The sequence below is a fragment of the Syzygium oleosum genome, unplaced genomic scaffold, assembly GCF_021117445.2.
Source record: "Syzygium oleosum isolate NSW1041296 unplaced genomic scaffold, Sole_v2.1 Sole_v2.19, whole genome shotgun sequence".
Taxonomy (NCBI): Eukaryota; Viridiplantae; Streptophyta; class Magnoliopsida; order Myrtales; family Myrtaceae; genus Syzygium; species Syzygium oleosum.
In genome coordinates this window covers 7,168,147-7,312,325 of record NW_026607503.1, presented here as the reverse complement: position 1 = coordinate 7,312,325, position 144,179 = coordinate 7,168,147, and the positions used below count along the sequence as shown (strand labels likewise).

The window sequence follows — 144,179 nt, the reverse complement described above, 5'->3', positions numbered from 1 at the left end:
CATCGCACCTAAGATTTCTTAAGCATCATGCCTAAGAGAAGAAAAATAAAATATGAGAGAGACATAATGTCCTACTTCAACTAAAAAGGAAACTTTCGACAAAAAAAAACTATAAAGGAAACTTAAATGAAATTCTCATAAGAACCAAATCATAAAAAAAAAATGCTAAATTATCTAAGAGAAGAATTCTAATCCCTTGTGACTCTTATTTCATCTTCACCAAAGCTTGGTAGAAACATCAACATTTTGAAGAAATATCATCTTGCTAAAATTTTGTTGGCTGCGCCATGCTTGCTCTCGAGACAAATCAGGGAAGAACTCTGTTCTTGACAATTTTTAAGGTCCTGAACCGCAAAAACTATGCACAAAACATGGGAAGATACTAAGAATAAACATGTTAAAGATCCCATGATTTTACCAAGATCTAGCCTTACAAAGCAATCCTTTCTGCGGTATTCGCCAATACCTGAAAGGTTCCATCTCATGCAGTGTTGTGACCCCATTCATTGGCAATGGGAGAAGAGATAAAACTAGCAAAAAGATTGAGATCCTTTATATAGCCCAGTACAATTGTTTCACTACACCTGCCCAAAGAATATATTACAACAAAAATGTATATAAACATAAATGGGGCACACCAATTTGCACCAACTCATTTGGAGTCTGCTGCTCTAAATTGCCTGCTACTGCTTTCCAGTTATCACTTGAGAAGAAAGTAAGGATCAAAACAATCCCACAGCAAATCATCAGTCCTATACTTAAGAATAGAGATATTAGCAGAGAGGTTGAGCTTTCTCTCATGTAATTCAACCACCAAACAGAACAGGTTGAGAATCAAAGGGTTCCTAAGAAACAAAGAGAGAGCTTTCGAAAGTTTAACCACATCCGATTCTAACTCCGGATCACTAGTAATACCATCCTCACTTAAAAGGCACTTAGAGAGGGCATAAAAGCCAAGAAGATTAGCATACAGAGGTAAAAAGGCATCCTTGTGGTTACCAACCCCACCAATCCAGAAAACATCATCTTCTTTTGTCATATGATCCTCGCCAAACGTTATCAACTGAGTGAAGAATCTCGTTCTCCAGGCATATAGATTCTTCTTGATACTGTCTTCGTCAGTCAAATTCACTGCCCAGAAACTAGAGATGAACAGTTTCTCCATATGTAAGCAGCAGATTTGACAAATCAGCAGTTTTTCTTCATGATGGTTGTCAATTTCTTTGTCGAAAACACGTCTGACTAGATCCCCTCCTGACTTTTCATATTTTTCGATGTCATGCACCCACTGGGCAAGATAATTAAAATATTCGATCCAATGACCAAAAATAGATGAGAGATGCTCGAAGCTCGATTTGAGTACTTTTTCCACTTGGGTAGGAACACTGAAAGCACTAGATCTTCCCAACAATTGTCTTGGCGTAGAACATTTTTGGACATTCAAAGCCAGCTTCTGCCTGATCCCATCATCTTCATCCTCCAACAGTCTTACACAAGTAAACCACATCTTGAGTACTTGATGAGCATACATAATGGCAATTTCTTTTGTATCAGAAAAGGAAGGTCTACTTTCTGCTGGCATTTTGTTGCAGAAGAGAGGACCAATAACCTCAGCTTGTTCCAGCATACCAGATGCTATGATGGATTCAGCTGCTGCGTTGCGCATGTTTACAGGTTCAGAGGAGGCACTGAGCAGTTCAATTAGCTTGTTGAACATAGAGATGCATCCGTATAGTTGGTTCTGTCTCTCCAATTGAACCAAACACTCATTTATAGTCTTCTCTGTACCATCAAAAATAGAATTTGCAAGTAGACCTGCCAACCGCTTCACACAAACAGCCATGCAGCATATAAGGGTCCCCCGCGTTTTAGCATGTCTTACAATGTTGTACAAGGACAGTAATCTGCCCCAGATTTGCAACACGGAATCACAATCCATCACACCCACGAAGTTGGTACCTACATCTGTTTCACTACCAACTTGGTTATATTGCTGCAAATTCCAAGCGAAGAAAATTCGTACTATGTAATTAGTGCACTTGTGGTTCTTCTCCAAGGACAGAAGCTTCATTATTGTATCCTGGAGGTTAACATTTGTCCACTGTTGAACAGCTGCCATATCGCTGCTTGAGAAATAATGGCCATGACAGCCAGATTCCATAATCCTCAGGAACTTCAGCAGCCACTTCAATGTTGCAAGCCGAACTTCATATAATGAATCTGACAGGCAGCAGACTAGCTTTTCCTGGAGCTGGCAAGAAGCACCAAGTGTTTCGGGTGCCAACAAATTAATGTCAGACAGGCCATTTTTCTGGGATAAATTATTATTTTCTCCAGTCTTCTCATTTGATACTTGGAAGAAACAGCTGAAATATGAAGTAGCTGATTGTTCGCGCAATTCAGGAACAACTGGATCATAGTAAGGAAGCACACAAGAGCCATCCAAAACTAAGCATTCTGCTGTCAGCTCTAAAAGCAAATTGCGAATGTCAAAAATGGTTTCACCTGATCGGCATCCCCTGGCAATACTGAGCATGTGATCCAGGACCCTTAAGAAAGTAGTGTTGACAGGAGGACAAGGACACCATCGAGGGCTTCCAATCCATGAACATTTAGCCAAAAGTTGGATTAGATCACTGAGAATTTGGTCCTTCTTTGAGAAATCAGCGAGGTTTCTACAATTTGTATCCAGAAGACTACACAACTGCAATAGCATTCCATGAATTAAATTGAACGGAGTGGGCTGTGCTTCATTGGTGGTTCTGAACATATGGGGAATAGCAATTCCAGAGCAATGGTTCTCTAAACAAGACAACTCAGTGGCTATGTTCACAATGACACCAGGCAACTTCTCATTAGATACCAAGCCTGTTAAAGCTCTAGATGCAAGAACACGAATCCTCATATTTCGCTGGGTTGAGCACTTTCTAATAAACGGCATAAACAGGAAAGGATCCAGGTCATCACCAATCTCACCCGCTATGGCTGATGGCTTAAGCCTAGAAAGAAGGATCAGGACTGGACACAAGCTCGGGTGCACAACTTTGGCTAAGCTGGATTCCGAATGTCTGGTGGATCCATCGTCAAGCAATTCCGTTGCAATTTTAAGTTCCTCTAATAAAAAGAAATGCAAAGAGGGATACCTAGAGCATGAAGACTTATTATTAATGGCTACTAAAGAACTAAAAAAATCTTGCATGCATAATTAACATGAAGTTGCAATGACATAGCATGTAAACATGATGGATTCCATAGTAATGTTGATCAAAACTGATTGAAGAATACCTTCTAGGAGAAAATAAAGACCTCCCAACTTCAATAAAGCTATATAAGTGGAAAATCGAAGGCAAATGGGTTGAAGTAGTGAGTGAACAAAAAAAGGTTCAAATTAAATGAACTAGAGCACATGTCAGTTAAAGCATGCATCAGGAATTGAATATTGTTGCCAACAATCAGCATCACTTTGTGGAGTGACAAATCACATATCTCATTAAGGAACATAATGTGCAACTACTCAATGTCATGTTACATGTAGAGCCTGCAATCCATTCTATTGTACGCCATTCTTACCATCCAGGCAGAATACGTTTGTTTTTGGCCAAAAGGCTCAAACTAACCAGAATTTATATTTAAATTTTGTGACCTGAACCAAGCCAGCCTAAACACGAAGTATTTAAATTAGTCAAACTGCCAGTTTAGTTCCATTTTGGTTTACGAAATTTTCCTTACCTTATACATTTTACACGAGCAACAATCATCTTAAAGTAATAGAAAACATCGAGACAAGAGAGAGCATATCGTCTGCTATAATATACTGTACCTGTGAAAAAATTCTAGCCCTGTTAAGGAACGTCGGGCAGATTCTCGTTTGTGTACATTTAAGAATCCAATCATCCTTCGCAACAGAGCAGTATATGCTAGACAAGCACTGTTTCGAACCTCCCAATAGGGCGAAGAGAAAGCACGGACGGAAACAATCAATGCTTCAGCAGAAAAACCAGATGTATCAGTAGCAAGGTTGGTGTCATTGAAAGCAGTCCTAAGAACATTGAAAGCATGAACAGTTGGGATAACGCCCTCATCTCGAATTTTCGATGTCCTTTCATTAGTAGTTGAATCAACGGGTAATGCTGACTCAGCCTTATGGTCTATTTTCTCTGGCAAAAAGATACAAGGGTCACCAATGGCAATGTTGGATGCATTGAGATCCTGCAGTGACTGGTTAGCTACATCAATTAGCCATCGCAGAGCACATGGGAGAAGCTTCTTCGGTGCTCCCTCCGGCTCTGAGAGGAACAGAGCAATAAATGCAGCGGGAATGCCTGCACTTCTCCTCAGCAAATCATCAACTACTTGTCCTTTCGCCACAGTCCTTTCCATAAGCAATTCCATCCAAGATTCAGTTAACCTGCAGAGTCTGACAAAACAAGCAGCGCTTAGACTTCAGCTTTTGGAATATGCATCAGACTTCTCTTATGGAAATGATTAAACTGGTGCAGTAAAGGACACAGAAAAAAGCTACAGTTGCTCATACAATATTTAGATAAAAAGTTAACCAAAGACAAGCAGCTCACTTCAGCTTTTGGAATATGCATTGGACTTCTCCTACGGAAATAATTAAACTGGTGCAGTAAAGGACACAGAAAAAAGCTACAGTCTCTTCATACAATTTTTAAATTAAAAGTTAACCAAAGACACCATCATTCATATGTTGAGTGCATTTAAAACTTTTGTTTTCAAAGGCTAATAAAATATCTCCTTGGTTGAAAGAACGTATTACATACTCTGGATCATTGGAACAGAGCAAACGATTGCAAAGAGCAGTAAATCCAGCCCTTGTCTTGTCGATTGCACCATTATGCTTCATTTTCAAGAGGACTTCCAAAAAGTGATTGCCCATGGCTTCAAGTTGCTTCAAGTCAAGTACTGCCTCAGGTATTTTTACGGCCGAAATATCAGCAGCATCATTAGGCTCTAGAGAGTCTGAATATGTACTTGTTGGTAAAGGAATTTTCCTAATGATGGTACCTAGCAGAAGACTCACCTGAAAAAGATGGGGCCATATGGTTGTCTTTGAACTAAGGGATAGTCTTACCTAAATTAAGTAAGAAGGGACAATCAGAGAAAGCAGAAGATTACCTCTTTCATAGCCAACCAGCACCCAACCATTACTACCTGCTCCAGACCTGCTTTTGAACATTTATCCGACTCTGCTGAAGGTGCTGGATTATTCACTTCCACTGGAAAATCTAGGACAAAATTATCATCATCAGCCATCTCATCCATGTCTTCCGGCAGATACCAAGCATCAGCAGAAACCACCCAAAGTGCCAAAGAAGTAATTTCCAAAATAAGGTCCAAGAGCTTATTCAATGCACGTCTCATCTCTGACATACTAGACACAACAGCATCGGAATTCCAATCCAATTCCTCAAAAGTGTACCGTAGAGAAAGCAGTACGCCATGCACAAAGCTGTTCTTGCAAGCTTCAGAAAGATCCCTCTTGCCTTCCTCAACAGCCACATCCAACCAATCAATGAGAGACCATAAGTAATCCATCACAGGATGCGTCGACTCACTTGGTTGAGAATGCGAGTCACACATGACATTTGCAGATGCTCTCACTATCCATCCGTGTTCTAATACATACTTTCTGAACATAAGTCGCAGTGTCAGAGCTCCAGCATCACTCTCCCTCACACGTGGACTGCAAACTAACTTTTTAGCCCATTCAATTATATTCACCACCATTTCATCACTTGAAATCCCAGGAAGGGGGGTGGGGAAATGTAGCAATATGCGGAAGGAATTCTCCCTCAGCCGGTCCCAACTATCGATAATCGATCCAAGTAAAAGGAATGTTGAATCTGGCGATGTAATTCCTCTACTGTAAGGATGAAGATTTTCAGGAGAAAAGAAATGGTTTTCTTGAGAAGAAGGAGCAACAGCCCAAACATCCATCATTATCACTATGAGCTCCATTGCCATTATCTTTCTCCTGTATGGAGCAGATGGATAGCAGGAGAAGAACAGAAAAGCACTCAACCATCTCATAAAACAAAAAAGATCATCGGCTCTGCTGAATGAAGTGTCCTCACTCCTATTGGAAAGACAGATTTCTGTGCCTTTATGATGCAGTCGAGGTTGCCATGCCTGCTGCTTTAACTGCCTCTCCAGAGCTGTTCGAACCCGAGCAAAGAACTTTCTGAACAGACTGCACCATTTCATCTGAAAAGCTGTTGAGGAACACCTCATGTTCAATGGAATAGCTTCTTTCATCAGAGCCAGTTCCAAATGCGAAGGAAGGCTAGCTGTCTTGGGGTTTAAGAAAAGGAACTCCGCAGCATCTACACGCAGTGAATCATCAACATGGGTCAACGCCTGCACAAGCCATTCAACAAGGATTTTCATCTTTATTCCCTTTATGCACACAAGAGCATAGTCGCTGACATATTCTGCTTCTAGCCCACCCACTGTTCGATCAAGCAAGGTTTTTTCAAGCCAATCAATGTCCCCTTCAATCAAAGCAAGCAGACGAGATACTTTGAGCAAGGCTACTGCAACTGCAACTTTTTGCTCATTTGACAAATCCGCTCGTTTACCATTGAGCTCCATATGCAATAAGTCATTGTCCTCTCCAGTTGGCGTAACCGAAATAAAAGCAAGCATGGGAAAGATACTATCTATGTCAACTTCTAATAAAACAGGCAAAGCGTAAGTGTTTAAATTTGACCGGAGCTTTGAGGCCCCAGATGCAAGACCATACAAAAATGGGTGCAGGCAATGCTCTCTATACAGTACGTATCCCCTCTCAATACCATCAGTCTTCCAACAATCATCCCGCAGATTCTCAAGAAAACACTTCAAAAATGATGTTGCAGCGCAGCACACATCATCATCAATGTATGCCTGTACCGTTTCAGATAGCAGACCCGGACTCATGCCTAACAGAGCTCTCGCTCCCAACCTCTTGGCCAGGGAAGCTAAAGGAACATACCTTCCCTTGCAGCGTGGCCCTAAATGGAGAAGATCTGAAGCAATCTTCCTCAAGAATACATTTATTTTGTCACTACTATCTCCCCAGTGAAGGGTGGACTGGATGTCCAAGAAGAGATCAAAAATCAGGTGAACTTGTTTGACAGTTTGACTAAGTGGGTCCTCCAAGTTTTTCCATATAAGCCTCAGTATCCTGGTCCCCATTTCCTCATTCAGTGGATCATAATCCTCTGAAAAGATGGCAAGCTTAGCAAGCAACGACGTCTTTATCTGTTGCAAACAAATTTGCATAACCGTCAATGCATGAAAGTTGAAGTGGCTGTCGGTGGGATTCTCGCAAAAGTTACACAGCTCAGGCAAAATTCCATCATAAAGGATAGTCTTAACAACTTTATTGGCAGCCTTAAAACCTTCACATCCATTGAACTTATCACTTGCTACAACAAAATGCATGTTAAGCACATTCCTGGAAACCGCAGTAAGAATTCCTCTGATCAAGCAAAGTCTACTGAGAGCAGAAAAGCTACAAATTTCATGATACAAATCCCCTCTGTACTGTATCTTCAGAATAATCTCACTAAGATCACTTTCACAAATAGTACCGGAACAACAAGGACTTCCATGAAAAATACCTGCTATGATAAACAACCCGAGTTCTTCAGCACTAAGACACGCTTGCAAAGCCGCACAGAAGCTGACTCCAGCAGCCACAAAACAATCCCGCGAAAAAGAGGACAGCTTCAGTATGCTCAAGACGACATGAACAATCATCTCCATAACACCTTTACTATCTAAATCATTAAACTTAGACGGGAACTTTTGCAGCAAATAATACAAGCAGGACAAGGCCTCTTGGCATTGCTCCATCACAACGGGCGAAGGCCGCGCCCACCCGCTAGTCTCCAAAACCACACTGCTCAACCCGTCAACTACATCGCGAGCCACCACAACCGCACAATCCTCCACAACACCCATCAAATATCCCAACTTGGGCATACCCATTATCGACAACACGGCTCGCGACACGCAGAACCGCTTCCCTCTGCCCCGGGAACCCCCATACTCCTCACAGAGAGCTCGAAAGCACCTGCAGATCAAGCCCCGGTGATCGCGCGCCTTGGCCAAAGCGGAGACGAGAGTCCTGTGCAAGGGCGGGGAATTCTCGAGGAACATGATCTCCAGGTAGAGACGCGCCGCTCTGGAGAGAGACTGCTCGTCGGGGGCCGACGAGAGGACGTCGCCGAAAGAAGAAGCGACCCTCTTGACATGGTTCACCTGAGCATAGGTCGAGTTGAGGGAGGTCAGTTCTCGGAGCTCGGCGTCGAATCTGGGATGGCTCGAGGACTGGCCGGCCAAGGAGTCGACGAAGGTCTGCGGGAAGACGACGGCGCTGTAGGTGTAGCGGTGGCGATGCTGCAGAGCGCGCCATTTCGCGGACATGGTTGGGGATCGCAGCGGACAACTTCGTTGGCGAAGCGAAGAAGGAAAGGTTTTCTGCGAGGGTTTAAGGAGGAATTGCCACTGATCTGTGGGAATTCTCTCTCGGAATATTCTTCTTTTAATAAATATAAAATAAACAAGAGGTATGACAAAAAGTCAAGATGGCCGAGTTGGTCTAAGGCGCCAGTTTCAGGTACTGGTCCGAAAGGGCATGGGTTCGAATCCCATTCTTGACAGATCAATGTCTTTTTGCTGTTTCACCTTTTCCTCCTTTATTTTTGGCCCCTCTTTTGAGGGGTTAATTCAAAAACAGAAGCACTAACTTTACTTTGAGTGACGTTTCTGACCCAAACCTTTTTTTGTTTCAATAAAAAGCACAAACTTTTACTCGAGTCTCAAACATAACCCCCGCGATGTAAAATTTTCAAATTGTTCGGGCCAGATTTGGGTTTTAAGTGAGAGTTTGTAATTTTTCATGAGACAAAAAAGAATTCGAGTCATAATTGTCACTCAAAGTAAAGTTTGTGCTTTTCTTTGGAAGTAAGACGTAAGACGTCGTTTGGTCTATGCATTGTTTGTAGTTGGACAGTTTTGTGCCGCTTCAATATATTTTCAATGAGCAAATTACACACATAGCCCGCCCCCCCCCAAGTTTTGATATTGCTGCTAGTTGCCCCCCGACATTTCAATTTTTTGCATATAAGCCAATGTTATTCCGTTTCGACTTTTCCTCTTCTTTTTTTGGCCCCTCTTGCATGCTTGTAGTTGGATAGTCTTCTTTGTGCCGCTTCAAACTATTTTCAATGTGGAAATTACACATAGCCCCACGAGTTTTAGGGTTGTTGCAAATTGCCCCTCAACATTTCGGCTTTTGCAAATTTGCCCCCCAAATTTTGGAAATTGGTTGCGGTGTGTCCCCCAACGTTGACTCTAGCTATATTCTGCTTGAAGCTCTAACAACATGATTGAATATTGAGGACGGACTCGTTGTATAAGTATATATACACATAAAAAAGTAGAATGATAATTTGGAAATATATTGCATACCAGAGCATGTAACTAAAATTCAGGTAAGAACTTAACCGAAGTCAAGGCTGAATGCACATCTATATAAGCCCAATATTATTCAATTTCACCGTTTCCTCTTCTTCTTTTTTTGGCCCCTCTTTCATGCTATGCATTGTTTGCAGTTGGATAGGCTTGTCTGAGTCGCTTCAAACTATTTTCAATGGGAAAATTACACATAGCCCTGCAAGCTTTAGGATTGTTGCAAACTGCCCCTCAACATTTCGATTTTTGCAATTTGCCCCTTGAATTTTAGAAATTGGTTGTAGAGGGTCCCCCATCGTTGACTCTGGTTATATTTCTGTTTGAAGCTCTAACAACGTGATTGATTATTGAAGATGGACCCGTGGTATAAGTATATACACATAAAAATGTATAATAATAATTTAGAAATATATTGCTTGTGAGAGCATGTAACTAAAATTCCAGTAAAAACTTAACCGGAGTCAGGGTTGAAGCATAACTATATAAGCTAGGGGTGAGCATGGTCCGGGTGGGAGATTCCCCGTTCCAAGGCGGGAACCGTCCACTCGGACCATGCTCACCTCTAGCTTATATAATCACCCACTAAGGATTGTTTTTGAAAAATTGGCACCAGGAACAGCTCGTTGGATCCATAGATCCACCCAGGTACTAGACGACCGGTCTGGTCCTGCTCAGGGGGGTCTATGGAACAGGTCCCCAATCCCTACAAAATTGCATTTATTAATCAATGCCATTAAGATTGCCAAAGTATAGCCATCAATAGGTAAGTTTGTTTTTCCTTGATCGATCAAAGACCGAACAAGCGGGTTTACACCAATCTTAGCTACAAACCGGTATATGTAGATCAAATCAATCGCGAATCTCACATAGGCCTAAACAACGTATGCTCTCAAAATGATTTCTTTTGTCCCTCAAACGAAGTCTAGATGGACTAAGAAATGAAACTCTACTCGCTTGATAGACACATGAACGGCGAGTTAATGGTTCAAATGATGAGTATTTGTGTATTTTAATTGACATTTGATGCTCTTTTGGTTTTATCAGTCCATAAATCTTGAAGGATATACCAGAGAAGGCCTTTGTACTTGAATTGAGACTAGTTCTCGCCGAATCTTCTAGGAAGTTATAGTTAGGGCGGAATTTTTTTTTTAAAATAATATATATACCGGTCCGATCGGGATGGGCGAGTGGGCAATTCCACGCTTGGAACCTGGAACCAAACCGGTCCCCATGAAAATTGCCAGTTCGGCCCTGTTCCGGGCGGTTCCTTATTCCTTTACACACCCTAATATAAGCCAATGTTATTTAGTGTCACCTTTTCCTCACTCTTTTTAGCCCCTCTTTTGTGCTAAGTATTGTTTGTAGTTGGGTAGAATTGTTTGTGCCGCTTCAAACTATTTTCAGTGCGTAAATTACACATAGCCCCCCAAGTTTCAGGATTGTTGCAAATTGCCCCTCAACATTTCAATTTTTGCAATTTGCCCCCTGAATTTTAGAAATTGGTTATATTGTGTCCTCCAGCTTTGACTCTAGCTATATTCTGCTTGAAGCTCTAATAACGTGACCGATTATTGAAGATGGACTCGTCATATGTGTATACACATAAAAATGTAGAATAATAATTCAGAATTAAGTTGCACTGGAGAACATGTAACTAAAATTCCGGTAAGAACTTAACCGGAGTCGAGGCCGAATGCACATCTATATATAGTTCCAAAACAAAATTTTTTAGCAATCCTTATAGCTACTCTCATATATATGGATGGTGTATACTGACCAATTTTCGTCTTCCATAACTAATCATGGGCAATCACGGGGCATATTGCCTCAAATTCAGAAAATCAGGGGCAAGGAGCAACTTCCCACTATCCCAAAAACTGGGAGGCAAAATGTAATGCTCCTTATTTTCACTATGAGATCTTTTTTCCACTCTATGGTCTTTTTCTTTTGCAAGATTTAGTGATGAACTACTTGCATGGTCCATAATCGATGAACTAGCATTGGTTTAGTGAATTACCATTTTCAAACTTCCGTCGCTTATTAAAATTAAACTTGAAAATAGATGAAAAGAAAGTATCTTCACATTTATTCTTAAATGTATTCAACCAAAAAAATAAATAAACATAGAGGTCCCTTAAGTTGATTATTGGAAGTACCCAAGGTTTGGAAAATAAAAACAATAAATTTTTGGTACTTAACTATTATCTTGTGCAGCTTTGGTCATATGATCCTTCTTAAATAAACAATTACTTGATTAATAAAAAATATTTCAGGTAATTGAAAAAATTGTCCGCATGGCAACCTTAGAAGTTGTCATGTAGAAGATTTTGGAGACCTGATGACAGAAGAACTTACTTGCACTTTCTCACAAAGGTTTGCAAGTATTCCAGATCAAAATGATTATGACTTGATTACGTTCTATATATAAAATCTGGCTTCCTGGTCTATTTTTTCTGATAAAAGTTTAAGGATTAAGACCGCAATTCCTTTATATGTTTTCCCTCGAGGATCACGGATGCAAATTTTCCAAAATGAAAAATTGAATTCTCAAGACATATACATATATATATATATTTGACTTGTGTTAACGAGTGCACATTATGCAATATTTGGAATACTTCATTCGTTATAGTAGAGATTACACATAAATTGAGAATTTTTAGTGCATTTTACAATATTTTTTAAGTAGTCGTTTAACAAGTATTCGAAGTCCATGAGCTTCCATGTTCGTCAATGCAAGAAAGGTGCAAAAAGACGTTTGGCACGACGGACTAGCAGCTAATCTGCAGAAGTAGAAATTGCAAAGATGAAATGACAACCTGACCTTCAATGAACCAAATTGGATCCTTTTACATTCTACTCAAGGGGTGATCCTAGCCGTGATTAAACTTTGAGGTCAAAATAGATGACAAATAAAAAATAAAAAATCCAAAGCCAGATCCATCTCCACCAGGAGTTGACTTTCTTTCTTGAAGGTTATCATGAATGGACGGAGATGGGTTTCTCACAAAGTACAAAGGATCTTGCAAACCTCTCTTTCGATAGAGAAGAACAAAGGGTTGAAGAAGAAAAATAGAGAGAGACACACACACAATGAATCGAAATCTGAGTGCTCTTCTGATTGGAGCGAGTGGAGCAATAATCACCTTGTCTGCATATTCTCAGACGCTGGTCTCTTCCACTCAATGTATCACCATCGGCTTCCTCGTCCTTATGTTTGCTCTGCTTCTTAAAGAAGGTCTCATCTCACTTTGATCTTTGCCATTTGGATGAACAAAGAATTATCCACGTCTTCTTCAGTTAATCTTGTGGTCTCTTGTTGCAACAGTTCCTGTTTTTCTTTTCTCCTCATAAAATTTGGCTCATGTCGTGATTGTTGTTGCCTCAAACTCAGCTGTTTCCTGCTTGTGTCTTTCGTTTGTTAATTTGTATTGAGAATCAAAGGGCTTTTAGCTGTCATTGTACTTGTTGCACTCAGCTGGTTTCGGATTCATTGGTTGTTCTTTGACTATGGTATGAAGCTGGTGAGTGGTGATCCATACATTTTCTTCTTCTTCTTGAAGTTTCAGACTTCGATAGATGTGTGTAGATGGTGATATGCATTCACCCCAAGCTGTAAGAGGACTCTGATTGGATGGATCAGATTGTGAGGCGTTAATGTTTCCTCTAGTGTTAGCGCTTTTTGATGTTTCTGAGCCAATGGCTTCAAACTTTTTTTGATTAACCGACAATTAACAGATGCCTGTGCCACCTTACCAAAAAAAACAGATGCCTGTGCCCATAAGAAAATGCGGAGCCAACCATTAATTGTGTTGATTGTGACTTAGGTACTTGACTGTGCTCTTCCAACCAGGGGCTATATCCCCTGTACAACATTAGGAATTTCTTATAGACACTTAATGATCGAACACTAGAATTTGCAGATGTAATGCTCATTCCTCACGGGCAAATGGTAGAGTCCTGCAAAAAGAACTTCTGGAGGATGATGAAATTTCAATATTAAAACAAACTGGCTGAACTCCAAATACTGTGATGTTGCTGGATAACTTCCACCTTAATTAACCCTAGTTTTCTCTGTCCCTGAAAAAACCAACCCTTCATTTCTTTCGTTCTCTGCTGTGTATTATACCGCGGCAAAGCATTTAATGCAGTATGGAACTATTTATCTAGCATGAAGAATGAATCTTGTATTCGACATCATAAATTCAAAACAGATGTGGACAGTCAATGTTCTTTATCTTTCGTCAATGAGCCCTGCCCCGATATTAACCGAAATGTCATCTTTTTTCATGCCCGAAAACTCCATAAAGATATGAAAAATATTAAGTTTTCCCAGACGGGTTGTCCTTGTTTATCAAGAGAGTAGAGTTCCATAAACACAATTATGAGTTTCTCAAACCAGTAGGTTTTGAAGTCTAGTTATGGTATCACAATTCAATAATTTCTTCATCATAAAATATTAATAGCAAAGAAAATAACAAGCTACTAGAACTGACACTGGATCAACAATTGATTGGATAAAAAGAGAGAGAGGGGAGTTTTTTACAAACCTATTGATGCCACTGTCATTATTCGCCTTCTGATTCTCCGCAAACGGCGACGCGCTCTTGGGTATCATCATCATCATGAGTCTAGCATGAGAAAAGGAGATGGCAATGTAGCCAGAGATGACTTGCCGGCAAACTGTGATTAAGTCATAAATATATCAGCTATGTCCAATGTTTTTGACATGGCAAATCATTATAACAAATCTTAACACGAGCCACGGCCGGCAAGTCATCCTTGGCTGCAATGCAAGACCTCATTCCCACATGCAAGACATGTGATGAATAAGTGCAATGAGCGAAAAATGTAGATCCTTTACTAAGTTAGCAGGGCCTTTTCTTGAGCCCTATATTGCATGAACTAGGAATATTTCACAAGTCCCAACAGACAAAAACATTCCAGAGCCTCATCCAATCAAACTGGAGGTGAAGCAGCAGAAATTCTTCCCACCAGGAATTAGTATTACGACCCCTTTACACCAATAAGGTAAGGACTTGAACATTCCATTTTGCAACGATCAGACAGTGCATGCCTATCTATTTACTGAGACTAGAAAACAAGCAGTTTATGCCAGAAAAGAGAGACAGTAGAGAAGAGGAAGAAGCAAGAAGCCAATTGGACAGCAGAAACTTTTCTTGACAGAAAATGGACGAATTGGATTTGAAGGAAAGACAGTGTGAAGGGTATTCATATATATACACAAGGATAAGAAGAGTACTTTTTTTCCTCTTCTTCTATGGGGAAGTGAAACCTAAGCCTTTAATGATGCCTACATAATTCACACAGGAAACGACAGGCTCTGTTGAACCGTCCAATCTGTGTCCTTATTAATCCCTCAACACGACCACAGGACAACAGGGTAGAAAAGATCGGAGTTACTTGGGAGGGAGGATGCATTAGAGTTTGGATGTGACCACTGCATGGCCCCAAACACCGAAAGAGAATTCAAGAAAGCCTTCAAAGATCAATCCCCATCAACTAAGCTCTCTCTCTCTCGTTAGCCCTTTTAAGACCAATCAATGTGTCTGTCTGTTTCACCTTTACCCTTTTCTTTCCTCCGTACTTGTACTGCGGGATTTGCTTTTACCAGTCGGTGCTGTTCTTTCCTTTCCCCTTGAAACGATGTGACTTGTGTTAGGTGAGAAAATTAACTAGATTCAGCTTTTGCCAGACTCACTTTCTGGTTGCAGCGTTTACCTCGTGTACTTCGTTGGGATTGGAGAGACACATGGGGTGTTGGAGCACGACAATGATTTTCTTCACTGGTTTCCTTTTCGGACGGATTTATGACTGATATAGAAATAGATGAAAAATTTTGCTGCATCATATACAAGAACATGTTACAACATAAAGTATGTCGAATGGATAGAAAGTTTTCGTACTTTAGAATTATGAATACGTAAAAATACATGATTAACCCAACTTTACAATGATATGTAAGATAATAATGTCTCAAACTTGTCAATATTTTGGACCAATGGCCAATACGTGAGGCAAATTGTAAGTCATGAGAGTTGCTCTCGGTAGCGGAATTGGTTTTCTTATAAGACGAGCGTTTTCGATAGCCGAGCAAGAGTTGAGCGGGCACCTAGTGTATCAAACTCCAAAGCGTAGCCGGGGGTTACTTTTCAAACTTAGGTTCGACTACTAAATGCAAATCAAACGTGCACACAGCGCTTTGATTGTCCTTCTCCAATAATTTTGGGGAGGTACGCGGTCGACTTTACTCATTTATTCTGCACTTGGACCTTCAAAAGGTTTAGCAAAGGGGAGAAAACAAATATGTTCCCTGAGCATCGTGATGACTACACTAGTTCGTGGGAAAATTACCAAAAAGAAATTATATACCTATTGTAATTGTGCCAATTAAGTCTTAAAACATTTTATTTTGCCAATTCAATTTTTTTATATTTTTTGTCTTCTTACTTTTTTTTTCCTTCATCCTCTACAATCGGACTTGGCCCCTGCGAGGATCAGCCTTGCCAGACCTTGTCTATGGCCGATCGCTAGCCATCAAGGAGGCCAGCAACCGTAGAGGATGAAGGGAAAAAAAAAACAAAAAATATAAAAAAATCAGAAAAATTTACAAAAATTGTCCACATTGGTGTGGTGGTACTACATAAAACGGCCAACGTCCATGTCAGTGATTTTTGACCAAAAATGTCGAATGGATTACATTTGTAAATTTTCAAAAGGTTTAGGACTAAATTGATCAAATTAAAAAAATTTGGACTGAATTGGCACAATTATATTATGTGTAGAACATTCTTTTGGTAATTACCCCAATGTTCTTTGTTGGTGAATTCTTCGCTACAATCACATACCCATTTTGTTGATATTAGCTCCAAACAAAGATATTCGTACCAGGGAGCAATTGTCTAGTCCATTCACATAACATCTCAAATGAGAAGAAGAGACGGATAAAAAAGCATCGACTTTATAATGTCACACGACATTCTCATAAAGATCGATTTCAGAATTTTTATCACTTCCCAATTTCGATTTACTCAGAGAATTTGCCGTTCACAACCAAACTTTCCATTTCTTGAACGTCCAACAACTTAGCGTAAGCTCAGCTGCATAGAGACAGGAGCGCTGTTTTGGGTTGATCCAAAGAGCCGTTCAAATGATTAGCGAGCGTCCCATACGAAGCGAAAAGGGTGCGATGTTCTTCAATGATCTCACAGACCCAAGAGCGTATGTCAAGACATTACGTTCCAGTTCTCAGTTAAGAGAGTTTATGCCAGAATTGCATCGTGTATGCGTTTAAGCTAAGCGCATCAAATTCTATCTCCCAACTGATTGGGTTGTAAGGCAAGCAGCTCGACAACGCTACTCGTACATAGTACCGACTGCTGTTTCATTAGGAAATTGGTTCGCTTCACCCGGCGAAACTGAACAGAATGTGTTTTCCAACAAAACAAAACCTCTGTTCATTACCGTATAATAGTTTTGCGAACATTCTCTTTTTTAACCAATATGTTCATACCCATTAGCATCTAGAAATAGGGTAGTACTCAGATTCCCAAAGCTGATTGGTTTCGACATAGATTAGACCGATGCAATGCTGATCAATCTGTCTGAATACTCCATTAGAGTTTCTCACATTCACAGTATCTATCAAACCCTATGTCCAGAATCACTCTTGGACATGGAAATCGTGACCGGTTGTTGAATCGGTTAGGACTGCTCCATGTATTTCACTATACAAAATAAATTCATTATCGAGATCCAACAATTATTCTGCAGGACAACAGTCCAAGCCTCCAGAATAGTGACGACCTCTTGTAATAAAGAAAATACATAAATCCACAAACATCGATGCAATTTTAGACAGAACCATTCACCACTTTTTTCCAAAGTTCAACACAGACTTAAGTATCTAGTAATAAATACTTCAGTACTACACCGAGCACTGCAATAGTTTCACCACAATTCAAGCAATTCCACCTAACAATGCTCGAATTAAAGACCAGAGTAGTCCAAGTTGTTCTATCTAAATTCCTAGAGACACTGGAGTAGAAGACTATACTCCACAGAATCTAAATCATTATAGATTTCTCACATCAGACAAAAATGACGCCTGCCAGTTTCTACGTCCAACTTATTTAGGAATCTCTGTACAGAAAATCACCACCAAAGCAAACATTACATGCAGAATAGTGGATTGACAAGCTAAGCTCCACCTCCAACAGAACATGCTTCTTCGTTTTCAATGAAAAAGAAATCCTATCTCGATCTCCTTTCTTACCCCTAATGCTACCACAACCAACATCAATCAGCAAAAGACAAGATATGAATATCTTTACTGTAAATACTAACAAGACGGCCCCAAAAAAACAAACTAACCATACCTCGGGGATTTCACGAGACCTGCCAATGTAACACAAATGCATGAGACAAAATGTTAGAAACAAACCCCCGGCCCAAATATACAATGTATCCATATAAACTAAAGAGATAAACCTACCCTTCTCCAATAACTGTAAGCCAATACCTGGACAAGTCTCTGACGTCTGAAGAAATCTTGGAAGATGAACACTGCCTTACGGGCATTAGACATTTCATACAATTGAAAACATCATCCACTATCCTGGAGAGAGAGAGAGAGAGAGAGAGAGAAAGAGAGAGACTGATCCTAAAGATATCAGATGTCAAACTGATGAACCCCTATAAGAACCGTAAACCTCAGTTTTGCAGAGGCATTAAACCCAAGACCCAGAAATTGCCAAAAGCTTTGCCTAAATGCTTCAATTCTAGAGCGTAAAAAGACTCGCAGAGCATGAGATTTTAAATCTCAACATAATATCAACTGAAGGATCCCACCAGAATGCAAGTACGATAAGCAATCTCACGAGCCTAAACCCTATGTCAAAATTGCCCTTTGCACCAATGCCACACATTGACCACTATTTTGTTGGTCAGAATCAAGGAACCGGCAATAGAAAACTATAATGTAAAGGCAGCCACAACTTGCAATCATTCTTTATTCTCTACTTCTTCCTTCACAATGGCAACCCCCACTTTCCAACCATAAAGAGGGAAAACACACAATATAAGCAAAAACAAAATGCTGACACAAAAAAAATGCATTTGTGAGCAGTGACCAAAAATTAAAGCTTTCCTATGAGATATTGTTTTATCCCATGGCAAAGTGAGGGTTGGGTTTATTGTTTCTGATTCAAATACTTCAAGAGACCATATTGGAATAGCAATATCAATATGGCCAAGATCCATAATACTCATTTTTGCATTTTTATCTGGATTTGTGGCTGTACTTCTTTGTGTAGGGGAAGGGAAGTGGAGACTGCAAAAGCCATCGGCATTCTAAGTTTGAAGTAGGACCATATAAAGTGAAAACGCCATAATCTTCACAAGCTGGGAATTATCTGATAAAACTCAACACTCAATACAACTACCACAGGACTGAAGCAACTTGGACTAAGTTTTAGATTAACAAGAGGAGGAAAAAACATTGGAAAAAGACATGCTGCTCATAGTGTTTGTTGGGAGCACAAAGATCTTGGTCAATTCATTGTCACAGGCATGGCACTTTTCGGAGGTACTATGGTCTTCATATAAAGTAGGTCCTCATTAACATAAGCATCAAGGTAGGCCATCAATTTGACAAATCCTTGTTCATCAGGTCTTCTGGTTAAGGCAGGGGGCTTCATCAATAAAAAGCGGTAGGTTGACTTCAGGCTTCGTGTCTATCAGCTGTTTTGATGGGGCGGGAAAGGCAAGAACATCAGAACGACGCACAGGTAAACTGGAAAGGTTAGGATGGCAAATTGTCAAATAGATGTGACTAGCCTATCTCAAAGGAAAGTCCCTTCAGGGAAGGAAACATGTTCTACCTGCAATTTTTCAGCATCAATTACTAGTAACCATAACTTTTCCGGCGGGAAACAGGGTTCTGCCCAGACACCCTGGAAATAGAAGCTAAAGATCAGGAGGAAGGTCATAAACAGACCAGCAAGAAGTGTTCAGTAATTTGCATCCTGTGACATGCACAGCAGCCTACGGAGGCTAATGCTATTACAGACTTTACAGAAAAAAAGAGCCCTATCGATCAAATACCGTGTGTTCGAACAGAGTTCAGGCTCGATCATCATCCAAATTTTAGGCATGACAATATCGAAGACAATCCTAACAACTAAGAACAAATTAAAAAGTTGAAGCCTCAGACAGAACACTTACGCAATAAGAATCCACCAAACAATGGACAGAACAAACTGTTAAGGCATGAGAAAGCATAAGCTTTCATGAAGACAATTCTGACTATTGATACCAATATTTTGAATTGGGAATATTACAAATGCAAGATCTGATCGTTTTCACCTACTCTTACTGCCTATATATGCACAGGCACACAAAATATCAAAAGTGCATTGCCAAATAAAGACTTCAAAAAATTTAAATAACTAGTCATTGAATTGCTCTAATTGACAGTAACTGATAACACTATGTTCAACAGGGAGGCAGTGGAAAGAAGAAAGAGGATTAAGGAAGAAGAAAAATAATGGAGTAACCTTTCTGGTTGTTTAAGTAAGTAGAAAAAAATTGTAGTGAGATAAAGTGAAACAAAGAAAATTGAAAAACAAAATGAGTAAAGTGATCAAGTATTCTCAAATCCCTCAAAATCACTCCACTTTGGGGGGATGAAAAGTTCACTCAAAATTGGCTCATACATCAAGAAGCAATCCTCCAAATCCTTTCCTTTCCATCCACTTAAATCACACCAAACAATCTATTCAAATCTTCCCCTTCAATCTCTTCTCATCTCTACAAATCTCCCCAATTAGATGTACTGTAAGAGTTTCTTGTGTTTGTATGTAAGTGCGTCCGCGTGTTGGGAGCATACATTAAGGTCATCAAACCTGTTTACTTGAAATTAACAAATATGTCTCAACCTGTTTACACAAGGTATGCTCAATAAAGAAAGTGGGAATTTAATAAGGAAATTGAGAGTGCATGCCCATCATATCATGAAACTGAGGCAACTAGGTGAGTTTTAAACTTCTACTAGTGATGAAATGAAGATCACAACATTATATGAGTCTTCTTGAATCAAGACAACCCATTACCCAAATCAAGAATACTGTATACCATGCCCAAGCAACAAAGAACTGAATCACATGAGCATTTCTGTTCGTCCCAAAAAGCCCAGTTGAGAGTAAAGCCACATTTATCAAAACAAGTCTATAGATTTCGGCAATAGTATGTTAGAAATACCAAGAAACCTTCTAAAAAACCTAGAAAGATCATGAAAGAAGAATAAGAAATCATACCCAGAAGAGCCAGCACGTCCAGAAGAATAGCCACCATATACACCATATACACTACCGCCACCACCAATCTACAATTGAAATCAAAAGATTGCTCATAATTTTTATACAAGTATGTGAACATCAAAACAAGTCTTAACCACTACAAATATGAGAAGTGCACAAGCCTTTACAAAAACCCACTTAGCAACTCAGCATCTGACTTTTAACAGATTTAATACCTGTGGACTGCCATATCCTCCATAACTGTCAGCAACTCCTAGATCACTCGAGCCACCATATCCACTAGAATAGGAGTGACCCCGTGGATGTCTTTTGTTCTCTCTGCTATCATAATTTAGACCATCCGAAGCATCAGGAGGCACAGGGAGGTATGGAAGAACAGGAACGAAAGTAGACAATGCACCTTCCCTGTCAAACACATTCGCTCTCAATCGTGTTGTTACTTGTACCAGAGCATCCTTTGCTATGTCGAGATCTCCAGAAATCTGATCAGTACAAAAACTAATTATACGTCCAAGTTTGATATAGTCACAAGATCAATCGATTAATACCATAAGAAGGTCACTGCTCAAAAAACTGTAGGGCAGAAACACCCTAACTCTATTACCTGCACCATCTCATCATCGTCAGCAGCAATCTTTGGAAGGTTTTCCTTCGACAATATGCGAATATTGGCTTTTGTGAGTCTCCTTATCTCCGTTATAATAGCCCCTCCTTTACCAATAAGACAGCCAATCCTTGACGTTGGCACAAGCAGTCGGGTTGTAAATGAGAGGAGCCCCGAATCTCTTTCAATTTTCTCACTGCACCTTGGTTGCAAACGCACTGCAGCTTCAATAGCAGGAGAGAATGCATCTTCGAAAATCTAAATCAACAAAGACAATTTAACCAATTGTTAGGTCTATTTAGTAACATCGCCCATAAGATACAACAATCTAAAAGATGCCAAATGTAGAAGTTCACCTCTTTTGCTGAGATAGTAATCAAGCAGTCATCTCCCTCAGTTGAAGAACTATCAACTTTGATAGCTGCCCCAGATTCCTGCCTTATCTGGTTAATTATGGTACCACCCTTGCCAATGACACCACCGATATTTCCAATTGGGCAAACCAAGCGAAGTGAGAATTCTTTCGGTGAAGTGTCATCCCGCGATGCTGAATATAAGGAGCGTGACCAATCACCAGTGTCACCTTTGTATCCTCCGTAAGGACCTATCAACGGTGCTACACCCACAATTGGGGCACCAGCAGTAGGAGCAATAAGTGAACCACCGGTAGAATACATATTAGGAACAGCAGAAGTGAGTAAATGCTGAGATCGTGAAGGGTTATCGTGCAGGCGAGATGCAATCTGATGGAGAGCCTTTCTCACAACTGCAGCTTCCCCAGAAATCTAAAAACCAACAGCAGAAAACTTAATGAGCTTCAATCAGCTAATGAAAGAAGACATATCAATACAATCACAACATCTGCTGCAAAGTAGCAAATGCAAAAGAAGAGAGCCAACAAATGTCTATAGCTAAAGACAACAAATTATACGACAACAAGTTCTACGATATATAAACTAAGTTGACTTTAGAAAAGATTGCATATTCCGATATATGCCTTTAATAATGAGATCAACATTTCACTAAAATCCTTCAGCAAGTAAATGATGCCATTACAATCCTACGTCCAAAAGGGAAAACATTAAAAACTTTCTAATGTATGGAAGTACTGAACAATCCCCAAAAGTATAAGCAGGGTGTACGGGCCAAAAACTTTGAAGTTGACCTTGCTTTAATGAGCTACTTACCATTATATCTAGTTGCTTGACAAAGGCCGATACAAAATAGGTACAAAGGGTGCTATACAGAACAATACGAAGAGAAAATTTGTTTACCTGCACAAGCTCATCCGAGTTTAATGCACATGACGGTAAGTGGTCGTCCTTAAGAATCCGAATCTGTGCACCGGTGTCACTACGTATATTTTGCACAATCTGCCCCCCTTTGCCAATGACACATCCAATCTGATCAGATGGTACAAGAAGACGAGCAGTAACTTGCTGCCCTTCAGAATCGTCATCACCATTCAACTCTTCGGCAACTACTCTCTCATGAATCTTAAACAAAGCATGTTGAGCTGGGCACACAAAATTAGTGCTATCTTCAAAAGCATTAGTCTCATCACTAGAGCTATAAATGGTGACAACGCGCTCCTCACATCCAGGCACTGTCTCACCAATCCTAATCTTGGATTTAGTGTCTGCCCTTAGTTGTTTGACGATCTCCCCTCCCCTTCCAATAATACTTCCTATCTTTCTTCCTGGGCACAAATAACGATAGACAGTATCATCTGAGTTTATAACAAACTGGTCTCTATCGTCACCAGGATTTCTCCTTTTACTTCCTCCGTTCTCAGCATAGTCGGACTGAGAATGAGCCCGCTTCCCATAGCTATTCCTCTGACCAGCCATTTTTGCAAGGGGACAAATCAATTCCTAAGCCAGCATGAAACAACAGAAGAACATTAGAAACAATAAAAAAAATGCCAAAGATGTAACATCTCACAAGAGGAGTTCGAATGTTTTCCACAATATAAAAACGAGCAAACATTAAAGAAAAACTGTTATCCTTAAGGTAGAAAGTAACAAAAACGAAATCTGGTGGCATGCTATATCCACCAAAATCATCAGTATATAAAAGGGAAACCACTTAAGTTTCCGCAGACGAAAAGTCAAGCGCATTGACCACGTCATCCAATCAATAACACACTTACCTAATCAACTCAAGTTCAAGATCAGCAAATGAATGCAAATATAATGCCGGTAAATCACTAACTTACAACTAATCCACGCAACATGGCAAAATCAGGTGTGGTGATGAAATGTAATCTAGTACATCAAAGGAAGGCTCCTAGCTGTCCGATATAATGGCAGGATAATTTAATATTTTTACGAATATAAATGAGATACAGTTGTTTCACTGAATAAGACAGAAGGACCCACTCAAAGTACAAATAAAAACAATGACTCAACAGCAAAAAACCAAGTAGAAACTTCAATTATAACAGAGTCACCATAAAAAACCATGCTTTCTTGGGTGAAGCATGAAAACAACTAGTTGCACACCATGACAAACAAAGTGATTCGCATTACTCGAACACAATTTCTTCCCCGGTCATTGTCTTGTACAAACAATACACAGCTCAATTCGCACAAATTTGCAAGTGCCAAAATCATCTAGTAGAAGCGAGATCATTCATGGAACAAAATTCCAACTTTAACACTAACCAAATGCAAGTTAAAATATCACAATAACTCTTGCCACCATCATCAAGATAATTGAACGCGACCAAAACATATGCATACAAAGCGTCAATAGTTCATATCAAAGTAATGAAGAAAATACGTCAACGCTATATCAATAACGAAAGCATCACGAAAGGACATCAAATCTCTAGACTAGAATCAGAAAATCAAAGACAGAGACCTCTATCTACCATCGATTATGCCCGCAGCCAGGATCGAGCAACCAAGTCATGCAATTGGAAATAGGGTCCGAAAAAAAGCTGCTTTTCATCGCATTAACGCAGTCCTACCGACAAAAAATACGGAACTTTTCGATTCCGGAGAGAAACTTTCCATTACCTGCGACCTCCGACGCTAGAGGAAAGGCCGCGAACAAGACCCTCGCGATGTTCCGAAGACCGTTCCGAGCGACGAGCGAGGCTAGGCACGAGGAAGCCGCGCGATCTTCACAGACCCTCCTCCTCCATGGCTTCTCCCTCGCACCGAGCGGAACGCGGATGTGGATCGGCGAGCTACAGATCTGCGGAGGACGGAGGCTTCATCGAGCAGGAGCGGATCGGAGGACGCGGAGCGAAGAGCTCGAGCTTCGCGAGGTAGATCAGTCTCGCCCTTTCTCTCTCTCTCTCTGTCTCTCTCTCTCTCTCGATCTGTTCTAGGGTTTTGACGAACGCGGCTTGGGGAACGAAGACGAGATACTCCGATAGATAAACAAAACACACCCCCGGGAAATTCTACCGTCCCGTGATTTTTAGGGAAAATTACGGACGAAAGGTTTTATCAAAATAGTTAATACCACAAAAAACTTTAAACTGTTATATTCATGATAAATTTACTATAAATTAATTTTTCACCACAAAAAAATTTCAAATTAGTACATCTGTAACAATTTTACCCCAAGTTAGTTTCCGTTAAATTTTATTGCCAAATTCCTGAGTTGCATAACACGTGGGATTTGACAGATTTACCATTTGGGGGTTTTACCCTCTGTTTGTTACAAGTGTATCAGTTTGTGATTTTTTGTGGTATTAATTCAATTTAACATAGGGTATATTTGTCATAAATATATTAGTTTAGAGTTTTCGATTATAAAAAAATTAGTTTTTTTTGTAAATTTATCACTGGTGTATCAATTTGAGATTTTTCGTGGTATTAACCCTTATCAAAACATACATTTGATAGGACAAAGACATTTACTATTATATTATCTTAGGTAAATTACATTTTTTATGGAATATTATGAAATAATAGGACTCACACATCGTGCGACGATGAAAGGGAAATTAAGTTCTCCAGAGAAAAAGTTGAGGAAAGATATTTTGCAGATAATTAACTTTCTAGGGAGGACCATTATAATTGCCAAAAGAAAGTCACGATGAATTGGGCGGTTACTAATAATAGTACAAAAGAAAGGAGAGAATTGCACCGCAAGCCTTAAACCTTGTCTGACTGCAAATAAGTCCAAAATCTTTTGGTAGGTTCAACCAAGTTTTAAAATTCTACCAAAAGCTGCAATCGAGTCATAAACGTTGCAATTGATTCAATCAAGTCCTCAATTTTTAATGCAATTGAGTCCTAAGATTATGTTGAAAAATAAAATTGATGGATGTCGTGTAATGGTACGGATGATAAGACCTCAAAATTTACAAGAATATAATGAAAATTATTATCACTGTTCAAGAACAATTATGAAAAACAAGAGAAAGCAGTCACTGGAGCACAAAAATTATGGAACTACAAGAAAATTAATATCGTTGGAAGAACTTTACAATGCAAATGAGAAATTTTATTTATAAATGGACACAATATTTTAAATTTGATGGATTTCCTTAAATTTACTACGGTAATAGAATCAAAATAAACTTATTTTTCAAGTTTTAAATCATATATTTGAAGGGCAGATAAAAAAGGCAAATGCCGTATAATAAATCTTTAAAGTTCACGAGCTTCGTCTTTGTCCATATATTTGAAATAGTAAATTAAATGCATATCTTGATTCACTTTATTTCTGATATGCTGAATCAAATTGTTTGAACGAAGTTCCGAACAGCACTGAATCTATCACCAAACCAGCCATAGAATGATTTTCATGCCTCCTAAGGGGCAACTCTTTTCTTAGCCATCAACGATATTGATGAGTACCAAACAAATTACTCCCTTCTCATAGTGATATGTATAAACATGGTATATATATGGTGATATGTATAAACATGGTGATATATATACACAAGAAATGCCACTGAATGTGTACAGCCTAAAGGGTGTACTAAAACAAGTCAGCAAACAATAGAGGTACTAAAAAACTCAAGACACGAAAGGATCCTCTCCCATCGTTATCTAGTATTTAAAAACAATATTACAAAAGTCGGAAACACAAAGTCATGGAATCTCAGGTATATTGTAATGCCTTGCCATTTTATGTGCTATACTTTTCCTAATCATATTTATCTCAGCTGTCTGCTCATGTGATGTATCATTTGCAACCTCCACTTCTCTAGATCCAAACGGGTACTCCAGATATCCATAAAGGGAAAAGTTTTTGTCCATCCTCTTTTGGTCACGAATGTAATTATAGATAGCACAACACACAATTATAATAAGTGCTTGCTTTTTTATTGTAAATGGAGGCATGTACCTCAAAATGGTGAAGTGATTCTTTAAAGCCCCAAATGACCTGTCAATGACATTCCTTAATGAAGAATGCCTATGGTTAAATAATTCTCTTTCTATTCTTGGCCATCTCCCACTCCTCTTATAATCGTTCAAATGATACCGTTCACCTTCAAATGGAGTTAAAAATCCTGGAAGTGATGCATAACCAAAATCTACCACGTGGTATTTGCCTATAACGTGGTATATATAAATTTGTTATGATATACAACCATAATACAATCATAAAGAAAGTTTCTTCCTATAAACAAAGTAAATACCTGATGGTGGTCGAGGAAATTGTAGTCGAGGAATCTCGAGTGCTGCCGAAAGCACCCGACAATCGTTGGCAAATCCTTCCCACCCAGAATACACGAAAGTCAACTTCATATCAAATGAACAAACGCACAACACATTCTGGGTGGTGTTCCCTTTCCTGCCTTTAAATGGGATCTACTGAGACACATGGACGGAAGCATTTATATGAGTGCCATCAATAGCACCTACACAACCTTGTGCATTTATGAAAATCTAATATTATACAAGATTATCAACTACGTGTACTTGATAGTACAAACTCCATATAAAAACCATACCTTGAAGTATCGTTCATGATTAGGATCCATCAAAATTTCCTATGGGATAACATCAAAGGATGGTGGTTTGATAACCTCTTTTGAGAGTTTGAGAATTGCTTTCAATACTATATTAAAATAATTGCTAATTGTTTCTCCTGAACATTGGAATCTGTCATATAAATCTCTATTGGAGTTATTGTGACAAACCAAAGATAAGAAGATCCCAACTTGTTCATCTATCTTAACATACCGACTATCTTTCAACCAACATTTTGCCCTTATTAATTCACATAAGTTCAGAAAAACATGTCTCTCCATCCTAAAGGCTTCATATATTCTATTTGAATGTCTATAAACAATCTCCCTTATTCATTTGGGTCATGATAGTTTGCTATCCCTAATAGGTTCTTTCGTATGCATGGATATGTCCACCGCAACGATACACAACCATACTATCAATACGTGAAGATCATCATCATCCGAGAATTATTCATCTGGATCTACCTGCCTATTAGACACACTATTTGATCTCCCTTCCATAGTACCTATATCATCACACAAATACAAGAACATCAATATAGATATCTAAAAAAAAAAATCCAATAACAACCAATAACATAAGTCGTAGAGTGAAAGCAAACCAAATATAAAAATCCCGACCAATCCATCGTACCCATGGCACCACAAAAGTACAAGAGTCTCGACATCAATATCTCTAAAAACGGAAAAAGTACACCAGAAGTACCACAATTTGTGTACGGCGATCACTTTGGTGCCATAACTTTTTTTCGGATCACTTTAGTGCCAAGTCGGGGGAAAATAGATCACTTTAGTGACTCCGACCAAAATTCCGGCCAAAAAGCTGACCTGGCATATATATTAAAAAAAAATGGTTTGACTTGTACACGTGGAAATTATGTGACTTTTTTTTTCGAATTTTTTAATTTTTAGAAAAATAATAAAAATTAAAATAATTAAAAAAAAAGGTTGCGGCGACGGCGAGGAGCCCTCGCGCCGCCTGCTGCCAACCCACCACCGCCGGAAAGGCCGGCGGTGGTGGGTGCGATGGTCGGCGAGGGCCGGATTCGGCGAGGCGAGGCTGTGCCTCGCCATCGTGACCAAGGCGACGGCGAGGTCGGCCTCGCCGGATCTAGCCCTCGCCGACCACTGCGCCCACCACCGCCGGCCCTTCCCGGCGGTGGTGGGTTGGCGGCAGCAGCGGTGAGGGAGCTCTCGCTGCTGCTGTAGGCCTTTTTATTTATTTATTTAATATAATTTATTTTTTTTTAAAAAAAGTACACGTCAGCGGGCTAAACAGCGTCGTTTTTGGTTTTTAATGCTGACTGGACCTCTCCGGCGAGCCGTGTCAGCGCCACATCGGATTTCCAGCGAGCCACGTCAGCATTGGCACTAAAATGATCATTTTTCAAAAAAGTTGGCACCAAAGTGATCGCCGTACACAAGTTATGGCATTTCTAGTGTACTTTTGCCCTCTAAAAACCAAATATCAAATACTAACATAAGTTATACAATCAAATGAAACCCCACGCAATCCACAGTACATTTCCTAACATCTATTGAAGACATTAAAGAAGTCCATTTCTCCTTTCAGTTGGGGATTCGATGAAAGCCTCCCTTTATGCGGCACTAACACATGCTCGTTTCACTACTTTGTTGTAAAGATCTTGCCCCAACTCAGGCATACTAATTAGGACATCAATCACAGCGAATATGGAGAAGGGGTCCACAGGTGGTGGTGTGACATGTGAGGTGGCAAAGCCACTCACAGATTGACTTGCCTTAGCTTTGATCAGCTCCTATATAGCTTTGCAAGTGTCAGCAACACATAATGAGGCATTCTCTCTTCTCCTCTTGGTATTTGGAGTTCTATCCAATTTGTGAGAACTGGAGTTGCAGTATTATCGGATGTAAAGACTCTCTCATCAATGTGGTGATCACTTAAGTCCTTTGGATCACCGTCTGCATCGCCACTTAGGAAGCACCGACATGTTCGCGAAGCGACCGTGTCGGTGTCGCGTGTCCGACACGCGGCCAACGCGTCGGACATGCCGGCGACACACAAGTCGGGAATCTCGACACGCGATTTTTCGACACGCACGGGGTCAATTTTATAAATTTCCAAAAGTTTAGGGGTCCAAATGTAAATTTATAAAAAAATTAAAAAAGGAAAAGATAAAGGAGAAAGCTCAATTACTCAGTTCTTTCGTGCCTTAAGCTTCTCAATTACTCAGTTCTTTCGTGCCCTAAGCTTCTCATCTCCATCTGTCAAATTTCCCATGACGTACGAGACGTGGCAACGATCGGTGCCGGGAAGGTCGTGTGCGTCACCGGAGCGTCCGGTTTCATCCCTTCGTGGCTCGTCAAGCTCCTCTTGCATCGTGGCTACACTGTCAAGGCCTCCGTTCGCGATCCCGATCCATTCTCCATCCCTCTCGTTTCCGTTTTGGTTCGCCGTTCATTTTTTCCTGGAGCTGTGTCTTTTGTGTGACGATTGACGCGAGTGACGATTTGATTGTCCATGATCGACTGATTTTTGCTTCCTGATGCGCTCTCATGTTGTTAAGAATGGTTTGTTTCGTCCGTCATTTCGTGCGATTATGTTGTTGTAGATGAAAATTCGTGCATCTGTAGTTTGAGACCGCAAACAAGTAGTTTCGATTTTGGCTGGATTGTTTTGAAGTGATCGAGGTTTGTAGCCGTTGAGTGAGGTTTAGAATTATTCGGTTGTACATGCTTTTGTTCAAACGATGTGCCTTGTAGAAAGGTTTTCCTTCTGCTTCTTTTCCAAGCTTTTCTAAAGTATAGAAGAGTCATCTTGCGAGATTATTGATTATCAGATGAGAGTAGTTAGAGGTATAATTAATCTGAATAAAACTTTTTTCTTTTGGCCTGCACATGCCGAACGCAAGGTCATTCTTCCAAGACCAGAGTAGTTGCCCCTTCATGTTATTGTTATATAACTTATATTGTCTCTCTGGGAATAAAATCTTGCAAAATAGCAAAATCGATGATGAGTATTGCGTCACATTTACTGGCTTCTTAATGTTTTACTATTCTTTGACAGAATAGAGTCTGTAATTGAGAGCAAAAATTGATGTGTTTATTAGTTATGATTATATCAATATGTGTTTATTTGTAGTATTACCGGTAAATATTAAATTTGTGGTTCTTGTAATTGTATTTTTTGTAGCTTGATTTCAAGCATGGATAATAGCACTTCCAGTACACAAGGGCCTACCGCTACATCTATCAATGAAGATTCCAATAAACCATTATGGAGGTATGTTACTAAGTTAGCTACTCATAGCGATGCGGGAGGAAATTTGCTTTGGAAATGCAATTATTAAAAAAAAGATTTTTAGGGGTTCAAACATGAGAGTTAGGGCCCATTTGTTGATGATAAGTGAAAAAGGAATTGAAAAATGTGGAAAAGTAGAAAAAAAAATCTTTTGGAGATGGAAAGATTAGATTAAGAGATCAATACTATAATAGCGAATCTTGCGCCTACACATGTACCTTTGCCCCTTTCGAGTTTATCAATTAGTGGTGGTTGTGGTGGTGGGATGGATTCATCCTTTGACTCCAAAAAAAGAAAGATTGGAAGTGCGAGTGGAGGATCACTTCAGAAGGCATTCAACATGACTCAATAGAAACATTTAGATTATGAGATTGATATGATGTTTTATTCGGCGTGATTGCCATTTAACCTAGTAAGGAACCCTTACTTTCAATCCACTTTTACTTATGCCATTAATCATAATATTGCGGGGTATGTACCACCGAAATATAATTTGTTGAGGACCACTTTGTTGAAAAAAGAGAAGGCAAATATTGATAGGTTGTGTGCACCATTTGAGACATGTGGAGGGAGAAGGGTGTAAGTGTTGTGAGTGATGGATGGAGTGACTCACAAAGATACTTATTAATTTTATGACAGTGTTGGATGGATAACCTATGTTTATAAAATCGGTTGATTGTTCGGGAAAAACAAAGGATATGCATTTCATTTTTAACTTGTTGAAAGAAGTAATCAATGAGATTGGCCATGAGAATGTGGTCCAAGTAATTATGGATAATGCGTCAAATTGTAAGGGTGTGGGACAACTCATTGAGCAAGAATTTCCATTCATTGTTTGGACGTCTTGTGTGGTGCATACCCTTAATCTAGCTTTGAAGAACATTTGTGCCGCAAGAATGTGGAGACCAATCAAGTAATTTATGAGAAATGTAGTTGGATTTCGTAGATTGTTGATGAAGTTATGCAAATCAAACATTTCATCATGAACTGTAACTAGGGGTGTCAAAAAAGCCCAAGCTGACCCGGCCCGACCCGACCCGAAATTTTAGGGTATTTTAGGGTCAGGTTTTATTTTCTCTGGATATGGGTTTTAGATGTGGGTATTTATTAGGATCAGGCCGGGCCGGGCCTAAGGTTTTTTGACCCAGCACCAAATATAACCCTTCTTCCCTCCCCCCTTGCTCTCGTCTATCTCTAGCAGCCATGAATCTCTTCTCTCTCCCCCCCTTCGCTCTCTCTGTTACTATATCTCTATTATTTGCCACGAAGCCGCCGCTCCAAATCCCGTCCTCCTCCGAAGCCGAAGATGGGAGGTCGTACTCCGGCGGCGTCTCCGGTCGCCGGGACCGTTCCCATGGCGAGAACGGCCGCCACACCCCCGAATTGGACCGCTCCGCTGAGCGCCGCCGCAGCCCCTCCTACGACTCCTACGACGGCCGCGAGCCCGATCGCCATGGCCGCAGCCCCAGCCCCTCGTATGATCGCTACGACGACCGCCGCGACAGCTCGAGCCAGCGGCTCCGGCGGCGGGTCTTGCCACGCGACCCGGACTTCAGAGGAGCCCTAGGGCCGACGGCGGATCAGGAGGAGGAGGGCCTGAAGATGGCGCTGCGCCTCAGCATGCAGCACTCGCCGCCGGAGCCCAAGCGGAGCAAGCCTAGGGACGCCGCCGCCTCACCAAAGGATGGCTGCCGGATGAAGAGGGAGCTCATGGCCGCCGCGGCCGAGAAGAGGATGCTGGCCGCGAGGAGCGCTGGAGCGGCGTCGCCTCCGTCGCCTGCTCCGTCTCCGTCACAGTCCCCGTTGCCGATGTCGACGACGCCGAATAACGAGAAGTCTAAGCATGTCCCGAGGAGAGATGGGGGATTCAGTGTGGATGATGGGCAAACTGGGAGGGGACTGTCGAGCGAAGAAGCGCATCAGTTGTGACCCTAAACCCGACCCGGACCGACCCGACCCGACCCGACCCGACCCTATTCTTGGAGTATATGCTGAACAGGGTCTTGGGTCGGGTCGGGTCGGGTCGGGCCGAGCATGACCCTGTATATTTCGGGTCGGGTCGGGTATCATGAAAACCCGACCCGACCCGACCCATTGACACCCCTAACTATAACGCCCCCACCTTAGGGTTATTAGTATGACGTCTCGTTCGTTATTATCTTTGATTAAGTACAAGCGAAAGCAATTACTTCAAGAAAATTACAATCAAAATAAACAACGGGGTTATGGCAAGTATCATGAGCAAACCTTATATTTACAGCATACGCAAGAATATTTTACAACCCGACTTACGGGTCTTAATCGATTTTAGCCGTTTATACACAACAAAAGTTATGGCTTAGGTATCCTAAGCTCGCTACTATGGCTTCAATGCTCCTAGATTCCTCGAACTCCAACATAGCTCATACTCCCCTTCCCGCCACCGTCCGCTTTGTTGTCTCACGCCCCGCCCGTGGCGCCCCCTAGAGCTAGCCACCATTTCCACCAAAAGGGCCGTTGTACCTGTGCAAGGGTCTAACCAGGTCACCATTCGACCAGCAGTATCACGCCACGTAAGTGTAGGGGACTAAGTTCTCAAGGCCCTCATTAACCATAACAAAGGTAATAACCCGAGGGTAGGCCCGATGTTCACGGGTGTTGATAGCATCGACCACCTTAACTTCCATCTTTACAGATGTGCCGAAACGGGTCGGGGGAGATGCCATCTTACGGACCTGAAAAGAAAAACAACGGGGGATGAGTCGGGAAGACCCAATAAGTGAACTCACTAATGTCAAGTGAGGAGGAATCGATCGCCGTTAACATGAGGTGACCTTTACCACACCTGCGTCAATGGCAAATCAATAACAAAGTATATGCCAACAACAAGAGAACATCAAGCATGGCTATTACATGTGAGTATCACCAATCAAGTTCCGGTTTTAATCATATGTTAACCGTGAAAAACAAGAGAAGCCTTCTCGCAACCAAGTCATACTTGACTCTTGCAAAACGTGAGAAATATACACGTCTCAAGTATATACAAGACATAAGACAAAATAATCAACGATCATTCATAAGTCCGAAAACGGTCCAAGCAAACCATATCACAACGCATCTCATCTTCTTTTCCCGACATTAGGGAATTCATTTACTCTACTCGACAAGGCAAGATTTTATGGAAACCAAATAGTGACGTGAGAATGAAGTGGTGATTGGCGTGAGCAAAAGGAAAGTGGCGTGAGCAAGAGGAAGAACCGGCTGGTGGGTAGGCGTGTGAGAAAGCGTGAGTGATGTGAGAATGAGAGATGAAAAAGGAAGAAGAGATGGTGCAAGGTAACTAGGGGGGACCAAGCCTATTTATAGGCAAACCCAACTTGCTCACCAAGTTAAGAGTCAAAACTTACTCCTCAAGTTCTTGACTCTCTAGAATCTTCCAAGCTCTCATAATTCACTCGCCACATGGTCCAATCACCTTCATTCAAGTGTCACCTATAATTAAATGAAATCTTATCAAATATTAGGCCTAATAATTTGAGTGTCTAATTGACTACCAAGTGTCATACTAAGGTTATAATGCCCTAAGTTACAGTACATGAGTCACTCTATATATTAAATTCCAAGAGGACACCTAAGCCCGTACATTAATGTCTATAGGGACATATAAGCTATTCATGAAGAAAAGACAAATGTCATGATGAAATTGTCCATAAAGTCTAATGCCATCATTATCTAGATCTTGAAAATCTTGACTATTAATGAAGAAGAGCCAAAAGACCATGATGAAATGGCCTTGAAAGTCTTAGCCATTAATTTGGCTTCATGAGCAAGATTTAATTCTAGTCATATAATCTAAGCTTGGGCTTTAAGTTTTAATCTGGAGTTCAGATGACATATAGGAGCAATTAAGATCCTAAAACTTGGTCCTCAAGTTGCAATTGGCCCTAAAGTCTAAGCTTTATAATTAAGCTTCTTGTGCAAGCCTTTAATTTGAGGCCATTCATTTCCAACTTGGCCTCCAAGTTCTACCTTAGGGTCATTATGCCCTATTCATTCAAGGCCTAAATAAATCATGATGATCATTCTTTCTCTCTCTCTTTGGCCGTGAGCCATCTTGCTAGGCGTGAATGATGGTCTTGATCCTCAAGACTCAATTATAGAAGCCTTCCAGAAGAACACATTTTAGCTTCTGCCACCATATGTAAAGCCTCATTTCCCCTTTCATATGATCTCCAATCAAAGTGTAACATATCTCAATTGACATCCTCAAATTCGACCCTATTCGGAATGTAATGAAATGATGATTTTAATCGATGCACTATTAGTAATTCTCGCTCTGAATTGATCACTCATGAGAGACTAACCGATTAGGAAAGGCTGTTAAGGAATTAAGTACGCACGACCTGATAACTCGATCAGGGATTGACAATTCGACCATAAGGATTGACGAGGGACAATTTTGAGCCATTATAGACCGATCAAGGGATGGTTATAGAATGATTCGCCAATAGCATACAATCGGATCGCGGGTGATTCCGCTTGACCGTTGTATGTATTGCGAACGATCCTAAACCCATTGACTGATGATCGCGTACTTTGGAACTAGCGATTGATCCCTCGCAATTACATGACAATCGAGATCATCCATGGTTCGAGAAAACTTAAACGTGGTTTGATACCGAATCAACCACGGGTCGAATTCGCGTAACTCCTAAAAGCCGCCCGTTAGTTTGAGATATACTAAAGTCGCAATTGATTGATTTTTACCACGAATTATAATCCGAATTTGGATGTCGAATCTTTGAGGATTTCAAAACAAAATTATTGGACACCGCCTCATTGATTTGCTCGTTTATCGGTTTACTCGAAATTCTCGGAAAAGGATTTAGCGGGTCGAGAATTTGAGCCCACGAGGAAGTGGGCCGGATGAAGGCACATTGGGCCTCAAGCCCAATGTGATTCGGCCACATGGGCCCAAGGGAAACCCAAGTGGCCCAATTTAGCCCATTGAACCCAATTTCAAGCCCGATTTCAATTCAAGCCCAAGTTTGAGCCCATTAGCATTTTCAAGCCCATTCATAATCCGTTTGAGCCCAAATTTGATTATACGAGCCCGTACGAAATTCTAGCTCGTATACGCGTATAAGTATTTTTATACTTTGTGAAATTACCAAAATACCCTTCTAGCTTTTATGACAAAGAAACAAAGGCATTTAAGAGAGAGAAGACTTTTGTGCATTTTTGAATGATGAAAGAAGACTTTGAAGGCTTGTCTTAAATGAGAGAAATATCTCTCTTTTGTCTCTCTTTCCCCACTCTCTCTCTCATTTCACGGCCACCCCCTCCTCTCTCTTTTCTATCTCTCCATTTTCCTCTCAATTTTCACTCTTCTTCCCCCTTTTCTCCCTTTCTCGGCCAAACCAAACAGAAACAGCCTTTGGGCTGCTGTTCTTGCTGCTTTACGCCACCACTGAACCACCAGCAGCTCGCCGTGTTCGCCTGGAGCCGCACGCCGCCCGTTCAAGCCTTTTTCCGCCGCCGGTTCAAGCCGCCGAGCCAAAAACAGCCGTCCCAAAGCTGCTGTCCAGCCGAGACCCAGTCGTCTTTCCGTGTCAATTCCGGACCGTGCAAAGCGTAGCCCTCGTCGCCGCCGACGCACCGGTGTCTCCGGAATTTTAAGCGGGTGAGTTTTCGCACTAATCCTTTTGATTAGTATGTTAAACTTGCTTAGGATTGATTAGTTTAAGTTAATTGTGCTTAGTACTAATTGATTAGGGATTAGTGATAATCTATTGGATTAATTATATTATTATTTTATTAATTTTTGGAAATTAAATAATAATATTTTATTAATTTCGGAATTAAAAATATTATTATTTTATTAATATTTTTGTGGAAATTCCGAAATTAAATTGTGTTTATTTTAGGCTTAAATTGTGATGCCTAAGCTAGAATTTGCCTTATATATTGGTTTGTATGCCAAGTTGAATTGTTTGGTTAATTTTAAGTATAGAATGTCGGGTACTTAATTAATAAACCCTGAGGTGTCGGGTTTATTTGTTAAGTTTTATGTGAGAAATATGCTGTGGATACTTGAATATAGAAGCATGCCAAGTTTGGGAATTTATTGATATGTGCATAATCACGTGTGAATATTTTAGTACATTTTTTATGTGTGGAAGTTGGATATTTCAACGTATTAGCACGGATTATGTTTGCATCGGCCATTGAAAATTATAATGATGGAACCTGAGTGTTGCTATGTGTGCATGATCACCTAAAGATTCCTTTCGTGCCCGGTTATATCGGAAAACCGTATACCGGATGACCGTCAACCTAGGGTTTGGCCGTGGCCCTAACGGGTGTCCCCAATTTGGTAATTGGAAGCCGTCGCTGGTAGCAGGGGAGACGTAGTCATTCGCGAATCGGATTCGGAATGAACCCATTTATGGGATATGCCGTCATTGTGGTCGGGTGAGACGATGCCGTGCCCGATAGGGCGGGACGATGCCCGGTTATGCCGGAAGACTGCCAACCTGAGGCGAATATCGCGGGTTGTGCCGTAGCCCCTGGTGTGGCTGTAGTAATTGGAATACGCGTGAAAAATTGTGGTAGCATTGCGCTTGATTATGGAATGAAATTGTTAGGCACGGTATAGGACGGGCCGAAGCGGTTTGACTTTATAATCAGGACACGTGTGAATGCATTGTACTTGGGAAAATTGATGTGTATTCTGATTGTATTATATGCTTATTGCATTATTATGACATACGGTGAATCATAATGTACAGGGCGTGTGCATGTGCCCGGGGCAAGGTAAGGTTGCCTGTGATTGTGTTGTGAAGTACCTGTATGTTCTATATTGAGTTGTCTGCCACCGATGTATCGTTGCATGTGTTAGGTACATCCGAGATGAGTTGACCTCCTAGTCGAGGCTTAGGTCGTGAACTCGCTGAGATTTATCTCATTCGTTGTTGTTAACCACTTTTCAGGTCATCCGAAATGAGTACACGTACCGTTCCTTGGGAACCGGCTTTTTGAGGGAGAACACCTTTTGAGGTTATCCTCGTAGATAGAGGAGCTAGGTTAACCCCTACCTGTTCTGGTTGTAATCGGGAAGGTTCGCGTGGCGGACTTGTAATATATTAACCCGATGTATTGCTCATGATGTTGTTTAAATTGAGGTGTGTTTTCCTTACTATCCCGTTTATTGATTGTTGTTGGGTGAATTAAGTTCGCTTCCGCATGCGTTTAATAGATAATGATTCGATTGGGTCGGCGACGTGTCCTGGGACGTTGCATTTATAACGACCGTGGTGGGATGTTAGGGCGCTCGAGAGTCGGGGCGTGACATCCCTGTTTAAGTGGTATCAGAGTCAGGTTAGCTCGATCCAAGTTTGGTCGATACCTGGAGTGATAAGGTGCGATGAGTTTTGGGATAGTTAGTTAGGAAAACGTCTTGTGCCTGTGCATGATTACTTGATTTTATCGTTAGAAGCGGGTTGCTCATGACTTCTAATTCCTTGTTGGAATTGGAAAATAGGTTTCTGTGAGAATCCTGCGAGATGAGCAATCCTGAGCAAAGGACTCCTAGGAGAAAGGCAGCTCTAAATCAAATTGGTACTGGAGGAAGGGCTCAAGAGGATCCCTGGTTAGATAGGATTATGCAAGCCCTAGAGACTTTGGTAGGGCAACGAGCTCGGACCAGCTGCCGCACCGCTCGTTCTGCCGCCGCCGCACTTTGTTGATGTCCCGTTAGGCTGGGATCGGGATTGGGATCGACCAATGCACAAGCTGGTCGAACAATTTCTGAAGCTAAAGCCGCCGAAGTTCTCTGGCGTAGGTGATCCAGAAGCAGCAACTCTCTGGGTTAGAGAATTGGAAAAAGGTTTCGCCTTACTCAGGTGTTCTGAAGAAGAAAAGGTGACGTTAGCGGTTTACCAACTGCAGGGTAACGCTAGCACTTGGTGGGAAGCCACTCAAAGAAGAGTCTTTCCTGAAGGTACGGTTCCAGGGTGGAATGCCTTCGTGGAATTGTTTAACGGGAAATACTTCTCAGACTGCGCAAGAGAGCGGAAGATGGCTGAGTTCCAACAACTTCATCAGAATCATCTGTCAGTTGATCAGTACGAGGCGAGGTTAGCCGAGCTGTCAAAGTATGCCCCGAGATTAGTCGAAGAACCGATCGATAAAGCAAGGAGATTCCGAGATGGTCTGAAACCAGAAATCAAGGATCAACTAGTGCCCTTGAACCTGAAGAATTATGATGAATTGTATGAACGAGCTCAGCTGATTGAGAGGAACATGACAGAACGTACAGCCGCATCTGGATCGCGGTTTGTACCTAATCGGGATAATCGTCGGTTCGGGAAGGGACCGATGACTGGAGGAAGGTATCCTATTCCACCCAACAAGAAGAGTGGCGTTGGGAAACCGGCATACAACTCCAATGCCGCGTGTCGATTTTGTGGGAAAAGGCATGGGAACGGCCCTTGCCCAAACAAGACAGTGACAGTGACGTGCTTTAACTGCGGCCAACAAGGCCATTATTCGAGGAACTGTCCCCGTCAGAGGATGCCATCTCAACAAACCCAAGTGGGGCAACAAGCTAGCAATGCTCCGCAAAATCACCTAAATCGGCCACAGGCGTAGGGAAGAGTATATGCTATGGCCAGAAAGGAGGCGGAAGATTCGCCTGGTATGGTCACAGGTACGGTCTCTCTTCAAGATTATGCTGCATATGCACTATTTGACCCGGGAGCTTCGCATTCATTCATCTCTGAACAATTTGTCAAATTAGTGGGGCTTAAACCGAAACCTTTGGATGTAGTTCTTCGTGTTACCACTCCATTAAAAGAGGAAATGTTAGTTACAGTAGGATGTCCAGACTGTAAAATAGTTATTTGTGGTAGAGAGGAATTGATAGATTTACCGGTCATAGCGATGTATGACTTTGATGTCATAATCGGAATGAATTGGCTCACTAAGCAACGAGCTATAATGGATTGTTACCGTAAGGTAATTCAGTTAAATCCATTGAATCGTACCAGTTACGAGTTTGTGGGAAGCAGAGGAGGAACCTCGATCCCTTTGATTTCGTCGATTGAGGTAACTAGGCTATTGGATGATGGATGCCAAGGTTATCTAGCGACCGTAGTTAATTCATTGGTTGAGGAACCAAGAATGGAGGACATAGCTGTGGTGCGTGATTTTTCAGATGTCTTTCCGAAGGAATTACCGGGATTACCACCTGAAAGAGAGATAGAATTTATAATCGAGTTGGCCCCTGGGACAGAGCCAATTTCTAGAGCGCCTTACAGAATGGCATTATCAGAACTGAAGGAATTGAAGGTACATATGCAAGAGTTGCTGGATAAAGGATTCATTCGCCCTAGTGCATCACCTTGGGGAGCACCTGTATTATTCGTGAGGAAGAAAGATGGTTCGTTACGTTTGTGTATCGACTATCGACAGTTGAATCAGGTGACCATCAAGAACAAATATCCGTTGCCAAGGATAGATGACCTATTCGATCAACTGCATGGGGCGTCGGTATTTTCCAAGATAGACTTGAGGGCAGGCTATCATCAATTGAGAATTAAGAAGGAGGATATACCGAAGACAGCATTTCGGACTCGGTACGGTCATTACGAGTTTACGGTGATGCCGTTTGGATTGACTAATGCCCCAGCTGCTTTTATGGACTTAATGAACAGGGCGTTCAAAGCATATTTGGATCAATTTGTCATAGTATTCATTGACGACATACTGGTGTATTCAAAGAGCCCTGAGGAGCATGAGCAACACTTGAGGATGATTTTACTAACCTTAAGAGAACACGCACTTTACGCCAAGTTTAGTAAGTGTGAGTTCTGGCTCAGTCGAGTAGCTTTTCTCGGTCATGTGATCTCTGGTGAAGGAATCTCTGTGGATCCAACAAAGATTGAGGCAGTTATGAACCGGCCAAGACCGACAACGGTAACGGAGATTAGGAGTTTTCTAGGTTTGGCCGGCTACTACAGACGATTCGTAGAAAGGTTCTCTGCGATCGCTACTCCTATGACACATCTACTGAAGAAGGAAGCAAAGTTCGAATGGACGGATAAGTATGAGAGGAGTTTTCAAGAACTCAAGCACAAGTTAACTACCGCTCCAGTGCTGACGATACCATTCGGTCCTGGAGGGTATGAGATTTATAGTGATGCGTCACTTAAAGGATTAGGATGCGTTTTAATGCAACATGGAAAAGTAATTGCATACGCATCCCGACAGTTAAAGCCACATGAGTTAAACTACCCGACTCATGACTTAGAGCTAGCGGCGATCATTTTTGCCCTAAAGATTTGGAGACATTATTTATACGGCGAAAAGTTTCAGATTTACACGGATCATCAAAGTTTGAAGTACTTATTTTCTCAGAAGGAATTGAATATGAGACAGCGCCGATGGATGGAACTTCTCAAGGATTATGACTGCGACATCCTGTATCATCCAGGAAAGGCTAACAAAGTAGCGGATGCGCTTAGTCGAAAGTCTGCCATCGCGCACCTGATGATTAAGGAATGGACTCTACTTGAGAGAGTACGAGATTCGGAGTTCAAGTTTGAAGTGAGTCACCTTTCAAGTCTGTTGGCTACCTTAAGAATCGAGCCAGAGGTTCAGGCTAAGATTAAAGCGTTGCAGTTAACGGATCCTGAAATTCAGAAGATTCTGCAAGGGGATGCAGATAAAAGAAAACCTGATTTTCAGGTGACTGAGGATGGAACTTTAAGGTTTCGCGGACGACTGTGCGTACCCGACAGCATGGAACTCAAAGATGAGATCCTATCAGAAGCACATCGCAGCAAGTACAGCATTCATCCGGGTAGCACCAAGATGTATCAAAATCTACGTCAACACTATTGGTGGAGTGGCATGAAAGTGGATGTAGCCAAGCACGTAGCCAGGTGCTTGACGTGTCAACAAGTGAAAGCGCAGCATTGCAAACCAGGTGGACTGCTACGACCACTTGAGATCCCGGAATGGAAATGGGAACACATCATAATGGATTTCGTGATGGGTCTACCAAGGAGTCAGAGAGGTAATGACTCTATTTGGGTCATAGTGGATAGACTGACTAAGTCTGCTCATTTCATTCATGTACGAAAGGACTTTACCATGGACAGATATGCGGAATTGTATGTACGCCATATTGTTCGCCTACATGGAGTACCGGTGACGATTACTTCGGATCGAGATCCCAAGTTCACCGCTACATTTTGGAAAAGTCTTCAAGATGCCATGGGAACGAAGCTGCAGTATAGTACAGCTTATCATCTACAGACGGATGGTCAATCCGAGAGAACGATTCAAACTCTCGAGGATATGCTGCAAGCTTGTGTTTTGGATTTCAAGGGCAGTTGGGAGGAACAACTGCATCTCGTCGAGTTCGCTTACAACAATAGCTATCAACAGAGTATTTGAATGGCACCATTTGAAGCGCTGTATGGTAGAGCCTGCAGAACTCCGATATGTTGGGATGAGGTTGGAGAAAGGAGAATAACGGGTCCAGAGTTGGTACAGCAATCGGTTGAGGCAGTTAAGGTCATCAGAGAAAGGCTTAAGACAGCTCAGAGTCGTCAGAAAAGCTACGCAGACAAACGACGAAGACCTTTGGAATTCCAAGTAGGTGATCACGTCTTCCTCAAAGTGTCACCTATGCGAGGAACTTCACGATTCGGCAAGAAAGGAAAGCTAAGCCCAAGATATGTTGGACCGTTTGAGATTTTGGAGAGGATTGGAATCTTAGCTTATCGTCTAGCTTTACCGCCGAAACTGTCTCAAGTACATGACGTCTTTCACGTATCGATATTGAGAAAGTATGAACCCGATCCGACCCACGTGCTGAATTACGAAGACATAGACGTGGACGACAAAGTGTCGTACGTGGAAAGACCGGTACGGATTGAGGATAGAAAGGAACACGTGCTACGAAACAAGACGATTCCTTTGGTTAAGGTGATTTGGCAACACCACGGAACGGAAGGAGCAACTTGGGAAAGCGAAGAAGTAATGAGGCATCAACACCCCCATCTTTTTGAATAGTATGGTTATTTGTAAATTTCGAGGACGAAATTTCTTTAAGGGGGGAAGAGTTGTGACATCCTCAAATTCGACCCTATTCGGAATGTAATGAAATGATGATTTTAATCGATGCACTATTAGTAATTCTCGCTCTGAATTGATCACTCATGAGAGACTAACCGATTAGGAAAGGCTGTTAAGGAATTAAGTACGCACGACCTGATAACTCGATCAGGGATTGACAATTCGACCATAAGGATTGACGAGGGACAATTTTGAGCCATTATAGATCGATCAAGGGATGGTTATAGAATGATTCGCCAATAGCATACAATCGGATCGCGGGTGATTCCGCTTGACCGTTGTATGTATTGCGAACGATCCTAAACCCATTGACTGATGATCGCGTACTTTGGAACTAGCGATTGATCCCTCGCAATTACATGACAATCGAGATCATCCATGGTTCGAGAAAACTTAAACGTGGTTTGATACCGAATCAACCACGGGTCGAATTCGCGTAACTCCTAAAAGCCGCCCGTTAGTTTGAGATATACTAAAGTCGCAATTGATTGATTTTTACCACGAATTAGAATCCGAATTTGGATGTCGAATCTTTGAGGATTTCAAAACAAAATTATTGGACACCGCCTCATTGATTTGCTCGTTTATCGGTTTACTCGAAATTCTCGGAAAAGGATTTAGCGGGTCGAGAATTTGAGCCCACGAGGAAGTGGGCCGGATGAAGGCACATTGGGCCTCAAGCCCAATGTGATTCGGCCACATGGGCCCAAGGCAAACCCAAGTGGCCCAATTTAGCCCATTGAACCCAATTTCAAGCCCGATTTCAATTCAAGCCCAAGTTTGAGCCCATTAGCATTTTCAAGCCCATTCATAATCCGTTTGAGCCCAAATTTGATTATACGAGCCCGTACGAAATTCTAGCTCGTATACGCGTATAAGTATTTTTATACTTTGTGAAATTACTAAAATACCCTTCTAGCTTTTATGACAAAGCAACAAAGGCATTTAAGAGAGAGAAGACTTTTGTGCATTTTTGAATGATGAAAGAAGACTTTGAAGGCTTGTCTTAAATGAGAGAAATATCTCTCTTTTGTCTCTCTTTCCCCACTCTCTCTCTCATTTCACGGCCACCCCCTCCTCTCTCTTTTCTATCTCTCTATTTTCCTCTCAATTTTCACTCTTCTTCCCCCTTTTTCTCCCTTTCTCGGCCAAACCAGCAGAACAGCCTTTGGGCTGCTGTTCTTGCTGCTTTACGCCACCACTGAACCACCAGCAGCTCGCCGTGTTCGCCTGGAGCCGCACGCCGCCCGTTCAAGCCTTTTTCCGCCGCCGGTTCAAGGCCGCCGAGCCAAAAACAGCCGTCCCAAAGCTGCTGTCCAGCCGAGACCCAGTCGTCTTTCCATGTCAATTCCGGACCGTGCAAAGCGTAGCCCTCGTCGCCGCCGACGCACCGGTGTCTCCGGAATTTTAAGCGGGTGAGTTTTCGCACTAATCCTTTTAATTAGTATGTTAAACTTGCTTAGGATTGATTAGTTTAAGTTAATTGTGCTTAGTACTAATTGATTAGGGGTTAGTGATAATCTATTGGATTAATTATATTATTATTTTATTAATTTTCGGAAATTAAATAATAATATTTTATTAATTTCGGAATTAAAAATATTATTATTTTATTAAATATTTTTGTGGAAATTCCGAAATTAAATTGTGTTTATTTTAGGCTTAAATTGTGATGCCTAAGCTAGAATTTGCCTTATATATTGGTTTGTATGCCAAGTTGAATTGTTTGGTTAATTTTAAGTATAGAATGTCGGGTACTTAATTAATAAACCCTGAGGTGTCGGGTTTATTTGTTAAGTTTTATGTGAGAAATATGCTGTGGATACTTGAATATAGAAGCATGCCAAGTTTGGGAATTTATTGATATGTGCATAATCACGTATGAATATTTTAGTACATTTTTTATGTGTGGAAGTTGGATATTTCAACGTATTAGCACGGATTATGTTTGCATCGGCCATTGAAAATTATAATGATGGAACCTGAGTGTTGCTATGTGTGCATGATCACCTAAAGATTCCTTTCGTGCCCGGTTATATCGGAAAACCGTATACCGGATGACCGTCAACCTAGGGTTTGGCCGTGGCCCTAACGGGTGTCCCCAATTTGGTAATTGGAAGCCGTCGCTGGTAGCAGGGGAGACGTAGTCATTCGCGAATCGGATTCGGAATGAACCCATTTATGGGATATGCCGTCATTGTGGTCGGGTGAGACGATGCCGTGCCCGATAGGGCGGGACGATGCCCGGTTATGCCGGAAGACTGCCAACCTGAGGCGAATATCGCGGGTTGTGCCGTAGCCCCTGGTGTGGCTGTAGTAATTGGAATACGCGTGAAAAATTGTGGTAGCATTGCGCTTGATTATGGAATGAAATTGTTAGGCACGGTATAGGACGGGCCGAAGCGGTTTGACTTTATAATCAGGACACGTGTGAATGCATTGTACTTGGGAAAATTGATGTGTATTCTGATTGTATTATATGCTTATTGCATTATTATGACATACGGTGAATCATAATGTACAGGGCGTGTGCATGTGCCCGGGGCAAGGTAAGGTTGCCTGTGATTGTGTTGTGAAGTACCTGTATGTTCTATATTGAGTTGTCTGCCACCGATGTATCGTTGCATGTGTTAGGTACATCCGAGATGAGTTGACCTCCTAGTCGAGGCTTAGGTCGTGAACTCGCTGAGATTTATCTCATTCGTTGTTGTTAACCACTTTTCAGGTCATCCGAAATGAGTACACGTACCGTTCCTTGGGAACCGGCTTTTTGAGGGAGAACACCTTTTGAGGTTATCCTCGTAGATAGAGGAGCTAGGTTAACCCCTACCTGTTCTGGTTGTAATCGGGAAGGTTCGCGTGGCGGACTTGTAATATATTAACCCGATGTATTGCTCATGATGTTGTTTAAATTGAGGTGTGTTTTCCTTACTATCCCGTTTATTGATTGTTGTTGGGTGAATTAAGTTCGCTTCCGCATGCGTTTAATAGATAATGATTCGATTGGGTCGGCGACGTGTCCTGGGACGTTGCATTTATAACGACCGTGGTGGGATGTTAGGGCGCTCGAGAGTCGGGGCGTGACAAAATTCCCAAGGTTTCAAGTGAGAAATGGTGCATATTTGAAATATGATAAAACTGGGTAGTTTTGCACTGTTCAAGAAACCAGACTTGAAAAAATAGTAAATAGACTCAGAAAATTCTCAAATTTGAATATGTCATAAACAAGGCCTTAACAACATTTCCTATAGAGAACATGAAATCTGAATCTTTCTATATACACAACTTTTTGTAGCTCAAAGACAGACTAAAAATAATTCGTTGGAATAGAACCCTTGCTTCTCAAAGCAAGCTCTTTCTAGAATTCAAATTATATCCAAAAATTCCCAAATTTATATATGTTATAGAGGAAGAAGTTCTTAACAACTTTTGTGAAGGAAGTTTGTTCAAACTCGGCCCATAAAAGTTTGTATAAAATTGAGAAAGTGTAAACATAATAGAAATACCCATTATGGGCAGTTTTACATGGTCCGAAAATGAGGTGATCGTCCAGCCCAAATCAAGTCCGAAAATTCTGAAATTAAAATATGTTAAATTTGAAGATATTTGGAACAACTTTGAAGAAGGAAATTTCTGGAAATTCGGTTCACAATTTTTCCATAAAAATAACAAAACGAGGTGGTACTAGGGACTCGAAACTAGGTTTTCCAGAACAAGAGTAAAAATTGGTTTCGATTGGGAAAACCACCAAATTTAATCCATAGCCATTTCTCGAGGACTGAAATTGAGGATGTTACATGAATCATTCCATGAGATTAGCAATATACAATGAGTTTGTTAACTTGAAGTTACTTTCCGTAGCGGATACACGTTTTGCTTCGATGATTGTAATGCTTAGGAGGTTTAAGTAGGGGTGAGCATGGTTCCAGGTTCTACCCTGAAACTTGAGAACTTGACTAGTGAGAACCTATAGGTTTCAGGTTCCAAGGTATGCAAGGTAGGTTTCAGGTTCTAAAAATCGAGAAACCTGTTTCGACGGGACCTGGAACCTGAAACCTAAACAAGTTTTTGTATTTTTTCTTAGTTTATGTTTTCATGTGATCCTGTGATGTTTCATGGCGTTAGATAATGAGTGTATAATCTGGAACCACTATTCTAAGCTTTTATTTTATGACTTGTTAATATTTCATATTTTTCGTGTGTTTAAATATAAGTTGTTATCAGTGGATCAAAGGAGCAAGTGGTGGAACCTGGGTAGACCCTAAAACTAACCTAGAATTTGTGATTGGGTAGGTTTCAAATTCCAAAAAATGAAGAACCTATTCTCATGGGTAGGTTCCAGGTGGAATCTGTACGGAACATGGAACCACTCACCTCTAGTATCGATTCACGCAATGAATTCTCATTTTAATTGTATTTATTTGAACCGTAATGTCAGGAAAACTAGTCTTTTGTATTCTCTTTGGTGAATGACAAGCTTGTTCGGTATTGTTGCATTCATTTTCGTTTTGTTTAACTAAAAATGAAATAAATAAAAAAAGAACATGTTAGATCCTAGAGCCTACCCTGGAACTTGTGATAGGGTAGGTTCCAAGTTCCAAGTTCCGACGGATAGGTTCCAGGTTCCAAAAAATGAAGAACCTATGCCCGAAGGTAGGTTCTAGGTTCTAGGTGAAACCTGTAAAGAATCTGGAACCGCTCACTCCTAGGTTTAAGTTGATAAAAAGTAATCTTCAAATCATGGTTATCTGTGACAAATAGAATATCTATCGAAATGATAATCAAGAGAGGGCTAAGTTTATTAAGGAGAAGGTGTTGAATGATTTTTGGTGGGATTCAATTGATTATATACTTTTCTTTACAGTTTCTATTTATGACACGCTTAGAATTTGTGACACCGACAAGCCTTGTCTTCACTTAGTTTATAACATATGGGATTCAATAATTGAAAAAGTGAAGAAAGCTATATATGAGCATGAAGTGAAAAGTTGAGACGAGGAGTCTACATTTTATGAGGCGGTTTATACAATTCTTGTGAATCATTGACTAGAAACAACACTCCACTTTATTGCTTGGCACATGCCTTGCATCCTAAGTAAGTTCTACAATTGTATGAGATTATTACTTTATTAGTTGTTCTTTCTTTGACATGATAATATAATACTCCTCTTACTTATTATGATTTTCTATTTTTATTTTATTTTATTAAATAAGGTACTATAGTGATCAATGGCTCAATGAAGATCCTTCTCGAGTTTCTCCATACAAGGATAATGAGATCATCCAAGAGAGAAAAAAATGCTTTAGCAAATACTTTCCTAACTTGGATGAGCGCACCAAGGTGAATTTGGAGTATGTAAATTTTACGTGCAAAAATGGGGAGTTTAGAGAATTTGATTCCATTCAAAGTCGGTATTCTATGGATCCTAGGGCTTGGTGGGTTATTCACGATGGAAGTGCACCTATACTTCAAAATATAGCCTTAAAGCTTCTTGCACAACCTTCTTCTTCATCATGTGCCGAGAGGAATTGGAGTACTTAGGTTGCGTTTGGGAGTAGCTTTGGCAAGTGACTTTAGGCATCTAAAGCCCTTTGGGCTAAAAATTGGTGTTTGGGGAAATTTTTTAGAAACCCCATTGAAGGAAAGTTGGCCTTCAAAAGGCCAAAAGCCCAAGGCAGCAGGAGAGGAGCATTGGGCATTTCAGCATTCTCGGCAAGCTGAAGGGAGGAATAAAGAATTTTTTTTATTGTCGAAATTGCCCTCATAAATTTATCTAATTTGCACTTTAACCCTTCTTTGCTTCTAACCCTAGAAGCCATCCCTTACGCCGCAGCCGCAACCCCACGCCCTTCACCTCCTTCCAGAGAAACGCTGCTGCGTAGAACTTCCCTCCCAAAACCAAGGAAAAGAAGAAGAAGAAGAGCAAACCCTAATCCTCAAATCCCGTATCTCCTCTCTCTCCCTTGTGGCCTTCGTTTCTTGTTCTCCTGCGATGCTCCGTCCCTCTCTCCGTCGCACTGGCTCCCGCGCCTGCACCCACCGACCGGCCCTCTTTGGGCATCTGCACGCTGCTCCGTGACGGTAATCTCTCTCACTCGCATGTACGCACTCCATCTCGCTCGATTATGTTCGGTGTGCCTCAGCAGCTTTTGATTTGGTGCTTGTGGTTTTCGGATTTGTTGCGTTGCTCCTCTGCTTTTGCTTGTAGTCTTGGTTTTTGGAGTTGAGGTTTTTAGCCGTTGCAATGGCAGCAGTGTTATGCTGAGCATTCGGTAAGTTTTTTCGTGGTGCTCGGCGCCGAGAAATTCTTGGCCGTTTTTTGGGTTTTGCCAGAGGTTGAGCGAGATGGGGATCCTTTAGTCTAATTGCTACCCGTTTGAGTTTTTAGTATGGGATCCCTCCCTTGATGTCCATGGCAGTTTGACTCTATGGGCGGCTGGGATTGAATTTTATAGCATTTAGTTAGCTGAGGTCTACGTACGTCATTCTATACGCAGGGCGCCCTTACAAGCATGTTGAGCACTACTGCATTTAGCTTCTATGCTAGAAAAATATGAAAGCAATGCCCTAGAGCCTCGTGTAATTTCACAATCACCCTTTGTGTCCTAGTACCACCTTTGCCTCCTCGGCACTATTGTGTTAAACGGCTACTTTATTGTTTCCGCGGGGTTTGTTTCAAATCGGTGGTTTTGTTGGGCGAGTTATGCTCAATCAATTTTGTCATTGTTTGGTGTGATTACATCTAGATTCTATGTTTTATGTGTATGGTTCAACTTACACGTGCAAGGGGCTGTTGAGATTTAGGCTTGATATACTTGTGGGCTTGTTTGCGATAGCTTAAGTTTTTGGTAAAAGGGGGTTCAACAAGAAAAAAGAATTGTTATACTTTTGTTGGATATCGGATTGTGCTGTAGCTTTATGTTCTATCTTTAATGTTCTATCAAAATTTGCATACGCATGTGTTCATTCATGTTTACGGAATTGGGTCATACTTTAATCTCGTTTATTTGCATTTTTCAAATCTGTTTGTGGTTATTTTATTGGAAGATGGCAAGTTCATCAAAGGAAAAGGCATATTGGAGCCCGGAAGATGTAGAAACTTTTTGTCAATTGTGCATTGAACAAATTGAAAAAGGCAATCGGCCGGAAAGCAATAAAAGGGATGGATGGATGGACAGCCATAATTAACAAGTTTGAGGAGCTAAGGGGCAAAAAGTTTGATAAAAATCAAATGAAGAGTAAGTGGGATAATCTGAAGGAAGAATGGAAAAAATGGAAGCAATTGATTCAAAAGGAAACGGGACTAGGATGGGATCCAAGGAAGAAAACTATTGATGCGAGTGATGAATGGTGGGAGAGGAAAATTAAGGTGTTTGTCTCTTCTTTTGTTACTTTTTGGTAAGTTCATATTTTATGATACAACTCATGAAAATGTTTTATTATAACAGGCCAATCTTAAACTTAAAGTTTTTCGAACGAAAGGAATACATCTGGAGCTTAAAGCTTTGTTGGATAGAATGTTCGAGGGTACAGTTGCTACTGGAAGTATCACATGGAATCCTGCCCAAGGTTTATGCAATGATGAGGATATTGAGGCCACACAAGCCGATATTAGTGATTGTGCAGAATCTACTGATGATACTTTAGAGTGCAATGTAGGTGAAAAGGTAGTTGAACCAAGTCAAAGTAATAGCCATAAAAGAGTGGCGGAGAGTTCAATAAGGCAAGCTCGAGGGAAGAAAGAAAAAAAAGTGACTGGACCGGCCAAGTTAGCATCGCAAATTGATAGACTTTGTTCAGCTATTGAAAGTAGGAGCAATGCGACATCTATTGCAAGGGAGTTTGATCCTTATAAAGAAATTATGCAAACATTGAAAGTCATCCCTGAGATTAAGCAAGACCGAAAGTTATACTTTTTTGCACTCTCACATTTTGCTGAAAAGAAAGACAACAGGAAAATTTTCATGAACTTGGATGGACATGAAGCAAAGGTCGAGTGGCTCAAGTTTAAGTTGGAAGAGCACAATAGTCATCGCTAGGATGTAGCTACTTGTTTGAACTCTTTCTACATTATTGTAACGTGATGCTTATTTTCAATTGGTGTTTTGCACTGTGTTTGCACTACTTGTGAACTCTATTTCTATTTATGTTCTAATGTGAGACATGTTTTCAGTCGGTGTTTTTTTGATTGGGTAAAGTTTGCATATATATGATGGATGATATAATTGTTCCATCGATGGCTGATCTATATTATTCATCACTTTTCTTATTGTAACTCTATATTTTGTTGCTTCGATAGTTATGGATGATTCTCCTGAATGGAAAAACCATGAAAATGGGAAAGAGGAATATTGGCAACTTGTGGGAGCTAGTCAATGTGCAGTCGCTTATCAGGAAATATACAGTTACAAAGTACCTTGTATGACATCTTCACATACAGGAAATGCATGGTTAGAAGAGCTGATGAGCGAAGATGCTAATCCGATAAGGTGCTATCAAATATTTAGAATGGATAAGATTGTATTTAATAGTTTAATGCATGACTTAGTGACACACTATGGTCTTCAAGGAACTAGGAATATTGATGTTACAGAAATGCTTGGAATGTTTCTTCACATTTTAGGACACGGTGTAGGTAACAGGTTAACACAAGAGCGTTTTCAATGTTCCGGGGAAACCGTGAGTAGGTACTTTAGCTTAGTATTAAATAAAGTATGTGAAATGGGAAAAGATTTGATCCAACCAATTGATCGGCAATTTAGGGAAGTTCCAAAGAAGTTCCATATTTTAAGGTACGTTTAGATTATACAATATAAAGGAATAATTAAATATAAATTTCGATTATACAATCATGTTTGGGTTTTCGTTTCAGGATTGCATTGGAGCTATTGATGGCACACATATCCCAGCAGTGGTACCTTTGCACGATCAGATTCGTTTTATTGGTCGAAAAGGAACACCGACTCAAAATGTATTAGCAGTGTGTAATTTTAACATGGAATTTACTTATGTTTACGCAGGTTGGGGGGGACAAGCTCATGATACTCGTATTTTCTATGAAGCCCTCAGAAGATTTGATGTACGATTTCCTCATCCTCCTCCAGGTTCGTTATTAATGGTTTTTGTGCATTAGAGCATTAGTATGTATCAATATGGTATATGTTGATTAAATTTACATAATATTTGTGTAGGTAAATATTATTTAGTAGATGCCGGATATCCAAATCAAACAGGTTATTTGGGGCCATACAAAGAAGGTAGATATCATTTGCTAGAATTTCGACAAGGTCCTGCACCTTCAGGTTATCGGGAGATATTCAACCGTCATCATTCATCGCTAAGATCAGAAATTGAGCGGGCCTTTGGTGTATTGAAGAAGAAGTGGAAGATTCTAAAGCATATGCCAAGTTATCCATTTGAGAAGCAAGTGAAAATTGTTATAGCAGCAATGACCTTGCACAATTATATACGAAAAAACGCCGTCAGTGATAAACATTTTGCAAGAGCAGATTTGGATCCCAATTATGGATATTCAATTGATCTTGATTATGTGAATGACGAGACTAGTGCTTCAAATGATAATTTATTTTCTGACATGACACGTTTACGTGATCAAATAGCCATGAGTTTACTAAATACTTAAGATGCTTGTAAATTTCAGTGATAATTTATTTTTTTCCTCGATGCATACGTGACAATGTTTATTATAATTAAAGTACTCTCTTTTTGCAAAGATGTGGTTTACTTATTCATTAATTTGTTAATATATCTCTTTTACATTACTCTAAACGCGAAAATATAAAAGTTACGGTCATTATTTTTTTTCCAATTTTAAACAAATTAAAATTGAAAAACTTAAATTGGTCAAATCAAGGACTTTCTCCAAATATATGTTTACCAAACAGCATTTCCCCAAAGTTGCTTCCAAAGGCACTTTTCAATTATAGTTTACCAAACAGTCTTTGCATTTCACCAAAACCCTCTAAACTAAAGGCCTTTGCTTTTCTCCAAAGGCTTTCCCCAAAAGTCTTCCCAAATGCAGCCTTACTCCTTTATGCACTCGGTGAGGAGAAATAAGATGAACCAAAAACGTGTAGAAAATTTGGTTTTCATTCATAGTAATCTTCGTCTTTTATTAAGAAAAAGCCCACAATATTGACAAAGAGAGATCAAGATGTGAGATATTGATGGAGATGCATTTGACATGTTTGAAGATGTTGGAGTGCTAGAAGTTATGAATCTTTCACTTGATGAGCCGGAGATGGAGTCCGATGTATTGTTAGAAGAAGTGGATAATGTAAATGAATGACTTCTTGTTATATTTGATGATGAAGTGTGGATTGTTTTTTTTTTTTTTTGGACTTTTTGTTGAATGTTAAATTTAATGGTGGTTTGTGGATTGCTTGTTTTATTTTCTCCAAGTTTTATGGATTATTGGAATGGAATGTAGTTGAATTTGTTAAATTGAAACAATGAATGATATTAACAAATGGTGGATTAGTGTTTTTAGTGTAAATTCATTTTAGGCTCTTTTTTTCTTATTATTTATTTATTTATGGATTTGAATCAAATTAATTTATCATGTATATATAAAAATATACATTTAATATACAATGTGTCCCAACGTATCGGAATTTTCTATTTTTTGAGAAATAACGTGTCGCATGTCGTGTCGTATCGCGTGTCGGTGCTACTTAGATCGACCACCATTGTCACATTCCTCCGACACCGTCAAATCTTCAGCATTTCCTATGACATGATCCCCAGTAGCATATGTACCACCAAATACAATACACAACTTGGGATACTGAGGAAATCCATCCTTCTTGAATTTTGCCCACCTAATATTATCCTGCAATTTTCACAATAATGACATATGTCAGCAACATAATCAAATCTTTGGGAAAAAACCACCAAAAACCCCAAACTTTGCCATCTGTGACACATTTACCCCGAACTTTTTTTTGTGACACCAAAAACCCCGAACTTTGCTTTTTGTGACACATTTACCCCAATGTATTTAGTCCATGGGCATTTTCGTCCTTTTTGCTTTTTCTTTTTTTTTTCTTTTTTTTTTTCCTTTCCGGTGAGGGGGGGCCTCGCCGGCGTTGGGCAAGGGCTGCCCTCGCCGGATCCGGCGAGGGGGGCCCTCGCCGGCGTCGAGCGAGGGCGGCCCTCGCCAGATCCGGCGAGGCGGCCCTCGCCGGCGTCGGCGAGGTTCGCCTCGCCTAGGCGAGCAAGGGCGGCCCTCGCCCAACTCAGGCGAGGTCGACCCTCGCCGGCGTCGGGCGAGGGTCGACCTCGCTCGAGTTGGGCGAGGGCCACCCTCGCTCGCCCGAGCGAGGGCGACCTCGCCCGGGCGAGCGAGGGCGGCCTCGCCCAATCCGACGAGGTCGACCCTCGTCGGCGTCGAGCGAGGCGGCCCTCGCTCGCCCGAGCGAGAGCGACCCTCGCCGACGCCGGCGAGGGCTGTCCTCGCCGGATCTGCGAGGGCCGCCCTCGCTCGGCCGCCGGCGAGGGTCGGACCTCGCCGATCGGGCGAGGGTCGCCTCGCTCACCCAAGCGAGGCGGACCTCGCCGACGCCGGCGAGGTTCGCCCTCGCCCGGGCGAGCGAGGGCGGCCCTCGCCTCGAGTCGGACGAGGGCCGCCCTCGCCGCCTAGGCGAGGGCGAACCTCGCCTAACGCCGGCGAGGACCGCCTCGCTCGGCGCGGCGAGGGCCCCCTCGCCGGATCCGGCGAGGCGCCCTCGCCCGACGCCGGCAAGGCCCCCTCGCCGGAAGGAAAAAAAAAAAAAAAAGCAAAAAGACGAAATTGCCCATGGACTAAATACATTGGGGTAAATGTGTCACAAAAAGCAAAGTTCGGGGTTTTTGGTGTCACAAAAAAAAGTTCGGGGTAAATGTGTCACAGATCGCAAAGTTTGGGGTTTTTGGTGGTTTTTTCCCCAAATCTTTTAAAACTTACATCTACAATGATATCAAAATAATCAAAAGTTCAAAGATACCTTAATGTGAGATTCATATATACTTGGATCGTCAATAACTACTGTTTTATTCACATTATCCCAGCCAAATTCGGATTATGAAAGAAGCTTCTTTAAACTACCATATTATTTTCTCAGTTTGTTCACCTTGTTCTTCAATTATAGTAAGTTATATTGGCATCCTATCTAATTAAAGAATACAGCCCATACATTATTCCACCCTACTTTATTATAAGTAGAAGAGGTGCGATTTCCCTTTTTGACCTCTTCAACCAACAAACTTACAAATAGGTTGGTTAAAGGCTTGGTCCACTTTGCATTTAAAGTCTCTTTTTGAGATGCCATTTAACCTTGACCGGTTGAGCATCATATGAGTTATGCATTGAATTAATAACATAGTCATGTAGATGTTACAAGCAATACACACAACTATTCTCAAGAGAAGCAGCAGCACGAGAAAATTTGGAAAATACAATCTCAAGCTACAATTCGAGCTAAACAAAGAAGCATATGCTTCGGCAAAGCTAAAGGCACAAAGAAGGGGAAAAGAAAAAGGGCATAGGGATACATCATCGCCATAAAAGATATGCATTCTCCACGTCTCATTCTCGAGATCCAAGTGCCAAGTAAGAATTAAGCTAAAGCAATACAAGATTCAAGGTTTGAGAATGGTCGCAATCTCTGCATTCACCCATTACCAGAAATCCAATCGGAGCTCAGATTCAATTATCCACCAAGGAAAATGGAATCAATATCAACAAGTTGCCGAGCTAGTCAAGAGGGTTATAGCCCCATGAAAAATCAGAATCTCTAGAACCAAAATCCAACTAGCGGACCAGCTAAGAGATGCCCGACAATCGCACCAATCAACCAACACAAGAACTCCATTGTCCAAACAGGCTCGAAACTCTCCACTCTCCACAAGGTTCTCAGCTATCGAAACAAGCAGAACGCGAAGATACGAAGGATAACCAGAAATGCACATGACCAACCACAACTCTTGGAGGGAGATCTGAGAATGTACTTGAGACGAACGACGAGCGGAGGAGGTGAGGCAATGTGGTGATTACATAAAGGGGAGCCGAGGAGGGTCGATCCAAAAGAGATGGAGAGCCAAAATCAACGCGACGGATCAGCACGTCAATCTGTGTACTCATGCTGTGCGTTACGGCTAGCTAGGTAGGGCCACTGGATTTCTTTGGGAGCTAAGACGAAAAAATCAACGAGGGTTGTAGCGAGCAAGCCGTCGCCCAGATCGGCGAGCGAGCATAGCCCTCACTCAACGGTGGTGATGGCGCCCCTCTCATAGTTGCGAGTCAGCAAGAACTCACCTCGAACAAGAAGCTTGGTCGGTGAAGGAGTAGTGGTCGTCGTGAAGGAAGGCGCCGGTGAAGGAGCAGCAGCGATCCAGTTCTTGTGTGAACTCACCACGAGCATGTCACACTGGTTTTCTATTGTTAGAGTTTTGATTTTTTTTTGTTTCCGAAATTAAGAATCAACTTTTTTTTTATTCCTGATTATGTTCCAAAACTATTTCTGGGAACAAAAATTTATCAAATAGATTTCTGTTCTTTTTTTGTTCCTGGGAATAAAAGAATAGAATCAAACACTGTTTGGCCGGTTTCCAAACAGGCCCTAATTCTTTCCAGCTCTTGTTAGGCACAAATTCGGCCATATAGAGGACCTTTGGTTCCGAAAAAAAAAAAGGACCTTTCCTCGGCTGATCAGAGGGGGGACTCGCCCCCCCCCCCCCCCACAAAAAAAAAGTAGAGGTGATTTCGGCCACGAGCAGAAAAAGAAAATTGTACAAAAGGCAGAGGAGAAAATTGCCACCTAGAAGAGAGGAATCCAATGCGATTTTACGAAATTGATGATTATTAGACCTATTAAACGGGTAGATAGGATCCGATTTTGGTCGGGTCGAAAGTGTTCCGACCCAAATTGACCCATTCACCCGTTTTGACCTATTTCCATGCAATTAAAATTTAGTGACCCATTCCTGACCCAAACCATATTACTAAAGTACTTTTATATATAACCCAATTTAGGAAAACTCACACCCAAATTAAGGTGAAAAAATAGAGTGAGCGAGTGCAGAATCGAGTGAGAACAAGAGAATGAAGAAAGAGTCATAGAAGTGGGTGGGCCTAAGAAAGTTGTGAACTTATTTAGCATCAATATTAAACCTATTTATGACATATAGAGTTGGGTCTAAACCCAATAACTGAATATAACTAACTTACGTAATAACTCACTCCATCAAATATGGATTAAGAAATAGCTCTATGGCCCATTTTGACAGATCTAGCTACTATGCACTCGTTTCATGTCAATTTATGTTGAGACTTTGAATAGAAACATGGAGACATATGTTTCTTAAACCTGTTCAAAGGATTTGAGCATAGGAGACTTAGAAATTCACTTTTCATGTTAGAATATGTCTCAAGTTTGAGTTTGTAAACGAAACTTGGCCGAGTTAATTAAAGTTATAAATTTGGATATTTTGCAAATCGAGCAAAGCTAACTTCCTTTAGCAAGTTAGGGCAATGAAAGAAAATATAAAAGGAAATAAAAGATAATGATATCCTAATTTAAGTCGCTAAAGAGATTTTTTTTTTTGTCTGTCATATTTCTAACTCTTCTCACTTTCTGACTTTTGCTCTGCATTGCAGAGCGTGGGAGTTGAACGCCCCGTTGAACCTCACACCTGTGATACTAGCGTCCCCACCTCTTCAATCCCTTACCAGCAGGGCGTATGCTTACTATTGACACTAAGGAGAATTCAAAAGGAGACTTGGACTTTGTTAAGATTGTCTGTTTGTCCAAACAAACCAAGTATAAACTCATTATTCATTCCTTGTACTTGGATCACTCATGTTCATTATTTCATGTACTTATTGTGCCTCAAATGCTCTTACCATACTTAGAAAATCAGTATAATCTTTCTCGTGAGCAAGTCTTGGCTAGTCACTAGCAAATACTGAGATCACTTGTTTTGACGTCAGAATCCAACACTTTGATCTATCGCCATGACTGGTCAGTAGCTACAGTCGCACTCCCATTGCCCTTTCATGCATTGTTCTTTCTCGTGCTAATAATCTGTACATGTTCGCAGTTGCACTCCCATCGGCCTAGTCGATTTTTTATATTCGCTTACACCGTAGCTAATTCTAACATTCAATGACAAATCATGCATTCATCTAGGGTAATCCGTATGCGATTATAACATGTAAAAATAAGAAATGCAGTTGGCCGATCCGTGATTTGACTCGAGGCTCGATGGGTCCATGTTCAACCCGAATGGTCATCGACCTTCAATGGTTGTTCATCTTGTCATCATTCATTGCATCCTTAGCTATGTTTTAAACGTATTTGGATGTGTCCTAAACTGTATTTTGCAGGTTATAAAAAAATCAGGATTAAACAGATGTAGATTTTTTCTAACATTGTTTTCCCTTGCGGAGTTTAGGCGTTTCCATGATCTTATCATGTATTTCCTTTTGTCCAGCATTGAGATTTTTTTATATTTAATAACATAGATAAGAAGGAAAAAAATCATTTAAGATACATTAGGTGTTTTTGGCATTACATGATGGGATTAGTATAGTCTTTTTGCTAGTTTCATCATCCTTAGAATTCGTTGCTCCGTTGAACAAATTAGAAGATTTTCTTTTCTTAGACTAGAGTGCACTTACTTTTATATGTATTGCACAGGGTCCCATCCCAGATATAATAACAAGACTTTTATTAATTTTGCTCGATATGATTCTGGTTACTTTTACATTTGTTTTAATTTGTATTATTATTATTATTATTATTGAGGGAGCACTCATGCACAGCCGTACAGATTCACATGTTTAGGAATAAAATTTGAAAAAACTCTATGAAATAATGGTTTTTAGTAAAAGAGGAAATGTACCGATTACGAGATTCAGGTAAAACTAGCGTAACAAAGTCTCGTGCCTTACTTGGCTCTTAAACTAGACCTATCAAAATGGATCATAAATTCATTTCTTAACCTATAAATCAGTAAATGGGTCATAAATAGGTTAGTTATATTACTAAATGGGTCATAAATGGATATAAACATAAAATATGTGTTAAATGAGTCGTAAATAGGTTGTAAATGGATCATATATGGGTTTACAATTTATGTAAACTCAATTTATTTCTCTCGCCCTCACTCACTTCGCACTCTCATTTCAGTTTGGGTCCTATTTTTCCCTAGATTGAGTTAAATATGGAAGTGTTTTAACAATATGAGTTGCGTCGGGTATGAATTGAATATAAGTCATTAGATTTTCATTACATAAAAATGAATCAAAACGGATTAAATGGGTCTATTTGAGTCGGACCATTTTCGATCCGATCCGACCTGCCCATTTGACAGATTTATTCTTAACCAGCTAGCCTAGAATAGGTTAGTAGCAGCTCCTAGTTTTAATTTGATAAAATAATAAATAGAAAATCTATGCAAACTATAAGCATTCACCGAAGGTTTTACACCGAGTAAGAATACATTGACCGACCCCGAGCGTCGAATTTTACCAAGCGCAGACACCGATGCATCCCGACCTTTTGGATCATATTCCACATGAAATTTACCATTATCAGTTGCTCAGACGCATTGGGCTCACGTGGTACCGGATCACCTAGAGCAAGAAGCCCTCGCCAGTCGCCATATAAATACTAGAACGGCCCGTCGTTCCATCGTCGCGGTTTCTGCTCTCCCCCAGTCACCACCTCTCGATAGACCTCTACGAATCCGATCCACCGACCCTCGAAGCCCTCTTCTTCTTCCTCTTCCTCCTCTCCCTCCGAAATCCCTAATCGCGCCGGCGAGACATGTCGACGTCGGGGCAGCCGCAGTTCCGGTACACGCAGACTCCGTCCAAGGTCATCCACCTCCGCAACCTCCCGTGGGAGTGCGGCGAGGAGGAGCTCGTCGAGCTCTGCCAGCCCTTCGGCAAGGTCGTCAACACCAAGTGCAATGTCGGCGCCAACAAGAACCAGGCCTTCGTCGAATTCGTCCGTCTCCCTCTCTCTCTCTCTCTCTCTCTCTCTCTCTCTCTCTCTCTCTCTCTCTCTCTCTCTCTCTTCTTTAGCTTTTGTCCGATTCATTCTCCGTCCTGCTTCGTGATGATTGCTCCTTTCCTTCCGTGCTCGCCTGGGTGATTTCGCGTCCTGGCTAGGGTTTATGACCCGATCGACACGTGATTTGGCTGATCCGTTCGATTTGGTTTTTTCGCCCTTATCGGCTCCTGTACATGTCTGATGTTGTAGAACAGTTTGTGTTGCTAAATTTTGATTATTTTGCAGAATTGACTATGATGTGTTTGGTGATCGTCGGAATTGCGTTGATTTGGTTTTGGATTTTTGATTTTGTTTGTTCGCAGACCGAGCTAAGCCAAGCTATTTCGATGGTGTCATACTACGCTTCGTCCTCGGAGCCTGCACAGATTCGTGGCAAGACCGTGTATATCCAGTATTCCAATAGACATGAAATTGTGCACAGTAAGAGTCCAGGAGATGTTCCCGGAAATGTTTTGCTGGTTACCATGGAGGGCGTTGAGGCTGGCGATGTGAGCATAGACGTTATCCACCTGGTGAGCTTTTGATTACCCGAAACTTTGCCTTCATTTTTTATTAGGGTTACACGAGGAGAGACTGGAGTAGAGTGAGAAGGAGATACTTTTTCTCTTTAGTTTTTTTGTATTAAAACCCCAGATATGACACGAAGGTGCTTGTCTCAACAACTTTCATGGCTACGGAGCCTTCTGGAGCTCCAAAATTAATGAAAGACCATACTTTTTTTTTTTTTGGTCAAAATGAAAGACCATACTTCAGTAGGCATTTTTGGTTACTTAAAATGAATTTCGCATGTAGGTTTTTTATGCCCAGAACATCGAGAAGCCTTTCCTTATTTTATGTGGAAAAACTATAATTTTTGTTTCTCGGCCTTTTTCTAGCCTTTTCTCTTCTAACTCGCCTAGTGTGAAGTTTGAAATTCACTTTAATTCCTGCTGTGTAATCTCACTGGATGGGTCGGTGCAATTGGTGCTGTGGAAGGTCAGCATCAAGTGAAACAAAGCTCAGTGTGGCTTTTCTTATGGAGAAATTACTTTGCCTCTTGGACTTTTGTATCACTTTACCCTTGGAGCTTCTTTTATCACTTAGTCCACCTGCGCTTGTATAACCTGCATCGCTGAGCAAGAGGACGCCACTGGTCAACTTTGGCTGTTAATTGGTCACAAGTGAGTTTTGGCCAGAAATTGGTTATGTGAACTGACTTGCATGCGTCTATGTTTGGTAGCAAAACTGGTACTTGAACTCAAAAGGCTAAAAGAAGAAACCCATACCTTTTGGATTCTCACTTATATCATCAATACAGCTTGAACTTTAGAGCAGAAGTCTCAAGATGCTGTATGGGTCCTATTGGTGGTGGTTATTGCGCTTTTACTTTTGTGGGGATTAATTACCTTCATAGGCAACACATCTAAACTTACTGGTAACTCTTCTAGTTTCATCAGCTAAATATCAATCCTTTTCCTTTAGGATCTAATCTGGCAGAATTTGTGACAGTTGAATTTCTAAGATGTCGGTTGATATTAATTACCCCCCCCTCTTCAAATAACAAAAGATCTCTTCCCCGTCATCAATATGATCTCCAAGTGGTGTTTATTGTACCCATTTGGAAAGAATTGCTTGTGTTCCTGCTCTGGGACGACTGACTTGGTGCATTAGTCTCTATTGATATTTCCTTTTTCCTTCCGTAATTAATTCCTCAAAGTTTCTACTTTAACATTTTAATTGTCTAAGAGTCTAATCAAAAAAATTCTAGAAGAAATCTCATACCATGTGTGAATTTGCTGCCAGTTCAAATATTAATAGCCAACAGCAACATAAACTATGTCTCGTTTCTCTAAAGTGGGGTTGGCTATATGGATCTTTTTACGCCATTACCTTGATACTGTATCAAGGAGTAAAGTGATTCATATAATGGCGTAAAAGGATTCATATAACCGACTCCACTTAGTTGAATAAGGCTTAGTTTATGTCGTCGCCGTTGTCTTTTATTAACTTCTTAACGGACAGTAAATTCATAAACTACAACTACTACTAAGCCTTATCACACTTAGTGGGAGAAAAAATATCAAATAAAAATTATCTTGCAATTGTAACTTAAGGGCAAATGCTTCCGAGAAACAGGGAAAATGTTAAAGTTTGGACTTTGGAGTTTTTCTACTTTTGCCCTCAAAGGTTGATCATATGCAAGACTTGCGACTAATTTTTTGTCAAAAATCTGTGGTGGCAAGATTTGCAGGTAATGCATGTTGTATAAGTATGAGGGAGCAAAGTCAGATAGTAAACAAAGTCCAGGGAAAAAAGTGACGCGGGAGGCGACATTAGTGGACAAACTGTACTTTTCTTTCATAGAGATAGTGCTATATTTTATTTCATTTGTTATATTACACATCCACTGGGAGACTTCATATCTCTGCACAATTTCTCAAAGCAAAGCTTTTCTCTTTGTTGAATTGGACTGAAAATTTGTTATATTATTATCTTTATGGAGAGGAATCTAGTCACTTGTGGGTTTTTGTTTGATGGGTTGAGCGCGTAATGCTTTTCTTTTTTTTTGTCTAATAGCATATAATGCACCTAATGCTTTACTCGCACCTTTTGTTTATATTTGGAGGTTTGGTGGGATTATCCTGCTCTAGAACTATAACCTAATGTCCATCCTAATGCACAAGTTCACAGGTGTCATTTTGCTGTAGAGCCTGCCAATTTGTGAATTTTTTTTTTTATCTATCATGTCAAATTCCTCTATAGGTGTTTCTACATTGGTCTGAGTTTTCTCTATCCAACTCATGTGTTTGGTATGTTTCACTGATGATGCAATTCAGGTATTTTCTGCTTTTGGATTTGTACACAAAATTGCTACATTTGAGAAAGCTGCAGGCTTTCAGGTGAGATTATCTGAAGAGAAAACATTGTTTTGTTTGAATCACCTTATTACTTTTTTTGTTTCATTTGATGGACTTAAGGGATGCTGTCGCAGGCACTTATTCAATTTAGCGATGTTGAGACTGCATCTGCAGCAAGGACTCAATTAGATGGAAGAAGTATACCCAGGCATGAACTCAACTCTGTCTCTCTCTCCTGCCTTCCCTCACCCCCCCCCCCCCCCCCCCCTCCTCTCCTTCTCTCCAATTATAAATGACTATATGCCTCAAAATTTTCTCATCTGCATTAAGTATGTGTGGTTCCCAGAACGACTATTTTATTCTTATTTTCTTCAAATTTTCTTTCTGCCCAGATACCTACTTCCAGAGCATGTCAGGTCGTGTAACTTGCGAATTACATATTCTGCCCATACAGATTTAAACATCAAGTTCCAGTCTCATAGAAGCAGGTATTGATGGGCTCATGCTAATGATTTTTTTTTTCTAAGTATCCTTTGTTGTTTTCTGTACGCCCCTACTTGAATAAAATATTTCATGCTCTTATGTTATTAGATTAGGCATTTGAGGCTTTGCTGGTTGATGGGTGTTCTTTTTGTCATCTAGGGGTAGTGAAGCCTGTGGCCAGATCATGGAGTTGTTTTCATGGCTGATTAGTAATTTCTTCTCTCATAATGATTACCTCGAGTTTTTGCATAATTTCATGAATTTAGTGGCACCCATTCTAAGTTCTTTTCAAGTAACTCAACAAGAAACTGCTTGGTCACACTGGCTTATGTCTTGCCTATGTGGATTTTGGCATCGTGGATCCATGTAAGCTCATGAGTTACATGTAGCGAGGATGCAGCTCAAAGCTAAAGAGACATTAGGAATGCATTTGGTTAATGAGTTGTTCCTGTGTTTTCTTTTTATTCATTTTTTTGTTTCTTCAACTTTATTGATAAGAAAAGGCTGATTAGAAGATGAAATATGGTAGCCTCCCTTTTTTTCGGAAGCTCTCAAAACTGAAAAAGTAGTTTTCCTTAAAGCTTGAAAAACAATTGATGTCATGATTAATTGTCTCAGACTAGGAGCTGATATTTGTGAAATACTTGTCATGTTTTAATAATTTAGAAAAAAGTATGGGAATGGAAAAAAGGAAAAGAAATTTCAAATTGAAAACAATTTGTCTCAAATGTTGTCAGTAAACTGCAATAATTAAAACAGTGCCTTCAAATTTTCCTTAAAATTAAAACTCGAAATATTCCCTTTGAGTGAACATACCTTAGTTTTTGTTTGTTTCTACTGGTACTGCAACCTCTACATAAAACCCTAACTCTAGGCTTACTCCTAATACCCACTTGTGGAAATTATACTACTTTATTATTATATTTACGAACCTTACAAGATCATATTGTTAGTTTCCCCAAGATGTGTAACTTAATTATGAAGACATGTTCCCATGCATATGCCCCAAATTGCAATTTCTGATCTAATTATTGTAAACACTATTTTGGGGTCTAGATGGGTTAGATGTTTATAACTTCTTAATCTTTGTACTGATTGTAGCTACATTTCCGATTATATGATGCATCACATTCCTAGATAATATTAGTGTGCTTTATTGGTAGTCTGTCGCACTTACAATAATTGCTATTCTTGTTTATGCCGATGTGTGAAGTGGATGTTTGGCCTCTAAATCAGTCCTTGCTGGTTCCTTTCTATTGAAGAAGAACGAGTTACTTTCTAATCGTCCTGTCAAACTCTATTGGTGATTGTGATCTTTTAGAACTGCTTATTAAGAGTGGACTCTAGCTGTTTTATGATGTGTGAGCTTTTATTGACCAAAATTACAGGGACTACACAAATCCTTATCTTCCTGTTAATCCAACTGCAATTGAGGGAATTATGCAGGCAAGATTCTTTATTTTCTTATATTGTTAACTTAAAAATGGCTTATATTCCTTCACTGATGAGGTTTTCTTAATCAGCCTGGTGTAGGTCCTGATGGAAAGAAGAATGAACCTGAGAGTAATGTGCTTCTTGCTTCAATAGAAAACATGCAGTATGCCGTTACAGTGGATGCACTTCACACGGTGGGCAGTCGTCTAGCATCTTTTTACCTTTTAAGATTATTCATTTACTAAAAGATGAGGAGTCTTACTTCATTTATTGCAGGTGTTTTCTGCTTTTGGTCCTGTGCAAAAAATTGCTATATTTGAGAAGAATGGTGGAACTCAAGCATTGATTCAGTACCCTGGTATCGTTCTTTTCCTAATATTGATGATCTTTCTTTGAGCGTAGTTTCTACTGTCTTTTTTTCTTAATGAACCTGCCTCGAATCGTTATGTTGCGTAGCTCATTCATGTACTGGAGTTTGCCAGAAGGTTTGGTTATACATAGTTTGAGAATGATTACATTTTTTAGAATATAGTATCTCATACTCAAATAAGTCAATTGTTATCCACTAGGGGATTCTCTCTTTTCTTACTCGTTTACTTTCTGATAAATGAAAGCAATCCCAATGTTGCTAGCAGTCTTATTTGATAATTCTGTGTGGTCAATTGGTCAAGTTAAGTTGTGGTTCGGGGATTCCTGTAATGAGTTGTTTGCTCTGATTTTTTTTTTTTTTTGAGGCCAACCAGTTGTTTTATTGGACAACGCCTTTTTTGTCATGTTCCTGTTTTCGGAATTTTAGGGAATGTATCCATCAGAACCATATTTATTTGGTGGTTTTAGATGTCTCTTGATTTGTCTTATACGTCCCTCTGATTTCAGATTGGTTGATTTCCTATATTCGTGAGTGACTGAATTTGTTTTTTCTTCTGCCAATTGATGTTTGAAATTTTCTCTCTTAGACATACCGACTGCGGCAGTTGCCAAAGAGGCGTTAGAGGGCCATTGCATATATGATGGTGGTTATTGTAAGCTTCATCTATCATACTCTCGTCATACTGATCTCAATATAAAGGTATTATTTGAGTTATTGTTTAAATCATTGAGAAGAAAAAGATAATGATGTGAAAAGAAGAAAAAGTTGGACCTGTTTTGGCCAAAACAACCTTATGATGTATGCTTCTTAGAACACCAGTGCTGCCTCTTTCTTGTCAACTTTTCTAAACCTTTCAACAAAATTATCATCATCGGGGGGTCTGTTCTCTGAATCTGAAAAGAATCCCTTTATTTCTCTGTGTAGGCTTACAGTGACAAAAGTAGAGATTACACAATTCCCGACCCTAGTTTGCTTGCAGCCCAGCCTACTTCTGGACATCCTACTGCCCCACCAGTCTGGCAGAATCCTGCGATAAGCGCTGCAAATTCTGCACAAGCTCCGATGCCTGGGGGACAAGTTCCCTCATGGGATCAGACAATGAATGCAAGACCAGGCTTTGTATCTGCTCCTGGTTCTTTTCCTGGCCAAAACTTCGCCCCACCCAGCTATCCTCAGTATTCTGCTGCTGCCATGCCCGTTGGTTCTTCTCCCATGCCACAAACCGGCCAAATTTCTCCAAATGCAGCTTCCATGAGAATGCCTCATGTCAGTCCTGGAGGAGCTTCACTACCCGGCCAACCACCTTATTATGGGCATTGAGCTGTGCCCGGCTGCTCAGTGGAAAAATCTTTAGGTGGTTTTTCTCCGCTTCCATGTCGATCAAGTGTGGGAAGAGATGTTTGGACAAGGAAATTTAACTTTTATTCAAATGCATTGCTTCAGTGGCTCAGGTTTGTCTTGTTGAATGTATGATCTCTTCCGACATTAATGGGACTTTTGAGATTTGGGCAACTTTCACGCTTCAGAAGAAATTGTTGATAGGGACTTGTTGCCAAATTGCTGATTACATGTTGTCTAGCTGTCTCCATTTATAAGCTCGCCAGAAGTAATTGTTATGCGCATGAGGTCGCCTGGCTGCTTTGTAAAAAATGGGTGCAATTTGTTTGGAAGTCAACCGAGACTATCCACTTTCTATTTTGTAATTTCTTTCAACATCCAGTCAGTTTGTCCATAGCCTACTCTAAATCCTATAGTGAAACGAACGAAACTGCAAGGGAGGTGGGGGAGTCATGTGACTATGGAAATCTAGTACTTAGCTTCTACCAATTTCACTGAATATGTAAGCGATTTAATTCATGTATTTCCGACAAAATCTGAATCAAAGTGTCATCATACTCTTTAAGTGGTTTTGATGAACTTATTTTCTCAAACGAGGAGTTGTTCATGATATCTCAAAGGAGCATCAGTTGACCTTTTCAAGGGTTAAGTACAATTTTAGTTTTATAGTAGTCCTGTATTTTTTATACCATTTTGTCCTATGATCTTTTGTTCTCTGTTCAATCAAGATCTGGAAGGATCTTCTATTTTTGCTATTCAATCCTATCATCCTCTATTGCTATTAACATCGCCAAATCATTGACATGGCACTGCTAAGCTGGCCCCGATATTCACGTGTGAATGTTAGGAGCACTGAACTGTCTTTCCAGGTGTTTTTGTTGCCCTCGTGCGACTGAGGAGGTCAAGCGTAGTGATGGGACTCACGCATTAGTGACTGTCTGTCTCCTAGCTGCCTTTTCTGTTTCTAAACAGTCATCTTGGATATTGGTATGGTTGAGCAATTCTATGATGATCATTGCCTAGCCTGGCTTTTGTATTCTACCCCTTTAGAGCTCAGGTGAGTCACGAGATAAGGCAGGAATGCAGTCATTCCAAAGGGATAGAGTAGCCTAGGAACAGGAATGGAATAACTATTCTTTTGTTGGATTTAGAGAATGTAGTAGCTATCTCAAGACCATATCTTGTTTGGTTTGCTCTTGTTTCACAGAGAATAATCTTGGAATAGCTTTTACCGATCAATTTCTGATATCAATGGGTGTTCGAGGCATTTTGAATAGTTGACTAATTCCCTTTCGGTTGTGGCAGTCCCTCCGTTTTCATAAACATTGGGTAATTATTGGAGACACATAAATCTGTGCTCCTAAGAGTGGTCTCAAGATAATGCGCAAGTATGGCGATAGTGAGGAGGATGGGCATGCTTACTACTTGAACAACTCGGATTAAATTTAATCAAGTTTTGGATCAAATAAAGAAATGGTTGTTTCATTATAAACAAACTCGGAATGGAATTAGCTATTACCGGGAACCAAACATGATGTACGGTAAGAGGCAGGAGCTCGAAATCACTTGAATTCAGAAGCTCCAATCTGATAGACGGACTTGGGGCCATAGTCTTCACCGAAGAGGCGAAGAGGATCCTTTCTGCTATTGCAAAAACCGTGATGGATCCAAGTAATTGGTTGATTTTTCCAGAATTTGCATCCCCTTTTGTGGTCCATTTCGGAATTTGCATCTGAAATCTTTGAATTGTAGAGATTCCCTTACGTGGCTTCTCTTTTTGGTTCTTTTTTTTTGGGCTCAATTTTAGTATAATGTAGTTTTTCTGATTTATTTTCTTTTTATTCCACATCATCAAGGAATTAGTGGACCATGTTGATATTGTATTAACATCGTCTGTTACGTCGGAAATTCCATCCATAAATTTAACAGGACTAACTAAAAAAAAAAAAAGGATAGATGGATCCAATTTGACAAAAAAGGTTATAAATTAATAGGTTTGGAAATTATCGGTGCCTTTATAATTTTTCCTTTTCTCTTCCTAGCTTAGCTTAGCTTAACCACTGCCGCCATTCACTGTGATCATCAACTCCTCTAACCACCACTATTGCCTGTGCACACTGCCTCCAATCATTTTGGGATCGATAGACAAAGATAACGTCATAATCACAGAACAAATTAGCCACAATATGGAATTATGAATTTTTCTCTCTTAACTCTTTCTAGCTTAGCTTACCCATTGCCACCGTTCATGACCATTGTCGACTCTTATAACCCGCAATATCTTTGGCGCGACTTCTGCTCTCTCCATTTGCACATGCCATGAAACGGCAGCAACTCTCTTTGCTGTGATTAGACCTATCAAAATGGATCATAATCCTATTTCTTAACCCACATTTGATAAGTTGAGTTGTTATATAGATTAGTTATATGCAATAAATGGGTCATAAATGAATTTAATATGGTTGTTAAATAGATTCGCAACTTACTTAAACCCAACTCACTTTTATGACTCTCTCTTCACTCTCTCTTACCCTAACTCGATCTCGCTCTCGTTCACTTTGTGTTTTCACCTTAGTTTGGATATGGGTTTCCTAGATTTGATTAAATATATGTGTTTCAACAATATGGGTTGGGTCGAGTGTGGGTTGGGATGGAGATTGGGTCAAAACGGGTTAATTTGGGTCAGACCATTTTTTATTCGACCCACACGTTTTACAGGTCTAGCTACGACGGCACACTTGAATGGTAGAAAAGGGTGGAAGGGACGAAAAATTATTAGATGTATCTGGATCAAGTGTGACTAGCTCATATCAACCATTGATGAGGTGGGCCCCGCATGGGACCCACTTGATCTAACGGAGCATGTGAGCTGAGCCCATAGGTTTCGGGTGCAGGCAATAAGTACTCGGGAGGTAGGGAGGGGAGAGATTTTGTTTGTTAAAATCACATATTATAGGCAATCGACCCTCGCGATGGCTGACGATATATCTCTACTTGGAGGAATTAACCAACCAACCAACACGGCCGACCTATGTGTGAAATATTTCACCACACATCCATTGTAATTTGAGCCTTTAAAATGAAATTTCCACATCTTTATTTGCACCTTTGTTTCCTTAAATAATTTACTCTAGCAAAAAAAAAACCCAAAATAAAAAAAAAAACACCTCTATTTCATTGAGAGAATTACGACTTCATCATTTGTGTCATCTTCAGATGATGAAGCCTGAATAATGTCGCGCACCATAAAAAAGAATGTGAAATTTCAGCAAGAGCACTTCTCCATAAGCTTTACAAACTCCTGGAAATCAATCCTGCCGTCCCCGTTCTCATCAAACGCTCTGATCATCCTCTCGCACTCCTCCTCCTCCAACCCTCCTCCTCCACCTCTTCCATCAAACCCCAACACGCACAAGACCCTCTGCAACTCCTTGGCGTCGATGAACCCGTCCCTATTCACATCAAACACATAGAAGGCCTCCCTCACTTCCTCCATGCTCGCCTCTTCCTCCTTGAACACCCGCGAAATCCCGACGCAGCTCATCGGTCTGTCCCAACCGATTAGCTCGTCGTGGCCGCCACCGCTCTCGGGGCTGTGGAACAGCCCCAGCTTCCCCATCACCACCTCCACATCTTCTCTGCAGACGGTCACTCCACCATCATTATCATCATCCTCCTCGTTGTCGTCCCCATCGTCCCTTTTGCCCTGGAAACTGTACTGACGGGTCATCGAGGGCTCGACGCGAGAGCCCTTCTCCTCGGCTTTTGGATGGAGGAGGTAAGACCGAAATCTCGACAAGGATTCGGGCAAGTTGTTAGCAGCCCATGAGTATATGGCATGGCCCGAGAGGACGTTAACGAGTCCCCGAATGAGCTGGAGACATACCGGGCTCTCGCTCGTCGTCGGTGATCTCTCCAATGCTATGGCATAGTATAATTGACTCGGAGACATCTTCTGCTCTTCCAACCAACAAAAAACAAGAGACGTATCTATTGACGTTGCCTGAAAAATGGTACTGGGCATATATTCACGATTCGCAACAAAAGAAACTGGAAACTAAGCTAGCGACGATAGAATGAATACTAGGGTTTTCTCCTTTGGGGGCACCTTGAAAAGGTTGTGGGTGATATGTGTGTATATATATTCATTAGAGCTTGGAGGATTCAATGTTTGGTCAGCCAGGGAAAGTGTCCGGAGGAAGCAGGGAAGGTTCCAGGAGAGGAAAAGAGAGTGCGGGAAACGTGAAGAGAAGGTCAGACTTGATGCGTGGGACACGTTAGAGGATAAGAAATTTCCACGCTCATGCCCTTTGATTTTCTCTTTTGTCTTCTACTTCGTCTGCCTGCACAATTTTCGTTGTTCTGATTTTTTTAACGACAAACAACGTAATGAACCGTCGTCTTTCGTGTGGACGTGCGAGACATTTCCGTAAAATTTGCCTTTTTTTTGCTGACCTTGTCGTGGGGACTAGAGAATGCGGACTCGTGGGGGTTTCTTGGAAAAGTGGGCTTGGTTGGCGGTCGGGCGAAGGCAACCTTTTCAAGACTTTACAAAGATTTTATTATCGTATTCTATGTTGTTTTCACAATTAATATACAATTGCTTTATGCTGCAGCTGAATCTAATACTTCGTTCGTCTTTCAAGGAATCATGCAAATTTCAACTATTGCGGAACGATGACCGATATCGATCAAATCAATTGTATAACTTTTTTATGTAACTACCTAGGTTTTTTTCTTGGTCAGAATGTAACTACCTAGGTGACCAATCACAAATTACACAATTACGTATAAGATGTCGAGCAATTCTAGTAAAACATGAATAGACACTTGGCATCAATTTGTTGAATAAACTCATATCTTACTTAGACATGAACCTTCAATCCCGCACAGTACTCCCTTTGATATCTTAATAAATCTCAACGGTTGATTACAAAATTGAAAGTTTTATCGACGGTTGAGATTTGCCGAGACATCTAGAGGAGCACCCAAGGGAATAGAAGTTCCGTACGCTCTCACGGCAGGATCACATATACAAACAGCTCTCAAAACCAAAAGCGACCCCAATTACAGGACAAATAGTCAATTGTATCGACCAAAGCAGCTACATGCAAGTTTCCTCAATATAAAATATGTAAAACTTCAAGCCGATTTTCAACAACGGGAATGGAAGAATTTTCTCAATCAAAAGCACACTTGTAGAGGAAAAACCTATTGAACAGTACTTTGCCTGTTGAATGTAGGTTAAATAAGCATTCGTTCCCCCCCAAGCAAAAAGAAGCAAGGAAAAAAGCTCTTGTAAGAACCCTCACATTCCGAACTGCTTTCCAAGGAAAAATCCATTCTATCGCCAAATGGCAACAGCCTCCTTGTCTAGCACCTCGTAGTAAGACTTTACAGAAATGATTCCATTTTCATTATTCCACACCAAAGCATCCACAGTTGCATAGAAACCTTCATATCATACAAAAACTTCAAAACCCAAATGAATATTCCATTGTCCAATCTATCACAATCCACTAGAACAGCATCCTTGTTGCCGGAGATGTCAAAGAGAGAGATCTAGTAACCGTCTTTTAAACCCATGTCTCCACGCTAAACATTAGACCAGAACTACGTCCGATTTCAATTATCTACTCCACGTGAAGCAAGAAGGAACTCACTCCATTCCTCTATAATCGTCCTCCATGCACTGGTGCCATGTGAAGCTCTCATATCCTAAGTGACCTAACCTGCCTTTTCAAGGAAATTTCGCAACCTCTACTTTCCTTCAAAGATGTTCATTTTCAACAATGAACTGCTAAAGCCATTTGCCAAGAAGAGCCTTGCTGAATAACATGATGGCTAAACCACCAAAGAGTCACTTGACTGCTTTCCAATTCACCAAATGGAACTCGTGGGCTTCCTCGTTATCACCCCACCATAAATTATCGTGAATGCTTCCAACTATTTATGCTACCGAGCAAGGGATAGAAAAAAGACACGTGAACTAAATAGAAACATTGAGAATAGTACTTCAATAAGAGCAAGTCTCCCCAATTTAGAGAGGGAAGATTTTTTTCCAACCAGAGAATCTCTTGCAAATTTCTCAAAAACAGCCTCCTAAATACACTTAAAATGCTTTTTGGAGGACCCACTATGATGTCTATTATCGTTTCAAGTGAGATAAATTTCTTGTCCTAACTATTTTCCAAGCTTCAACAGAAGAAACTAACAATCAGTGGACCTTGTACAAGAAACATTATCCTCACAGAATTTGGTTCACAGATTCCTCTTTTTCATTCTTTTTTCTGTTCTTTGTTTCAATGTTCTATATACCGTTTTCAATTAACATGTTGGCTATTCTTTCTATTCAAGATTTAGCTGATGTAACTAACAGATATCATCACAGTCGCAAATTGATTGATGCGGTCTAGTTCAAATATAATCTATACATTGTACTAATGTAGTCCTGCTGAAATTTGCCTTAATAACCATAATAAGATGCGATCATCTGTTGAATCATACAACTTCCTAAGAAATGCAACATGACTTGAAGCGTAGGCCCTTTCATGCTAGAATTCAATGAGAAATAACGAGAACTCAAAAATATGATAAAAGACTTGGAGACACACTTGGCAACTTATAGTGCACCGACTATTCATTAAGTTCTGACTTCTGATGCCTCTCAAATTTTTAAACTATGTACACCAGCTCCAACCAAGCCAAAAGAAGATATTACAAAAAAGAACCAAGTGATCACTGGAAGTACGAGATAATCAGACAAAGTCTACAATTAAAAAAAAAAGCATAACCATAACTAAAAGCAGCTTGGACATTATACCAGATGGATGCAACATCTGCTCAGGGCCTGAATCTCACAGCAGAAAACCAAGTATAATAAGAGAATCACAGTAAGTATAATCTTGAAATAGCTGTGGATTGCTCACACAACCATTTTCTCAGAAATTAACATAAAATGTGTAAACTATGAGAGCTGCAATTATCTAAAATAAGAGTTAAGTGTCAAGTCAAAGACACTAAACCCATTACTATCTTTTTCGAAAAGCGATTTTGTTTCCAACATTTTGATTGTTTTCCCAGCTGTATTATGATAAAATTAAGTCGTGATCACAAGATTCCATAATTGTTTTCATACCCATTGTTATCACCAGTATCAACTAGTACAAATAATTGTGTGAAATTCTTACCCCACATTCTCCAGAAACTCGACAGCCTGTTTGACAGCATAAATCATCATTTTCTTAATCTGCATCCCGAACAAATATTTATCAGAATAGAAGTGTTATACTTCCAACAAAAACTTTGAATATTTAATTTATGACTCCAGGAAGTAATGCATGTTGAGAGGGCATTCTAACAATAACGTTTTCCTATGAGTGCAGCTGGCTCTAAATTTAATTCTCGCATGCCAACATAGAAAGGTATCTTTTGTTATGCCAGCTAAGAGTCTTGCCAATAATCTAACTGCAAATTCACCACAATTCCACACAGTTAATTTACTGATATCAAATTGTAAACATCAAATGTTGACATGTGGAAAAGATTGCAATAATAGAGAAAAAGACAATACCGTCTCAATAGCGACGATAGCAAGAAATACTCAGATGGACTGTCAACAATTTGACAAATAATTAAAAGAAAAACAGACTTCTCTAAATATGAGATTCAATCAACAATTGCGTTAATGTTGAATCCCTCATACAAGTAGAAGTAACAAACCTCCAACTTGTCCTCCTTGGCTCGATGGTTTTTGGGAAGTAAACGGAATTCCTCTGTTAAGCGGATGCATTCACTAACATTCTCAGCAGAAACGAAGTCAAGTGCAACCTTGATACACGACTGCAACAAAAGAAGAGCAGCATAAGACATACTGGAAAGCTAAAATATCAATGCACTAGAGAAGCCAAACCATTTATGCAGAGTGCATTTCATTTGCCACTTTTCAAAGCAAGTCAACACTGTTGTAACCCAGGGAGCTTTTTACAATTCTTAGCTATTATTTATGTCAAATTTTAGATAAATTCTGATTCAGTTAGTGTTCTTCCTCTAGCTTATCAACTTTTACTTTAAAACTGTTGAATGACAAAGCATCACTTGTATTATTAAATATCCTACTTGCCATAACAGTGGAGATAATACAACAGATTACTAATTGAATCATCTACAAAATTTGAAAAAAATTACCAAATAACCACATACACAATTCATTACAACATCACAGGTGACCTTGTAATGATCAAACTATACTAATAATCCAATTCATAAGCCTGTTTTTTATGCAATCTACGAGAAAGGCTTTACTTTACTTCAGGCATGCATGAAATAGAAAAAATGATCAACCTCAATGAATTTAAAGAAGCAACGCGACAATTATCAAAAGGTGCGATTTTTTACCCCAAAAGTGACATCATCTCTTGATTAGCACAAACTGTGACATCTCTTAGCTGAATGGGTATTTGCTTAAATACCAATTAGCAGTGAGTTGTGTAATCATCATCTCACCTCCCAGTCCACAATTGATCAAGTTTGCTAAGAAGAAATTCATGTTTTAAGGGACATTTGCTGAGAAGCAATTCATCAACGTTTACTTTATTTCACAAACAGAGCACACATTCCAAAAGATTTTATAAGGATCAATATTTTAACAAAAAAATTGTCCACCTTCAAATTCCGGACTTGATGAGGACAGCCAGCAGGAATGAAGACAGCATCACCAAGCTTCTGCACAAATGTCCAGGGTTCTATTCCTAAACACAGAAACATGAAAGTCAATAAGCAAAGAGTAGGATAATTAATGTGCAGACTGTGTGGACGTACTGTAATAGACTAACCAAATTCCTCCTTTAGCTTCCTTAGGTGCTCCCTAGACAAATAAAAGGTTTGATCATGTATTGGATGTACAATCTGCACCGAGCAAAGATGCAGATTATTTCACAAGTCAGAAACAATTGCACAACAGCACAAAGAACAAAAATTAATTTAACTTCTCCTGAATCATTCAACAGCTCATATTATGGCTTCGTTTAATACGCTACATAGCTACCATGAGTCGTGCAATCAGCCTGCAGTACTGATTAGGCACCGACTTTGAAGCACACCACTTGGACCTATCAATAAGCATGATTTATTGATCTCTCTACCAAGACAAGATTAGACTTTTCAACAAAGCTTTGATGTGGCTGAAGATCCATCTATGACACCATCCCTCTCGAAGAGAATTCTCCATGCACTACAAGCTAGTGATAATCAAATGGAGCCGAAGTACCATTTGAAGCCCTTTACTAAAGGAATGAGATGTAAAACATTCAATCTATATCAAAATACTGGGAAAAAAAATAACGGCCACAGATCTTTCTATGAAAGCTACCGCTGTACATCAGAGCTCGAAGTCCACTTAGCCAGGTAATTACCTGAGGCAGAGGACAACAATGAGTGTGCCTGAATTCCCTGAAGTGTTTTTTCAGATAGTCCTGCAGCTTAGGAACATCCTCTCTCCTGAAAATATCCCAGACCGCACCTCCCTCAGCTGCATCCAACACATCTCCAGAAGTTCTTGAAGTTCCAAAAGCCCCATCGATAGCTCCTGGACTGGCTTCTCCTTCTCCAGTCTTGGTCATATTTGCTGTACTTAAAGGAATTCTCCCATCCAATGTAACATGACCATTAGTATCACATCGTTCATCTGCCCCGCATACAAGATTGTTGTATGTAGTATTGTCAATTGTTTTCTCAAGATCCTTACAAACTTCAATCCCTTCTCTTTGATCTTGCTTTCGATGTTTTTGCTTCAACTCGTCCATTATTTTCATTTGTTCCCTTGTATATCTTACCTCTGCAGTATGTGTAAGCACATTGACCTGAAACAGTTGTACAGCCAAACAGCAGCACAAGAATCAGCTCCATCCAAATCACTACATGCACCAGTCACGTTGGATATTTAGCAATCAATCAATAAATGTGACTCTTGCTGTGAATTTGTGAGAAACAGAGACAATTATAGCTGCAGCAGATACCTATCTTCAACAATATTTCTCATTCCAAATCATTGCAACCACATAATGGCAGTCATTTCTAATACAAAAGGCAGAATAACATGATAACAGGATATGTTCCAGATCACAAGTTACCACTTCACCAACACATGTAATTATCCTTCGGACTTTTAGATCATGTTCAACTTTACACGTCAAATCAAGCTCAATGCTCACGAAAACAGATTGATTTCAGAATCTTCCTAGAAAATTCTAGCTGGGTTGATTAGAAAAAGCAGGCCTCATTTTCTCTCTTCAGGTTCATAAGCAACTGCCGACTGAAGATAGGCTATTTAGAAAGTTAATGGGAAGCATCAGATACCTAAAGATGTTACAGGCGACAGCTTGTTTAAAAAAATTGAGGTATAAAGGCACTGGCAATTGATAACTGAAAATCATATCCCCATGCTTTGCGAACAAATTGCTCATTATGAAACACGAAACAACCAAGTTATAAATTTAAAGATCTCCTGAATATTAGGTCAACAACAGTAAAAAGAGTAATAGCTAAGTAGTTAAAGTTCTACAGGAGATAGGAAAATAAGGACATGACATCAAATCTGAACTAATCTGAGCTACAACATTTTTGCAGTGGCTTGCATCGCACTGCCACATAATAGTAACATCGAGCATAATCAAGTAAAACTATCAAGGTATAACAAACATCAACTAAAGCCCTGCCAGTCTGATTAATATCCACAAATTCCACACAATATCTACCAACTCTGACCCTACTGATCTGCTGTCTTCTGACATTGGTAAATATAGACACAATCGCTTTCAATTGCATTGAGAGAAGAACAAAACGTGATAAATAGAAGAGAAAAGTAAATATAATCAATCACACGTGTTCTTCAGAACAAGTACGCCTGACAAACATCATAAAGGCACTAGATCTGGAAAACAAATAGGACAATTTTCAACATAAATGCTTTAAGAAACCTCAAGCCAGTGTACAAATTTCAAATTCCAGAACAAACTTTGCCTACTGTGTGTCTCATTTGAAAAGTAAATTTTGCTTTAAGTTAACTCATACTTCAAATGGGCAATTCTGGACAAATGAATAGGAGGATGTATATGTTTCTAGGGGGGAAAGAGATGATTAACCATTGTCTCCAAACCTACATAATTAGTGTATCTCTTAGAAAAAATTTCCTCATGTAACTCATTTTCCATTTATGCTCACACCATCCTTACTGACATACCAACAAATTTTAGTTCATGTGCAGTCTGTCCAGTAAGACGAACAAATGCAAGAGCAAAGGTGCAACAATTTGAGGTTCACAGAGTTGAGAAGATACCGCATCAGACATGTCACAGTGAAGCTTGGTGACTGAATCTCCACGCCCTAGCTCTTCAGCAAATCCATAAGCGATATAAGTTTTCGGACCCAAATCTGGTTTAAGTGAATTCTGGGGCAATTTCACTGCAAGGTTTAAGAAACCACTGGAAGGATGCGTGTACTCCTTAAAAGGCAAGCAGCAAACAAACTCAGCACCATGACGTGGCAAACGTTCGTCAAACAAATGAGAAGGAGGCCAATCCTTCAACTTAAGCAATTGGGGCCAATATTCCTTATCAAATCTGCCGTCGGTATATCCAGCAAAAAACTGGTGAATATTAATATCTCCCTGCATTTCAAGAAAGAACAAAAATTGTAAGCATCTAATAAGAGCAGCGCCAAAACTGAAGCAAAGACCAAAAGGTTTATCTGGATCAAAGGAAAGAGATGGAAGAAGAGGTAGGATAGTAAAGAGAAGATGACAAAACCATCTTGTTTTCAACAGGTAAGGATAAATAGCTGCAAGGAATGACAAGAAATGGTTTGAAAAGATATTCAATTCGATGTGCTACAGGAAATAGCAAAGAGAGCTTTTCTCTTCCATGACAAATAGGAATGTTCCTATCGCCACCAATTATTAATGGACTACTTAGCATCAAGTCATGAAAGAATGGGGGCTCATTAGTAGAAAGAGCAAGAACAACCTACACACAATGAAGCACAGATTGTACTCAACTCACTTCTCTTGTTTATTTAGAGAAGGAATTAAGTCTTTTTGAAGGTAAAAGTTCTCCTATATATGACAATAAGCCTCATAAACCCTTCAAGAATTCATGTGATTAATTCTCAATAATGAAAGAGAAGTAAATAATGTATGTCGAATTTTGACAGTTATTACTTTCATCAGTAGTAATTGATAAACTGATTGCCGAATGTATTTTGAGATAAGACCAGAGCAAACAGTTTTAGCATAAATTGGGCAACAAACCGTGGTAGATTTAAATTATTGACTATGCTCTCAAAGGAAGATGTTCAAGTTAGCTTTCAGTTAAAAGATAATTGCAACCCACACGATTATTTATATAGCAGGAACACTATGGGAACATAATATTCCATTGGAAGCAGGATTCTCATCTTTGAGAGTTCTCCAAGACGAGCAATCTGCAACCAGTGTTGTCTTGTTATAGTTTCTTCCAACAAACCAAGCAGCTAATATATGAAAAGGCGGGGAAAAGAGTAGAACATTCTGCCAAACTTAAGATGCAGAAGTAGGTCCAAAAGTTTGCAGGGAATTCATAAAAGAAGTATTGAGACCAATCCCCAGCAATTAGAGATTTAACTAACCTCGCACCAATCCAAGCAATCCATCGCCTTCACATCCTTATGTTGGCCATGTTTTTTATGTGATATCTGGCGGACAGCACGCCACATAACCATAGGTTCCCAGCTCAAACCAGTTCCAGTTTCAAGCACATTGCTGACGATTACAGGCTCTCCTCTGATCCAGTGGCTCTGGAAATGTATTAGATCCCCAGATTGGATTTCTTTAGCCTTTGGACAGAACAAATGGTTGTCATTAGAATCACTTCGACTAGCAGCTTTCATTAAATGGTTACCACTTTTCTCCACATTGCCTTCTGGCTTAAGGCAAGGACATTGTGGAGGACCATGACCTGAACTTGTAGGCATGAGCTCTCTAGCAATCACTTCTGCCTTTTCCACCAATCTTAGAACAAAATTCTCTTCTAGTATACACTTCAACTCCAGAAGGCCATTGCCACAGCCTCCAATGTTATTTGGCGGGCAAGGAATACTTCCATCTTCTGCCAATTTCCACCTAGTTTCTACTTTTACTTCTGATTGATTAAGTTCAACTGCAACATCAACACTGTCCACCTTCAGACCATGCAAATATTTTTCCCCTCTGTCAATGTACTCAATTACTACTTCCTCCTGACTACCCCGAAGACGTCCTTCACGGATCTCCTGGCAACACACTGGGCAGAGATCATAAGAACACTTGGGACAGGATCTGTAGAGGTCGATGATAGATGTTCTGCAGTTGTCGCTGAAAAATTTCTGTTGTAATTAAACTAACTGGTAGAAATGATTTATGTGATGGGAAGTGGTGAGCAGTAGGCTCTCAAAGCAGAACTCTTACCAGTACACTCGTTCACCAGCATGACATCCTGCCTTCGCAATGTTGAGCTCTTGAATTCGTAGCCCTGCCAAATCAAATGGACATAAGCAAGTTAAGAAAGGCATCACCTTATTGTTATAAGAATACAAAATAACCTAGATGAACCACTTACAATCAACCCCAAGAGTGAAGACTAAAAGAGAAGGAACAGCTGGAAATCCAGTGGGACATATCCTTTTGCACTCCCAAATTGCAAGGTCATAAAGATATATTCTGATGCTATATAAGTTAAAATTTTGACCACCATGCTCTCCCAAAATACTCTTCTGAACTAACATAAGATATCATTGAATGGCAAGTCCCTGCCAGGCTGCCCCCATGAAATCAGCAGATGACTAACCTTTGATCCCAGAAAAGGATATCAAGAGAAGAAAGTGGACATTGCAAGTTCAAATCAAAGTGCAAAGGAATAAGTGAAGGGCATTTCTTGTCATTATCATCATGTATCAAATCAAAGTGTAAGTTCCTTTTTTTTATTCACGGCACAAGCAGGAAATACCTTTTCTCTTTGCCTCGAACTCCACCTCCATCATTTGGTGCACAAGAAATTGTTTCACGAATGGGTACAGTGCTTGCAGCAAATATCGGAAATGCTTAGTAGCTTCTTCATTAGTTACTAACTCCATCTTCCTCAGATTCTACAACAAACACAATGAATTAGATAGGCATGAACACACGTGGAATTGGCAGCTCTGCCTATGCATGTGAACATCAATGAAAACAGTTTGGCATATCAAGAGAGAAGATGTGAGTGAAAACAGATGCCTTAACTGGTGCATCTAGACGTAAGCATGCTTTGCAATTGCAGTTCCCACGACAAAATGGGCAAGCTTTGGCAATATCTTCCTCTGTTGTCATAGGATACCTACGCACCAAGCCAAAGAAGAGTAAATTGCCCAATATCCCAATAAAAAATCAGGAAAATGAATGGGCATTAAGCACAGTTTTTACTTAAGGGAATTCCCCACTACAAATTTCACCTTGCTATTTAGGTGTAGGGACTTCAATCAATAAACTTCCAGAAGCAGCAGACCATGTTAAAAGCACAAGGTGCTCAAGCCAAGACACATTTTCCAGGTTTTTACTGATTTAACCAATGTTTACGCACCTTGAATCCAGCTACTTCATGATCATGGTAACTGAGCAATATATAATCTATCGGTCACATTATACCTCATTTGTGTCTAGTATAATTTTGAGGCAAAGTTCAAAGAACCCTATCTCTGCATTTAATTGCTCCATGAGTAGTAGTATGAGCTCACTGGAGCATTAATACAGAAAACCAAAAATCCTAATCATACTCCATATAAAGAATTCCTGTTGTCAAAACACATTGTTTAGTCTCCTGGTGCCCTGCGCACAAGAAACATAACAAGCACCAAAAACCAGAGAAAAAGAAGGTCCCATTGCATTCGAGCTCATCAAAATTAATCGTTTGCTATTTATTTCAACCAACCCATTCACAGTCATCATAACAGCAAGATGAGGCGCATCTTGTATGAGCAGGCAAAGGAAGACCGACCAAAGGTGCAGGACCAATGTTATACCAATTCTTAATGCAGGGTGCACAAAATCGCTTCCTCTTACAACTTTTACACCGAACAATACGATCTTTATCGCTCCTCTGGCATTGATGGCACATTCGACACTCCTCTTCTAACCACTGTTGAATCAATACCAAGAACAAAACGTCATCAGTCGTAGCACCACGCACACACCCAAATGAAAAAACATGGAGAGACACTTGCGTTTACCTTAGGGTCATGTTTATTTGGTCTCACGCGTGTGGCCTCTCTGTTTATCCCCGCATTGCTCTCTGTTTCCCTCAGCTGGCTTTTCCTTTTCTTTTGCGATAATCTTTTGCCAATTCCTAAACCTCTTTCCCTCACGGTTTCTTCATCTTTGCCTGCATTTGTACCTTTCCCTGCAACATCGAGATTTCTGACAGCTCGTTTCTTAGCCGATCCTGTTTCGTGAACTTCCACAACTCCCCCCTTCGATATGCCCTTCTGTCTCCGCACCCTCTTCTTGGCAAAACCTCCATCGTCTTCGCTGTCGTCATACATTGTTACCTCCCTCTTCCCGCCACGATCCCTCGCTCTCAACTTGATCGGACTTCGGCCCTCGACCCGATTAACAGTTCCCGCGGTCACTTCACCCTCCTCGCAAGGAGCAACGGCTTCGTCCCTCGAACCGCCACCTTCGCCCCCCTCTACCTCTTCCTCACCGGCGAAGCGAACCCTTCTTTCCCCGGAACGGTCGCCGCCTCCGTGCCTCCGCGGGCGACCATCTCCGAAGCCCCCTATCGCGGGACCACCACTTTCACCTCCAAGGTCGCGACTTTCCTCCTCCTCGCGGCTCCCCCCGCCGTTTCCCGTCGCTTTCTTCTTCCGCACCTCCTTCCCGCTGGCTTGGCGTCTCGCCTCGCCGCCGGGCTTCGCCATGGAAGGCAGCAGAGCGACCCGAATGGCTCGGAACTCAAATGGGTTTGCGGGGGCGGCTCAGGTGATCAGATATGGAAGGGCCAGAAGGCGAGGGGAAGGCGAAGACGGTCCATTTATAGGACGTGCGAGATGCGTGAAAAGTGCGTTGGCGGGTGGGTTTTGAAAAGGTCGTGAGGCAAGGCTACAGAAGAGGGGAATTGCGAGGGAAAGTTTGCGTGACGAGGGAGTGACATGGAAATCGGAACGTCGGAAGGGAGGTTATCCAGCTTCCCTCGCGGCTTTGCAGGCTTTTACATACGTGTTGCTTCGAGAGAGAGACACACAGACAGACAGTGATTGAAAAGTACAGAAAATGAAAACGATTGAATTTGAATTTCGAGAGTTTCATGCGTGGTTTCAGAGAACGAAAAGTACGAGGGAAAGCAACATGACGAATTGTTCCATTGTGATCCAGAGTCACAGAGCGAAAGTATTTTAAAATTGCGCACGGCAAACATTATGTACTCGAAAATAGATTATATTTAAAAATAAATTTTTTTTATTTCGTACCCGAAAATAATTTCAAAGCATTTGAAGGCGTTTGGTAATTACTCAAAATTTCTATTCTTAAAATAGAAAAAGAACAAAAATGCGTTTGCTAACAACACAAAATTTCTTTTTATTACTAATATTTTGAATTTTTTAATATTTCTTTCTTTTTTTTTTCCTTTTTTTTCCTTGGACATGGCCGGTCACCGGTGCTGGCGATTGGCAACAGGCCAGGGCTGGCAAGGGCGTCCCAGCCCTCGCCGGTCGTGACGGCGAGGTCGGCCTCGCCAGGCCGGACGAGGCTCGACCTCGCTCAGATCTGGCGAGGCCGACCTCGCCAGATCACAGCGAGGTTGAGCCTCGCCCAGCCAAGGCGAGGCCGACCTGGCCGTTGCGGAGGTCGACCTCACCATGGCCGGGCGAGGCTCGACCTCGCCTTGGTCGGGCGAGGCTCGACCTTGCCTAGATCTAGTGAGGCCGACCTCGCCATCGCTGCCCCAGCGACAACGAGGTCGGCCTCGCCAGATATGGGCAAAGCCGACCTTGTCATCGCCGGTCACCGGTGGACGGTTGCCGGTGGGCGGTCGCTGGCGATAGACCGGGAAGAAGATGAAGAACAAATAAAAAAGAAAAGAAGAAAATCAAGAAGAATCAGAAATGAAAAAATTGTTCCAGAATCAAGAAGCTATTTTTTTTTGCTTCTTGATTTTATTCCAAAACTGATTCTAGGAACAATTATTTGCAAATTTGTGCTCGGGCACAAAAATTTTAACAAATGGATTTCTGTTCCCAAACTGATTATGGGAACAAAAGAACAAAATTTTTTACTATTTGGCAAGTTGCCGAATGCCCCCTAACCTTTTTTTCCATTCAATCTACTACCAAAAAAAGCACCTGCGATGGCGACTTACGTTGAAAAGATCTTACAACATCGTATTATTACAAAATATCTGAATTACTAATTAATCAAAAGATACTATTGGTTTGACACGAAAATGCTGGTGTTCACAGGTACATGCAGAGTTAAAAACAAAATATAGAAGCAGTGGAAGCATAAATAAAAATAAAACCATATATGTATCTCCAAATGTGTTGTTCATGTGTTTTAATAAAAAATCAGAAGAACAAAGTGATTATACGGATTATTTCTCGCAGCATGCCTCGGATAATCTTCAGTTTGAGCCCTCATAAACGTCGGACTTCTAGTTCAAATACACCACCAATCGCACGTCGAATAGAATAAAGAACTTGCGGGTAATCACCACTATAATTGTGCAAATAATCTCGTGGAGACAATTTTCCGCACTTTCGATATTTCAATCATGGCGGCACCAGAAGAGATAAACTTTTTACCTTTCACTCACACATGTTGCATAATCCCCTTTTTTTAATCATTTTTTTATTTTTTTAAATGATTAAAAATAAGAGTGCGTAACTAGCATGTATGTATTTCGTGTGCATCATATGCATGCACACCTATGACCAAAAAATAAAATAAAATCCTATTTAATTTAATTTTAGCTCGATTCAATTTGAATATTTGCAATATTATCTCTCCCGTTTAATGTAATCCTGAATTGGTTATGGTAGATTCATCATTAAGTTGATAGTAAGACTTGCACTAACACAATAGTACTCTCAAGAGAATTGATTGTCTCGATCAATCTTTAACTCTTGCAAACCATGATTGACATCTAACAATATGTCATGGCTGCACAGACAGTGTGAATGCTTTAAGGACATAATGAACCTGTCAGTTTTTACTATTGTGTAATTCAATCCATCTGTCTTACTATATCTCGATCGAATAAAGACCATAGAATATTTGTCAAGCCACCAATTCGATCATATATACAAACTTAATTGACATGCAGTTTTACGAGACATAAATAGTTCATTCTTGGTTACAATCCCGGTCGTTAATTTCAATGCAGTGTCATGATTAGATCGCATAAGACATAATTATTGTACCTTGCATGTAACAAGGAGACGAAATCCATTTTGCACACAATGTGAACGAACTATGACCATCAAGTACAGAGAAGGATCAACGAACTAGCAATATGCACACATGTGAACCATAGTCGTCCAACATACAAGTCAATACTATGCCTCAGGTCTAAGAATTATTTACAGAAGACCAGAGTATGAACGATTAGGCTTTTATGTTGCTAATCATTCTATACATGTCACGTTCAGTGAACATGTCTGATACAAGCATATGTGTTCTAACTCAGGCATAACAATACCCAATAACTCATTACTTGTCATTCCCTTAAGTATTCAATACTTAATGGTGAAGTTAAGAACACACCAGTCTCAACAGGATAATATCCACTTAATGATCCATCGAACGAGAACGGTTAAAAATTCAGTCTAATGATGAACCCATACATATTCTTAACGTCTCCATAATAGTTTTAGTCACAACTAATTTTATGGAATCATTCATATATATATATATATATATATATATATATATATATATATAATTGGACAAATGAATGAATACATTTTTGTCGTTAAATAAATAATGAAATTGATAGTACAACTTAAATCCCTAACATGTAACCATTACATAGTTACTTTAGGGCATACATCCAACATAATTCACACGTATGTATGTGGAAAATTAAAAGTATTTTAAGCTTAAACTATTTTTTGACAAGGTTGTGAGTAGGATAAGAAAGATTCAAATTTCAATAGATTTGTTTGTTGATAAAATATTTATAAAACAACAAATGGAGGATATTTCAGGGGGAAAAGGATTGCGAAAGGAGGAAATCTTCTTCATAGTATGTACACCATGGCCTTTGCCAATGCAAGCTCAAGAATCTCGTGGATCCATGGCACGTCGCTGATAAATGACGACAAACTATGAAGCCATGATATTAATTTGCTCAAAGTTGTTTAGTAGCTTAGTTGAACCATTTTCTATATGCTTGAATTGCTTATTCTTCATAGTATGTACACCAAACTATCATCTTTTTCCTTCCGTTGGACAAACAATTCTATGGTTCTGGGTGAAAATCACCAAAAAGTCCTAAATCTATCTTTTCAATTGTGCCAATTGAGTCATAAACCTTTTGACAATTCGTCAATTTAGTCATTCTGTTAGGATGCGGGTCTGAGTTGTGTTAAAAAGTCTCACATCGAAGAATTGGTGTAGTGTAGTGTGGAGCAGTTAATATATCCAAGTTGGCCCATAACTCATTGACTTGAACTTTTGAGTGAAGGTGAGTCTAATTGAAAATGTTGACGAGCTTGGACATAGGCTTCCTTTTGGCGATTGCCCTGGGTGAAAGTATAGGGCTCCTGCTGTGTGCTCCCAACAAATGGTATCGGAGCTGATAGTTGATTGGTGCTCCACCCCAATCTGTTCATATCTCAAGAAAGAAATCTCATGATTGACGCTTGTTTCAAGTGGAAATTGCCATAACGGTTGGTACATCGAGAAGAGACCATGATAACACCAATCTAGCAAGAAGAGACCACAAACAATTGGTCTGGTGATGCAATCCCAAGTTAGTAGATGATGACGATTCTTGTGCATAGTTGTGGGTGCATTGCAATGATTTGGAGATTCAAGTTGAAATTAGTTGATATAGAATAATACTTAAATTAAGGGAGAGCAAACCTAACACTGAGGTCACGCGTGAATGAGAGATTGTTAAAATGTATGTGTGAGTTGTATTAGAAATATCTAACATTGGAAAATTGGTGTAGTGTGAAAAAGTTAATATATCTAAGTTAGTCCATACCTTATTAGCTTAAACTTTTGAGTGGAGGTGGATCCAATTGGATATGATGACAAGCTCGGACTTGGTCTCCCTTCTGGCGATCTACTCGGGTGAAGATATCAAGCTTTTGCTGCACGCTCTAAACACATTCCAGCCAAAATTGGTTGAAAATTGCTAACATGGACGTCGACCGCCTTATATGCCACGACGGGCGCTAATATAGACAATTTTTAAAATTTTTTAAAACTTTTTATAATTATTCTTTTCTTTTCTTTCTTTTTAAATTTCCTTCTTCCTCCGCCGGTTGATAACTATATATTGACAACCATTTGATAATTCCACTATATTCAATGCCACCAAGAACAAAAAATCATCGACCATTCAAATTCATGGTGATAACAGATATATTTCGACCTCAGAGTTCTATAGTTATAGTTTTCAAACACTCAAGAGTTTAGTACTCTAAAAATTTCGGTCCCAAGTTTCCCGTTTTATCAGACAATGCATAGGATATAGCTCCCATCCGTTCATTCTTTGTGCGGCTCTAGATGGTTATCTCATGATGGGGCATGACATCTTTAGGGGGAGTCGGTGCATCCAACATTGATGATCTATCGGCCATCTAACTTTTAATTGATTCATTGACGTATGAAGGCACGAGAAAAGCAACTTTTGAGATGGAGATCACGTCCAACGACCGAGAAAGATAAGGCGGATTGAACTGCACACCAATGTCTGAGAAAGGATAAAATTATGTTACAATAACACATAAACTTAAGCCAGGGCATATGAGATTTCGCTACTGAATCTAATAGAGTGAGCTACATGATTTTGATTTCATGTCCTAAGCCACCAACCGTTAGTGCTGTGCTTATTTTCATATCACCGAGTTACCCGGTACTAGCAATCTCCTCTAAGTGTTATTATAAGGGTTTTACACCAGTTATGGAACATTATTTGGGCTGAGCCAGACTTACTTTGCACCCCCACAATCCAAAGGTTCAAGTTGGACGAGCTCATCACCGCAACCCTATCAAGATGCTACCACCCAAAATTTATTCGTGAGATACTTCCCAATAAGGCAACACATCACGAGCCCTTAAGAGGTTCACTCCCAACGTGAAACTCGTGCAAGACACGTACTTCTTTACCACTAGACCAACTACCTTGGCGGCTTTAATCCTATAACGGATTTCACGAAATCGTACCTTAAGTCTTAAGAACCGAGGTTGCTCCACGTAATACCATTATATTTGTACTGGCCAGAAAAGTAATCATGTACTCGCACTAAAACCCGTATGTTCACAACCAAATATGTCCCTTTGATCTCACAGAACACTTGCAATTTCCGAAGAACCTTGATCTCTCTCTTTACTTCTCACGGCACCAACCCCACGAGCACTAATGTTCTATTACTTTTCTTTTTGGTCACCACACACCTTTACTAGAGCACGCCTTTTCCCTCATGTGGGAACATTTGAATCATTCAAAGCTGGGTTGGGTCGGCCCATCATGGGCGGCCCAACTCAGTTCAAAAGCCCAAAACTTGTTATGGTTCCTACTCTTATGATTTGTCTCTATTTGGAGTTCTCTATTTGCCATAGTATATTCGATCAAGTCACCTATTTAGGAGGGAAAGTTCAGCTTGCTATGTTATGCCGCATTGCAATGACACCATGCTGGTGTGCTTAATGGGAATATATGAACAACAGGGATGTTGATCCTCTATCTCACCAAATACTCCTCTTGGTGTACCAACCAATCTCAACTATTTACATACCTTCTATACATCCATCAAAGGTCGAAATTTTTGAGACATTAGAGAAAGCGCTTTGCGATTATAAGATCTTCATCTGATAAGCAGTTTGCTTTCGTTTTCTTTTTGGCAACTAATACAATGATTACGGAAAGAGACATTTTGATGCTCTAAGTCACACATTTCTCGAACTGGTATTCAAATGTAACCATGTAACTCTAGACGCCCATGGCCACCATCGAAGCAATCGGCACCATCACATCCAAGCCCTCTCTTTGTCCCTCACAACAAAGGCACTACAACCACATACTAGGGCCGACTTGAGGTCATACTTTAGTGGCAAGGGTTTCGAGGCCACTCTATGCCCTCCAACCTCATGTGACCCCAAATCAGGCTTCATCTATGGTCTCGCGAGTGTGTGGCATGTGTGCACATACACATAGGGGGGTTTTTTGGATGTGTTCGATGCGTGCGAAGCAAAGTTACCTAGGGTAACATCTCTAAAGAAAATCCGCCGATTATGCATATTGTTAGAGGAAAAAACGTGATTCTTCTTTCCTTGGCCTTAACAATCCTTTGGGAGAGAAGTTTTCCAGCCTATCGACATAAAACTTTCACGATTCTTGTTCAAATCAGAAGTGGACAAGCCAGGCGTTGACTTAAGCCTGAAACTTGCCGCTAAATAAAACATACTTGCGGGATGTAGAAGTCGAATCCACCAACGTGGATTGCAATATTCTGTGTAACATAGAATACTCTATTAAGCAGAGTGTAGGTCCAACACATAGTAGTTGACTAGCTAGTATATTGAAGGGTGCGCGCGACGTGTATTTGATGATTAACAAATAACTCATGCAACGCACTGTCACCAATTAATATGGTGAAAAATTGTCGACTACTCTATGGTCTCCGAAGGGAACATGAAGGCCCCCTTCATCGTGTAATAATGATGTAGTGGTGAATCCGAACAATCATCATTGTCACAAACGACATTGTATTTGACGTCATATGCGCTGGCGCATCTCCTTTTCTAGTTAATACTTTGCAAGATAAGTAATACCAAATAAAACCTTGCGACCGGATATCGAGTGAATATCGAAAGACCCGAAAATTTTCTTTTCTCCGTATGAGAGCAAAATAAATTGCTCAATCCCAAGTTTCAAGAGGTATAATAGTAAAAAGCTGTACCCCATTCTGGGTCATCGAAACGTGATGAAACCGTCAGCAACATGACAATGCAAATCCGGTGTGATTTTGCGCAACAGTTCGACCGAAAATTTGGCAGCAAGCTGGTAGTCAGGGAAAAGTGCCAAAAAAGTCCTAAACCTTTTGTATTAGTGCCAATTTAGTCCTAAGCCTTTTTTTGGTGTCAATTCAGTCCTAAACCTTTTGCATTGATGCCAATTTAGTCATAAACGTTTTTTTGGTGCCAATTAAATCCTAAACCTTTTTAATTGGTGCCAATTCAGTCCTAAACCTTTTGTTTTTGTGCCAATTTAGTCCTTCCGGAAGGACTAAATTGGCACAAAAACAAAAGGTTTAGGACTGAATTGGCACCAAAAAAAGGTTTAGGACTAAATTGGCACCAATGCAAAAGGTTTAGGACTGAATTGGCACCAAAAAAAGATTTAGGACTAAATTGGCACTAATGCAAAAGGTTTAGGACTTTTTTGGCACTTTTCCCCTGGTACTTAGGTATCGGCTTTGAAACTGCCTAGGTTTCATCTACTTGCAAATAATAATTCAAAAACACACTCGATTATCCGATCAAATTTCCACGAGAAAAGGACATTTTGATTACCCTTTTTTTTTTTTTGAGATTTTTGCTTCACAGAACGACTTGTTTTTCGCATTTGCAATACTTGGAAGAGGACAGTTCTCAACAGCCAAAACGAAAGGGAAAAGGATGGAAGTGGAACCAGTCAGTCTCCTCTAAAACAGCAAACGACGCCTCGCCTCCTACATAATCACGCGTGCATTACACACTCTTGCAAGGGAAAAGAACAGCGAACGACACAACGAAACATAACCCGTTCTTTGCAGACAAACTCTGTGAATCCACGAACAGTTTAGAAGGCTGAAACAAACTGAGAACTAACGACACTTTAAATGGGGGCGACGGGAACTGAGAATTAGCCATGTCCAGGAAGAGGAGGAGGAGGAGGAGGGCTCAAGAGGTATCCAGTCCGAGGGTTGGTGTTCGGCTCGGGATCAGCGTAATCCATCACCTCCGCCATCTTCCTCCACTGCCCTCCGCTTTCCTGCATAATCAAGAGGCCGGGAAAATTCAGAACAATTCTGGGGAGGAGAAGACAAACGGGGAATTATCGGGAAGGACACCAACCTCGAGCTCGACCGGGGAAGAACCTACCTGCTTCACAGTCTCCATCACTTTCCTGCCTAATCCTGCAAAATCCCAGAAGAGCGAAGCGCACAAGATCGAGTTGATTTCATGCATCTTTGACGAAAAAGAGTAAATTCCTGAATGAATTGTGAACTTGTGAAAGAGGATTCACATCATACCGTGAGAAGAGGAGGAGAGGAGGAGGAGGGAGGAGACGAGGAGCATTGCGAGGAAGCGAGACCGACGACCCATCGAGCCTGTGTTTGTGTTTGGAAGACTCTGGGAAAGTGGGCTTTGTTGGAGTTCTGTTCTCTAGATTTTCTTTTATATCTATATTTTTCAGTTCGGATTTATTTTATGGATTTGAAAAAATAAAAGCAAAACAAAAAGAAAAGGAAAGATAACGTAAGTTTTTTTTTTGGGTTCTTCTGGGAAGGCGCTAGGGCCTCAGATCCGATGAACGGTGACCTTTTATTTATTGAGGGTATGATAAAAGACGACGGGAAATAATAAAGGCAGATTTTTTTGTTGGCCTTGAATAATATGAAGAGCGACTTTAACATGCATTTCGTGATGATTATAGTAAATGTTGGGAAGTACTCTTTATAGGAAAATGTTTTTAATTTTTAATATGTATGATCCCGAATAAATTAACTTTTTCGATTTTCATTGAATCATATAGATAGATTTGATTAGAATGACGATACACAAATTAATTAGAAATGAATGTCGATAGCTCTTGAGAAAGTGGATGCATAATAAGATCGATCGCTCTTTTAAAAATTAAAGCGATAACCTCTCAAATTAAGTTCTAAAGAATCTTAATTCTCTACGGTCTCGAGTGATTATTTTTGTGCATTAAATTACAGCAGATTTAAAATTGAAGATTGAGCTTTTTGAGGCTCTCTTTTGTACCTGAACTTAAAGGGGATTCACAAGAGGAACAGTTTGAAATTAATGGTAGGGTGTCATAAAGGGAAGCTTCTTTAGCAAAACTAAAATCATTTTTGTGATATTTCTTTAATAAATTCGGATTAGAATTTACTAGACCTCAAATCAGATTTTTAGGCACTCAACTTGGAACTGCCGCATGCCTCGAAATGTCAACTCAAATCCAACATTGTACTTTTACTTTATAAGTAGATATAAAGCAGTTCAATTAAAAACGTTATATATAAAGCGGATTCAAAAAAAAGATTTTAGATTTAAATAAGGAGGATCTCTTTTTGATTTTGTCAGCTCTAATCTAATTTTTTGGGTCAAGCTGCAATCTCGAAAGGCCAGGATGCTTTCACAATTTTTCACCGGTTGATTGAAATACAATAGATCTTGACCGTATAACGAATTTCAATCGAGATGGTCATGATTTTTTTATTTTCAATCCATGATTTTTGATTTCATCCTAATATTTTGGACTGAGTAGTTCACTTTAAAAATATCGCCGACATTTATCTGGCCAACCAGATTGTTAGGTTGGCTCTGACTTTTATTAGAATCTCTACAGCAACTCCTTTGATTTTCTTGGGATTTTTTATTCATCTTCTCTGTTCTCTCCCTTCTCTATATTTCCTCATTTGACTCCGTTTTAAATAGCCAGAAGACCAGATCAAGAGGGGCAATGTGGCCTAATATGCCCATGAACATCAATTGCAGCTTGCAAGCACCATTCCTTGTTGAATTTTCGTCCTTAATTTGCCCGAAAGGTATTTAGCTACTTTGGAGCAGCATAGGATCCTCTATTCTTAGGAAAGATAATAGTTACATACTAATTAAAAAAATATCAAATTATACAAGTTATGGACTTTGGTAAATGGTTTATCATCGAGTTTTACTGGATTACTAGCTTCCTGGGCAATGTCACATGCTCTTGTGGAAAATATTCCACATCTCTTGAGAATGAGATTCATAAGCTCTTAGTATACATGTAGTGTCTCTCTATTTATAAACTTGCATTTTTGTAAAGGATAGGACCTTCTAACATAATATTAGAGTCAGATTTTGCTCTTCTCGTGCGTTCACTCCTCTGTTAATCAAATTCCATGTGTCGCTCCTAATTCTGCTTGCACGTGAGAGAGGGGTGTTGAAAATATCTGACATCGCTTGATAATGGGGTTTATATGCTTTTATATACGTGTGGTCTTCCTCCACCTATAAATATAATTTTTTGGATTAGACTTTCTTACAATTCTCGTACCCTATAATTGAAAAGTTGGGAAAAATAAATCTTATTACCAGAAAGATGATTAAATGTTTTAAGTCTTTTTCAGTACTTAGCTAAATTTTAAAACTAACTCAAAGTACATTTGCAAATTTCGTCAAGTTGACAAATATTTGTTGCACTATTATTAACTACTAGAATTCTTGCATGCGTAAAATTGCACGTCTTTGCAGCCTCAACCAAAAGATTGACGTTTATTAGTTGATTCCTGAATTTAAGATATGTTTTAAACAGTGTTAAAAAAACCACATTAAAATGAAATGAGAATGAGAAAATAAAAGGAGAGATAGAAATAATGACATCAATGATTATAATTTGATTTTTCTTTTCAAATTTAAATGTTTGTCCAAAATAAAATATATCTTAACTTAAATAAGATATCAAGGATAGTTAGGGGAAAATAAGAGAAGCAGATACCTAAAATATAACCTCATTCCCGCTAATAGATATAACAAAATTCATAAGATAACCGTGTCTCTTTACCCGCGATACAGATTATTTTCAAATGAGTTCATTTGATTTCATGTTGCTACCGACTTTCCATAGTAACAAAACATTGGGTTAATACCATGAAAACCCCAAATCAGTATACCTGTGACAAAATTTTCCAAAAACTAATTTTTTAACCACAAAAAAACCTCAAACTGGTACACCTGTCATAATTTTACCCTTCGTTAGTTTCCGTTAAATTTTACCATCAAATTTCCAAGTTGGATGACACGTGGCAGTTGACGGGTGTATCAGTCTAGGATTTTACTCTCCGTTTATCATAGGTGTACCAATTTATTCTTTTCGTGATATTAATCCAATTTAACGGAGGCTAAATTTGTCACAAATGTACTAGTTTAGGGTTTTTTGTGGTAAAAAATTAGTTTAGGGTAAATTTATCATAAGTGTTCCAATTTGGACTTTTTGGTGGTCAAAAAATTAGTTTTAGGTAAATTTGTCACAGGTGTACCGATTTGGAGTTTTTCATGATATTAACCCTAAAACATTAATCGAAGAATAGTCCGTGCATTTAATTCAATTGGGTGATATTAGAATTATCAATTTTTTTGGGTCCCTCGTGTACTTTTAATGATATTCTGTTTTGATGCTTTTTTAGTACAAAACTATATCAATATATCCTCGGGCACACCCATCATAATTATTTAGTTAAAAAGTCAATACTAAAACTTGGCTTGTGACTTAGGCGTTGACTTTATATCAATATAATATGAACTAATCGTAGTATCTAATCTGGGTTGGTCCCTGCTTTCTAGAAATCTGTTCAATGCTTTATGAACTGAAACAAAGAAAATGTAAGCAAGCAAGCAAGTGGAAAACAAAATTAATTACTCATGCTCGTACAATAAAGAAAATGGAAAAATACCAAAGCCAATTATGTACTCTGTGTGTTTATATACATATGTATGTATGCATGTATTATATATAAATAGTACTTTGAAAGCTCTTATGCTTCTAAATGGAGTTCGCCGGAATTTGATCGACAATGAAATATCTTTCACTGAAATTCGTTTTTTAGTTTTATTAGGAGGACACGGGTTTTGTGGCAATTTCGGAGAGGAGTCCTATCAATGGAGTACAAAGAATGGAAATGATTCAATGGAATTTAATATGTAATGAAGTGAGATGACATAAAAAGTTTTACTGGACCACAAAGTTCAATGACATTAATATATTACGCCAGAATTTAATTGACAATGAAGACCTGAAAGCTACAACTAAGATACATGCCAAAATTTAATCGACGATGAGAAATCTGAAAACTACAACTAGGATACATGTATTGAAGATAATTGAAAGATACCAGGTTGTTGTTGTTTGTCTGGGGGTGGGGGAAGGGGGCTTACCAAGAGTACAATGTGACTATTTAAAGTTTATAATCGACGGTTACAAGTGGAGGTTACATATGTAAGTCACAAACAAGTAAATAGCTTGCTAGTGGTTACAAGAAAATTGCATTATTCATAAGAAGTTTGTTGACACCCGAAATTAATTAGAGATTTCATTGTGAGGATATATGAATAAAGGGACAAGAGATGACATCACCTGTACTAAAATGACAGCTGGTAGCTACGGACAGTCATAAGCAGGAAATTTGAAATTCAGATAGAGGGGGATGAAAAATGCTGAAGGTATTTTCATCGAAGATATCAACAAGGAGAAGACGGAGAGAAGCTATAAAAGATTCGATGAAAGCCTTTGTTCCAGAAAAGACAAATGTCCAAGTGCTAAAAGTGCTTGTCATCGATGAAATCGATGAAAAGGGTGATGGATGTTAAGTCAGAAAAGCTCGATGAAGGTCCTTATCTCTGTTGAATAAGTGCCAGACGTAGAAAAGCTATAAAGATTCGATGAAAGCCTTTGCTCCAGAAAAGACAGATGTTCAAGTGCTAAAAGTGCTTCTCATCGATGAAAAGGGTGATGGATGTTAAGTCAGAAAGGCTCGACGAAGGTCCTCATTTCCAATGGACAAGTGTCAAGCGGAGGAAAGACTCGATCATGGTTATCATCCCAAAAGACAGATGTCAAACGGAAGAAAGGTTCGATGACGGTTATCATCCCGAAAGACAGGTGTCAAACGGAGGAAGAGTTCGATGACGGTTATCATCCCGAAAGACAGGTGTCAAACGGAGGAAAGGTTCGATGACGGTTATCATCCCGAAAGACAGGTGTCAAACGGAGGAAATGTTCGATGACGGTTATCATCCCGAAAGACAGGTGTCAAACGGAGGAAAGGTTCGATGACGGTTATCATCCCGAAAGACAGGAATCAAACGGAGGAAAGGTTCGATGACGGTTATTATCCCGAAAGACAGATGTCAAACGGAGGAAATGTTCGATGATGGTTATCATCCCGAAAAACAGGTGTCAAACGGAAGAAATGTTCGATGACGGTTATCATTCCAAGAGACAGATGTCAAGCGGAAGAAAGGTTCGATGACGGTTATCATCCCAAGAGACAGATGTTAAACGGAGAAAGCTCGATAACAGTTACCATGACAGGTGTTAAGCGGAGAAGAGTTCGATGACGGTTGTTGCCTTAGAGGACTAATGAGCTCGATGACGGTTGTCATTTTCAAAAACTAAATGGGCTCAAAAGCGGTCATCATTTCATACAGAAGATAAGATCGATAACAGTTGATGAACATGTGTCATTACATGAACGGTAAAGATAAAATCAACGGTAGAGGCTGGATAAAACACCAAGAACGGTTACCAAGTTTGCACTATAAATAGCGTCCAATGATCAACAGAAAAGGACCCTCAGCACACATGAACAAAACAAATGTTGTCTTTTATCTTTATTTCCAAGTTTCGCACTTTCAGCTTCCATAGTTATAGCCTTTACTCTCCAATTTTGTGCTTTCAGTTTCCTTAGTTATAGTTGCTCAGGTCTTTGTAACTTCGGACATCACCAGCAATTGGATGGATTCGTCTAGATGTTCTATATAAATCAAGTTCCTTATTCACGCCTGGATTGCTCCTATCCGGAATTAGATCTAGAACTCAGTCTCCTTTCATTAAGAGCCGAAGAACGACTTTCGGTGAATTATATTTCGTCGTGAGGACATTTCCGACGAAACATAATTTTGGCACGCCCCGTGGGACCTCTTAGATCAATTGGAGGAGTAACAATGGCACGAACGAGAAGTCAGAGCCAAGTGGACCAGAATAACAATGTTCCAGGGAGCAGTGCACCCCCGAATCCTGCTGTAGAACGAGCGACACGCATAGAATCATCAAACGGGCGAACAATTACAGAGCAAGGTCAGGTAGGGGAGATAGACGTTCCCAGACACCTTACTGAAGAGCAAAGAAGGCAATTGGAACCAAATCCAGTTACACTTGCTACTATGAGAAGAATCATGGAAGAACAACATAATGATTTGGCTAATCTGGTTACTAGATGCGTGGCTGATACTGTTAGGCCATTGTTTATCAACACGGTTCAAGAGATCACTGGAAGGCCAAATTTTTTGATGAATTCTTCTCAACCACAGACTGTCCCAGTTGTACCTCCAGGTGCAGTTGGAAGTCTTGGACAAACCATAGTCACAAACTTTGGCAGTCCAACAGCAGGGCAAATTATGCCTCTTGCACCAGTAAGAATTCTTCAGAGAGGAGAAAATGCATTGGCAAATCAAACACACGCCCACTTGTCAACAATTGAAGGTAATGCAGTTAATCCAATACATCGGAACGAGAATATTAATACGGGTCAACTAGCAGTCAATGGAGCAAACTCGTCTGGTTCAGTTCAGACAAATGTGGCTACTGCAAATTTGGTTCCTCAGAATACTGTTCCGTATCAATTGCACGACAACGCGGTGTCCGGTGATTTTGCGGCTCAACCAAGCATTCGTCAGATGTTGTTCAGGCCAAATGTAAATACAAATAGTCCGGGGAGGAATGTAACACCACCACAGCCAAATCCACAATATCCACAACCACCATTGCAAAACACAATTCCACAATATCCACAACCACCATTGCAAAACACAATTCCACAATATCCGCAACCACCATTGCAAAATACAATTCCACAATATCCACAACCACCACTACAGAATCCAGCTCCACAGCATCCACAGCCAGTAGCACAACATCCATTACTACAACCAACACCACAAGTGCCAATATCCCAATATCAGATGCATCAACCTCTGCAACAAAATGCACCACCAGTTGTAATCCCACTAGGACAAAATCATCAAATAGTTGATCCAATGTTACGGCAATACGGTGGTGAACCAGGAGTTTTTAGGCAAGTGTACAGAAAGCCCTACCCAGAATGGATGGATACCGTTCTGTACCCAAGGGGGTTTAAGATGCCGGAATTTAGCCTGGCGAAGACGAGCAGTCAACACAGGAGTATATCAATCGATTCACTGCTTTATGTGGAGATGCTACATATGGAGATCATTGGAAGTTGTGCTTGTTTCCGTTATCATTGTCCAAAACTGCTTTTACCTGGTACACATCTCTACCGCTTCATTCTGTAACCTCTTGGGATCAAATGGAAATGATGTTTCATAGTCAATTTCAACGGGCAGTGCCAGACATGTCTGTGGCAGATTTATCAGCAATGAGACAGTATAATAATGAGTCAGTTGATCAGTTCATGTTTCGATTTAGAAAGGCAAGAAATAGATGCCTTGTACCATTACCCGAGAGGACGTTTGCTGAATTTGCCTTTAATGGTTTAAAGTTTTCCATTAGGGAAAGAATGGTAGGTCAGGCTTATTACGATTTGTTTTCATTGACTACCATTGCTGTGAAGCATGAAAACTTTTTGAAAGAAAAGGATAGGAAGCATACTAGACACGAGATGAACTTTGTCGATGAAACACTAGTCGATGAAGACGAGTCAGAGTACGCTGAGGTGGCAGTTGCCAAGATGATAATAGAAAAGCCATACACTTGCCCTGCTTTGAAGCCAGCTAAAACGAAAGAAAAGGGGACTGTCATGGTCAAATCAAAGGACGTCCAGTATTATTCCTTTGACATAAATAAGGTTGATGAAATATTTGATTTTCTTTTGGCTGATGGGCAACTCAAGCTTACTGAAGGCCAAGTTATACCAAGCCCGGAAGATATGAGAGGAAAGAAATACTATAAGTGGCATCACTCATGGAGCCACAATACAGTTGATTGTATTGTGTTAAGAAAGAACATTCAAGAAGCAATTCGACAAGGCAAAATCAAATTCGCAGATGACAAAGAAAAGGCTCCTATGGAGGTGGATGTTGATCCATTCCCCGTGATGACCGGAATGGTATCATTAAAACCTAAAGGAACAATGATGCAGCCACACCTATGTGCTCGGTGTAAAGAAGAAATCAATTATAATCGACGAAGAGAGCATCTTTCGAAACAGGATGTTTCACAAGAGAAACCTTTTTGGGATCAATTTGGATATCAAAATTATAACAAAAAGACTGAATATCGGAGTCGATCCCGAAATGGTCAAGACAGGAATGAACGTCCGAATCAGGAGCAAAATGCTCAGTATATCGATAGTTCGAAACAACACTCAACAAAATGGAAGTCTTTCAAGCAACGTTATGAAGAAGGCGACCCTAGAATTGGAACATTAGGAGAGCCTAGTGGTAAATTCGACTACTATGTTGACTATGGTCCGCCTCCTATATATTCGGAAGAAGTGATTGCAACTGGATGGGGTGAGGAATTCGATGATCCACCTAAAAGAGAGACCAAGACGACTGTAACGCCTCATCGAACTATAACTTTGAAAATACCAAGCAATCCGCCTGAAGATGAGTGGTTTGAATCAGGAGAAGTTCAAGGTCCAGGGGGCAATGTAACAAGGACTCAAAAAAGGAGGTTACAAAGGAAGAAGAAGATGCATGAACTACAAAGACAGGTTAATCAGATTCATATTACTGAAATTCCATCAATACCTTATAAACCTAAGAAATTCCGAGCTAGGAATTTAGTATGGAAAAGGAATCCTGGGGATTCTAGTCAGGATAAGCACAAAAATGATCAGAAAAAGGCCAAGACTAATGATAAAGTCGCACTTAGACCTGCCGTATTATCGAGATCTGTTTCACCTTTAAGTTCATGTATGGTTCAAGCTAGACTTCCAATGCGATATAGAGTGACATCTGTATAATCAACAACCAATGGGGGTTCAATTATTGATGAGGAAGACAAGGCAGAATTTCAATTTGAGAATGAAGAAGAATTAATGGAGTTTGAGAAGTCGTCTTACAAAGGATCCAAACATCTGAGGGCACTTAATATAAACGCCAGGATAGACGGCCGTCCGGTTTCCAAAGTTCTGGTCGACGGAGGATCTACTTTAAATTTGGTTCCATATAGGTTCTTCAAAAAGATAGGAAAAAGAGATGAAGAAATTATCCCATCGAATATACAACTGTCGGATTTTACAGAAGAAGTAACAGAAGTCAAAGGAGTATTTGTGGCTGATTTGACTGTAGGATCTAAAACTTCCAAAATAGCTTTCTGTGTTGTCGAGGCAGATGGTTCATATAATGTGCTGTTAGGAAGAGATTGGATCCATGGAAATCAGTGTGTACCATCGACCCTTCACCAAATGTTAACTTTCTGGAACGGAAGCAAAGTTGAATATGTTAAAGCTAATAGTAAGGCTCATGTGTCATGGGCACATGCTTTAAGGACTGATCGAGAAGTAAAAAAGATGTCAGATGATAATTCCTGTGTTATCGAACCACCAAGAATCGATTCAAGGGATGTTGCATTCTGCCGGTTTGACAAGGGAAATGTTCATTGGATTCCCAAAACTGACCTGGCGGGGTGTTTGGACAAGGTTGTTCATGGAGAACCTTACATTATTAAGCGATCTCAATAGGAGGTATACGGTTTATAAGGCCGAAGTAAGTAGTCAAGATCTTAATGACTGCATTATGGAATTTGAAGAATCACCCCTCAAAGAGAACAATAAACTTATTGAAGCTCAAGACCCGCTAATAGAAGTTGATATTGGAGATGCCTAACATCATTGACCAATCTTCATCAGTGCACTGTTAGATGAGGATATAAAGTCCCAGTTGATTGAGTTATTACGGAAGCATAGGGATTGCTTCGCATGGGATTATCATGAAATGCCGGGATTTGGACGAGATGTGATTGAGCATAGATTGCCGATTAAGAAAGGATTCCGACCACACAAACAACCACCAAGAAGGTTTGCACCAGAAATTATGCAGAAGGTCAAGGAGGAAGTTGAACGTTTGTTGGCAGCAGGCTTCATTAGAACTGCAAGATACGTCGAGTGGCTATCAAATGTCGTGCCAGTTAAAAAGAAGAATGGGAAAATAAGGGTGTGTATAGATTTTCGAGATCTTAATGCAGCAACTCCAAAAGATGAATATCAAATGCCAATGGCAGATATGTTAATTGATTCAGCAGCTGGCAACGAGATCATGTCATTAATGGATGGTCATTCGGGGTATAATCAGATATTTATATCAGAGGAAGATGTGCATAAAACAGCATTTCGATGTCCAGGGGCTATTGGGACGTTCGAATGGTTGGTGATGCCATTTGGATTAAAAAATGCCGGAGCAACTTATCAGATGTCTATGAATTTTGTTCTCCACGATATGATTGGGGACTTCATGGAAGTTTACATCGACGATATCATCATCAAATCAGACCAGGTAAGTCATTTGATTTATCTTGAACGTGCTTTGATAAGGATGCAGAAATTTAAATTGAAAATGAATCCTCTTAAATGTGCTTTCGGGATAAAGGCTGGTAACTTTTTAGGGTTTATGGTTAATCAGAGAGGAATAGAAATAGATAAGAATAAAGCTAAAGCTAGTTTAGAATTGCCGCCACCCGTAAGTAAGAAACAATTGCAGATGATCATAGGGAAGATAAATTTCTTGCGTCGATTTATTGCTAATATGTCCGGTAAGATAGAAATATTTTCTCCATTGCTTAAACTTAAGAGTCAAGATCAATTCGTTTGGGGGAAAGAGCATCAACTTGCTTTTGACCAAATTAAAAAATATTTGATCAGTCCACCAGTTTTAATGCCACCCAAGCCAGGTAGGCCGTTAAAACTTTACTTGTCGGCAGCTAACAATACCATTGGAAGTATGTTGGCACAGGAAAATGACAATGGAAAAGAGCAAGCAATATATTTTCTCAGCCGGATGTTGAATGATACAGAAAAAAGATATACTCCGGTGGAGAAATTATGCTTGTTATTATACTTTGCTTGTACAAAATTACGTCATTACATATTGCCTACAACAGTTCAGGTAATTTGTAAGACGGATATTATCAAATATATGTTAACTCGCCCGATTATCAGAGGAAGAATAGCCAAGTGGGCCTTTGCTTTGTCTGAAATACATTTGATATACGTGCCGCTTAAAGCAGTTAAAGGCTGGCAGTTGCTGACTTTATTACATAATATCCATGCGTACATCTGGAAGAGGAGAATGTCGAGGGATCGATACAGGTGGTGCCATGGACATTGTATTTTGATGGATTAAGTACGACAACAACATCTGGTATTGGGATCATGATCGTATCCCCTCAAGGACACCGAACAAAACTTATGTGTCGACTTAATTTCGATTGTTCCAATAATCAAGCAGAATATGAAGCGTTAATTGTTGGCCTTAACATATTGGCTGACATGAACGTTAAGTTTGTAAGAATAAAAGGGGATTCCCAATTAGTGATCAATCAGTTATCGGGAAATTATCAATGTTTCAACGAGAATATTGTTCGATACTTCGATATGGCGAAAGTTTTATTGAACGAGTTCTTTGATTATGAACTGGATCATATAAAAAGAAATGATAATGCGGAAGCCAATGAGTTAGATCAAATGGCATCTGGGTATAAAATATCAAAAGAACTAGCAAATTTTATTGTTACACAAACAAAAACTTTGCCATCGATAGAAAATCGAATTATGATGGTACAGTCCAATAGAGAGCATATTGATGTCGATGAAGAAGATTGGAGAAAACCTATCATTCAATATCTAGAGAACCCAGTTTCTAATGATAAAACCTTTAAAAGGAAAATGTTGAAATACTTGTTGATAGATGGAGAACTATATCGGAAGACAATCGATGATGTTCTGCTTAGATGTTTAAGCAAAGAAGAGTCACTTATAGCAATGGCAGAGGTACATGAAGGAATATGTGGTGCGCATCAAGCAGGTATAAAAATGAAATGGTTATTAAGGCGCCATGGTTTCTTTTGGCCAACAATGACTCAGGATTGTATTGATTATGCTAAAGGGTGTGAGACATGCCAAAGACATGGACCATTACAACATGTCCCTGCAGCAATTATGCAACCCATTATTAAACCGTGGCCATTTCGAGGATGGGCAATGGACATAATTGGAAAAATATATCCTCCATCATCTAAAAAACATAGTTTCATATTGGTTGCTACGGATTATTTTACCAAGTGGGTCGAAACTGCTTCGTATAAGAACATAACCCAAAAAGTAGTAAAGGAATTTATAGAGGAAAGAATTATTCATCGATATGGAATACCAGAAACAATAACGGCAGATCAAGGTACTGTATTTACTAGTCAGGAAGTTCTGGGGTTTACTAAATCCAGGGGGATCAAGATGCTTCATTCAACTCCTTACTACGCTCAGGCGAATGGGCAAGCGGAGGCATCTAATAAGGTTATTATCAACCTTATTAAAAGACATTTAGAAGAAAACCCCAGAGAATGGGATTCACTCTTATCGACGGTATTATGGGCCTATAGAACATCGAGGAGGTCAAGTACGGGAGTAAGCCCATACATGTTAACTTATGGCCAAGAAGCTGTACTACCTGTAGAAATTACGGTACAATCATTAAGGGTAAAATTACAAGGGGGCATGTCCAAGGAAGAATATGATGAATTGATGTATGGAAACATCGATGAATTGAGAGAAAATAGGGTTACAGCTCTAGAGAAATTAATTGCCCAGAAGAATAGAGTTGCTAAAGCATATAACAAACATGTGAGGGAAAAACGATTCGATGTTGGTGATTTAGTTTGGAAAACTATTTTGCCAGTGGGTTTGAATAACGAAAAGTTTGGAAAATGGTCACCTAATTGGGAAGGTCCATATTTAGTTACACAAGTTTTAAGTGGAAATGCTTATCATCTGATGGATATTGATGGGTTTGGAGAAATGCCTAGATCAATCAATGGAAAATATTTAAAAAAATATTACTCTACCATGTGGGACATGAAAGGACATCAAGAAACTGAGATTCATTCAACATAATATTAGTCGTCCAAAAAGTCTAACGGAAACAGGCTGGTAAACAGGTTGGTCAAAAGGGTTAAGCTAGCTAGATTTGGAGGTCAGATTTACAGAAATAGTTTAGACATCATTACATGATCAGTTTACACCGATATGACGCCTAAACTTGTTTACAAAGCTGCACAGACGACTCTCCAAGTGACGATTTTCTTCTTCAGCACGGTAGCAGGCAGAAGAGCTGGTGTTCCTGGCCGAATAGGCCTGGTTACACTCCGTTTCTAGTTCTGTCAGCCTGGCGAAGCATGCGTTAGCCTGCTCATCCAGGAAATCCACCAACGACCTGCAGGAGTTGATGTTCTCGTCTATCTGGGCTAGCAGTTCGATCAGCCCTTTCTTCTCTGTTTCTTCTGCTGCTCTCTCTTCGGATGTCAGTTTGCCTCTGAGTCGACGGTTGGTGATCTCCAGTAGATCGGCCTTTGCTTCTCGTGTTCGGGTCAAACTACTCAATCCTGCACGTGCGGGTTCCAAAACTTTGAGCCGGTCGAAGTATACTTTCTCAGCTTGAGTGACAAAGTTCACCTTGTTGAAATAATCACCCTCGGTGACTGCATGCTGTTCGATTATCTTTCTGTTGTCAGAGAAGGCCTGAAGACCATAAGGAAAAATGCTACAAAATTCATTAAAATCAAATCTAAAAGGATGGTTAGATGGAAGGAATTTGGGTTCAGCTTCTCTGAGAAAAGTGAAAATTTCATCCACAGCCCGAGATTCGATAGATAGATAGGTGTATGTGAAGGACAAACGACATAAGATGTCGTTCCATAAGGAGATAAACTCCTCAGTAAAAAGTGAAGCATGTGAAGAGGAAGAGGAGGAGTTGGCCATGGCAAAACTAGTCTGGAATTTGGAATGATCGAATGAAGGTGGAAGGTTAGTAAGACTACAAAGATGGGTTAAATAGAGAGCCAAAGCAGTGGTTTAAATAGACAGCCAAAGCAGATAGAAACGATACGAAGTCTAAGGGACTTGAGCGACGTGGGTAATGAATGTAACTGACAGGTGCTTTGAACTAGTTGGAAAGCAAGAACACGTCGCGAGGAGTTATTAATGTTGGTAGAAATGGAGCGACGAGATAGGGTCATATAAGGGATCGTGTCTGACGGCAGTTTTTGCAAGAAAAGGTGGGTAAAATGAATCAAGACCCAGTAACACCAAAGGATCATGCGGAAATCAAGAAAAGTGGAAATAGATATAACTGACAGGCTCTTCAAACAGATATGTCAGGGTATTATTGTCATTAAAGAGAATAAAACGGCATAGTAGGAGTATGGGAAAACGTGTGCAGCGAACCCATCCGCAGCCTTTACGAAGAAAGGGTAGGTGCAGCCTATCAGAATTAATGGATATTTAAGATCCATATCTGCCAAGTACAGGAATATGAAGGGTTGCAATTATATGCTTCATCTGCCAGGGAGACGGATCATTATGACCAGCTATAAATTTGAGCATGTTTGACGTCTGAAGTTGATATAATGCCGGTTGGATAAAGGATACCAAAAAGAAGTAAAGCTCATCGATCAAGCTTGTTTAGGGAAAGGAAAGTACATATATTCAAGGGTTAAGAGTACACTTAGATACGAATAAGATGAAGATCCTAATATATACATGAAGTATTTACAAGGCAAACTGGATCTATGGTTACATGAAGTGCTGCTCAATTCCCAGACAAAAGTCGCGTAAGCGAATTTCTAGATCATAATTGGCCTCGAAGAATTGATCTTTTTTAGGGGTGATTTCTTGAAGTTCGTCTTCCATAGTCCTGCATTCAATCTCCAATTGTTCGATCTGTTTAAGCTGATCAGCCAGGCGTGGGATGTCATCAATTGCTTGATAATATGCAAGGACAGCACGTGCTTGCTCCAGATCCTCTTGCCTGTTCAAATATGATTTTTCCATCTGGTCGAAGGTATTGATACGATCCTGTCGAAACTTATAAGATTCCAAAGCTGAGTTAAAAGATTGAGCCAACTCTTCGACAGTGTACTCCATAGCTAGACAATCCAAAAGACAAGGTAAACTGGATAACTCAGTCAGAAGAAATTTAATTTCTGTCTCCATGGAAACATTATTAGAAATATGAGATAAACCAGGTGACAGTAAATGGAGAAGTCGAATCCATTTGGGTCGGAACTCGTCTTGTCCCCAAGACAGGGACGGTTTACCAAAAGCTCGCTTCGATGAACATGGGGTGTCATCAGAAATTGGGATATAAGTTGGAGAATGGACTTCGACAGGTGTGCCAATGTAAGTCTCAACTTCTCGTTTATAAGACGTAACGCTCATGTCTGCAAGACAAGAAATAATAGAAAATGAAGTTTGAAGAGGAAATAAGAGATGAGCCTTATGTGAGCTGGAAATTAAAGGTTATACCTTTATCGGACGAATATTCTGATTCTGAGGAAAGATCATCATAGTTAGATGATAAGTCACAAGGCCTTTCAAATGGGTGGTTCAGTCCAGGGAGACAGTGAGTGACTTTAGACATCACCATATCGACGTGCGAGGAAAAAACATACGATCGATATTCCACCCACCATTCATCGAAGACATCGGTACTATGAGGATCTCCGGTAAAATGGGTGTAGTTAAATCTTCCGAGAATGGTACGAGTAATTTCATTGCAGCAAGAAATACTTCCTTCATTGATGAAACAATGACTACTAGTACGAGAAAAGGGATATTCCATAGAGTAAACAACAGGAGCTGGAATACCTTGGGTGAGACCGAATTGACGAGAACAGTAGTGCGGATTGTATACCTCAAACCCTGGGAAAAATTGGCCTTTCATCGAGAAGTCCACAGTTAGATCGCAAGGGGTGAGAATGCTTTTCCAGAAATACAGGCATCAGACTGATTATTAGATGGGCTAGCCTCAAGAACGTCAACTTAAATTCTATAGAAGACAAAGTTTCTCGATGAAAGCAAATATTGAAGGAAACCCTCGAACAGGGAAGTTCCTATTAAGGGGTAATAAAGAGGACGACAAAGTCTCCAAAGACCAAATTCCTTTTCGATAGGAGGAAGATGAGCCTCAGACCAGTGAACAGGAGGTATTCCTACATCAAAGAAAAGATCAGGAAAATACATACGGCACCATCCGTGTACCATCCATAGAGGACCAAAGAAAGGATCAGGATGTGCATTAGAGAAAGAGGTCTGAGCATTTGTAAGAGATCGATAAAGAACAGCAAGAGCAATTCGATCAAGACCAACATCAATACCATGGGAAAGCATGTGAGCAATGTCGAGGAATTCAGAAGAAACTGATAAAGTTGGTGTACAAAAAATGTACCGTGACAACCAACATAGAAGGAATGCAACATGTTCGTCAGAGTAAATTTCCCCCTCAGACTTAGCAAATTGGTCTAAGAGACGTCGAGTTTTGAAAAGGCAAACATTAAAGGACCTTTTGACCTCGGAATTCAACAAAAGGTGAAAGGCCCGTTAAGGCCCAAATATTCAAAAGATTGATGGTTACTGGACCACAAGGAAGGAAAAAGCAATGCGAAGAAGGTGACCAGAAGGTACAGAGACTGCCAACAAGACCATACTCCATTGGATTGATAGATATGCAACAAAACATCAGAGCTGTGTCAATTCGAGCTGATTGCCATTTGGACTTCATCACACTACGTAAGCGTTTATACCATTGGAAAAACCTCCTGTCAAAACCAGGATAAGAATTGAACTTATAATTGGAGGTCAGCCAAGCATGAGCATGAATGCGACTATTGTTAATGGGAAGAATTTCTTGATAATGGCGAGGAAAACACTCAGTGAACATAGGAGGGGCTGGAATTGATTTGAGATAGGGACCCAGTACGATGTGATCGTCGTTAGTGCTATGATCCATAAAGGACAAAGAGATACGACCTTTTGTCTCATACACTTGAAGATGATCAAGACGATTCAAGAATACAGAAGGTGAGGCATGAGAAAAGAAAGGAAAGTTAGATGCCATGTTTGAGGCGGATGAAGCAAAAGATGAAGGTCGAAGGCTATAAATAGACCCAACGTGGTAACCGACTTCACCCACGATCAGAAACGTGGAGAAATTTGAATGAAAAAGTTCCCGCTGGAAAGGAGTTATCAAAAGGAATATTAAGATAAATTCAAAATAAATGGAAATCACTTTATTGATTTTTCTTGGGGAACAGCAATTTCTTTACATCACTCTGGAGGGACAACATACTACGGTCAAATTGACCATTCTCGGTTATACACTTGTTTTTGGTCCGTCGATTTTCAGTTTCAATTGCCAGTCGACGTCGATGCTCAGTTTGCTTGAGGTCTCTGAGAATGGTAATGTCTTTGTCGAAGTCCATCTCCAGTTGGAGCCTATCTATGTGCTTGAGTTTCTATTTATCTCGGAGAAAGGCCAGTTTCTACTCAATTTCTGCCTTCTGCTTTTCAAGATGAAGCTCTTCCTCATCAAGTCCAGATATTTCTTCAACCAGGGCATGAAGGTTAGTCTGCTTTTCCTTTACAGTATGACTGAGCTCGTTTATGGCTTGATTATTCTCGGCAAGAGGTTGATCAGAAAGAGTTAAAGACATAATTAGGTCATAATTACGTCGATAAGATTCTATCCTGCTGCCAAAAGCCTTTGAAAAATCATCAAATTTGACCTTCAGCTCAGGGGGCAGTATTTCACTAGGTGCAGTATCACACAGCTCATCGAACAGAAGTTTTAGTCGATTAAAAGCTGTCTGATTGCACAAAAGCATAGGAAAACCTCCACTAGAAAGGTCTAGAAGTTTTAATAGCTTATCTCTAACCTGTTCAATGCCCATTTGCCTTGAGGGAGATGCATCCGAAGTAAAACCCAGTATATGAGCAGCCTCATTTAGCATGCGTTTAGTCTTCAAGAGAGATTCTGAGGAATTTATTTCTTCGGCAGAAGGAATTGAATGGCTCGAAGAAGGTTGTGTCAAAGGAGCAGCAGTATTCTGTATTGGGACAAGAGCAGTGGCCAGAGCCAAAGTCGAACTAGAAGGATCGGCTCCAGTGGAATGGACAGGGGAACCAGAGATGACGTGACTGTCGATAGGTGCAGTACTGGCAGTTGTTTCAAGATCTGAAGTTGCCTGAATTGGTGGTACTGAATCATTCAAAGGTCCTGGAAATAGAGAGAAATTAGTTGTTGAGAAAGGACATGAATTGTGACATAATTACACAAATACCTTGTTCTAGCGCTGTGAGAAGTAATATAGGCGGATCAATAGTAGCGACTTTAAGAGTCAGGTCAACAGAGGGTCCTACTATACATAGATTGTCAATAGTGAATTGCCAAAGGATTAATTACTTTGTATCAAATAGAAAGAACAAGTAAAGAAGGGCACAACGAAGATATACCATTTGAATTGTCTCAAGAATGGGTGGGATTAGCTTGAGAATCTGAAGTCTCTATAGGATTGACAGTAGCATAGAAGAAGAAGCCGATGTAGATGAGGGGTTGAGATATTTTCTTTTGAGCAATGCCGCAATCGGTTCTTCGTCTGCGTTCTCAATAGATTGACTAGATGATGGGGACCCTAAAAGAATAAATATTAGGGTAAAAAGATGACATGGGAATCATATGAAACAAGAAAGACTGTAATAAAAGAATACCTTGAATCGAATCGGATTTCCTCTTGAGGAGAGGTGTGTTGTCATCAACTCGGGGTTGATCCATTGCGGTAGCGCAATACAATCTGGTTCAAATAGGGGCACTTCTTGGAGGAACCACTTTTTTAGAAGGAATTGGCGACTTGGCCTTAGGAGTCTTAATTTGTGCCCCCTGGGTTATCCGCAGTGGTTTTGATTCAGGATTTGAAGCATCCCGTCCTATGGAAATGCCTTTTTTACCCTTCTTGCCCTTGCTTCTTGGCTTAAATGCACTTGCTGCTATTCGGGACAACATGGCTTGAGTAGCCTCCTCATAAGGGCTTTCAAGACAGAAAGAAAGCCACCAGGAAGTCCATGCAGGAGTGCATCCAGGTTTAGGCTCAAAGTCATCAACATCAGGAGCAAATCTGGCAAACATAAGCCGAGTGATTTCGGCACAGCACGTGAAGGGGGCATCATTCTTGAAAGGATATTTGTGTTTCACCATGCTTGGGAATTCAAGAGAATAAGGAATTGGCATGGGAATGGCTTGAACTAAACCAAATTGCCTAGCGCAGTATTGAGGAGAGTAAATCTCAAAACCATGATAAAATTTTCCTTTCTGGGATAGCCTTAAAGGAAGGTCCACAGGAGTAAGGATGCGTAGCCAAAAGTCAGTTGAATTGAGGCGAGCTATCGAATCAAACAAGTAATTGAATTCATTTGCATCATAAGCAAAAAATTCAATCTCATTTGAGTGAACTGTCAGGAGTTTATGAAGGTAAAAGGCAAAAGGAGAAAGGTTCCCTGAAATACTTAATGAGGAATAACTGAGTAAACGACATCCAAAGGGAAGGGGTGTTGGTGGCTGGAATTCTGGACAGGAATGATGACGAAAGGTGCGAGGAGTGTGAGTGGAAAGAAAAGGAAAGTAGTGCACCATCCAGCATTGAAGAATCCAGAATGGTCCAAATAAGGTACCTTCCTCTTTGAATATCATCGATAAAGATGCATGAGTTATTCCTCGATACAAAGTGGCTAACATTAGTGGTGCTAATGCAAGTGTTTTACCGACAGCAAGATTGGCTGCAAGCGGTAAGAAATCTTTAGAAATTTTTAGTGTGGGGGCAAAGAAAACATATTTAGACAGCCAAAAGAGGAGAAAACAGGTACATTCATCAGGAGTTATTGGCTCAGTACTAAGAGAATATATTTCCAAGAATCTACCATAAGCAAGATGTGCCTCAGGAATAACGGGTACTGGTATCGAAGCCATGTCACTTATGGGGGTCCCAATCGGCGGAAAATTAGTAATGGCATATATGTCCAAAAGAGTAACAGACATAGGGCCTCAAGGGAAAAAGAAACAATTTGTCGAAGGGGACCAGAAACTGATGGCAGCACCCAGAAGCCCTAGATCTAAATCATGCGACAGCATGCTAACTTCCAAAGCGGTATCAATACCAGCTCTTATCCAGGCAAGGCGAGTAGTTATATCTCCCTTCAATTTTACGTACCAGCGGTGAAAACCCTCCTCAAGCGAAGGAAACCCCCGAAATCGTGAGGGTTCTGGAAACCAGATGTCTGCAGCTGATGACTGTTGAATAGGAAGCAGTTCTCCTATCCTCTTTGGAAAACAGGAGCGAAGAGATGCGGGAATCTGTTGATGATCATGAAAGCAAGGACCCAGAATGAGTTGGTTGGGGGATTCGTCATCGACTAAGTGTAATAGTTGAAAGTTACAGTTCGAGGATGCTTGGTCGTGACGTAGTTGATCAAATTTCTCAATATATGACTTGGGAGAGTATTTGCGGGCCATGAGTGTATAGATTGAGTGAAAAATCTGAATGGAAAGCGAAGGAGCGAAAGACTGAAAGGAAAACCTAGAATCGAAGAAGGAGATGGAAGGTCAAAAGATGCAATTTTTTCGCCAGGATATGACGGTTCAAGTGATACGCTATCATGAAGATTTGCTAGGTCATAAATGATCGAGATGAAGTGTCAGAAAAAGGCGTAGCGTTTCAAGAAGGATGGGCAAATGCAAGTTACAAGGTATTAAGGGTAAGATTATTCAGGTCAAAATTTATTTTAAAAGAATTAAACAAAAGAATTAATTCTTTTAAATTGCACGGGGTATCACCGCGGGTATACCCAATGGAAAGTCTTGCTCTGAGACCAAGTGGAGTTCACCTCCATGTTGACATGCTTTTTGACCGATTATTACGTGGTGCTAAAGTTCAACTTTATTCACATATTGAGTTTGTCCTCTCTTCACCCAAAATGAAAATTTGGCCGTTTTGCCACTTCAAGAAAAGGCACAAGCAAGTGGGATCTCTCTCTCTCTCTCTCTCTCTCTCTCTCTCTCTCTCTCTCTCTCTCTCTCTCATGTTTCTTGTTCTCACTCTCATTCTGTGGAGAGCACATTAAGAATCGGCATGGGTGATAACCACTTTTCACCCAAAATAAAAGTCTGTCCTTTTGCCACTTCAAAAAAAGAAAAGAAAAGGCACAAGCAAGTTGAATCTCTCATGTCTCTTGTCCCCACTCTCATTCTGTGAAAAGCACATTTTGCATTCGCTGAGCAAGTGACCGGATAAGGCAGAATAGATCTAGAAGCAGAGGAGTATAGAAGGGAAGGAGAAGGAGAAACAGAAAGGGGACACCGAGATTGGCAACAAATAGAAGAGACTCAGAAGAAATAGCAAAAGAGTACAAGGAAGTCGATATCAACTGGGATAATGACACAAACGATTTATAAACTTTGGTCCAATGAGAAGGACAAGGAGAAGGAGAACCAGAAAGGGGAAACTGAGATTGGCAACAAATAGAAGAGACTCAGAGGAATACCAAAAGAGTACAAGAAAGTCGATATCAACTGGGATAATGACACAAACGGTCTATAAATTTTGGCTAATTGTGCAAAATGGTCCGTGGACTTTTAATTTATTTAATGTGGTCTTTGAACTTTAGCTCAATGTGTAATATGATCCCCGAACTTTTAATCTGTTCAATTTGTTCCCCGAACTTCCGATACATATTCAATTTAATCCCCGAATTATATGAAAATATTCAATATTGTCCATAATATTGAATTAATGGAAGGACAATACGAACATTTTTATATAGTTCAGAGACTATATTGAACATGTACAAAAAATTCAGGGATCAAAATGAACAAATTAAAAGTTCAAGGACCATATTACATATTGGGTTAAAGTTCAAGGATCATATTACACACTGGGTTAAAGTTCATGGATCACATTGAATAAATTAAAAGTTCAAGGAGCACATTACACATTAATCCAAAGTTCAGTGACCATTTGTGTCATTTTCCCATATCAATTAAAATATTCAATCATGACAAAAAACTTAAAACCATCACCTTTTTATTGATTAAATCTTAGAGCAAGAATCTTCGTAAAATAAGGGAACTAAACATATTAATAAGATTACATCGAATATAAGAATAGAGTTCCTCCTAAATTTAAAAGCTAATCAGATAACAATTCTAGTGGGATTTCCATTCCACATCACCAGACCATCATGTTGCTCAACTTGTGAGCACATAATGTTTCTCAATACACTACCCCAACATCATTCTCTTTCCCCTAATCTTAGTTAATATAAGCTTCAACGTACAAAATGCAGTCACTCAAAGCACAAAGACAGTATTTGCATTGTCTTTTAAGACCAACTTTGTTCGGGAAGCCTAGAAGAGGAAAAATGAGAGTAGAAAGTACCAAAAACTTTTATTTCCCCACACTTCTCGCGTGGGTTTAAAATTATTTTCATTTTGTCACCCCAGTTTTCTTCCCCTCCAATTTCCCTCACTTCACAAACACAGCAGGGCTATTTCTCCTCCCAATAGACTTGTTTCACTGGAGGACCATTTCTGAGGTTAATACATATGTGACTTCAGAGAGAGAGAGAGAGAGAGAGAGAGAGAGATACTTTTTCTAGAAATATGGACAAACGGAAGTTTAACACCTAAAGAAACACTCAATGAAGCCTCCCGGAATATAATGATTTATTTATTCCTTTTCTAGAGAGAGAGAGAGAGAGAGAGAGAGTAAACTAAATATTAGACATGGTTAATGATCATCATGTGATATCCACCCTGATGTGCATACGCTTGAGTAATCACAGTTACAAAATAGATTAACGGGAAATTGATAGTTGACCAATAGTTTTATATTCAAGGAGACAGTTCAGGCAGGTGTCTCTAATTCAGTAAAGAATCTTTTTACTCAACCTGAGCGCTGTTTATTTGCATTTACTTGTGTGTATATGTACTTTGAAATCTTGTCAATGTGATAGCTGAATGTGATAAGCTTAAAAAGGTTTTGAAGAAAATTTCTGAATTGAAAAAAAAAAGTTTCCGAATTGAGGCAACCGGGCGTTTTTATAGAAGAAAAGATTGTTGAGTTGGAAAGGAAATGTCTTCTGTTAAGAAGAGAGATTTTTGCAAAAAGAAAATAAATTTTTTCAAGGAAGAAATCTCAAAGATTTGCAAATTTTTTTTCATAGGTTCAAAAACATTGGAGCATATCTTTTCCGTACAAATTCCTTATTACAACGAATCCGGTCTTGGCTTTGAAAAGGAAAGTGAAATGAAAAATGATTTTCCAAAGGTCAAAGAGAGACACGGTAGACCTTCAAATCGGTTTTATAAAAATTATTTTGGAAAGTAATTTATTAAAATGATTGGTCAACAATATTATAATTGCTCGAGCTGTGGTAATCCTAATCACGGATGTCTACTTGATTAGAAAAATAAAAAAGTATCAATTGGATATTTGATGCTTCCTCTAATACGAAAGGATCCAAGCTTGTTTGGGTACCAAAAACGAAATTTTTTTTTCTCTATTGCAAGGAAAAAGGAAAACAAACAAATGATATCTTGATAGTGGATGTTTGAGTACATAACTGGTGACTCAACTAAGTTCATTCATCTAACAAGATTCAACGGATGAAAGTTTAACTTCGGAGGAAGTGGTAAAGGCAAGATCATTGGAAAAGGAACATCAAGTTGGGAAGTTCAGTCATTGGAGATGTCTCTCTTGTCAAATGGCTCAACTACAACTTGATCAGTATAATCCAATTTTGTGACAAAGGATTCAAGGTCAACTTTGAGGAAAACCAGTGCTTTGGTATAAACAAAGACAAATCACAATCTTTGGTAGGAAGAAGACATAGTAATATTTATCTTTTAGACATAGAGCCCGATTCTATCTAGTGTCTTGTCTCTATCAAAGAAGAAAGTGATTTATGGCATAGATTGCTTGGCCAGATCTGCATAATCTCTAGGTTATCCTCTAAAGAGTTAGTTGGAGACTTGCCTAAGTTGAAATATAAAATGTCTGAATTGTGTAGCATATGCTCTCTCGATAAACATGTAAGAAGTTCATTTAAATCTATAAACTCTGTTTTACTAGCTGAGTTTTGTAGCTACTTCACATGGATTTATTTAGACCTACTCGAAGTAAAAGTTTTAATGTTAAGAAATATTGTTTGGTCATTATTGATAACTATTCTAGACTTATTTGGGTTCGCTTTTTGGCTCACAACCATGAAACTTTTAAAACCTTTGTTAAGTTTGCTAAAAAGGTTCAAAATGAAAAAGTTACACTATTTCTTACATTAAAACCAATCACGGGGGAGAATTTAGAAAGGAAAGTTTATTTAGATTTCTATGATGAAAATAATTTTAAACACAATTTTTCTTCTCCATACGCTCACAGCAAAATGGAGTTGTTGAAAAGAAAAACGGGTCTCTGCAAGACATGGCAAGAACCATGTTGATTAAAAGTGGTATCCTTTCATATTTTTGGGTAAAGGTACCCGCAACTGCATGTTATATTATAAATTGAGTTTTTCTATGACTATTGTTGGAGAAAATCCCACATGAATTATTCAAAAATAGAAAACCAAATATTTTGTAGTTTCATGCGTTTGGTTGCAAAGCTTTGTTGCAAAGCTTTGTAACCTAATCTTATTGCAAATATTTTGAATATCTTGATTTTATGGCTAGGTTATCACTTGGGCAATTTTGATGAACCAAGCAAGTCAATTTGGATTTTGTAGCATCGGACTCTCTTCGTTCTTTTTTTTGGGTAAATGATGCAAATGCTCAATAAACTTTGACTTAATGTATAATGGGGATTTTGAAATTTTAGCCTAATGTGCAATGACATCCCTAAAATTTTAATTTGTTCAATGTGATCCCTGGACTTTTGGTATATGTTCAATTTAGTCTCTAGACTATATGAAAATGTTCAATGTTGTCTTCAAACAAATTTAAAGTTTAGAGACGACATTGCATATTGAGCTAAAGCTCATGGACCACATTAGACAAATTTAAAGTACATGGACTACATTGTATATTGAGCCAATGTTGAGGGAATATTTGTGTCATTATCCATTCTTTTCCATATTCCTACTTCATTCTAGACAATGATGTAGGACCAAGCTGACTTGAAGTTTGGGCCTAATTTGTTCCCAAGCCCGCCGTAATCTGAAAAGAACATGTATATGTTTTAATTGGCCCGAGCTAGAGCCAAGAATGTGCGGTCAAGGCTTTACATTCATAAACTTATTATCAGTTTGTGTAACCAAGATGTGATTATTGTTCGGCCTGAATATGCACAAGTTCTTGAAAACGAGAAATAATGATAGATAAAAAATTTGATTTAACAATGTTCCGCGAAATGATGTCGTGAAGAACTATTGGTAATATCTATGTAAATCTTATCACTTCGATCAGTTTTCTATCATTGCATTCTAGTGAAAAAAAAATGCCAAATTTGGTTAAAAGAGAGACATTATTATGCAGCGAAAACATGCAGACCTTAGGAAAATTTCATACAAAGTGAGGTGATATATAATTCTTAGATCACGCAAGACCCACACTACACGACTTATCTCAAATATTTTCCCCTGAAGCTAACATTTCTCTCGGCATATCGTTTTGATTGTTCGAACACAGACGCATTGCGGGTGATGATAAGCTGTCAACAGGATCAAATCCCAATTCGACGCGGAAAGTGGCAGCCTGAAAATAATCCAATAGATTTGTTTCCTTAAAAAGGTCAATCATTTTCAAGGCTAGGATCAGTGGGTTTCCATATGGTTCAACCGTAGACTTTCCGAGTCTTTTAGACAGGTAAATAAATCTGTTCATGTCCTAAACTTGGCCAACGTTGTCACTCGCATCATCACTTCTCTTCCAATTCGATCATGACACAGAAAATCACGTAATACCATGACTACGTGAGTGAGATCTCATCAGGATAGTAATTTCCTATGGCGGCATAACATTTGCTAATTGCGAAAAACATTTGAGTGGTCCTTATTGGATTTGCGTGGCATCTCATGTACCTTTCATGCGACAACCGAGCCCTCAAGAGCAACGGCTTGAATGACTTGTCATCTGCAGACTGCAACAAACAAGATATCGTACCTTTTTCTGCAAAATATATTTAAAGAATGACCAAAAATACTGATTGGCGCCTTACTATATTATATTATATTATTTATGGTAGTCAATTCGACTATATTGACTCATGCCTAATCGTATTTTGACCAGACAAAAAGAGCAACCTCCTTGTCCTTTAGTGCGATTTAGAGAAGTGCTTATATTTTGGTATTTTCTGAGCAAGTTTTGAAGATTCCAACTATAGTAATCTATTGTTTACTTTTAAGTTATTTTTTTGGTCAGATATTGTTTACTTATAAGTTTAGAGATTCAAATATCTACTTATCTAACCAACACTAGCATGCCAAGTATATGAGAAACATTGTATCCAGTAGATTTTGCTTTTTTGGCTCTCTCGCTCGAATGAATACTACAACAACTTTTGGGAAAATTGTCTGAAAAGGTAAAATCTATTGTACTTTTGCCAATTCAGTCATATACCTTTTAATTGTGTCAATTTAGTCATAAACCTTTTCTCGTACGTTTTGCCAATTGAGTCATTTAGTTAATTTTGGTTGGAAATTGCTAACGTGAACGCCAGCTGTTGATGAGGCCCAGCGAGGGATGAACGACTCTCGTTGGCCACAGTAAAAAAGAAAAGAAGGAAAGGAGAAGAAAAGAATAGAAATTGAAAAAATATTATTAAAAATTATTCACGTCAGTACCGACAGTGCCATATAGGATGGCTGGCGTCCATGTCAGCGATTGACAGCTAAAATTGACCGGATGGACTCAATTGGTAAAACGTGAAAAGATTTAGAACTCAATTGGTAAAATTAAAAGATTTATGACTAAATTGGTAAAAATGCAATAGATTTATGACTTTTTTGTATAATTTTCCCGCAACTTTTCATCGCATTCAAAGTGATACTTGTAGAAAGAATGTATAGAATAGCGTGACGTCGCGTGTGCCTCCAACGCACTTAGAACATCTTAGAAAGGTTCAAATTCCGTTATTTATTTAGGAAAAAACATCTCTATTTTCGACCCAATATAGCATCGAACTAAGATACTTTTGGGTATAAATGCCGCCGAACTAAAGTGCAAAGTACGAGAAAGAAGTGACAATTTTGGAAGGATATATCTGAATCAAAAGGAGAAAAATGTTTCATTTGATGGCGACGTACACGCATTTGATGTCCAATTGCCACAGGTCACAACCTCGTATGGAATGTTTTGCCATGAGAAGATGTGCTCAAACTCTAAGATCTGGGGAGACGCTCACTTGCATAGCAAGTCGTCATCGTCATTTGGGATTTCTTTCCATGCATGAAACAATTACATTCACCCGACCACTTATAAATACGAGTATAATTCATGGTTTTCCTCATCATCCAGCAAAACCCACAACCAAAGAAGAAAAAAAGAGTGAGGAAGAGAAATGGATAAAGCCACGGGAAAAACACCAGTGATCACAGTGGACTCTAGCCCTTCTTCTGATTCCTCAAGCAATGTCTCAGCGACTCCAGACCACGGTGACACTGCATGCAAACTACTTGTCCTTGCTAATGAAGCTGCCAAGAACCAAACGAAGATGGTTGAGGAAGCTGGTGAGATTCCCGGCGCTGCCGATGCCCATCTCTTGCTCGATCTGACCCCTGTGAATGCTGGCTTGTGCCTCGACGATCCCTTGAGCTCCAACAAAGTCAAGGAGTCCTCTTCATCGGACAACAGTGCCCGCGATGAGCCACCCCCTGCCAATAGGGTTTTCAGCTGCGCCTATTGCAAGAAAAACTTTACATCTTGGCAGGCGCTCGGCGGCCACCAGAACGCACACAGGCTTGAGCGTTTGATGGTGAAAAGGCAGCAAGAAATGGCTGCCATGAACAGGCACGGGCCGCCTTCAACTAGGAGATATGGTTATGGTGGTTTCAATGCGCTCTATTTGAATGTCCCTCGATTCCCTGCTTTCGGGCCACTCAACCGACTGGCCCCGCCCGGCATGGGGATGGATCAGCCCATGGTCCAAAGGGTCCAACCATCATGGAGCCAGCCCGGGCATCCGCCGATGATGGCCTCACCCCCACCAAGGATGGACGGCATGCCTTATGTTCCTACTAATTGCAATAATAATGTCAACAATGGTGGATTTGTGGGCCAATTTCTTCCTCCTCCAGCATTTGATCATCCCCAACAGGGGGGTGGTGCAGTGATGCACAGCTTTAAAGGTCCTTCAAGCATTCCCAGCCCGAATGTGCCAATGAATACGGTCGCTAATGGCGGGGGCAGCAGCTGCGGAGGCGGCGGCAGCAGTGGCAATCGTCATGTCCTACCAGGGAAGAGGGATGTTCGGCCAAAGACTGACCATGGAGAACTAGATTTGACCCTCAAGCTATAAGTTCATTAGCAAGTTTTTTCTTTTGGTCAAACGTTAGCAAGTTGAATAAATAATTAATGTGTTCATGATTTAAGTTGTGGTGGATTTTATGTTGTTGTAGGGTCTTTAATGTGTTCATGAATCGAATAAATAATTGTCTTTATAATTTAATTGGGTCTTAATCTTTTTTTTTCGAATAGTTAAGTTAATTGATTATTGGATTCTCTTAACTTCGATACTGTGATACTACATTGCTTTTATGATGCATCGGATCTTCTTTCCAAATGAAACAATAAGAACAACGGTCGTTCTTTAGTTGTCTAACTCCAATTCAATTTGCTCTTTTCCGTAATTGCTAAAACCCATCTCCAGTTATATTTACTAACAATCCGTTAAGCGTTAGGGTTGCGGTTTTTCGTTATTAGATGATTCAAAGACGTCATCGTGATAGGAATTACTGCAGAAACTATATATAGATGAATCACGCACATTAAATTAGTTTCTATTAAAATCTAGATTCATTGCCTAATCAAGCAAGGGAAGTTACTTTACATGGAGGAACAAAATTTAGAATTGATCATTGGGAGAGAGTCCAGCTAAACCAACTTGAAATACGTGCCTAATTTGTTCCCAAGCCTGCCGTAATCTAAAATGTACATTCGAATGTATGATTGGCGGGCAAGGCGTTTCGATATGGAGCCCTTGCCAGTACCCCTCCCGTCCGTCCTTTGCCTCTCAAGCTTGGACAATTAGTTGAGCGTGCTCTCTATAACCCAAATTGGTACTTTTTATTCGATTCATGAAAGTAGTAATTCCGTTCTTAACCTATTCTATACCGAAAGCAAGCGATGAGTTAATTCATAAACTAAATACTTGTGATATTCGGATGCTGTGGTTAATGTTCCACCTTGAAAAGGCACAAGTATCTCAAAACAAGAATGATGTTGGAAAAAGCACCAAGAAAGTCTTAAACCTATCGCATTGATACCAAATCAATCCTAAAACTTTCATTTGGACTAATTTAATCTTAAATCTTTTTACATTTGTACCAATTCAATCCATCCGGCCAAGTTAGGCCAGAAATTGTTGATGTGGACACCAACCATCCTATGTGAAACGGCCGGCACTGACGTTGACAATTTTTTTTTATATAAAATATATAATTTACAATTAATTTTTTCACTTTGTTCTTATTTTTTCCTTTTCTTTTTCTTTGGCTTGTGGCTGGTGGCGACCGGCCACAAGTGAGGGTCGCCCTCGCCATATTCGGAAGAAAAGGAAAAAATGGAAAGAAAAAAAAGGAAAGGAAAAAAAAAAAGAAGGGTATTTTTCTCAGAAAATTAATAAAAAAATTAGAAAATTTATTAAAAAATCATAAAAAAATTTCCACATTAGTGCTAACCGCATTACGTAGGACAGACAACATCCACGTTAGCAATTTCCGACCTAAATTAGTCGAATGGACCGAATTGGTACCAATGTGAAAAGGTTTAGGACTAAATTGGTTTAATTGAAATATTGAAGACTGAATTGGTACCAATGCAATAGATTTATGACTTTTTTTTCATACTTTTCCCAAATAATGATAGATGCAAAATTTGATTTAATAACGCTCCACAAAATAATGTGGTTGGTACTCTTTGATTTGTCTCAATTTGGTCATGCAACTCCATAAAAAATGTGTGAAAGTGATATTCTCTATTTGCCATAGCATGTAGTATCTACATTGGCACGAGGGATTGCCAAAGGATTTTGGAAAAGTTAAACCAAATGCAATGTTGTAATGGCACCACGCTTCTGTGCTTAATGAAAATAGATGAACAAGGATGTTGATTCTTTATCTCACAATACGATCTTAATACCAACCGTCTAAAACATACCTTATTTACATAATCAACGGTAGAGATTATCTGAAACATTAAAAGAAGCACTTTATGGGTTGGAAAATCTTCATATGATTAACGGAATGTTTTTTTTTTTGGGTTAATACCATAAAAAACCCCAAGCTGGTATACTTGTAACAAATTTACCCCGAAATAATTTTTAATAACCAAAAGCCCCAAACTGGTACATTTGTGATCAATTTACCTCAAACTAATTTTTTGACCACTGAAAACTTTAAATCGGTACACTTGTGACAAATTTACCTTATGTTAAATTGGATTAATACCACGAAAAATCACAAATTGGTAAATTTATGACAAACAGAGCGGTAAAACACCAAACTGGAACTCCCGTCAACTGCCACTTATCATCCAACTTAGCAATTTGACGGTAAAATTTAACGAAAACTAAGAGGATAAATTTGTCACAAGTATACCAGTTTGGGGTTTTGGTGGTTAAAAAATTAGTTTGGGGTAAATTTGTCACATTTGTATCGGTTTGGGGTTTTTCGTAGTATTAACCCCTTTGTTCTTGGGGCAATTATTATGATGATTTTGGAGAAAAAACATGTTGACTTTCTTAGTCATTTCTCTGCTAACTAGCATTCTAATATTACCAATACATAACCCTTAATGCATAGTAAAAATCAAAAAAGAAAAAAAATTGCCCTCTCTCTCTCTCCCTCTCAACACCCATGGCCACCATCGAGGCAATCCACGTCGTTGTGATGTTCACACCATCTCCACTGCTCGGCCCAATCACATGCCACCATCTCTTATGTGGGCCTCATCGTCGCGCACCATCACGTTAGGAATGATTTCCAAGATGGGTCAATTCTCACCCAAGAACTTGGAATCTACCTAGTTAGGATTCATTTTCAATTTGTGGAACCGAGAACTAACCTTGTTAACCTTAGAATCGGCCCGAACCCGATCAACCTGTTTGGGATCAACCTGGGAACCGTAAAATTTTTCTTTTTTCTTTTTGCAGTGACATCACTTGGATTGAGATCTCCCCGCTCAAAGATACTAACCTGTCAAGTGGTCAATCACTAAATGCTACCCAAGAAACAATGCAATAACTAGGGTGTATTTATTCGTATGTTTCGTGTAGGGGTGACTGATTCCAAGTTCCATATAAGTTCCAAGTGGAACCTGTGGGAACAGGTTCCTCATTTTTTTAGAACTTGGAACCAACCCTGCATATCTTGGAATTTGGAACCTATCCTGCATGTCTTGGAATCGGAACCTACTTTGTCACAGGTTCAGGGTCGGTTCCAGTGTCTATCTAAGTTCCACCTGTATTATTAATGGAAAGATTGTAGTGAATCATCATTTTTAATGACCACCATTTGTTACTACAATCAACTGACCACATCTTATATATATAGACACACGAAGAACATGATCCATTAACAAAGTAAAAGCCTTAGTCATAAAAAGAAAGCTCAGACTAGCGGTTTCATATTATGCACTCATCATTGGACACCATGGAATACCATATGATAGCCCTATAAGAATTATACTCTAAGTTTGAGCTTGAGTTTCGCTTATCCTTTAACTCTAGGATATCGTTTGTATTTATAAAGTTTGTCTTCTAGCTGTTATAGTAATTACATGAGATAAGAATGGACTAATTCAAATATTTTGAATTTTGAATTAGTCCGTTATAGTAGTAACTAGAGTAATAACTACATCTGTTATAATAATAACTATAGTAATAATTAATTGAGATAAGAATGGACTAATTCAAAATATTTTGAATTTGAGCGAGCCATGCATTGTTATCCTTAACAGGCCCCCGCAAGTTGAAGGTGGTCTTTTGGATGATCTTCAACTTGGATCTGAACATATCACGACTACACCTTGTAAGAGGCTTGGTGAAGATATCCGCTATTTGGTCACGTGTGGATATGAAGCGAACCTCAAGTTTGCGTTGTGACACTAAATGGTAGACAAAGTGAAAGTCTACCTCGATATGCTTTGTTCTAGCATGAAAAAGTGGCTTCACCGTAAGATACGTTGCCCCTAGGTTGTCGCACCAAAGGATAGAAGGTTTTTATTGAGAGATGCCTAATTCTTGTAATAGTGATTGCAACCATACCACTTCTGCCGTGGCGTTTGCCAATACCTGATACTCAGATTCGGTTGAGGAATGTGCAATGGTATGCTGCTTTTTGGCTAACCAAGGAATTAGATTTTGATCTATATAAATTGCATAACCTCCTGTTGAGCGCCTATCAGTGGGACAACCGGCCCAGTCCGCATCACTATGTGTGTGGAGTTCTGTGGTGGAGTGGGAATTGATGAACAATTCATGCGAAAACGGTTTCCTTTAAGTAGTGTAGGATTCGCTTTACCGTAGTCCAGTGGTCTCTTGTTGGTTCTTTCAAGAACTGGCAGACTTTGTTTATCGCATAAGAGATATTTGGCCGAGTCAGGGTGACATACTGAAGAGCTCCTATGGTACTCCTATACAAAGTAGCATCTTCAAGTGGCTTACTGTGACATCTTGATTCAGGCTCACCTATTTTAATGCGCAGAGAATAACATTTGGAAATGTTATTTCTTAATGGCTATTGAGGAATAGTCTTTGGGTGATTAATTCAGGTTTTATCTACCTTTCTTTTGTGAATTATCGGTCTTGCGATGATCGTGATTTTGAGGTGCACGAGCTTTATATAATTTCTATTGATGTGGCGTGGAATCTAAAGGGCTTAGTGATGGTGGCGCCTTGCGTTTTTGGCTCATGGTGTTTATTAGCAAGTAAAAATGGCTCGGTGGAAATATCGTAAATTTTGGAAATTACAGGGGTATTTTTGGAAAAAAAGGCCATTTATAAGTCAAACTTTATTTTGCTTTGGAATCCGCCGACCCCTTTCCTCTCTTTGTTCTTGCGCTGCCAACCTTCTTCTTTGTCTTTGATTGTTGCTTCTTAGTTGACATCTCCTCCAAAAGTCCAATTCAAGGAGACAAAACCAAAATTCTTTTTGTCTCTCTCTCTCCTCGTCACTTTATAATCTTTATTTGATATAATTTGGAGTCAAATTATTTGAGTTGTGATGATTACTTAGCCAAGAAAGTCTCTCTCTATCACACCCCGCACCCTAATCCCCTAGGTTCACTTGCGACACCCCTCTTACATAGGTCATTTAATTGCGATGTCTCAGGAGGTGTCGCCGACCCATCACGTTAACTAACGAGTAAGCACATGCGGAAGCAAATTCTAATATCACCCAACCAAACAGCACAACAGGGATAGCATAGGAAACACATTCACCAAAAGCATGCTTCACATATATATTCATCAAGACGATTGGATGTTAGCAAAATACAAACCCGTAACTCCGGGTCTTTATCCGAATTGAACAAAAGGGGTCGGGGAATCTCCTCTATCAAAGACACGACTCCTTTATACTCGGATATGCTATGGCTCCTCTACGGGGTTGTAGTTCGGGCTTGACTCTGGATCACTAACGAGATCGTCAGGGACATTTGACCCCGAAGCATCCCACGAAATTGCACCAGGCGCACTCGGCAGTCCGTCAAAGCGCCGGAGAGGTCCCCAACGCTCCTCCCCGAACCACACATACCACGCTTTGAAGCGATGAGGAACTAAGTTAGGAAGCCCCTCGTCAACCCAAACGGTAGTCGCGTACTCCGTGTATGTCGTGTCCATCTCCGGTGCAACGTACTCAACTATCTCAACGTCTTGGTCCACCGGGACCCCAAAACATACTATCCGTGTATCCATACTAAGGGCCTGAAAAGAGGTAAACAACGACAAATGAGAAAATCTCAATAAGCAGAACCGCTAAACCTCGAGTAGGATGAAACCTTGCTTCGGAAAGATGAAGGGTAACTCATCAACTTCGCATGCCACAAAACCATCAATCAAACACTCATACTTCTTCCCTTCCGACGGCACATCAAATTCACATAACTATTCACATGTGAAGTCTTGCTTTCAATTGACATGCGACAATCATGCATATTAATCAAGAACATGTCATGCCACATAATTCATGCACAATGCATCCACACATGTTCCGATTTTTACGACTGCTTAGGGCCACGACCAACACTCGCGTTGGTGGACTTTCGGCGTAACCGGGCATCGTCCCGCCCTATCGGGCACGGTATCATCTTGACCTCACTCGAAGATAACATTCAATTAAGAGCATTGTTCCGACCTTCATCGCGAATGGCAACCGAAATCCATCGGGCATCGCCCCACGCAATTATACGAGTACGGAACCATTTATGTGATCAAGCAAGTACATCAATCACTGAAGCCAATTATTATCTTCCACTTAGGCTAATGCAAGAGTGTTTCATGCTCATGCACTTAGAACATTTAAATTCCGCACACATAAAATGTACTAGAGTAATCGCACGTTAAAGAAAATAGTGCATATATGAAATTGGGATAAACCTGGGCAGATTGCACAGTAACCGAAATCCTTCCAAAATAAATAGTAAATGAACTCCAAAAATTCTAAATTTTGGATATGTCATATAAAACACTTGATAAAACATTTCTTATGAAGAACACAAAACCCATTTCAATCTGCAATCATGTATTTTTTTCACTCAAAGTCAGACCCAAATCAGCTCGTTCGAACAGACTACTCGGTCCTCAAAATACATCTATTTCAGTACCAAAATCACCTTAAAAAGCTTCAAAATTTTTATATATTATAGACAGAAAAGTCCTTAACAACTTTTATGAAGGAAGCTTGTCGAAAATAGATCTGAAAAAATTTATAAAAATTCAGAAAGACAAGAAGGTCAGAGAAATAGCATTCTAGGCAGTTTAAACACTGTATGAAGATGGGCTTTCGTGAGACCCAAATAACCTCCAAAAATTCCAGATTTAAAATATGTTAAATTTCAAGATGTGAGGAATAAGTTTTGTGAAGAACACTACTTCAGATTCGGCCCACAAAGGTCTCTACAAAAATAGTAAGCCGAAAAGGTACTGTAATAACAAATCTGAGTTTCAAACCAAACTTCAAAGATTAAGCCCTAGTTGATACCCACCAATCTTTAGCCCACAAAACTCATTCCACTAGGTCCAATCATCATGCAACAGCCACTTGAACATCCATAAACACATACGAGGAATCAAGTTCAACCAAGACTAATCTACGGCCGATATGCATAGAAGAACGCCCTAGCCAAGGTTTAGAGAAACCACTTACTAAACCATTGGAACTCATTCCACCAGGTCCAATCATCATGCAGTGAGCGTTGAGCGGCTCGGCACGGCGTGAACGGCGACAAGACGACGAGCGGCGGGGTGGTGAGCGGACGAACGGTGTGGCATGGTGGTGGTGATGGCCGGCGGTGCTGGTGGCGATGAGCGGTGGTGGCGATGGTGGCCGGCGATGGTGGTGGCGTGAGTAAGGGAGAGAAGAGAGGGAGAGGAAGAGAGAAAATGAGAGAAATGAGAGTGAAAAATGAGAGTGTTATCCTTGAGTGATCTTACAAGAGAGAGAGAGAGTCCAATAATGCACTTTCACTCAAATGCTCTAGGCTTAGGCTAGCCTAGCCTTTAAAAATATCTCCATCAAGTCTCCCCTCCTAAGGTAATCATACCTACTAGAATTAGGCACATGCAAGAGGCTTATGGGATAACAATTCTAGAAGCTTAACCAAGTTGGTCCTCATATCTTTTTCCCCCCAAAAGTGGCTCCCAAGCCACTATGATAAGACCAAAAGTTTGTCTCATCTCCATCAAGACTTCTAGAAATTGCACACAAATGAAAACTACAGGTTAATCAATCATAGGATACCAATCAAGCACATTGTACATTAATGTGCAACATTCAAATAATTAAATCAAGGTCCAATATGATAGGATGGCCTTACCTTCTTGATTGGCGCCTAACGAGTCCGAATAAATTCAATATTGCGTAATTAATTGGTGTTAGAATGAGGATGTCACACTCTCTCTCTCTTCTCCCTTTTACACGGCCGGACCTCATCTCTCTTCTTTTTCTTCGATTATTATCTTGCTTTATTGAAGAAGCTTTGAGTCCAATTATGTGTGAGCAATGATAACTTTTGAGCTAAGGTCTTTCTTCTCTTTTCTTCTCTCTTTCTCTCTCTCACGCCGACCTCTCTCCCTCTTCCCCTTCATTTCTTTTGTCTTGTCTCAATTGATAATCTTTGAAGTCCATATGTTGTATTAGATAATATTTTGAGTTGCATCAATTGAGAATGATGATGAGTCTTGACTTTATGGCTTTCTTCTTTCTATCTTTCTTCTTTTTCTCTTTCTCTTTCATTTCTTCTCCTCCACCGACCGAACTGCCTCTCTCCATTGTGCTCTCTCTTTACTCTCGTTTCCTCATCGTTTGTCTTCTTCAGATCTCGCTGGTTTCCTCTCCGTTGAAACTTGAGTTTCGACGTACCTCGAGAAAGGCAAAGGACGAAGCTTTACGATCGTATCTAAGGCGAGTATTCTCGCCATTTCTCTTCATTTCAATCCTTTATATTATGATTAGAGGTGGAGCTTGGAATGTATGTTGTACGTAAAGCCGACCGGTAGTCGCGCGAAACTCGTGAACGTTGGTGGAAGCCTCGAAATGAAGTGGTTTTGTGACAACGAGGTTATTTGTTTTAAAGATAGTGGAAAAATGTGATTTTTCATCGGTTCGGAAATTCCGATGATAGCCATTCATGTTGATGATTTGGCTGATGCTAATTTGCAGGAAGTGAAAATACTGTTTCGTAGTTAAATCGGCATGATGAGGTCGTGTAGTGGTTTTGTATGGGAATGACGAATGTGATTTGCTTTGCATGGCTAGCTTTTATTGCTTACATGCCTTTTACAATTTTCAATATATCTCGTGACTTAGTTGTGATGAACTCAATGATGTGGTGAACATCAAAAAATTTTGATGGTGACGCGATTGAAATGGTGTGGCTGGTGGTGCAACCATGGACGCTCTGCATAATGATTATTTCGATTATCGTCGATCGTATCTTATTTACAATATCGATATAATAATTATTGAGTATTGAAGTTAACATGTTGCATTTCCGTCATTTCATCCATATACATTGTATTGTGAGGATTACAGTGAGGACCATCGGCTGGAGTACCAGTGATGCCCCGTGGGAGCCAGCGAGAGAATCTGGGAAGCTCAAGGCCGTTATATCTTAAGACCGTGCTATGTGGTCTCGGTGATAGATGTGCAAGTAAGTCGCATAACCTCGAAGTAGGAGCTAGACGCTTGCTGCTATGTGGTCTGCAGAAGATCAGTTCTTAAAATCGATGGTTACGATTGAAAGTGGCATTCGCGGGGAATTCATGGGCGTATCATATGCATTCTCATATACATATTATCATTATTCATATTCATGATGGAAATCAATGATCTTGTGGTAGACTCTTTAATCGTGATATAACTGTTTGAATAGAATAGTCATGGCTTGATTTACTTGCTGAGTTTATCTCACTATTATTGCTTTCCATGTTTTTCAGACCGTTAGCATGGCGTTCCATCCACCCACTAGCCTATGTCACGGACCGTGATTCTCTCGTACTCTTGTACCCTTGTGAGTGATGCTCGGGGTTATTGGGTGAAGAGTAAGGACGCAGAAGGGATGAAGTATAACTGGGTCGTGGGAGTGGCATCAAGACGGTTGGTGCTAGGAGTTCTAGGATAGAACGAATATACCGTAGGAGCTCTGAAGGCGGGTTTGGCCTCCCTTGCATAAACTGGTCGGGAGCTGATGCCGCTCTCCTGATAAGGCCATGGCAGGCCGAAACTAGTTGTCGTACCGAAAGTATTGTGTGTCTCGCTCGATGGACTAGACGCCCGAGCCAAACTGGGCGTGGTATGATTCGATACGAAGAAGACATTCGCCGTGTTGCTCTTGGGAATAGCTAGTGAACGATGGCTCGCCTGGTGCGTTCGGCGCGCCAGGCGCCGCACGGGCTATTCCGCGGCCAAGGAACCGTCGGCCCGTGACAAGTGGTATCAGAGCAGGATCCCTCCAGTAAGTGAGTGAGTTGCAGAAAACCTGTGGACTACTCGGTCCTACGAGGGCGGAGAGTGAATCGCCGGAGCCAATGCTCGGACAAAGTGCGGCTCTCAACTTGCTCCTAGGATGAACAGGGGCACGGGAAAAGAACTGATTCCTTACTGAATAGGGAAAACGTTCCTGGATCGATTTGGCGAGTCTGAAGATGGGTCTACTATCACGTTATCAACAAGGGGAAAAACCTCCATTGGTCTGCCGAGATCATGAGAATTCCAAAGTAAGCAAAGTGCTGAACGGCTCTGATCAAGAAAGCCACCGGTGGAGAGAAGTTGTTTTGTTGGGCGAGCGTCCACCACTCGTGTAAGTCCCCACAGCGGCATTGATGGTGAGAATTGACGCAAGGAAGCGACAAAATAGATCGGAACGAGGGCGTTGCGGAATTGAGTGGGGGAGAATGTCACGGACCGTGATTCTCTCGTACTCTTGTACCCTTGTGAGTGATGCTCGGGGTTATCGGGTGAAGAGTAAGGACGCATAAGGGATGAAGTATAACTGGGTTGTGGGAGTGGCATCAGGACGGTTGGTGCTAGGAGTTCTAGGATAGAACGAATATATCGTAGGAGCTCTGAAGGCGGGTTTGGCCTCCCGTACACAAACTGGTCGGGAGCTGATGCCGCTCTCCTGATGAAGCCATGGCAGGCCGAAACCAGTTGTCGTACCGAAAGTATTATGTGTGTCTCGCTCGATGGACTAGACGCCCGAGCCAAACTGGGCGTGGTATGATTCGATACGAAGAAGACATTCGCCGTGTTGCTCTTGGGAACAGCTAGTGAACGATGGCTGGCCTGGTGCGTTCGGCGCGCCAGGCGCCGCACGGGCTATTCCGCGGCCAAGGAACCGTCGGCTCGTGACACCTATCTCCACATATGGTTTAGTACTAGTTATCGAGGGATCGTTCGTTGAGCGTCCCGATCCCGTTGTACCTAAAGTGGTGTGGGAACACTGCTCGACCATTGTCTAGGTCGACTTCTTTATCCCCTTAGTATGGATGATGTTTCATTTCGTATCGGACTACTTCCGCATAGTTGGTCACCTGTTTGGACCTGTCCTCTTTCCTTGTGAGAGTGTGAGGAGGTTCGCGGCTGGTGGTTGATCAGGCCAGGTGTTGATGCAGCAGCCCCTTTTTGTTTGAGCTGCATCATGGTCGCTGGCGGGTAGTCTCCTAGGGCTTTTGCATGGCAGCTTTAAGACAGGCGTGGATGTGACGTTTTGTAGTTGGTAGAAGGAGTAGACTAGATCCTTGCTTTTCCAGTGGTCATTTCCTTTGTGATGTAAATGTACTAATCATCTAAAGAAAAAAAGAAGATAAATAAGAGCTGTCTATTATATTTCTTTTGTTATCTCTGATTTACATTTTTGTGTTCTGTTTACGTTTTTACTCAAATTACATAATTAAGCCGCATAGTTTTTATGATGGCCTGGGACGTCACGCTCGAGTTGGTATTGTCACACTTACCCTGATTGATTAAATTGGTATTTGTAGCCATGGGCGTGTGAATCGGTTTAATACCGTCCATTCTGGTTCGGTGGAGAAGATCTGCAACATACTTCTGTTGTGACAGGAGGAGCCTTGATTGATGTTTGTGGGGTGGGGAATACAGAACCCTGAATAAAATTTTTTCAAACAATGGAATTCTCCATCATGTAGCATGTCCACACACTCACGAGCAGAATAGAGTAGCTGAGTGAAAAATTCGTCATATTGTTGATACCGGCCTTACATTATTGGCACATACATCTCTTCCACTTAAGTATTACATTATGCTTTTGAAACTACAATTTACCTTTTAATAGATTACCTACACCACTCTTAAATAATATCTCACCTTTTCAAACACTTTTCCATCAAGAACCGGATTACAAGTTTTTAAAAATATTTGGTTGTGTTGTTTTCCCTTTATTAAGGCTATACAATTCGCATAAGTTTTCACTTAATTCTACTCAATGTGTGTTCTTAGGATATAGTCCATTGCATGTTGGTTATCGTTGTTTAGATTACAAAACTAGACACATGTATATTGCAAGACATGCTCATTTTATCGAAAATATTTTTCCACTCGCCACACTTAGTTCCTACCCTTCTGAAATACCCTCACCATCACATCCTTGGTTGACGATCTCCACAGTTGGTATGTCCTCCCAGGCAAACCATGGTATTAATGATAATATTCTACCTTCTACCCCACCCTCTAACACTTCTCCACCCATCTTTGAAGAACCATCACCGACATTATCAAATACTAATATTGCTTCAACGTCTAACACGTTGGTTTCTAGTCCGTCTAATGCTGGTACAGGTTCTAATGAGGATCTTTCATATGCCTCCCCACAACAAGTTGTTGTGATACCTCCATAATCGGTTTATCAAAAATCAAGAATCCATTCAATGCAGCTGCGTTAAAACCCGAGGCGCAGCACTAAATATCCATTGCCAGATGTGAACTTGACTGAAATAAGCTCTAAGGAAGAGCCACGATGTTTCACCGAAGCTAATAAAGATGAAAAATGGAGGGACACGATATTTCAAGAATTTAATGCTTTGTTGCATAATGGAACATGGGTTTTGGTTCCACCGAATCCCAAAGCAAATGTTGTGGGCTCCAAATGGGTTTATCGAGTCAAGACATGTGCAGATGGTTCGATAGATCAATACAAAACCAGCCTCGTGGCCAAGGGCTACAATCAGCAGCAGGGTATCGACTACACAGAAACGTTTAGTCCCATTGCTAAAGCAACCACCGTTCGTACAATTATTTCATTAGCTATGACAAAGAATTGGAAACTCCGGCAGTTGGATGTTAGCAACGCATTTTTAAATGGTAACTTGACTGAAAAAGTCTACATGCCCAATAAATAATTAAGTTCGCCCAAGTCTCTTGTGGAGAAGCAGTTGATAGTGTCTTGAATAAATGTCGCATTGGACCCTGTAATAACAATGTTGTCAACATAGATAAGCATGTAAATGGAGAAATTGGCCCGATGTAGTATAAAGAGGGAAGTATCGATTTTTGATCCAATAAATCCCAGTGATTCTAAAAGGATGCTCAGATGATGGAACCAAGCCCGCGGTGCTTGTTTCAATCTGTATAAGGATTTTTGTAGCTTGCATATATGGTTTGGCCTTTCTTGATCAATGAAGTCCTAGGGCTAAATAAAACACCCCTACCCCCCACTCATAGTATTAGTAAAGCATCTCTCGATTTAATTTTTACTGATGTATGGGGGCATGCTCCAATTAATTTCATTTCCGGTTATAAATATTTTGTTCTATTTGTTGATGACTTTTCCAAATATGCATGGTATTATCCAATTCAAATCTGTCTATGGTCCCTTCCATTTTCAAAAAGTTTAAAATCATGGCTGAGAAACAATTTGAAAAATCCATCAAATCCGTCCAGCTGGCAGTCGGTATAGTCCATCCTTAAGCGAACCTTGGAGTAGTGGTGTTTTGGTCTGCAAATTCTTCACAACAAAGTTAAATGGATGAAACTCAAAGAAGCAGTTGTTATCACGTGTAAAATTATGTACATGAAGCAAATTACATGTAATGGTAGGGACAAGAAGGATATGTGAGAAATAAAAAGATTTGTTAATAGGAGTTTTGAAAGTGGAAGAACCGACATTTACAATGTCTAAACCTGCTCCATTACCTACATGAAGAGATTCGTTACAGTTATGTGGTGTAGAGATCTGCAGATTTGCAATGTTAGGTGTCACATGGTGAGTAGCTATAGTATCCGAAAACCAGTCTTGCTGCGATGGGGTAGGAAGAATCCTAGCCATATTAGCAGTAGGCTGAGGTTCACTGTTGTTAGACTGCGAATACTTGAAATAACATGCAGTCGTATGGTTATATTTCTGACAAATTTGGCATCGGTCTTTCATATTTTTAGATCGATTGCATGAGTTTCTATAATTGCGCTGGTTGCCTTGCCAACGGTATTGACGGTTTTGGATGGTAGATAGTTGGAAACTAGAAATCGAAAATTGATTGCGGTTGAGTAGTAGGGGTAGATGATGGAGGGGTGTAAGTGGTAACATTTGCCTCTATAGGCATCGTAGCAGATTTCATTCGAAGCTCATGATTGAGAAGCAATCGATGGAGTTCAGGAAAGGTTATTGAATTAGGTTTTGTAGCCAAGGCAGCAATAATGTCAGAAAAATCAGAACCAAGATTACGGAAGACAATGGCATTTAATTCTTCATTCCCTAGAGGGCGATTGGCAGAGCTAAATGATCCGAAATGTACTTTACATCGCGGAGATAAGTTGACACAAACTTGTCATCTTTGGATGTATTTTGGAGTTCCATATAAAGCTGAAGAATGCTTGTTTGTGATAGAGATCCAAAAGCAGTTTGTAGAGCCTTCTAGACATCGGCATCAGTAGCTAGTCCAACCACATAGGGTAGGACATCAGGTGAAAGAGAAGATATCATCCAACTAAGAACAAGTTGGTTTTTTCGAATCTATTCATCATATGCAGGGTTCGGTGCAGTAGTAGTGGAGCCCGTGGGGGTGATGGTTGGAGAATGATAGATAATGCTGCCGTCAAGATATCCCATTAAGGATTGGCTACGAAGCAACGAAAATAACTGGATTTTCCACAATAGAAAGTTATTACCAAAAAGTCTGAGGCTAAGGTGGTGTTGCACAGCCGAAGTGGATGTGAAAGATGACATCGTGAATAGAAGAGGTCAAAAAATGGAAGAGAAAGAAGAAATAGCAGAGGTGTTTCCAAGTATCTTACGGGGCATCTGATACCATGAAAGAATTATACTCTAAGTTTGAGCTTGAGTTTCGCTTATCCTTTAACTCTAGGATAGCGTTTGTATTTGTAGAGTTTGTTTTCTAGCTGTTATAGTAATTACACGAGATAAGAATGGACTAATGCAAAATATTTTGAATTTTGAATTAGTCCGTTACAGTAGCAACTAAAGTAATAATTGCATCCGTTACAGTAATAACTATATTAATAACTAATTGAGATAAGAATGGATTAATTAAAAATATTTTGAATTTGAACGAGTCATGCATTGTTATCCTTAACAAGCGCGAAGACATAGACCAAGAAAAATACAAAACTTATTTCAGCTTCCACGTGTCGGGTTCCAGATTCCATCTACCTAGAACTTGGAAAATTGGAACCTACCCGTCGAAATAGGTTCTCCAATTTTGAACCCAAAACCCACTCTACATACCTTGGAACCTAAAAACGTCACTAGTCCGGTTCTTAGGTTTCAGGTTCTATCTTTAGTTACATAAAGAATGCAATAACTTGGGCCCAAAAGGCGGTGGGAAGCCTTTTTACAACCCATTGGGTTATTTTACTTTCCCGCTTTTTGCTTCTGCTAGACAAATAGAACACAATTTGTTGCCTCCCTTGTCTTTGAGGCTTCTTGTTGCTCGTACAACTACATTTCCTCATGAGGCATCGTAGCTGCTCGGCACTGCACTTTCACTCTCGTCGAATAGTCCTGTCACTCTTCTGCGACTTCTCTCCGCATTGACGAAATCCACTGTGGTGGAACTTCGCAGATGCTACCTTCCTTACCTGAAAGGTTGAAAGCAAGAAACTTGAGAATAAATTGACCCAGAGGCGCGCTACGTCTGATAATAAAGAAAGGCTTAGACTTTTTTTTTCCGGTCAGAAAGGCTTAGTGATGGGTTTTGTGATCATTGGGCCGGCCATGTTGGGCCAAACCCAGCCCATTAATCTTGAAAGAGCCCATGAGAGAGAAATAACCGCCGAGGCAGTTATTTGTGAGGCAGACATGTTACGTACATTCTGTCAATTGGAGTGTGTTCATTCTAAGAGAAAACAAGAAACTCTCTCACTCAAAAAGCAAAAAGGGCTCTCGCTCGACGATCGAAGAATCGTACTCTCTCGGTGTTGCAATTGGAGCATTTAATCCGTGAAAAACAAGGTACGTCCTTCTTGGTGATATACTTTAGACGATCGGTGATTCAAGTTTTTCGACTGGGCACGTTTTCGGATATGTTTTCGGTGTTATTCGATAGTTCGAGTTTCCGTTTTAGAATGTGTTTTCGAGATTGTGTATCTCAACATTGGTATCAGAGCATGTGTTCTTGTTTCCTGATAGTTTAATATGCTTATTACACGGATTGATGGCCGGAATTCGTGAAACGGCGCCGACGAACGCTCAGGTACGAAAATCGACACCCGAACGTACTGTTCGGGATCGTTTCTCGAAATTTCGTGCTATAAATTTTATTTTTGAAGGCATAGGGTCGTAGTGCTCGTCGATACGAGCAAAATGACGGGTGGCACGCCGCCGGGGGAGGCCGGACGCGCCTCCACGCGCCGCCGCAAGCGACGGCTACGCTGGCACGTGCGTTGCACGTGCGCAGCGGTTACCGCCTCTCACGTGCACCGCACGCGCCATGCGTGCGCGTGTGGGCGTGGTTGACGTCACACTGACGTCAGCCACGCCGGTTATATTTTTTTTGGCCGGTTCGGCCCGGCTCGGTAGGCCGGAAATGATCGATTTGGTTCGATCCGACTCGGTTGCTGACTCGTGACCCGACCCTGCTGACCCGTTGACCGGCATTGACTACCGTTGACCGGCGTTGACCACCGAAAAAAAAAATGGTGCTGAAAGGGGGCAGAATGTGTTTCTTGCAATATTGTATCATGGATTAAAAAGTAATCCCTTGAGTTTTTCTTCATTTGTTGCAGGAACGATGGTACGAAGATATCAAAACCCCATTATGGCTAGGACGCCTGAACAGAAGGCAAAACTTGCAGAGTTGAGAGCTGAATTAGATAACTATCGATGGGAAAATGGCAATTTGGAGGATCACATGGTCAAGGTCAATGAGATGATACATAAAATCATTTGGAACGGTTATTGTATGCCGAACTTTGAGAAGATGAATGTTTTGATCAACACTCTTCCATCTGAATGGAAAAAGGTGTTGCATCAACTATGGAAGGTCAACGTGGTCCCAGCCTACAAAAAACTTGCAATGGATTTTGTGAGAGAATATTATAGGATTGAGGCAACAAAGATTTCGACCCTAGGGATGAATACAACTTGGCGAAGAATGAATGCGCCATGGAGAAAGCCTAAGGGATACTCGACAGTCTTTTCTTGGTTGCCAAAGAAGAAAATTGATTTTTCTAAGAACTTTGATGAATCTTTCCCTATGTATAGGAAATTGATAAGCCATTGATTTTATTTTATTTTAGTTCGGTTTTAGATATCCTAGGTGGATAGTACTGTTCATGTTGGTGTTCATGTTTCTTTTCTATGCTAGATTCGTTCCTTATGTAAATAGTTCTTAGTGAATGAATGTTGATGGATATTTTTTTATTGTGAATAGTTTATGGTACTATTCTATCATAATATCTGTCTTATTAAAATCATGTGGTTGAGTGGGAGTTCTAAAAGTTTTAGTAACTTTAAAGAACGTAATTTTACCTTAATGATTATGTTAACGATAATTTCACATTAGGATTTTAGATGATGATTGGGAACATAGTGAACTTTCGAATCTAAAACCTAAATGAAATTATTCATTAATATAATCAGTTTGTGTAAAATTGATGCATAAATAAGTGGCATTAATAATTCGTGCTTGTCTGTCTGATATGTTCAGATTCAATGGCTTCAGCAACTAAGAACATAATAGCTGAGTTGAACAAAGGAGAAAAATTGAACGGCGAGAATTATGAAATATGTAACATGAAAATCCAATATGTGCTAGAAGAACAAAAAGCACTAGAAGCTCTTAACCAACTTATGGAAGAACCTGAGGATGGGAACACTGCACAGCATAAGAGAGACAGAGATGCATTTGCTGTATAGAAGAGGAAGAACTCGCTTGCTCGCATCACGTTGCTGAGTAGCATGGAGAATGATATCATGCGAGAGTTCAGGCGTTTTGAGAATGCCAAGGAAATGTGGGAAGCATTAGCAGCGAGATTTGGTCATACGTCGGTGACCAAGCTGAGACAGCTCACTATAAGGTTTGACTCGTATAAGAAGTCTCATGGTCAGTCCATGAAATAACACCTGAGAAAGATGTCGAACATGATTGTTGAGCTGAAGGATGCTGGACACATTCTGACTGATGAACAGGAAGTGCAAGCAGTGATCCGTTCCTTGCCTCAAAGTTGGGAGCACATGAAGGTGCACCTAACCCATAATGAGAACATCAAGACCTTTGAAGATGCCATGCGCCATCTTGAGTTAGAAGAGGATCGCCTCCTGGCGGCGAAACCAGAAACCGACATCTATTATGCTGGTTCTAGCTCACATGGGGCTTCGAGCTCCAAGCGTAAGCGCGTCGAAAGGTTCATGAAGTGGAAAGGCAAGGGAGCAAGTTTTTCGGGTAAGAAACCAAAATTTAATCAATAAGACAAAGGAAAGCGTTCTTTTGTTAAGAAGATGTCGAGGGTGAAATGCTACAACTGTAGCAAGAAGGGCCACTTCGCTTACGATTGCGGCGAGCCAAAGAAGGTAAACTCCCCTTGCATTCTTGAGAACTTTGCCTATGTGTCAAGTTCTGTATTTTTAACTGAGTCTAATCCTTTGTGGACTGTAGATTCGGGAGCAACAGACCATGTAGCGAAGGACGAGAGATGCTTTCGTGGAGTTCGACGGGTTCCGACCGGAACGAAATGGATCTATGTAGGGAACAACTCCAAAGCTGAAGTTAAAGGAATTGGCACCTGCCAGTTGATGATGCGTGGTGGACGCACATTGTTCCTACATGACGTATTATATGCTCCGGAGATTCGTCGAAATTTAGTGTCTGTGTTAGTGTTGGTTAAACTTGGTTTTAATTTGAACTTCCATAATAGTGGTGTTGATTTGTATTTGAATACGAATTACTATGGTTGTGGATACTTTCTCAATGGTTTTATTGTACTAGATGTTGACTGTGGTGATGTTAACGTTTGTTATTCCCTATTTACATCTTCCAACTCTTATGAAAATGATGTGAGTGTGTGGCATGCTAGACTTGGTCATATTGGCCAACAACAAATGCAAAGATTAGCCAAAGAGGGCTTATTAGGCAATATTGAAAAAGTTGATTTGCCTATTTACGAGCATTGCCTGGCGGGAAAAACAACAAGGAAACCATTTGGAAAGGGTACAAGAGCTGAGTTTCCTTTGCAACTAATCCATTCTGACATCTGTGGTCCAATGAATGTAAGAGCAAGGCATGGGGCTGTGTATTTCATCACATTCATAGATGATTGTACTCGATTTGGATATGTCTATTTGATTTCTCATAAATCTGAGGTATTAAGTTGCTTCAAGAAATTTATGAACTTAGTAGAAAATCAATTAGATAAGAAAATAAAAACGTTTAGATCCGATCGAGGTCGAGAATATTTATCTGATGAGTTCATAAATTTATGTGATGAAAAAGGAATAGAAAGACAGTTGTCTATTCCATATACTCCTCAACAAAATGGTGTTGCCGAGAGGAGAAACAGAACCCTATTGGAAATGGTTAGGTCTATGATGGCACAAGCTAACTTACCTATCACTTTTTGGGGTGATGTTTTGTTAACTGCTGCCTATGTACTTAACCGTGTGCCTTCTAAATCAGTTACTTCCACTCCGTATGAGTTATGGACAGGTAGAAAACCCGATTTAAGTTTTCTTAAACCTTGGGGTTGTGCTGCTTATACTCACGAGCCCTCTCACAAGTATGGGAAACTGGGTCCTAGAGGCAAGAAGAGTATTTTTATTAGATACTCAGAGCACTCGAAAGGGTATGTGTTTATAGGTGAGCAAGAAAGTGGGAGTATTACTGAATTTGAATCACGAAATGTCACATTCTTAGATAATGAGTTTCCTAAGAAGGGCGAAATAGGTGAGGAATACTCACTTTTTGAAACCTTGGATCATGATAATGAAATTGATGAAGATCGTCCAAGTGGGAGCAATGTGAGAAATGAGGAATTAAATTCGACTCAATCTCAATTGCAACCGTTTGGTGAGACGATACCGTCATTATCTAATCCAAGTGGGAGCGTAATGGAGAGTGATGTACCACGTGCACAATCTCCCGTACGGCGAACAAGTCGCAAAAGTGTTCCCCGACGACGTTTTGACATTGAAGGGGAAACTTTTATGGTCGCTCCACAAGATGAAGATGAGCCAAGGAATGTAAATGAGGCTCTAAATTGCCCTAATAAGAAAAAATGGATAGATGCAATGGAAGAAGAAATGGAGTCAATGAAATCCAATCAAGTTTGGGAATTGGTTGATCTTTCGAAAGGACGCAAAGCTATTGGGAACAAATGGGTTCTCAAAATAAAACGTAAATCCGATGGCTCAATAGAAAGATATAAAGCTCGCCTCGTGGCGAAAGGGTATAATCAACAGGAAGGAATTGATTATGAAGAAACTTTTTTTCCTGTAGTGAGATTTACCTCAATTCGCCTTATTTTGGCAATAGTTACAAGTATGGATCTTGAATTATATCAAATGGATGTAAAGACTGCTTTTTTAAATGGAGAATTAGAAGAAGAAATTTACATGGAGCAACCTATTGGTTTCATTGTGAAAGGCCAAGAACAAAAAGTATGTCGACTTATGAGATCGATATATGATATTAAGCAGTTTTCAAGACAATGGTATACACGTTTTAATAATGCCATAGTGGCGTATGATTTTACAATGATTGATGAAGATCATTGTGTATATATCAAAGGATCCAAAGATCAATTTGTGATCTTATCATTATATGTTGATGATATACTGATTGCCGGAAGCAATATGTAGTTGGTTAATACTGTTAAGAGTTGGTTATCGTCCAATTTTGAGATGAAAGATATGGGTGAAGCTGCATATATTCTTGGAGTTCAGATTTCAAGAGATCGTTCCAAGAGATTATTGTCTCTTTCGCAAGAGACTTATATCAACAAAGTTCTTGAACGATTTTGTATGCATGACTGTAGACCCATGGATACTCCTATTGCAAAAGGTGAAGGATTGAGCCGTAGGTTGTGTCCTAAGACTCCACAAGAAAAGGAACAAATGAAACGCGTTCCTTATGCTAGTGCTGTTGGGAGTTTAATGTACGCTATGATGTGTACAAGACCTGACATATGTTTTGCAGTTGGAATGGTAAGTAGATACCAATCCAATCCAGGTCAAGCACATTGGAAAGCCGTCAAAAGAATCATGAGGTATCTAAAGGGTACTGCTGATTATTCTCTGAGTTATCAAGGAAAGGATTTGCGACTTGAAGGCTACTCAGATGCTGACTGGGGAGGAGATTTAGACGAAAGGAAATCTACCTCTGGATTTGCATTCTTACTGAATAATGGCGTCATATCTTGGAGCAGTAAGAAACAAACATGTATAGCATTATCCACAATGGAAGCCGAGTTCGTGGCATTGTCAGCAGCAGTACAAGAAGGAGTTTGGCTTAAGAGATTTTTGGATCAATTAGGTGTTGTTGAGCATGCTGCAAGCTCCTTGTTAGTCAATTGTGATAGCCAAGCAGCGATAGTATACACCAAAGATCCGAAATATCATGGCAAGACCAAACATATAGATACCAAGTACAATTTTGTTAAAGATATGGTAGCACGAAAGGATGTGAACTTGCAGTACATATCTACGCATAGGATGATCGCAGATCCTATGATGAAGCCAATTCCTAGAGATATTTTCAATGGTCATGTAAAATCTCTAGGACTGCGTAGATGTTGATGTACTGAATATTGTAATTTCCCTTAATGTTCACATTTAAATGAAATTGTTATATCATTGTTAATGCCTATGAATTTATTTTATGTATGCATCTTAATACTTAGTGTATTATGTTAAGAAAGTATGTCGGACAGATAAGATTAACCCACTCATACGAGTAATCGCCTCTATTTACTATGTGATAAATAGAGATGAGACAATTTTAAGCTTATTATCTAGGTGATAATCGAGAGCTCAAGCTTAAAATATAAATGTCGCCTTAGCTAAGTGCTAAGATGAGGACATAACATTTACTATGTCCGAAAGTAAAATAGCCCACATATTTTACTTTATCTGTCTTTGATGCCAGATGTGAGTTCTAATGGATTCTTTAGAAGAGTAGATACGTGAACTCAAGTTTAGACATTGAGTATGTCTGAACTATCATCTGTACGGTATTGAATGTAAAGACATACGCTCCACGGGAAAGGTGTTAATACCGTAATACGTATTTCATACTACGTATGCATGAGACAACCGATAAGAGTGGCAAAAGTTTTTGATCTCAACTTTATGCCGTGTGAGACTCTTGAGGATATGAGTTCCTCATTCAGTGCCCTCACAATTCTAACTTATTCTCAAAGTTTCTATTCAGTGTTCGCTATCTTAGGGTGTTGCTAATGATCATGAATGATTCGATCTAATGGGGCATTTCTAGAAAAGCGAGTTGGACTGAAATAGAGAGGTTTAAGGAAAGCGGAAGATCAATTTATTTATGATGTCACATTCCATTTTTGTGTTCACAGGTCGACCAATTATGATTTTGAGTAAATCATAGTTGTGAATATAATACACGAGATACTAAAAGAGATCAAAAGAGATATAAATGTGACAGATTGATCTAGGGTACTGCATACTATATCTACTCGAAAACGTTATGCCCAAATTTGAGCCGCTATGTATTCTTAACAGATGCATAGCAACGAGCTCTCGAAGTATGCTGGTCGCACGGATTATTTGCTAGTATGAACACTGCAAAGAAGAGAGAGTTATGTTTAGCCCACCATGTGAGAGTGGGAGATGATGGGTTTTGTGATCATTGGGCCGCCCACGTTGGGCCAAACCCAGCCCATTAATCTTGAAAGAGCCCATGAGAGAGAAATAACCGCCGAGGCAGTTATTTGTGAGGTGGTTATTTGTGAGGCAGACATGTTATGTACATTCTGTCAATTGGAGTGTGTTCATTCTAAGAGAAAACAAGAAACTCTCTCACTCAAAAAGCAAAAAGGGCTCTCGCTCGACGATCGAAGAATCGTACTCTCTCGGTGTTGCAATTGGAGCATTTAATCCGTGAAAAACAAGGTACGTCCTTCTTGGTGATATACTTTAGACGATCGGTGATTCAAGTTTTTCGACTGGGCACGTTTCCGGATATGTTTTCGGTGTTATTCGATAGTTCGAGTTTCCGTTTTAGAATGTGTTTTCGAGATTGTGTATCTCAACACTTAGACTTTACTTGAGTATGTTGCGCGATCGTGCTTCGGAGGAGTCTTTAGTTGGAAACCAAACTATTGAGAAATAGAATGGACCCAGATTTACATCTATCGACCAGTTCCACTGGTTGAGTTTGTCGGTGCGGTCCAGATAAGGTATTGGGAGCTAGACTGATTATTGATTACAAATTTTGGAATTGAGAACTGGACTAGTTCCTGTGAGAACCACCATTGGTCCGGTTCGCAAGTTAAACTAGGTGCCATATCCTTAGACTAAGGCCGATTCGAAGCCAAACGACTCCGGCAATGGATTGAGGCCGATCTGCGGTCTCCTAACTCGTGGCCCCAGATGAGGCTTGATCTGTGGTCTCGCGTACGCGAGCACATAGAGAAAGAGAGGCTTTTGTTTGATATGCGTGAAATAAAGTTATCTAACGTGACATCTTTAAAGAAAATTAGTGAATAATAAATATTTTTAGAAATTCAGGAAAACTCTACTCCTCTTCCCGTGAACATTTGAGAGAGAGAGAGTTTTCCAGCCTATTGATATAAAACTTCCACGATTCTCGTTCAAAAGTATCATAAATTCATCAACGCCAAAATTAATCCTCTCGAGAAACGCTTCTTCGAGTCTGATGCTCCCACAACGACCGATCTGGTGCACAAAGGATAACCCTTTGACTCTCCCAAGATTTTTGGTCGGTTACACGATTTGTTACATAGAATACTTTTCTCCTTTAATAGGCGACACTTTGAACGGTAAATAAAACCTGAGCACGGAGATCGAGTGAATATATGAAAACCCCCCCAAAAAAATAGGCAAATGATATCTTCTTGAGGAACAATTTGACCGGAAATCACGCAAAAAAGCTTATATTCAGCTCACGTCTTTGAAACTGCCTACTTTCATCGGCTCGCAAATACGAAACAAAACATAACCATTCTCGCAGACAAACTCTGCGCATCAAATCAACGAAAGATTATCAGAAAGCTGGAACACTGAAAACTAACAACGCTTAAAATCGGCGACAGGAACTGAGAATTATTAGCCTTGTCCAGGGGGAGCATGAGGAGGGCTCAGGAGGAATCCACTCCGAGGATTCGTGTTCGGCTCAGGATCAGAGTAGTCCATCACTTCCGCCATCTTCCTCCACTTTCCTCCACTTTCCTGGAAAAAAAGTTATAATCGAGAAAATGTGGAAATTCAGAATAGTTTTGGGGAATGGAAAAAAGGATGGGAATTTTTGAAAGAAACGAACCTCGAGTTCGACTGGGGAACCTCCCTGCTTTACAGCCTGCATCACTTTCCTGCCAAATCCTGAAAATTCCCAGAAGAGGGAAGCGAACAAGAAGAATGAATTGATCTTCATGCATCTTTGACGAAAAAGAGTATATTCCTGAATGAATTGTGAACTTGGGGATTCACATCATACCATGAGAGGAGAAGGAGAGGAGGAGGAGAGAGGAGACGAGGAGCATTGCGAGGAAGCGAGGCCGTCCCATCTTTGTTTGTGTTCTGCTCTCTAGATTTTCATTTATATATATACACACAGTTCGGATTCATTTTACGGATTTGGAGAAATAAAAGAAAGAAAAAATGGAACGTAACTGTTTTTGGGGGTCATATGAGAAGGCGCCACGTTTTCAGATCCGCTGAAGGGGATTCTTTACTTATTGATAGACCGGTCAAATATATGGCTCAAGTAGAGTAGAAAATGATTTAGCTCAAATTAAACCATTTAATATGTTTTGACCCATTTCCATATAATACAAATGTAGTGATTTATACTTATTCTGATCGATTCCTATACCTATACCGACCCGACATATATTGTTATAACATTTCTAGATTTGACCAAATTTAGGAGAACTTATACCTAAATTGAGGTGAAAGTGCAGAGTAAGCGAGCGCGAGATCAAATGAGGGCGAAATAAAACGAAAAGAGAGTCATAGATATGAGTTGGGTCTAAGTAAGTTATAAATTCATTTATGAT

At 40.1% G+C, this 144,179-nt stretch overlaps 9 protein-coding genes, 1 non-coding gene and 2 pseudogenes across 15 annotated transcripts; 6 read left to right on the top strand and 6 right to left on the bottom strand.

The window, feature by feature from the left end:
• Positions 1–531: 531 nt before the first annotated feature.
• LOC115688429 (uncharacterized) lies at positions 532–8,508 on the bottom strand. 2 transcript variants are annotated; one of them, XM_030614246.2, is made up of 5 exons: positions 7,629–7,770; positions 5,140–7,266; positions 4,785–5,044; positions 3,821–4,417; positions 532–3,143 (listed from the first exon to the last, which is right to left on the bottom strand). In XM_030614246.2, exons 2-5 carry the CDS (start codon positions 7,198–7,200, stop codon positions 701–703), a joined length of 5,361 nt encoding a protein of 1,786 aa, XP_030470106.1. In that variant the 5' UTR covers positions 7,201–7,266; positions 7,629–7,770; the 3' UTR covers positions 532–700. The 2 variants fall into 2 exon arrangements, with proteins under 2 accessions (XP_030470106.1, XP_030470105.1); XM_030614245.2 differs by having other exon boundaries at positions 5,140–8,508.
• Positions 8,509–8,591: 83 nt separating this feature from the next.
• Positions 8,592–8,672, top strand: TRNAL-CAG (transfer RNA leucine (anticodon CAG)). Its single transcript has one exon. It is a non-coding gene; the product is annotated as a tRNA-Leu (tRNA).
• An 8,665-nt stretch (positions 8,673–17,337) lies between these two features.
• Positions 17,338–24,802, bottom strand: LOC115688427 (KH domain-containing protein At4g18375). 4 transcript variants are annotated; one of them, XM_030614243.2, is made up of 8 exons: positions 24,453–24,801; positions 22,704–23,303; positions 21,786–22,214; positions 21,430–21,687; positions 21,041–21,307; positions 20,823–20,890; positions 19,389–19,460; positions 18,881–19,300 (listed from the first exon to the last, which is right to left on the bottom strand). In XM_030614243.2, the coding sequence occupies exons 2-7, from the start codon at positions 23,277–23,279 to the stop codon at positions 19,412–19,414; spliced, it is 1,647 nt and encodes a 548-aa protein (XP_030470103.1). In that variant the 5' UTR covers positions 23,280–23,303; positions 24,453–24,801; the 3' UTR covers positions 18,881–19,300; positions 19,389–19,411. The 4 variants fall into 4 exon arrangements, with proteins under 4 accessions (XP_056175832.1, XP_030470103.1, XP_030470104.1 ...); XM_030614244.2 differs by having other exon boundaries at positions 18,881–19,248; XM_056319857.1 differs by lacking the exons at positions 18,881–19,300; positions 19,389–19,460 and adding an exon at positions 17,338–17,904 and having other exon boundaries at positions 24,453–24,802.
• A 2,200-nt stretch (positions 24,803–27,002) lies between these two features.
• Positions 27,003–28,005, bottom strand: LOC130140481 (uncharacterized; annotated as a pseudogene).
• A 10,415-nt stretch (positions 28,006–38,420) lies between these two features.
• Positions 38,421–39,287, top strand: LOC130140480 (uncharacterized). The gene has a single exon (XM_056319930.1). The coding sequence runs from the start codon at positions 38,421–38,423 to the stop codon at positions 39,285–39,287; it is 867 nt and encodes a 288-aa protein (XP_056175905.1).
• A 9,988-nt stretch (positions 39,288–49,275) lies between these two features.
• Positions 49,276–50,971, top strand: LOC115664977 (L10-interacting MYB domain-containing protein-like; annotated as a pseudogene).
• Positions 50,972–51,746: 775 nt separating this feature from the next.
• LOC130140479 (uncharacterized) lies at positions 51,747–52,426 on the top strand. The gene is made up of 2 exons (XM_056319929.1): positions 51,747–51,887; positions 51,975–52,426. The coding sequence occupies exons 1-2, from the start codon at positions 51,779–51,781 to the stop codon at positions 52,424–52,426; spliced, it is 561 nt and encodes a 186-aa protein (XP_056175904.1). The 5' UTR covers positions 51,747–51,778.
• A 7,052-nt stretch (positions 52,427–59,478) lies between these two features.
• LOC115688430 (polypyrimidine tract-binding protein homolog 1) lies at positions 59,479–66,601 on the top strand. 2 transcript variants are annotated; one of them, XM_030614249.2, is made up of 10 exons: positions 59,479–59,795; positions 60,164–60,373; positions 62,678–62,740; positions 62,833–62,906; positions 63,091–63,186; positions 64,570–64,627; positions 64,705–64,809; positions 64,892–64,973; positions 65,572–65,684; positions 65,910–66,601. In XM_030614249.2, the coding sequence occupies exons 1-10, from the start codon at positions 59,613–59,615 to the stop codon at positions 66,303–66,305; spliced, it is 1,380 nt and encodes a 459-aa protein (XP_030470109.1). In that variant the 5' UTR covers positions 59,479–59,612; the 3' UTR covers positions 66,306–66,601. The 2 variants fall into 2 exon arrangements, with proteins under 2 accessions (XP_030470109.1, XP_056175922.1); XM_056319947.1 differs by having other exon boundaries at positions 65,572–65,637; positions 65,910–66,136.
• A 2,987-nt stretch (positions 66,602–69,588) lies between these two features.
• LOC115688426 (probable calcium-binding protein CML45) lies at positions 69,589–70,275 on the bottom strand. Its single transcript, XM_030614240.2, has one exon. The coding sequence runs from the start codon at positions 70,273–70,275 to the stop codon at positions 69,589–69,591; it is 687 nt and encodes a 228-aa protein (XP_030470100.2).
• A 2,625-nt stretch (positions 70,276–72,900) lies between these two features.
• On the bottom strand, positions 72,901–82,607 carry LOC115688438 (lysine-specific demethylase JMJ26-like). The gene is made up of 13 exons (XM_030614254.2): positions 81,594–82,607; positions 81,387–81,502; positions 80,611–80,704; positions 80,339–80,477; positions 79,801–79,864; positions 78,984–79,707; positions 77,659–77,988; positions 75,737–76,183; positions 75,158–75,230; positions 74,988–75,073; positions 74,046–74,165; positions 73,514–73,572; positions 72,901–73,173 (listed from the first exon to the last, which is right to left on the bottom strand). The coding sequence occupies exons 1-13, from the start codon at positions 82,281–82,283 to the stop codon at positions 73,167–73,169; spliced, it is 2,949 nt and encodes a 982-aa protein (XP_030470114.1). The 5' UTR covers positions 82,284–82,607; the 3' UTR covers positions 72,901–73,166.
• A 35,292-nt stretch (positions 82,608–117,899) lies between these two features.
• On the top strand, positions 117,900–119,089 carry LOC115662173 (zinc finger protein 8-like). The gene has a single exon (XM_030584355.2). It carries the CDS (start codon positions 118,133–118,135, stop codon positions 119,087–119,089), a length of 957 nt encoding a protein of 318 aa, XP_030440215.1. The 5' UTR covers positions 117,900–118,132.
• A 5,276-nt stretch (positions 119,090–124,365) lies between these two features.
• Positions 124,366–126,298, bottom strand: LOC130140458 (uncharacterized). The gene is made up of 2 exons (XM_056319839.1): positions 126,156–126,298; positions 124,366–124,714 (listed from the first exon to the last, which is right to left on the bottom strand). Exons 1-2 carry the CDS (start codon positions 126,192–126,194, stop codon positions 124,379–124,381), a joined length of 375 nt encoding a protein of 124 aa, XP_056175814.1. The 5' UTR covers positions 126,195–126,298; the 3' UTR covers positions 124,366–124,378.
• Positions 126,299–144,179: the final 17,881 nt, after the last annotated feature.

Bases quoted from the DNA above. Each gene is read 5' to 3' on its own strand.
- LOC115688429 (XM_030614245.2), bottom strand. From the start codon at position 8,436: ATGTCCGCGAAATGGCGCGCTCTGCAGCATCGCCACCGCTACACCTAC. The intron at 5,045-5,139 runs GTAATCTTCTGC...CATCTTTTTCAG, and splicing joins GCTGGTTGGCTATGAAAGAG to GTGAGTCTTCTGCTAGGTAC. The intron at 4,418-4,784 runs GTATGTAATACG...TTGTTTTGTCAG, and splicing joins CTCTGTTCCAATGATCCAGA to ACTCTGCAGGTTAACTGAAT.
- LOC115688427 (XM_056319857.1), bottom strand. From the start codon at position 23,279: ATGGCTGGTCAGAGGAATAGCTATGGGAAGCGGGCTCATTCTCAGTCC. The intron at 21,308-21,429 runs GTAATAGAGTTA...TGTACTGATCAG, and splicing joins ACGATGATGAGATGGTGCAG to ATTTCTGGAGATCTCGACAT. The intron at 17,905-20,822 runs GTATGATTTCTT...TTACATTGGCAG, and splicing joins GGACGTGCTGGCTCTTCTGG to GTCTCGTGAAATCCCCGAGG.
- LOC130140480 (XM_056319930.1), top strand. From the start codon at position 38,421: ATGCACAAGCTGGTCGAACAATTTCTGAAGCTAAAGCCGCCGAAGTTC.
- LOC130140479 (XM_056319929.1), top strand. From the start codon at position 51,779: ATGGAATTTACTTATGTTTACGCAGGTTGGGGGGGACAAGCTCATGAT. The intron at 51,888-51,974 runs GTTCGTTATTAA...ATATTTGTGTAG, and splicing joins ATTTCCTCATCCTCCTCCAG to GTAAATATTATTTAGTAGAT.
- LOC115688430 (XM_030614249.2), top strand. From the start codon at position 59,613: ATGTCGACGTCGGGGCAGCCGCAGTTCCGGTACACGCAGACTCCGTCC. The intron at 63,187-64,569 runs GTATTGATGGGC...CCAAAATTACAG, and splicing joins TTCCAGTCTCATAGAAGCAG to GGACTACACAAATCCTTATC. The intron at 65,685-65,909 runs GTATTATTTGAG...TTCTCTGTGTAG, and splicing joins ATACTGATCTCAATATAAAG to GCTTACAGTGACAAAAGTAG.
- LOC115688426 (XM_030614240.2), bottom strand. From the start codon at position 70,275: ATGTCTCCGAGTCAATTATACTATGCCATAGCATTGGAGAGATCACCG.
- LOC115688438 (XM_030614254.2), bottom strand. From the start codon at position 82,283: ATGGCGAAGCCCGGCGGCGAGGCGAGACGCCAAGCCAGCGGGAAGGAG. The intron at 80,705-81,386 runs GTATAACATTGG...CTTGGTGCGTAG, and splicing joins GCACCCTGCATTAAGAATTG to GTATCCTATGACAACAGAGG. The intron at 77,989-78,983 runs GTTAGTTAAATC...CTTGAAATGCAG, and splicing joins ATTGCTTGGATTGGTGCGAG to GGAGATATTAATATTCACCA.
- LOC115662173 (XM_030584355.2), top strand. From the start codon at position 118,133: ATGGATAAAGCCACGGGAAAAACACCAGTGATCACAGTGGACTCTAGC.
- LOC130140458 (XM_056319839.1), bottom strand. From the start codon at position 126,194: ATGATGATTGGACCTGGTGGAATGAGTTCCAATGGTTTA. The intron at 124,715-126,155 runs GTAAGTGGTTTC...ACCTCTTTTCAG, and splicing joins GAATGAGTTCCAATGGTTTA to GCCCTTAGTATGGATACACG.